Source organism: Oreochromis aureus, linkage group 11 (assembly GCF_013358895.1).
Source record: "Oreochromis aureus strain Israel breed Guangdong linkage group 11, ZZ_aureus, whole genome shotgun sequence".
Lineage (NCBI taxonomy): Eukaryota > Metazoa > Chordata > Actinopteri > Cichliformes > Cichlidae > Oreochromis > Oreochromis aureus.
This window is the reverse complement of record NC_052952.1, coordinates 24,734,636-24,856,531: the sequence shown is the minus strand read 5'-3', so window position 1 is coordinate 24,856,531 and position 121,896 is coordinate 24,734,636. Positions and strand designations below refer to the sequence as shown.

The following is a 121,896-nucleotide window of genomic DNA, read 5'->3' as shown; positions in this document are numbered from 1 at the left end:
AGAAGAATCAGCGGCAACGTGACTCAATGGGCCGACCAGCTGAGTTTACTTGGAAAATTACCCATGAAAAAAAAGAGGGGGACGGGGGTCCCATCATTTAGGTATAGGGCATTTTCAGGATGTAAAATACTGTCAAAATAGAATTACTATGTGCAAACTTAACATAAGTATTACTTTGTTACAGTTCCAATTGAAGCTGATCAAATGGAGCAGATTTACATATTTACTTGCTGTTGTGTTGTTCGAGTCTCACAATCACCTTTATCACCATGTCGTTCTGTAAAATAATTATAGCAATCAGAAAAGTTCAGCAGTTGGAGAGCCTGCGGGTCTTTGCATCTGCAATGTGGAGAGAAGTGGCATCAGATGAAAACACTTATGCAAATGGAAAGCACCTCAAAACTACTTAAGAGTACTTTTTCATTTCGGACCTCTGTGCAGAGAATACCAGAGAGCTGTCTGTGCTGTATACTTTTGATTTTAGGTGACACTTAAGCTAAGGGTCACACTTTTTATTGAACTTTTCCAAAGTCTAAGCTGAATCAAAATGTTAGAAAAGCTAATTTAAGCAATTTTGGTGTCTAAAAATGTAATCCCGAATTGTAATTCCATTTTTTATAAAAAAGTCATATCTGATTAAATTATAACCACTATGTCATAGTCTGTGACTTTTATTTAACATTTAGTGAGATCAATGATAAACAAAGGTTAATTCAAAAAATTTAAATACAACAACAGCAGGGTTCATGACAGAATTTTATTTGGATAAAAATCAAAGGCAGTAACTAGCCTGGCGCAGCAGACACATCACCCTAACATAGAACCTGCAAAGAAATGCAGTCAAAAATCAATCTGCAACCAATCTGATTAACAAATTTAAGTAAAAATATCTACATAAATCATAATGTTTAATATACATTCTTTTTATTCATGGGTTTGCACTTTCGGTGTTCTTAAACAACAGCAACAAAACAAGTAAACTTAAAAACATCTCACTTTTACAGTCTATGGCTTGTCATGTATACAAGCTTTTTTTTTTCTTTTTTTCCCCCCCTCAAAGGCTAATCATATTCTACATCAGAATTGATGCAGTGCAATTTGCATATGGAGTGCAGGCAGACTATGACACTGACTAGCACCTGCATTTTCAACAATAACAGTGAACATTAAGCAGTAATGTCAGCACATCTCTGTTACAACACTCTGGCTTCAGTCTTTGGTTCAACATGAAACTTTATCCATAAATGAATGACATGTAACATTTTTGCAAAGTGCTTAAAGTCAGTTTAACACACCGAGGCGTTTGAAAAGAAAGCAAACTTCAAGGAACCTACATATGGGCTGTGAAGTGTAAGCTCGAGGTGAGTCAAACATATTGCACCAAAGGAAAAAAAATAAAAACTAAAAAATCCTATGATGGAGGAAGCGGGGAATGAAAAGAAAAAATATTTTGCTGGTGTGTAACTACACAAGTTTGCTGCAAATGTTGCCCCAATGGCTCATGTTTGTATGTTTGTAGCAGTATTGCACTGCGCATTGCATTTCACAGAAATCAGCCTGAGGCAAAGAAACTCTCTAGTGAATAGAGTCAATCCATAGAGGTATACTGCACAAGTTGAGACTGAACTAATAATTATAATAATGATAATAATAATGATAATAAAGCAGCCATATTAAAAAACTACCACAGCAGCTGCTCATTAAACAAAAGAATCAACACATGAGACGACATCAACCAAGAGCTAAAAATCAATCAATATTTAACAAAATATTTCAGCTAATAGTTGTAGGCTGCATTAAAGCACCAAACAATTCAACAAAAGAAGCAAAAATGAGAATCAGCAAGCCTATGTCTGATCAGAACACCACAAGGACTCCCTGGTCCATCGCCTGCACTCAGGTTAGCCTGATGCACGAGGGTCATCAAGGATATGAGGCATAGGAAGGCCTATAAGAATTTGACACAGTTTAAACAGAATCAAAATAAAGCTAGTTAACTCAAATTCCTAATACAAGAAACTGCTAATGACCCGTCAGCTTTGTTGTTCGTCCTGTGCGGTGTTGACTTCAGTACAGATGAGGTTGTGTACAGTATATCAGACAAAAACTGTTGTCTCACAGAGGCTTGACTACATTGGAGACATCTCTCAACAACAGCTAATTAATACTATTAATAGTTTAGAGTGTGAAGTGCCATTCCTGTCTGATATGAACACATAACACAAAGAGCTCATGTTTCTCCACACGTAACAGACAACTGTGATTATGTGTGCATCCATTCTCCATTTCAGCCACAGACAGAGGCACAAAGCGGGGCAGAGGGGAGGGAGGTGACATGTGCAAGCTTTGCTTAAATTAAACTTGTACTGAGCGACAGTGCAACTACTGCAAAAGTGCACAGTGAGCATAAACAGCGGCTAGTAAAGCAAACACTTGCTTCAGCCCAGCATCTTGGAAAGAGCGACTCTAACTTTCTTCCTCTTCTCAGTCCTTGTTCTCTCCATCAATCTGACTAAAAATACTGCAGTAAGTACTTGAAGCTGACAACTGAGTATGGTATAATCCTGTAGCATGACTTTCCTACTGAAAATCCTGCTCTTCAACGGGGGGAGGATTTTGCTCTCGGAGCATCAGCTAAATCCAATTCATCACACAGCATCCCTCTCTACAGACCTGGCAACCCCAGCCTTCTTACCAGGCAAGGGCAGGACAGTGCCAGCATTGTTGGCATCTATATTTAGTTGGACGTGATAGAGGGACTGACCCTACAAAGGACATTTTTGCATACTTTAAAGTGCTTCAATAGCAACATGCAAAAAGGAGTGTCCCCACGTTATCGAAAACAAAGAAAAGCCCAAATCTGTCAGTGGGGAGCTAAAAATATATGATGGACCAGACACGTTTAGTTGGTCAAATACAAGTCTTAGTGGCTTTTACAGTGCACCTCTGCAATCTCTTTTCTTTGCTTAAGTCTTTCCTAAAAGCCTCCAATTTGTAATAAAAAAAAATAAGTTGTCGGGCCGAAAATCCCACGGCTACAGAGAAGTGGCACTTTGACACAGCCTCTACTGTGCAGAGAAGTAGTGAACAGTAGCACACTGAGTGACCAGGGCAACTAGAAAGGAAATCATTGTAGTGAAATTTTAAATGTGTATTGACAGCTGAGAGCTGGGCTTTCTGCTGCTGTAAAATAAAAAAGAAGAGGTATTAAAGAAAGAAAGTTTTTTTTTTTTTAAATATAAAAGCAATGATTGTCACTGAAAGACCTACAAGATGTATCCTAAGTCTGTACTTGTCTACAAATTAATGCAGTCCAGTCTTTATACTAGCATTATTATATCACTACAAAATGCTCAAGGCAGGGCACTCTGTCCCTGTGTAATGTTCTACATTTACTCTGATCATTGTATATTGCTGAGGGTAGAACAGAAGCTTAATTGGAAAGGCCAGCGATGTCAGAACAGCTGCTGCTGCCACACACACACACACACGCGCACAGAGGTAAATATTCAGCACACTGAAAAACATGGGGGAAAAAATGAAAAGACTGGATTATATAATATAGAATAGAAAAGAAAAATTAAGCCTGGCATAACTGCAATGAAAACTGATATAAATAACAAAACTAATACTACTGCATAGAATTCATAAAATGATTAAAAACTGCAACAAATATGACAAAAGAAGTGAATCAATCCATCCAGTTTCGAGTGTTTCACGCTGTTGTTCTAGCTTTGTAATTCTATTTTGGAGAGAGTCAACACAGTTACCATCCACAAAGTGAGCTGTATTGACTGCTAAACTGGCGTAATTGAGAACACAATGTGGAGTTATTAAGTGTTATTTAGAGTCGCTCCCTAACGGACAAATGGCCATTCTGATAGAGGTGACTCCACACAGAAGTATATAGTGTCCCTACTACTATCTGATTAGGGCCTCGAATCACTGCCTCAGCCTATATGAATCACCCATTCAGGCCTCGTCTCAAGAATAGTCGGTGCTGCTTTATGTCCAAGCCTTTGGTGCCTCACAGCAACTCTGTTAAGTACAACTGCTGTGTGTGTGGGTGAGTGCTGGTCTTTGATCTAAGTAGCTGCTAAATAATTATTTTATTCTAAAACATGACTGTCTCTTGTGGGTGTGTTCATTTTGTCTGCCAGATTTGCGTTGGTGTATAATGGTGCACAGACAAGTGGCAAGAATTGTAAAGCAGAGGAAGTTATATTTCAGTGTTCCTCCTCTGCTGTTTTTTTGTCTCTCAAACACTGGGCGATATGCTAGACTGCATTTCCCACCCCCTGTCTCTGTTTTTCAGGATGCTTTGTCTTGCATATAGACACTGCATTGCCTAAATTTGTGCGACTTTGATTTACTCCTTCTCCCTTCGCTCCTCGAGTGAAATGCAGACCCCCTTTTTATTATCTAACCTTATTTAAGCCCCGATGCCACCAGCATCGGTGTTATTCTGGGCTGCCACAGCAACTGAGCCCTCCCCATCAGCAATTTTAGCCCCTCTCCCGACAGCTAGCTCTCCTCCCTCAATGGGGCCAACAAAGAGAGAACTGGTTTCCCCTGAAGATGCTGACACACCCCCGTCGGTCCGTTCCAGCTTGCGGTGCTTCCGTGGCTCTGGGGGTGTGTCCTGTGTGAAGACGGCGCGAATTCGCTCCACACAGACATTGGCAGCCTCCCTTGTCTCCCTTGAGAGTTGAGATAGGCTGAGAAAGCCATGGGGTAGGTCGTCCACCACACACAGAGTGACGGGCTGGTCTATGTTCCTCAGACGCTTGGCAAACATTACAGAGTCGTCCAGCATGGGGTCTAGTGCACAAGCCTGAGGGTGGGGAGAGAGAGGAAAAGAAGGGTTAGAAATGGTGAGAAGAAAATCTGGATTCCCTTCAGACACGTCATGAATCTTAATTAGCGGATGAAGAAAAGGAAGCCAAGCATCCCAGTCTCTTTTGTCCATGATTTCTTTACATTCTCGCTGACTCACTCCAGCAAATTTAAAAAACAAACAAACTAAACAAAAACCCAACAACAACAACAAGAAAAAAGAAAAGGAAAAAAAGGACTTTAACTTACCCTCTCTCTCCCATCACACTGTTTCACTTCAATATCTGTAAACCATGTACATCTTTTGGTATGCTGTCAGTTTACATTTTAATGCCCTCTGCACCACCATGTATAGTATATTATGCATTGAAAGGGATTGTGCAATACAATCAAAAGCTCCAATTCCAGCCAGTGATGAGACCACTGCCTCCAAGTCTCAACTTTTAAGTGAACAATAAGTCTTCACAAAGTGCTCAGAAAACTAGACAGTAAATATGTACAGTTATGTGACACACCGTTAAACTCCATTTACTGAGGATGGCTGTGCTTCAGCAGAAAACTCCATAGCCCCTACCATTGGAGCATGGGATTTTTTCCAGACTACCTTTATAATGCTCAACTTATACTTATAGTTGAATCTCATACACCTTCTCACAGAAAACCCATCCATCCATTCGCTTCCGCTTATGCTTTTCAGGGTCGCGGGGGGTGCTGGAGCCTATCCCAGCTGTCATAGGGAGAGAGGCAGGGTACACCCCGAACAGGTCGCCAGTCTGTTGCAGGACTAACACAGAGACAGACAACCATTCGCGCTCACATTCACTCGCGCATTCACACCTATGGGCAATTTGGATTAATCAATTAACTGATCCCCACAAGCTTTGGACGGTGGGAGGAAGCCGGAGTACCCGGAGGGAACCCACGCAAACACGGGGAGAACAGGCAAACTCCACACCGAAAGACCCCGGCCTGATGGTGGAATTGAACTCAGGACCTTCTTGCTGTGCGGCAACATTGCTAACCACCGTGCTGCCCTTTGACCTTCTCACAGAAAACACTTAGAAAATATAGACTACTGTTAGCACACAATGAATAACACTTAAACAATAGATTTGTACAAGTAACCTTCGAACCAGTGTAATTAACCATTTATGTCCTCTTACCACTATGTGTACAGGTGGCAGCCCTTTCAGCATGCTGTCAGGGGCCAGCAGAGGTGAGCAGAAAGGATCCTTGACCACTGGAGAGCTCTCCACCTTCATCTCTGCCAGTTGCTCTGAGCGCAGTGGCTCAAACCCAAGAGGAAATTCCCTGGGGTGCTCCTGCTGTGAACCCTCCTCACCAGCAGGGGGTGGTATGGCCACTGAAGACAGGTCAGTGATCACTGAGGGATCTTCATCTTTGGCAAAGAAGAAACTGACATCTTCTGGCTACATAAAGGATGAGAAAATATTAGGCTTGTTAAAATGATATCTTTATATGAATGAAAAAAAGAAAGGCTAAAACAATTTTGTAAGAAAAGCTGGTTATGCAAGTCCTATAAAGTTGATTCTAACCATCTGGATGCAGTTTTCAATGGGAGAACTGCTTCATCACTCGCCCAAATGACTTCTTCAATCTCAGCTGACTGCAGGTTTCTCCAAACTTACTAAACATTACAGTTGCATAATGACTGAAACTTGCACCATTGCCTAGCAATGAGCCGTGAGCCACAGTTATGTAAACACACACACCACTTTGTCCTTGTAAAAATCTTGGCTCAGTTCCTGACTCTTGGCTGAGCGATTCCCATTTCAGATGGAAAAGCATATTTAATATCTTACGTCACCTCTGCTTGCTAATTTTGCTTGCGCCAGCCACTAATCCAGTGTGCCTGCAAGAAAATACGAGGATAATCTGCAACACCTTGCCAGTGCTCGCACAACCAAAAACTTTTGATATCCTGTCAGCATTTCAAAGCCAAATCTGTTTGTGAGGGATGGGTGACACAATCTCGGATGAGTTCATCAAAGTGACACATGCACATCACTGCAGGGTAGACAGCATTGTTTGATCAACGGCCAAAATATTTCAATGCCCCCAAAATGTTCGACCTCTTAAAAAGGCTACAACTGCGTGCCAAATCCTTTTAACGCAAGCTGAAAGCAGAGATATCCTGATCAAAGACAAGAGGCTAGTGGGATTTCGCTTCACTAAAATGGTGCTACAATCATCATTAAATTACCCATCGTCAAATAACGACAGGTTTAATTCTCACAATGATTCCCACTAACAGCCAGGTGTTATTAAAGCAACAGATCTTGGCTGTTTAATACTGTTAGGTTCTTCTGCATAAGAGCATCAGCTGAAAGCAAGCTAATCTCAGTGTAAACATGTTCAAGCATGACCTACAGCACGCTCAGAGAGCAGCGGTGCACTGCTCGGAATGGGATTGTTGTGGGACCCCAAGTTCTGGCACGTCTGGCTCTTCACTGATAATTTCCTGTTGGGGAACTCCGAGAGATCCGTGGGGACAGGTGGGTCTGTGTGAGGAGAAGAGATGTTCGCCTCTGAAATGCTCTTCCTCACTGCATCTAGGAAGCAAGGACAGAAGGAACCACATTGATGAATGCACAACTGAAATTAAGAATGCCAATTATACTATATGTTTGTTTCTCATTAAGTTTCAGAAACCACACATGATTGACAGATAGAGCATATTAAGAATGAAGAGGGCATCAAGTTCATTTGGACTAACCGCAGTTGGAGGACACATGAAAAAAAAAAGAAAAAAAACAAAAAACAAAACAAAACAAAACAACACCGGTGACACACAATCACTTTCACTTCATCTACTGTTTCCACTTATCATATGTCCTCTGGTTGACAGCCAATAGTTAAAAGCCTAGAATGCAAATTGGGCTATATCTGGAAGAAGCGATGAGAAGTAGGTGGAGGAAATTCAAAAAGTGCTGTCACGATGATAGCATCTGCCCGCCCTGAACTGTCAAAACACAGCTGTTAGTGGCTGGTCTCACAAAGCTCTACCAATCTCCTATCTCTTTAATAATGAACCATCTCAGCTCCATGATGGCCTTTTAATAATATACACCCACCAATGACACTCTCATTAGACTGGGCTTGCAGCTGTGGGGGTGTCACCAAGGTAAGGGGACACCATGAAAATTACAATTCGCCACCAGATTTACGGTGGCTACAATTAACAATTACTGTCAACGCTCTGCTACCCCAAAGATGAGAATGGGTATGAATGTGGATACAGGAGTACTACACAAATGGTTTGGCTAAAGCAATAATTAGTTAGATGCTGCATAACAAGTTCTCATGTCACTGACCTCTTTCATGAGAGGTGTAAATGAACTTGGGGAACAGTTACATTAATTGGCTCAATGAAAACACTGAGAATGTGGGAGATATACACCCACACACATCTGAGCAGGGATGTATGACCAAGACACAGGCAGACTGCATCTGCCTATCAAATACATTCAAGCCACCCCTAATGTTCCAACCTGACAACTAACAACTATTATAGTCGCTTGTATACCTGTGGCTTCTGTTGGTGCCTCTGGTGCTGTGCTGGTGGAGGCTGAAGCTCTGGTAGAATCAAGCAGAGAGTGGATCCAGTTGGAGGCTCCCTGTCGGAAATCTCGCAACAGAAGTGCAGTGTCTCTCCTCACCAGGCTCAGCGTGCTCACCTTCTCCACCTGCTTCTCGGTCTGTGGCCCACTGCCTGGAGAAGAAGACATAAAAGAAGGAAGTAAATGTACAAAACGGATAAAAGTATTTGTTATTCTTCAGTAAGCACAAATGAGTAACAACAGAGAAGACAGGAAAGCAATAATAAGAGAGGTATAATAGTCAAGTAAACGCTGGCAGAGTGCGTTCAATACTGCCATACAATTATTTGTAAAGCCAACAATACACAATGAGGACAGCAGGAAGGAACAGAAAAATGATGAGTGTTTTAGTTCAGTTATCGAAAGGAGACTCAGCATAGCCAATCTCTTTGTCACATATTGTTAGCCAATTCCTGCAGTCATTCATAGTCCTCAGTTCTCTTGCCCTGTGAAACTAAAATTTATCAAAAAAACAAACAAAACACAAACAAAACACAAACAAACATAAAAGAGTTTCTCCAGCTTTTACAAGCGCTGTGATCCTTTATGAAAAACCAGACATGTCATTACCATCTGGTCTAATGACTCATTACCTATGTATAATATCAGAAAGGATTGTTGCTGTTTGTCCTTTTTAAAAAGTGGATTTTTTTATTACACGCAATCAACAATGATATTTAAAAACAAGGAAAACAATCCTAAAAGTAAAATAGGTGAAATTAGTCAACATCTTCAATTTTGGAAGGGGGGGGAAAAAAAAAAAAAAATTCTTGCTTTTTCACATTAGTACTCTTAATTTGTGTTTTTCTCCTCAGGTTTTATCAGTACTCATCACAGTCCAAACAGCATCCACAGCATTGGCTTTGCATTAGCATGGTGACAGGTTAACTTTTGAACAGAGGTCTTAAAAATGACAAAGTCATTCATTTTTTTCCTGATGCGTTTTTAGCTTTTCCCTGTTCCCTCTAGGGTCGTGTCCTTTCACCATTTTTATCTGTCTTTAATAAATAAATGGTTGTCAGTGCGGGCAGACATATCAAGTTCACTGATGATTTTGTTATTCTGTCACTGCTCAGTGATGAAAAAGCCAACCATAGACCAGTGGTGGATAAATTTATTGACTGGATTAACTACAAGGACATGATAATAGACTTTAGGACAAAGTCTTGCTCCATTCTTCCTACAGATTTCTATGGCCAGGCTGTTAAAGCTGTTGGGACAATAACCGAATAGAAGTAATATTTTAACCAAAAAAAAAGGAGCCAGTGTAGATAGCACTAATGAACCTTTGAACAACCTTTCTTTAAAAAGTTAGAGGTTTTATGATAGTATTTTAATATTATTTTCTCTTAACCCTTTCCACTTCTTAGTTTGGATTAAATAACTTTAAAAAATAAAAAACATAAATAGTTTATAAAAAAGAAGTAAAAATACAAGATTATGCAAGTTCCAGGCACGTATATGAACGAGCTCTCCCAAATGTACAAAGTCAGAGCCACAAAGAAAGCTCAACAGTGCAGGTTTCTTCCTTCTAGCTGCAGATTTAAGAACTCATTTGTCCCTGCTGTTGTTGGCCTCCTGAATATAGTGATGTAATTCTAGGCTTTTTGTGTGAGTTGTTTGTGTGTTGAGCTGAAAACTTCACCTTTTATCTATTAATAAAGATTACGTCCCCTGTTGGCTGTTGGTCAGACAGGGTAAATAAATGTTTGTTCCCCACCTAAGAACTTCTTTCAATAAACACTTATCATACATGCAGTAGAGTAAAGCTGTCACCTTTCTAACTGGTGGTTGACCAATACGTTTATGTAATGTATAACAAGGAGTAGACATATGTGCTCGACAGAAACGAAAAATAGGATTCAACTTAAATCTCAACTTCAGGTTTCTGCACAGACACAAACCTACCTGCGTAGGCACTGAGACACCTAGAGAGCACACTGAGTGGCAGCAGGGGATCCATGAGTGTTAGCAGACGGGAAGGGGATGCGTAGGCCGTCAGCAGGGTAGCTGGATAGGCTGCCACGATGCCATCTGGCATTCGCACACCAAAAGCAGCAGCACGCATCGATGTCGTCACACATAAGTTGCCTCCTGCACTGTCACCAGCCAGACACACCTTCTCTCCAGTCCATCCTGTAACAAAAAAAAAAAAAAAAAAAAAAAAAAAATTATAGACTTCTGGTACAAGGAGGGATAGAAACAAAAGTAATTCACAGGGAAAACTTTGAAAAATGAGACAACATGAAGGGGACAAGAACATTTTTTTTTTAAAAATACATCTTTTCTAAAAAAGTATGACATTACTGAAATTGGAAAAAAAAAAAAAAAAAAAAGGCAGTGTAACAGCAACACTATCTTTTCTGTTCACCACTGTGGTACTAGGCAGCTCTTTGAACTACTGTTTCCCCATCTACTTCATAGCCGTGATATTGAGGACTTGTACTACAGCAGTAGCATATTGCACTGCAATCTCTGTTAATTTGACACAGTGTGCTTCAGCGGACGAGCGTACCCCAAACCGACCAGATGGCTTCTTTTTTCTGTTGAAATACTGAGCATCACAACTGGTGTGATAGCACTGAACAGCAAGTAAAGTGCAAGAAGCATACAGCATGATCACTTTCAAAGTGATAAATGAATCCTCTCAGGAGGTACAAGGAATTGGTGAACGCAGTGGAGGATTTAGAGAAGCACTCCACAGAAACCTTCACACTGAAATAGGTGGGTGTTATCCCTTCAACGTGCCTGCTCAGTAATTCTAATAACTTTCTTCTCTTTCATCTGCCTAAGGGACATACTGTTACTTCTGCATACAAAGATGTAGAATATATATATACAGACTGCTTCATTTTTAACACAAAATTGTTTCGATTTTTTCTTCTCCGTCTTTTATTTACTTTTATTTTTTTTAAACCAGAAATCAAAAACTCAAATCTCCTTTTAAATTATTTAAAGTATTCAGACCTGAAATCAGTAGCTTGTAGAAGATCCCTAGCAGCTTATACAAGCTACCTCGATTTGGGCAGTTTATCCACTCTTCCTTGCAGATCCTCTCAAACTCCAGCAGACTGGATTGCAAGCAAATGAACTACCATCTTCAGCCATCTCCACTCTCTGGGGTTTAACTGTGGGCTTTAGGACATACTTTGATCCTTGAGTGGCCCAGAAAATGTCTTTCCATTCTTGAAATCATTGCTGCATTTCCTCAGTTCTGACAAGTTATTGCTTATCCTGTCACAGAATTCCTCCATAACCCCATGCTGCTACCACCATGCCTCACCATAGGCTAGTATTAGCAAGTAATGAGCAGTGCCTGGTCTTTGAAAGGTATAAGGCTCAGAGTTTTGCCCTAAGACCAATATGTCTATCAAATCACACTGAAGGTTTATGTCGCCAAAAGTTAACACTAGGAACATTCCTGGTAGTTAATTTCTTTCATTTCACAGTTATTGAGGCCACCGGGCTCCTGGGAACACTCAGATTTAAAAGTTGCTTTGTACCCTCACTTTGATTTATGCCTCAAGTCTTCCTGCATATATCTACAGAAAGCTCCCAGCTGACTCCATGGCTTTGTTTATCCATTTTAAATTAAATCTTTAGTACAATAAAGTGAACAAAATATGAGAGGGTTTGAGTACTTTGAATCTGCTGTATACTATTCCCATGACTTTAAAGAATAAACAGAAAATATACAAGAGAGATACAAAGCCACACTCCAGTATAAACAATGCTGTGTGATGCATATACCTAATAGGTGGTGGTTTCTCAAAGCCCAGCAGTAGGCATAGAAACATTCCTCTAGGGCGCGTGGGAAGGGTGCCTCAGGGGCCAGAGAGTAGTCCACTGACAGTATGGGAACACCAAGGTCCTGGGACCAACTCTTTAGATAGGGCTGTGTGAAACAGAAGATAAGGATATAAAGAAGTGACTTTATAGAAGTGACTGCTTTTTTATGCTGGTAAATTTATGACACACAACAGCAGCCATAATAAAACAAAGAGGCAGGGAGAGAGAAATAAAAAGAGAAGTGATCGAGGAAAAGCCTGCCGGGTTGAACATTTGAAGAAGGACAAAAAGTTATGAAAATTATGCTTTCTTCTGATGTCATCTGTCTGCTTTCTGGCTTACCGTCTAGACAAAGAGAGAATGAGCACTGCCCTCACAGTCAAACCCATTTTCCTTCTTTTTGCACTGCAATAACAAAGGTGCCCACATGTCCTATTTTGTGAAGTATGAAGAAAGAGGACAAAGAGAAGGAGGTGGTGTGGATATACAAAGAAAATCTATAAATACAGACTCGCTGTCAGAATACTGATCATTGTTTTATATTGTTACAGTCAGGTTAAGTGTTTACTCTGCTTAGGCAGTGACCTTGAAATATGAGAAAGGCACGATGAGTTGTGGCAATATTACTTTTGCAAAGCATTCGCCCTTTCCTCTTCTGTCTTTATCAAATTCCAACACCTTTAACTTTGCTATGATATGTGTTGGTGAAAGCAACAGATTACCATTCACAATGGCAGAAAGAGCACTGTGTGTACATGTTTATATGCTGTCTCACCCCTCATTGATTTAGTATGACAAAAAGAAAAGTAGCAGCTCCAGTAGTCAGCTGTGATGTCTTAAAACTCTACCTGTCATGATAAATCTCGGTGTGAGGACACAAAGTCTGTGTGCATGCAGTCCGAGCACTGAGCAGGAAAGGCAATGTGAGTTTGTGCAAATCAGTAAAGCTGCTCCCAAGGTGTATGTGTGTTCTACTGAGTGAGAACAACAGCCATTACTGGCAGTCTACGACAAGTCAATATGAGTCGATGGGCAGGTCTGCTAGTCAGACAGTTCATCATTTGCCTGCATAAAGGAGCTAAGTATTTACAATTTCTTTTTTCTTTTTTTCCTAAATGCCCCACTGGGCAGAGAAGAGGTGTGTGCATGAGTTTTAATGGGTGGGAACCAGGCTGTATAAATTTAAATGACTCAGGAAACTCTCCTCACACACATAATTTTACAGGGTCCCAAATCTATCCTCTAAGCAGGAATTAACAGGAGTTGCTGTCCTACTGATTCTCAGACAGAAATAGCAGTTAATCTGCAAATACCTCAACATTTACTGAGTGTGGGATTGTGTCCAAGTTACTAAATACATAGACTCTAAGTACATTTATTCCTGCGATATCAGCATCATTGTGCACTGAGACCACCACAGGCTTCTTCATCTGAGGTTGAACTCTTCATCTCACCCATACGCTGGGAGATACAGGATCCAGAAGAGGTTAAATGAGCAGAGCGACAGAAGGCAAAAATGCTCATCTCCACTCCATCATAAAATTTCTCATTTTTGGATTCCTCATTTCTGGGTCTTGGTAGAGGGATCAAAAAGGCAAAAGGAGGAAAGAAAGTGACGTCCAAATACAACTAAACGGAGATGTAGAAAAAGGACACAAAGTGAACAAAAATGATTTTGTGATATCAAAAAGATTGAGAAGGAGGATGTAATAAGAAAAGAAAAGGAAAAAAACGAGCGCCTAGAAAAAAAGAGAGAAGGATAGTCTGACAAGTCTTCCATTAGTGCCCTGGGTAATCTTTCTCTGCGGGGTTGTACAGTTCTCTGTTAATTCAACATGACAGCCCCACACACCCCTTCTCTGATTGCTCCCTCTCATCCTTTGGTTGCTATGCAGCTGCAGATCAAGGATGCCAATGTCCTTTGCAATTTCACAGAGCCCTGTCTTAAAGCAGCTATAAGTAGCTTGATGCCACATAATGACCACACAAGCACAGGATAAAGTGCAGGGATACAAACTATATTAAAAATCTTCCTATTTATAATCAACAAACCACATTAATGTGCAGTCTTCCTGTTAAAATGTATTTACTGCCACCAATTTAAACTTATGATCAAAGAAAAAAAAAAAAAAAGACTAAGGTTTTGTTTTTTTACATAGTAATAATATACAAGGCTAGTGTCTGTGTGCTTCTTTTTTCTACCACAGTGATCCAGAAATTAAATCTAGGATACAAGTTCCTCCTTTATGAGATAAAAGAGGAGTGAGGATGAATTAGATGACAGAAAGCAATGACAGACAAGGGTCAGCTCTGCTGCACCTTACCAGTAAGAAAGCCACAGAGTAAGGTCAGAGAGTCTCTGTTAAGTTTTCAGGGGATAATTATAAAAATAATTAGTCTAAAATTCTCAATCCATGTCACACTATTGACAGGGGAAGAGACTCAGACTGGTAACCCCTCTTCTCCTCTGCTGTCAACTAGTGTCTGTCTCATAAACACTTTAATTAGTTGGGTTTTCATTACAATTAGTCTGAGAAAACATGATTGAAGGGATGAGAGGGTGAAATTAGCTGGATGACAGCTTTGGTGATAGGGGCTCAACACCTGAACTGGGTCTCTAATGTTAGAGGTCTATTGTTGTTAGTGCTTTGACAGGTAAGTGCCACCTTTTCTTGGTCTGTGTTCAATTATAAAATCTTACAAACACGCCAATACTGTCCTATACAAACCTCCGTTAAATACAAGGAAAAGCAGTCTATTGAATCTAATCAGTTTTATCATGCAAGACAGAGGTAATCATAATGAATCTCTAGTCAACGTAAAACACTTCTGAAACTGAGCTAAATTCAGTAAAACAGTAGTTTCTCACCTCATGAGACTTGGAGGTCTGTGCCACAAAGCCTCCTCCATGGAAATGGATCAGGAGACATGGAGAAGAGGGGAGGCGCTTGGTCTTCAGCCCCAGGGAAAGAGAGATAGCGCCTCCCTCGGAGCGGGACAGAGACAGCAGTGTTTCACTGTCCTGAGAAAGTGAGATGATAAAAAAAAAAAACAAAAAAAACCATTATTAAGAGCAAGAATAATTTAGAAGATGAACAGAAAGACAAATAATCCAGATCTCTTATTTGGGTCTAGTATTTACAGTGTCTATGGTTCCAAACAGTGCCTTATTGCTGATAAATTTTCTACTGTTAGCAACAGGGTACCTTTAAGAAGCAGATTACCCAGTTGTTCTGCAGCAGCTTGCTGACAACCTTTCCTGGCTGCAGGAACACACACTAATTCCCATTCATTAACAGAAACAGGGACGAAGGCTAAGAAAGAGTGTTTCGACTGATGTGGGCTTGTGTTTTGTGACATAAAAAGGACTGTTGTTTGTTGGAGCATGATCAATGTGAGAAATTGTATGTCTGGTTAAGTGCCAGGCTACAAAGAGCAGCTCTGATAAAGAGGGAGTCTCCCAAGAGAAAAAGGGAGGCAAAGAAAAAAAAAAAAAAACTTTAAGTAAAAGAAAGTAATGACATTGACAGATGAAGAGAGAGAGAGAAGGAGAAAGATAATAAAGCAGATTAAGATGATGATTTCAAGCCGCTGTTTAATCAAGAAACAAGGAAAATACCACATATGCCAACAAATATTGTTGAATTGTTTACTGAAAGATTTTTTTAAATGTCTGATATATGCAAGGTCATCAAAAGCATATGGAGGAAAACTAACCTATTTCAGTACACTTTCCTAACCACCAGAGTTGGCTACTTAAATATGCATCACACGCACAGATAATACCAAGAAAGATGCAAGTGTCATCTGGTTGACACAAACAACCTGTGGACTGGCATAGCACCCAGCACTGGCCGTCTATTTATCTTCTTGCCTAAGTGCTCAGGTTGTGTTTGTTGTCACTGGCTGTCAAAGATTGACAAAGAATTGGTGCAGCTCCTCCAGTGATGCAGACACTGCACTGGGCTGAAGTGATCAAGAGAGCTGAGTGCAAAGGCAAAGCTGGCTACATAGCCTACAGCTACAAGCTGTGGGTAATTACAGAAAGAATAAAATTGCGCCTACAAGTGGTGGGGAGCCTGAGCTTAGCCTTAGAGACACAGTGGGAAGCTTAAGGCATTCAAGAGGGGCTCAGAGCAGAGCAGATACTGCTTGGCATTAAAAGAAGCTAGCTAAAGTGGTCTGGGCATCAGTCTATGATGCTTCCTGGTTGCCTTCTGGGTCAGTTGCTGGATAGATTATGTTGGGCTTGTGAAAGTTTCAGTGGTGCTTCCAAAACAGTTGAAGCCAGTGGCTGGGGAGATGGGGGTCTGAGCATCTCTGCTATGACTGCTCCCCCGTGATCTGGACAAGCAGCAGAAAATGCATGGATAAATGGCTGTCAGTGCTTTACTGCGTATGCCAGTTACCTTGTAACCTGCAAGTCTGAGCTACTTTTTAGCCCAGAGTGAGCACAGACAGTGTTCATTTCCACAATTGGCTTTGTATAAATATCCATTAACAGGAGTTAGACAGTTTCAGTAGTTCCCTTCATTTCCTCAAGGGGCACACTTTGTAAACTGTGCTGCACCTCCACTCATTGTACAGGTAAATTACAGTTTCACGCCGTTGTATCTTTTGCTTTTTTAAATTCTGACCACTAGTTTTGTTGTACTGTTCTTTGTTATTGTGACTATGTTGAACTGTAGCAAAGAATCTGTCCGTCTTCTCCAGCTAATAACTAACCACTTCTCTGACATTTAACCTCTACCATGGAGACAAATGTGGATTGTGTGCGACACAAGGACAGTTTAAATTTGTAGCTGCACTTTTCTATATTCTTTTGCCTTGGTGGTGTCCTTGTGAGTTAGGAAGGTTTCCCTTATATCTTTTGCATTAACAGACTTCACAAATGCTAGCCAGACCAAGGCTGTGCGCAGCCCAAAAAGGTTTAGATCAAACACCTGCGACCGATGCCTCCCTTGCTTCCAGATGAAGCTCTTAAGTCAGATGCTAACTGTCAGTGCCTGCAGTGTATCCTTAGCAGCTTGTGACAAGGAAGACAGATCGATATATCCAGACAATGGACACTAGGATCATGGATTTGACCTCAGTTTCAGACTTGTTACAACCCTACTTAAAATCTTTTTGAGAATAATCGGATCAGATCTGATGAGCGCCAGGGTCTTTCATCAGGTTGTTTACGTCACTCAGATCACAAGTTTGACTTTGTTGTTATTATGTCTCAACCTACTACGCAGGCATGAAAAGCACATTAACGTATTAACGTATTACAAGCCCATCTCTGGCAGTCATCCAAAATTAGATTACAACTCAACATAACAATGACATAGAGATAAGTGTACAGCAAATGCCAGAGTTAGTCTTTAAAAGCTCTATAAACTTCTACAGAGAGTTTGAGATTATAAAGATTTTATTGAATTTTCAAGTATGCCAGTATAGTATGGACTGAATAAAGATTCAAGTACCTGTCCTTCACGCAGGTCATAAGAAATGAGTCTCATCTGAACAGGAGCAGTGCCGATGTGCGCTGATGGTGGAGCTATAGTTACTGATGCTCTGTGGTTGGCCGCCAAGGGAAGGTCAAAGGTCGCAGGAGGCACAGAAAGAGCTCGGTTTACCTTGACTTGAGTGGATGTCATACTGGCGAGACTCTGTGGTAAAAGAGACAGACAGAAAAAACAAAAAAAAAACAGACATTTAGTAAGAAAACAAGTCAAAGACAGACAGGGGAAAAAGTCCAAGTTTCAGAGCGAGGCAGGCCACTGGAGAGAAAGAGAAACTGAATGAATAAATCATGAACCCCATTGAATAAATTGAATTCCACTCTATTATTACTAACAGCCTGTAGGTGAAATGCATAATGATGGAAAGGTACCATTACCAGAGGAAAGCAAAATATCCCTGATACTGCTCCCAAATTAAAAACAGCACTGTGCAGATCCTGGTGCATGGGTTAGCAAAGATAACTCTTCTCAATTACAGATGTCCAAGAGCGCGCGTCTCTGTGTTTGTCAACAGACAGACACAAAAAACATTAATAGTCTACTCACAGACAGGACTTCAGTTTCAGTGATGTTCCAGAATGTCTTCCAGAAATGGACATCCAGGTTCTGGGTGATGCGGTCAAATTCAGTCCCCCTCAACTCGGGGTCAATGGCATACTTTCCTGAGGTAAAGAAAGAGCTGGCTGCTACCCCTGGAAAAAGTAGGGAGAAGCATATATGATGAGGAGGAGACAGAGATAGGGCAATGGAAAAGAAGAGGAATGCATATTATGATAATGATGGATTAAAATGGAACAGAAACTAAATAGCAAGGACAAAAGATTAAAATAATAGGTAAGGGAGCCACATTTAACACACAGACAAAGAGCAGGAACAAGTGGAGGAGGGAATGAACATTAAAGTTTCAAGTGTCTTGACCCTAGCAGGGACAAAAAAAACAAAACAAAAAAAACCTGAAAAGGGTGAAATTGGCTTTTACATAGTCAAAACACTAGTCATTTTTGCCACAGGGATTTTTAAGTCTACTGTACTGGGCCCATGGTAAGCCAAAAGGACTCAATTGTATTATCAATCTTCTCTTGCTTTCAACGGTTTGTTTACTGCCCACCATTATGGGTCAAGGATGGGGCAGTAAGGAAAGGCCTTTTATAATGATGATATACAGGCACAGGAACGCTAATGTAGCTTACGGTGCTAAGTGCAGAACAATTTGGCAGAATAAGAGCTTTAGAATAAAAGAAGTTTCTTCACACAGTTATACAGACCACTACAGAGGAATATTATAAAAGGGGTGATGGTCTAGCACACTCACCATATGGTGCAATACCTCCTGCTTCCACTGTGGTGCAGCAGAGAGCACAAGAAACCATGAGAAATGGATAATTCTTTACTGAATGTTAAATAGTTTTCTGTCTGTGTACACACATGCACAATACATGTATGTCTATGACAGTGCATGTTCTTCTCTTGCTGCCTCTGTACATAACCATGTGCATGTTCAAAACATTCTGAAATATAAAAGAAGCACAGCAGCAAGCTCTCAAGATTCCAAGGGATGAAAGAGCATCTACAATCCAAACACACAACATCAAAAGGTACACAGTCAGGGGCAAGGGAGCAATGTAGAAGAGGTGTGGGGCTGGATGAGTACGATCTATGAATGAAAATGATCTGGCTGGATGATGAGAGTGTGCAGACGCAGACAAGATGATGCTGACCTATTCCTGACTGATGCCGCTTGTAGTTTTCTCCAAAGGCCACAAGGCCGATAGCGATGGTCTGAAGAAAGGGCCGAATGGCTGGAGTGAACTAGAGGGGAGAAGGCATGTACAAAAACAGAGAAAATAATTTCAATTCCAGTCCACTATCCACACATTTAAACATAAGAAATAGAACACAAATATGACTAGAATCACTACAAAAGAAAGTGAAAAAAGAATGATAGGATCTCATCATATCAGAGAATTGTAAGACATTACAAATTGATAGAAAATAGATGCAAATGGAGCTTCATCATTTTTTCCCTTTAGTTTGCTTTTGACCTCTGTGCTGTGAGAGTTCAGCCTCCCTTGTTAAGCTCAACTGAGAAAAAGGGGAATTGCTGTAAAGATGACCAGATCATCGTTTTTTTATTTCTCATAGCCTTAACATCTCTTTTTAGGGTCAATTCCTATTTCTAAAATAAAAGCAGGGGAATATACACAGACCAGGTAACAGGCTAGTTGCCTCAAACATAAACAAGTTCTTTCTTTTCCAAAACTAAAGAATACTTTAAAAATTACTATAGAAATCTTTGAGACCTCTATTCTGCAACTAACTAGTCCCAACACAACACAAAATATAAAAAAAATTAAAGGTGTAGAGTGCAATATGAAAAGTTTGATGAATGAAAAATGCACATAACCTTTACCAGAACTGTAGCTATGAGTACAGTGAGTTGCTTATCGATATTGTTATAACAGTTTTAAAGCAGAAAACACATTTTTATATCAGCTGTGTGAATTTATTCTTCTTGCCTTCTTATTTTGCTTCATATAAAACAGAATTTTTGACAATGAAGCATAAAGTAGTGCCACTTCTTACTCTCACCACTCCAAAGTTCCCATTTCTTATCCTTGTCACATCATATATGACTGCTAAAACAGCTCATCTCACCTGAAAGCCCAGGCAACGGCCATAGAAGCAACCCTTGTGCATGGATGCGTATTCACGGACAAAACTTTCGCTGAGCCCGCTTTCATCCTGGAAAAACAAATTGCCGTGGCTGTTGTCATGTAGCATGCGCTGAGCCAGGTAAAGCAGGGCACGCAGCTGGCACAGAGCATTACAGTACGCCTCCATTTCCCCTGCATTATGTGCTGCTCGGAAGAAGATGCTGCGGCGGTTGGCTGTGATGTAGCGGCCCTTGTGGATGATGTGGAGAAGGCAGCAACGCACCACCTAGAAAATAAAAAAATGTGACAATAAAATACCTAAAATTAGAAAACATCCCACACACAATAAAGTTTACTTTGACTTGTACATTCAGCAAATTCCAAATCACATTACACTAACCTTAAAAACTTTATTAAGTACTAATATAAGTATTTGGAAACATTCTATTACTGGGTAATAAAGGGATACAATTTTTATAGAATTATATTTATTCTTGAAATGAAGATACACAGCAATACGCATTATTTGAAAAAAAAAACAAAAAAAAAAAAAAACAAAACCTAATGGCAAGTCTCCATTTGTGCACTCATTAAAGAGACAAGTCTTCTGGGTGTGCTTAAGTTGTGATTAAGATTAGTGTGGTAAGCCTAAAGGGAAAGGAGAGGATGTGTGAAAGCATGGCTAAATGAGAACATGTAAAAAACTTCCTGCTTCACTGGGTGTTACAGATTAGCGAGAGTGGTACTGCTGGAATGAGAAGGATTATAAATGTGGAAACAGAAGCTAGAAAACAGAACAGGATTCATTTGCTGCTCTACTAGACTCATTCTGTTGTGGTGGGCTGCAGTAACCGAAGGTCATGATGTTTCATCAATAACTGTACAAGATAAAGTACAGTGGATACAGTAGTGGCAGATATTCCGCAGCTGGAGGAATTTATCTTGCCCACTTTGTAACATAAAATCAATCTGTAAAACAAATGGACTGACCTTGAAACAAAGTGATATTCAAGCAAAGAGGTCTTGTGAACAGTTTCTCACAGTGTGGAAAGAATATTGATAAGAATGTATTGCAGCAGAGGTGCTATTCTCCAAGCTGCAGAGAGATTAAATAAAAACACACATCCAAGAGTTCACTTATACACGCAGAAAGACCTTAAAACATCAGAAAGCCTACCTTGACCAGGGAGCGATAGCCATTAGCTGGTATATGTGGGTCAAAATCAAAGTGATGGTAAACATTAGCAAAGCCAGAAATAACAGGTTCCAGACTGCGAGCGTGCTCCTGAATCTGCTTCATGGCCTCCACCAGCCGCCGTGCAGCATCACCCTGTGACCCCTTGGCTCCCCCTGAGAAGAAAGCTGCATTTTCTTCGCACACACCGTACAGGGCCGCAAATACTGCCTTGGTATCCATCACTAAAAGCAGTGAAACAAAAGGAGAAGGCCAAGAATGAAACAATGAAAGCATCTGGTTTACTGTGGGTAAGAATAACAACATTCTTTTAACGTGAGTATGTATTCCACTGGGGAATGTCTCTTTTCACTTGTAGGGACGCAACTGATGATTTAGGGGTGTAATCGCAATAATTTGCAATTCCTGTTATTAGTAACAATGTTGTTACTAGTTATTAGTAACATTGTTGTTACTAATACCGCTATCTTTCTAATCCCAAATGTATTCTTATATGCTGTGTTTCTAAAAACCTGACTGAAAGCGGGCATCTGCTCCAACTACCATAAAAAGAAGCACTCTGATCAATATTCTGCACCACACCCACAGCTGTAATCAGCATGTAGAAACTGTACCAAGTGGGATATTTTTGGATATATCCTACAAAATGTTCTTAGTCTTATTAACTGAGCCCCTACATCCTGATGTATGGAATCTCATGAACTGAAACGTGTTAAGCAAGGCTTGAAATTAAATGATGTAAACCAAAGCTGCGCACTAAAAATCCACCGAGATCTGGTATCATGCTGCTGGGAAACAAACACAGATTAGTCATACACTGACAAAAACACATAAACAAACTCGCATACGAATCCCAAAGGGAGGTATACAGTTGACAACCATCAGCAGACTGTGTTTATTAAGTGTGCTCACCTCTCTAGCGAAATTTAAAAAAACCAAACAAACAAAGATGTAGCACTATTGCCCTGTTGGATTATCACTGTAGGATGGCGTTCTCCTACTGAGTCACTTGAGACCAGAGTTTCCATAACATCTCTGGGAACTAGCTGGTACTTGTATAAGGTGTCTGGCATGCTGCGAGACAGAGGACAAGAAGGGGCATTGGACACAGAAATCTTCAATTAAAAAAAAATAAATAAATAAAAAAAAATAATAATAATTGAGAAATTCTGGGAGAAATGAAAACAGAAGGTTTTTTTGTTGTTTCTTGTTTTAATAGATTGACCTTTTTATTACTATGGCAATATGTAGATAGTAATCAGTTCATATAGTAAATTATCACCACTTAATTGATGCTAAATTAAATGACAACTCTAAGAATTAGCCTCGATCCTTTAACTTTGGATTTTAAATTTTCAACTTTGAAAAAGCAATACAGAAAAAAATACAGATAAATAATTCTGGTAAAACAATGCCCAAAGGGACATCATTGATTGGGACGCAGACATAGGCTCTGCATGCTGAAAAGTGAACAGATAACAAAGAGAAATATTGTTTCAAGGGTCAAAGAAATAATGGAGCCCTAATCGCACAATTATTCTGCTATTCCCTGCCATTCAGGAAGAGTAATGGGAGAGGCAATTTCAGACTGCTGGGAGGAATCACGTCCCCCTGACATCTGCAAAGAGACATTTATCAGCCAGACAACTTATAACACAGACACAGACACACAAATATCTTCAACTGCCCAGCTGCTCATTTTCCTGGCTGGCATCTGCTTCTCACTCCCCTACTCTGACAAAAAAAACCCCCAAAACAAAACAAACAAACAAAAAAACAACAACAACAATTTCTTCATATCCTAGAAGAAAGCCTCTGAAGAATCAACTTTAAAAAATAAAAACTTTTGTAACTGTTGAACATTTAGTAATAAATGATTTAATTACATCAAGCAGATCTCCCCTGATTGTTTTAAAGTCGGAAAAAATATGCATTATCTGAATACACCTAATTCCAAGTCCACATTTTACAGAGCTGAGGCTTTTTTGTTTTCCAAATCAGCAACCAGTCATTATGTGCCGTGACATTATGTCAACTGTCCACTCAGTTGTGTCTGTTTTAACTTGCTTTTGTCAAAAGCAGAAAACTTCTAATCATCTATAAACACAAAACCCTGTGAATTTATGTGATTTATGTGAGCAATGTTAGTTTCTGCATTTATTGACCCTGGAGAATACAGAACAAATTTGTGGAACCAAAATCAGTGGACTAAACAGGGCAGCATTGCAGTGGGAAAAGGGTTTCTTTTTTTAAAAATTCAGCTTAATAAAGTTCTGTTTATTCATCCAAAGCTTAATGAAGCAGCTTCAGGGCAAATTTCCAACCAGTTCAGCCATGTGAAAGGAATACTTTATGTGGTCTAATATCATCCCATGATTTCAGGGGATTCTGAAACATTATGCTGCTGTAATTCAGTGAGCCACGAGCTTATCATTTAGAAATATAGACAACTATCCTTAAACATCAAGACTTTTTAGCTTTGTAGACTGGTAGGACTTCTCTCTCACTTATTTGGATTTGTCTCAAAATTGACAGCTTCTCAGATTAACTCGTCCATGTTTGCAAGCAAGCCCAGGTGTACCAGACAAAGGAAAACAATGGCGAATTACATTTATTTGGTGGATGTTTTCCAGAGTTTCAATGTCCCACTAACCCTTACATGTTACGCAAGCATTACTTACTCAAATTCCTGGTAAAGATCAATGAAGTAAACCTAGACTAAGACTCAAAACAACTCAACAGCTACCTGAAGATCTATACAATTCTTGCTCAATTTCAGGATTTGACCAAGAGCCAGTGGATTATGTGTGGACTGCAAATGTTCAGAGCCTGACAACACAGGAAGCAGTCATGTAATGTACAATGACATCAGAATGAAGTACCAAAGGACACACAAAAAGAACATCTATAAATATACTTTCATCTTTCTGCATAAACACATTCACAGCAGTGTGACCTAAAGTGATACAGTGAGTGGTGCTAGTCAAGTAATCACCCAAAAGCCATGCTAATGCAGTCAAACCAGTTTGGGCACATACCCAATATTAAAATTACATTGCCTAATTAGAGCCAGCGGTGCAACTCTCTCATCTGAGCATGCCAATAAGCTTGATGTTGAAAGGGCCTGAACTTTATGAACCCTTGGATAAGCATAAGCTGCTCTGAAACTTGTTTAATGAAAATTAAGCCAGGAGACATTACAACCCTATCTAACTGCAGGGACCAAATCACACGCAAATGAAATGCAAATGAACAAAGTTAGGCAAACCAGTACCATCTTATTAAGAGTTCAAACATACAATGATCCAATAAAAACTTCACCTTTGTTTGACAAATGATAATACCTAGAACAGAGGGAAAAGGGATAGCTGTTACTAGAAAGTAGGGCTGCCACGATTAGTTGACTAGTCACGATTACGTCGACTATTAAAATCATCGACGACTAATTTAATAGTCGACACGTCGTTTGAAGCTTTGTAAGATCCCAAAGACGCAGGAATAAGTAGTAGGATTTAAGAGTGTAATAACGGACTGAAACAGAAGATGGCAGCACTGCATGTACAAGGATGCCAGCTGCCGTTAAACCCCGAAGAAGAAGAAGCTGTGTCCCAGAATTCATAGCGCAGCCCTGCTCAGTTTTCAACAATGGCGGCAGCTAGTTAGTTTTAATATCACTCTTATTATTCTTTCTGGGTCACAAAATAAACGTTTAACATATTTTCAGGCGAGAATGTAGCTGTGTAAACCTCAAATATCTGCTCAGTTTATCAAGACATTACATATTTTCAAAAGCGCTCCGACGTTTTCGGAGACGTCTGTTACCCACCAGCTCGATAGCTAGCCGGGGTTGAAGGCTCACTAGAGCTCGTGAGAACACCGGACTCCCGGCAAATCGTTTTCAAACCCACCGCCGTCTTTCGCTACTCAGGTTAAACATGATTTAAAAGTCACTTAGATAACTTAAAAATGATATTGTTTGGCTTTTTTTAGTATTTTATTTGTTCCTGAGTAAATCGGTTTGGCTGAGATTAAAGTTCTAGTTTTTACACAGCTGAATAAACGTCAAGCAGACAACTGATTATCAGAAGTGTGAGATGCTCGAGAATATACTCCGGTGTCCTGTTATATTTTAGATAGCAAGGAGCAGACGGCTGAGTTTATTAAACTCCACCGAAACAATCTGCAAATGTCATTAAAATTTAATAAACTATCATCTTTATTTTTGGTTAGCACATGCCTTAAACACTTAAAGCTGTAAGCTAATGATAGTTATATAAGAGCAGATGCATGCTGGTGAAATAAGCTGTACGTTTTACGTCCAATGGATGCATGATCTGATTAGTCGAATAATCGCAAAAATAATCGGTGACTAGTCGACTATCAAAATAATCGTTTGTGGCAGCCCTACTAGAAAGTATCTTGCAAAGCATTTAAACACCTGTCAAATGCTGGCATTGAACCCATGTGTTGGCATAAACAATGGTACATGCATAAAACCACATTCATCTTCAGCTAGACTCAACTACAGACTGGTGATGTTTTGTGAAACCATCTCGCAGAGTTGTGACAAAGTTTTGCATTGATAAAACTTCTCCACAGGTATATAATCTGTCATCTTGCCAGGATTTTCCATAATGAAACACATGCACCCACACACAGACACGCTCACAAGCTGATAACATTACAGGAATGGTACATTTACAGATGGTAAATATACCATCAGACATGACTCACCTACTGTCCTTATCACATCCGCTTTGTATGCATTCACAAATGCTCCAGGCTTCCTCTAGCTAGTATGTCAATACTGAAAATGTCTCAACATGCCTTGTTTCCCATATTTTTGTAAAACAAGTGGCCACTGAAAGTCCACTGGAACCATTAAGCTGTACCTGTTCTCTCCACATTAAAGATGGATGAGAGTCAGCATTAATAAGTCATGTACAACAACCAACACCGACAACATTACAGACACATAATGTTCCCTGTGGGGCCCAAAGACAGTGTGAATTGAGCATCCATAAAAATACCTGCAGACCGCCATTGGCATAACATACAACTGACAGGATGAAGTAGTAATGGGAAAAAAGAAAAACTGAATCGCTTAAAGAGAAAAAAGTAAAAGTGTTTACCAGCATCTGAGTTCAAGGCTCTGTCCATGTCTGTGTCCTCTCTTCCACAATGAGAGCATGGAGGGAAAAAAGGAGAGAATGAGAGAGAAAGAAAAAAAGATGCTGGGGTTGCCTAAAGGAAAGAAAAAGTGATTTCCAGCTCTGTTGTCTTGCTCGCTTGTCTTTGCGATGTATCTCTTTACCTCTCAGACGTCGTAACCAGAAGCAATATGCTGCTCTTCCCTGTGTTCTCTGTTGATCCTAACCATGCCTCTTTTAAAAGGACGGACTGCAGGGACGACCCTGGCCCAGTTAACTTTCTCCCTGTGACTCGAGGCTATTTTGCTATTGGCAGATCAGCTTGCAACTCCCTGTGACCTTAAACTTAATTGGCAAACTACAACCATAAGATTATGATATGATAGCAATATTTTAAATGTTTGTTTTTTAATTTTAAATATTTAAATAAAAATAGAACAAAGTTTACTTGTTACCAGGAACTAACAGTTAGACTTTTTAGGAACAACTACATAAATACTCCTAAGAATACCTTCACAAATGGTTACCCCAACAAAATTCACTTTAAATTTGTTAAATTATCAAAACATTACGATTAATTAACTAAACCTTCCACCACTTAGCACTAGCAATAGCCTAACCCATAAAGCATTACACCTAAAGTGCCAATAATACTTGAGTGTTGTGACCCCGTGTGTTAGAGTTTTGAGTATTTGAGGGGCCTTTGATACATTTGTGTTAATTTAAGCATCAGAAACATGCAGTTTGTGCCAACTCTTGAGAAACACTAATGTTCAGGGATGAATGCAGGACGTGGACAGCACGTGAACACCCAAAAACAGATGGTGAAAACATGATTTGAAGGATATTTTTCTTGGGGAAAATATGACCTCAGTGAGAACTTTTTGACTGATATCACAGATGACAGTTTCATAACTCAGTGAATGGAGACATGAACCTTCACCTACTTATAGAAATACTGAGATAAACAAACTCACGAACACACACACACACACACACACACACACACACACCTCCATGACCTACACACAAACACAGAGACATATGCAGTACACACAGCATACTGTGCAGCAGAACGTAAGGCTCTGCTGCATTCTCTCCCAGTGCCTGCATCTCTCTCCCAGTCCAAAGATATTTTTGAAATTGGTGCTTCTAAACTGGCCTTAAGTGAGAATATGAGCATGAACTGCCTAACTTATGCTGTAAACTTATTCTGCTCTGGAGGTTAAGTACAGGTTAAGTTTCAGATTAAAAAACGACAGATATGAAATCACCACCTACTGACCGGAAAAATAGTGTCACCATTCCAGGAACATCACTCAGACCTTTGGGCACAGACACTAGGAGGGGTTTAAGTTTTGTTTTTAAAAAGCATCTTATATTTTGGTTTTGTTTTTAATTTTATGTCCCTGATGAGCATCACTAAGAAACAGAGATTCTTAGTCACAACCTTATTCCTTGATTGTTTTTTCCCCTCTATGCTGAAAATCTAAAACAATTTTATTATTTTTATTGTTACCAGGGTAGACCAAGTGAATCCAGATTATGAAAAAAATACCCTGGTACATTGAACTCGCTTTGTAATACAGGGCTCTTCTCATTTTCTTAAGCAGTTAAGAAAATGGACAGATGGATGTTTATTTTTATGTTAATTTTCAGGAGATATAAAAACATTTTATAATGAGAAACAGATGTAAATAATAAAATAAAATGAATGTGTAGAAATCTGGATTTGGACTGACTGTGAGGACCGGCTCACTGCCCCATGGGAATTCTTGTCATTGCTTGTAACACCTGTGCTTTTCCAAATGTCAAGTGACTGCAGTGAATAGGCCTGTCATCTGTAAAAGAAAGCCTGTCAGCAAAGCTAAAAGCAAATGAAAAGTTTACATAATTTAGAGACATTAAAATGGGCAAAGAGAAAATAAACTTAAGAGCTTTCCTTTTGTCTTGAATATAAATTCTCACTTGAAATTCCTTCCACTCAGAAAACACTACCGTAGTTGTTATATAGAAGTATCTTCTCAATGTCAGTTTGACTTACTGTACTGATCTTGTCTAAGCCTTTTCTAACTCATTGGTGTTTGTTTCCCCACTTTATCAAGCCTAAACAGACCCATGCTGTCGAAAAGTGGGTAATTATAATCCCAAGCACATAAAAACACATTGGCTGTTTTTTAAAAGGCACCATCCATCACAGCACAACCTCTGAAAGATGGTCTCTTTACATACGATGTGACAGTTCCAGATATGTGTCATAGTCAAAGAATTAAATCTATAGAAAGACATCTTTGTCCAGGGCAAAGGCAAAACGGAAGAGCGTGCAGCAGGAGCCCAGTAGTATCATGAGAAGGAAGTTTTGACCTTCCTACCAGGCAGAGCACCTTCACACGCACACAAGTCCAAACTCAACAACAGGAAACTTGCAACAATGAGCCTCCACACCCTTTACATAAATGGGTTCACCTAAGTTTTATAATATCATAGCATTATAGGAAAAGAAAATTATAAGTCTGATGATAAGATCTGATAAAACCTGAGCATGTTAGGAAATTTCCATAACAAGTAAGATTAGGGGAAGCGCTTCCTATCCAATTATAGGGGCCTACAATACACAATGTCATTTGTTTAGATAGCAAAGACAAAGATAAGATTCAGACTGCGGTCAGAAATATGGCTTTTTGAACGTGGTGGGCTGGACTGTTCTTAAATACAATGAGACAGAAGACTAGTCACCAGACGAACAGAGCAAAATCGAGAGTGTGTTTAGTAATAATAGTACATCCACAGTCCCTACGAGCATCGTGCTTTGAAAGTCTGCCACCGCCTTTCAGAGGCTTGCTGTTAGTCACGATGTGTCACCCTGCTCTTACGTCACATCGGTCGAACTAGTGACAGCGTCACCATCAGTCGACCTTAATCGATTAATGCACAGTGCAGTACAACTATAAACTCCCCCTTTGTGTGCATGTATTACGCTCGCAGCTTTAATCTGGTTAATCTAGTCTCCTCCTCTAGTGGTTGTTTTTTGCGTACCTGTTCAGGTGGGTCCGGTCGGTGTCAGCGGTCGACGCTAGAGTCACGAAAAGTGACAAGTGAACATAAATACGAGCACGTGCTACATACAGTATGTGTCCCGTAAACTAAAGTCTATTACATAGATAACCTGGCTGCTAACGTTATAATGACTACTAACGGTGTGCAGGCGGCTGCTACGTCTAAAGGATGCTCTAACTAGAGACATGCCAGCAACAGAGTGTCACAGTTTGACTGGACACTTCTTTCACCAACAGCTCGCACATGTTAACTCAGCGCCTCCCTTTTTCTGTCATACAAGAATCATGAGACTTTTACTGCTAAAACAGACCTAGCGGCAGCTACCAAAGGACAGCTAACTTAGCCGCTAACGGACGCTAGCAGGAGGACACAGCGTACAACTGGGGAGGGGGGGTGTTATTAAAGAGACAAGCCACAGAGGGAGCTTAGTAGGTAGACCAAATTTACAAAAAAAAAAACCCTCACCCACTGGACCCTCTTTGTGTTTGGACGAGCGCCTTCCATTCACACCTTTTTCCAGTCTGCTAGTCCCACTACCCTTCTTGCTGGACGCCATATTCGCCCACTCTGTTTACGCACCGCCTTTCACATCTCTACAGATCTACCTGGGAAGCCATGAGACCACGCCCACGCCAGAAATGTAAGCCAATGAAAACCTACCTCTGTTCAGTAACCAATCAGGACAAATCAAAATTTCGTAAGTGCCGCCCTACTCTCTTTATTGTGCAACCCCCTAAAAGAAACAAAGCCTTATCCTATTCACTGCACACAGAGGGCAATTGTATTACTCAGACAATTTATAGAGAGATTTGATGGATTTTTTAACATCATTTTATTATTCCAGCACTCACAGAAATAGCAAAAAGCACATAACTGTTGCAGATGCACGTCAATGAATATTTAAAAAGCCGACAACGCAACCTGGGGTGCATAAGTAGCCTAACCAGTCTGACCCGTCATGTTTTTCTGGAGCCTGTGTGCAAAATTAGAATAAAAAAGCTAAAGCAAAACACCCACATATATTTAAAAATGTAAATGTGTATATTTAAAAACATCATGAAACAAGTGAAAAAAAGTTTATAGTTGATATGTTGATAAGCACGTATTTCTAAAATCCTGGTTGCAGACCAGTGGATATTGTGTTAAGATTGTTTTGACAAATACAGTTTAAATCTTAAAAAATAAAAACCTTCAGAGTACAAAACTCTGAAATCAGAGCGTGCTGTAAGAAGCCTGCTATTTACATGTAACACTCGTAACCGTCTGTTCTTCACTTTGTTTTATGGTTTCTCCAGCTGGATTTCTTCCTCTTCTTCCTTAATGTTGCCCACATCCTGGTACGGGCCCTGTGCTTGGGAGCGTTCAATCTGATCGTATGTTGCACAACAGTCATCCAGATTTAGCCCCTGGTTTTTGATAAAATGAAAAAGGAAATCATGCAAAGGCTATTATCAGTAAAAGATATACACATCAACAACAAAAAGAACTAGAAATGGTGTTCATTTCTTAGCTCCTGCTTTCCTGCTTTGCCTTGTGTAATGGAAAGAGATTGAGAATATGTAATGTTGACCTGATATATATTTTCCTCTTCTTTCTTTGCTTTCTTTTTCTCCAGTTCATTAAGCTTCTTTGACTGTAGGGCAAACCAAAAGTAGTAAATCAGTCAAATGTTGCAAATTCCCATTGTTGACAGAGAAGAAAGAAAAAAAAATCCATGCCAGAGTCGCACAGCTCTGGCATTACTTTTTAATGCATGAATAATACATTAAAAATAATGCTCTTGTGGGTAAATGCTTGAAATTAAGGATAGCTTCAACAGTAGTGCTGCTGATCATTGTATAATAATGCAACGTTCTGACCTTGAACAGAAGAATGGCAGAAGGCAGCATCACACACAGTAACAGTAAGAATCCCTCAGCTATCAGGATCTTGTTTTTGGTGGTTTCGCTCAGGTTTATGGTCTTCTCCATTGGCTCTAGGAATGCAGAAAGGGTTCAGAGGTCAAACAAACAAATTAGCACTTGCACATATTGGTTTTTAAACACGAGTTATCTTTTTCCACTTTAAGTGTGAACACGTGAATCCTGCGTATTTGTTAGCCTGCATATGAGAACGCAGGCCAACAAAATCATTACTTAAAAGCCTTACCAGGAGATTTATTATGAGACTGATAGTTTTGTTATATAACTGTTACATTTAGCATAAGGATCACAGTTAAACATACAATTGGTGGTACTGTTAGGTCACGTTAACAGTGCAGGTTATCGCACACATAATCCCTCTGACTGGCAGTTTTATGTTTCCTCATCTACCATCTGGTTTTAATGAGATTAGTGTGTAAAGAGGCCTTTCAGTGTGACTAATGCCTTTGCACATGACTGAAATGACATGACTGAAATTTGATCTAATTTTGGTGCTATTTAAAGTGAATGAATGGTGCAGCATACTGCAATGCAACAACCCTGAAGATGTAAAGATGAAATAAGTTGAATATATATGGATGCTGCCATTTTCACAGCTCTTGGACAGATTAACAATAACAGGATTTATGGCTTATGAAGTAGTGACAACCCCCCCCAAACAACACATATACACACGCACACTCACTGTAGACACGCAGGTAGGTTCCATGTGAATAGATTTTATCATTCAGCACACACTGGTAAAATCCAATGTTCTCCAGCTGTACTTTAGTGAAGTGTAGCACGGAACAATATATTTTTACAGAGTTTGACTCTTTGGTCTCTGATTTAACTGTTTGATTTAACACCACCTCCTGAGTTTTGTTATGATGGCGGATCCAGGTGACATTCGTTATCCCCGACGGTGATTTATAGCAGCATTCCAGTGAAGCGTTTTCAGAGACTGCCACACTCAGTGAGGGTCTGTCTGGTTCTAAAGTCAGGTCACCCCAAGCAAAACCCACTGTTGAAGAAAGCGCAAGTTAAGACATGTTATGTTGTAGGACTTGTTATCGAGGTCTCCGATTATTTAATGATGGCTGCATATAATGTCACAACCCATATTCAAAACTGACAAAGTATTAAAATATGCTTTAAAAATGCCAAATGATCTATAATTGTATAGCATAAGTAACCAGAACGACTGAAGCAAAAAATGTCATCATGATAGCACAGCCATCTGTTTTGACAGGAAATGTGGTTCACTGAAGCAGAACTCAAAAGGGTTAAACAAACTTTAATACATGAGTACATATATACTGAACCGATATGTAGAAATATGACATGCTGAAACAATTCATCTTTCAAAAACATAACTGAGATTTCTGAAATATGTAATAAACGGATGATGTCAATGATTACTTCTAAATAAAACAAGTCCACATACTTGAATGTGTTAAAAAATATAATCTGACTCACCCACCAAGCTGGAGAGGACAAATATTACAACCATCCCCATTTTCATAAGCCAAAATTCAATCTAGGAATAAAAACGGATGAAATTCTGATTTTAAAAAAAGTTTTAAAAAATTCTACACACAGCGCTGCTTCAGTCTTCTCTTCTGCAAGATCACACTGGTGTCTTGTTTTTCAGTGGCAGGATTTATGCTTGAATAAATTTCCACCAGCCCACATTTGCTTAAGTACTGCATCCAAACAGTTAAAAAAATAGAACCTTGTTTTTTAAAAAAAGTCTGAAAGTCTGTTGAACATGCAAATAGCAACTAAATGCTGCTCTTAACTGAAAATTGCTAATATCAAAAGTAGAAATGGAACAGTTGATAGAGGGACAATGTATTGTATTTCTTCTTTTCTCTGAAAGCAATAACTCAGGAGACAAACTGTTCAAGCTTTGAAGTAAAAGTCTTACTATTAAACATTTTGGAGCCTTGGTCAGTCGTTTTTCTTTTCAGTGTGCCTTGTGATTCCATTGGGTGAGATACTGGCAGACTATTTCAGTTTGGCGCCGTGCTGTTGTTCCTCCCACTCATCACCACTCTGATTAACATTTAAATCCCTAACATTTAAACATCTACATTACCTGCTACTGAGATGAATACATATCATCTACAGTGAGTACAGGACCCACTAGAGGACATCAAGGCCTCAGGCCACCCTCTGAAGTCTGCTGAAGGTCATTTTGTAGGACTCTGGGAGTTCTCCTGCTGTTCCTCCTTGCACAAAGGAGCAGGTACCTTTCCAGCTTTCTTAAAGTAACTGCCCGTCTCCTGGAACCTCCTTCATGCTCTTAACACCATTATTGGGAGACACTGAAAACCTTCTGGCAATGGCAAGTATTGCTGTACCTTCCTGGAGGAGTTGAAATACCTGTGCAACCTGTGTAAGGTCCCAGTGTTGCCAAATTCTAGTAGTGACACTGCTTGTTATAGCACCTACTGGAGGGGAATAGTTGGAAGAAGACCTCACAGTCCTTTGTAGTCTGTTCTTGTCCTGTTTGATGGCTGATCCAAACCTTCCAGTGATATACCTGGATTGTTGCAGAGTGCACCCATCAAAACTACAAGAATGTCAAATTTAGATTAATCAGACAAAAACAAACACTTTGTCTCAAATGAGGTCAGACCCATAGGTGGAGAGTTTCTGGATCTTGTTTACCTTTTTTGTTTTACAGTGGAGCTTTGTTTAATTGGTGCATGCAGTGTCATGAACTGTGTTCCTGAACTAATGCAGTGCTTTCCACTACAGAAATCTATTGTTTCAAACAGCTTTGGCTTAAGATCCATTTAATGTTTTTCAGCCTTGTTCCCTGTGTATTAAAAAACCCTGTAAATTCTTTGTAATTCAACATTTAGAAAGAGATAGCTACTTGCACATAAAGCCATCATCTTTACCTTTTAAATACCTTTCTGGGACTTTTTGCACAATTAACTGAATATTGCAGATTAATATAATCAGATTTGAGATTTGACACATTTTTTCAATTAAATATTTAGAATTTAAAGGACTGGAATTTACATGGAATCCCATCCATCCATCCATCCATCCTCATCCGCTTTATCCGAAGTCGGGTCGCGGGGGCAGCAGCCTAAGCAGAGAAGCCCAGACCTCCCTCTCCCCAGCCACCTCCTCCAGCTCATCCGGGGAACACCAAGGCGTTCCCAGGCCAGCCGAGAGATATAATCTCTCCAGCGCGTCCTGGGTCTGCCCCTGGGCCTCCTCCCGGTGGGACATGCCCGAACACCTCACCCAGGAGGCGCCCAGGGGCATCCTTGTCAGATGCCCGAACCACCTCAACTGGCTCCTTTCGATGTGGAGGAGCAGCGGCTCTACTCTGAGCCCCTCCCGGATGGCCGAACTTCTCACCCTATCTCTAAGGGAGAGGCCAGCCACCCTTCGGAGGAAGCTCATTTCTGCCGCTTGTACCCGCGATCTCGTTCTTTCGGTCACTACCCACAGCTCGTGGCCATAGGTGAGGGTCGGGACGAGATCGACCGGTAAATTGAGAGCTTCGCTTTTACACTCAGCTCCCTCTTCACCACGACGGACCGGTGCAGCGTCCGCATCACTGCAGCCGCAGCACCAATCCGTCTGTCGATCTCGGCTCCCTTCTCCCATCACTCGCGAACAAGACCCCGAGATACTTAAACTCCTCCACTTGGGGCAGGAACTCATCCCGACCCGGAGTGGGCACTCCACCCTTTTCCGGCTGAGAACCATGGCCTCAGATTTGGAGGTGCTGATCCTCATTCCCGCTGCTTCACACTCGGCTGCGAACCGTTCCAGTGCGAGCTGGAGGCCCCCACCGATGAAGCCATCAGAACCAATCATCCGCAAAAGCAGAGATGAGATTCTGAGGCCACCAAGTGAAAGCCCTCCGCCACTTGGCTGCGCCTAGAAATCCTGTCCATAAAAATTATGAACAGAATCGGTGACAAAGGGCAGCCCTGGCGGAGCCCATCACCCACCGGAAACAAGTCCGACTTATTGCCGGCAATGCGAACCAAACTCTTGCAACGGTTGTATAGGGATCGAATGGCCCGTAACAGTGGGCCAGACACCCCATACTCCCGCAACACCTCCCACAGGACACCCGAGGGGCACGGTCGAATGCCTTCTCCAAGTCCACAAAACACATGTAGACTGGTTGGGCAAACTCCCATGCACCCTCAAGTATCCTCGAGAGGATAAAGAGCTGGTCCAGTGTTCCGCGACCAGGACGAAAACCGCATTGTTCCTCCTGTATCCGAGGTTCGACTAACGGACGAACTCTCCTTTCCAGCACCCTGGCATAGACTTTCCCAGGAGGCTGAGGAGTGTGATCCCCTATAGTTGGAACACACCCTCCGGTCTCCCTTCTTAAAGATGGGGACCACCACCCCGGTCTGCCAGTCCAGGGTACTGCCCCTGATCTCCACGCAACATTGTAGAGGCGTGTCAACCAGGACAGCCCTACAACGTCCAGAGCCTTCAGGAACTCGGGCGGACCTCATCAACACCAGGGGCTCTGCCACCGAGGAGTTGTTTAACTGCCTCAGTGACCTCGACCCCAGAAATTGGCGGGTCATTCCCTCATCCCCAGACTCTGCTTCCTCCTCGGAAGACGTGTCAGTGGGATTAAGGAGGTCCTCAGTATTCCTTCCACCGTCTGACAATTTTCTCAGTCGACGTCAGCAGCGCACCGCCAGCACTATACACAGTGCAGGTAGAGCACCGCTTTCCCCTCCTGAGACGCCTGACGGTTTGCCAGAATCTCTTCGAGGCAGTCCGAAAGTCTTTTTCCATGGCCTCTCCGAACTCCTCCCACACCCGAGTTTTTGCTTCAGCCACTGCCTGAGCCGCATTCCGCTTGGCCTGTCGATACCTGTCAGCTGCCTCTGGAGTCCCACAGGCTAACCAAGCCCGATAGGACTCCTTCTTCAGCCTGGTGGCTCCCTTCACCTCTGGTGTCCACCATTTGGTTCGGGATTACCACCACGGCAGGCACCAACCACCTTGCGGCCGCAGCTCAATGCAGCAGCCCGGCAATGGAGACGCTGAACATGGTCCATTCGGACTCAATGTCCCCAGTCTCCCTCGGAATGTTGTTGAAGCTCTGCCGGAGGTGTGCGTTGAAGATCTCGCGGACTGGGGCCTCTGCTAGACGTTCCCAGCACACCCTCACTACGCGTTTAGGTGCACCGGGTCTGTCCAGCGTCCTCCCCCCGCCACCTGATCCCACTCACCACCAGGTGGTGATCAGTTGACAGCTCAGCCCCTACATGGAATCCCGATATTCTATATTTCATGTGTGTGTGTTTTGTTTTTGTTTTTTTAAATATGCACTGTATATTTAAAAAAGAAATGTAGTGAAGCCCAACTATGGTTGAACCCTAAACAATTGTCATGATGTTCTCCCAACTGTAAATAAGAAAACAGAAAAAAATTTCCCCAGTTTATTAAAAAAAAGAGAGAAAAGAAATAAAAAAACAGAGCGTACCACAAATTTCTTTAGGTATACATCATTAAAGAGCATCTTACACAATAAAAATCAAACCCAAATACACAGTATAGTTCTTGCATATACAATGTTTATAGATAAGATGGCAAACACCAGTATGGCATGGAGCAGTGTCTATTTTGTTTTTTTAATATACTGGGCACTGGTCGGCTGAGTTGGTAGAGGGCTTACATCCTCACTACGGGATAGAGATGGACACAAAAATAGTGTGATGAAGCCCAAGTTTAATCTACATATAGAAACAACCCTCAAACCTTAAACCACCCAACCAGAATCCTGGCATGATTTTTCTCTGCTTACTAGTCATGTTTCTCATTGAGGTACACACACAGCAGTGATTGTGTTCAACTAAAGAGTCCTTTATGAAGCAAACAACTTGATCGTTAGAACAAGGCACCACTCTATAAATAAAGTTTTCTATACATTTTGTATATGGAATACATGAGGAAAAGCATTTAAAGGAGAGAGCGCGAGAAGTGCCTGTCGTAGTTGTTGAGCCAGTGGAGACTGAAGGAATCAGCTGATGCTGTTGGTAGCTAGACTCCAACTGCCTACCACCTACATTAATAAAAATTGAAAAGCACTGTGGGTAGCCTGAGGACAGAGCTGGTTGGCACTGAATATTTTTTCTTTCAATTGATTCACAATCATAAAACTGCAAAGACAAGTTACAGGCAAGTCCTGCCTCTCTCACCATTGTGGAAAATGCATAGTAAATAATTACAAAAGCCTCTGTGGAAAATACTCCCTCCCCAACCTACTTAAGTGACTCAATACACAAAATGTGGGATAAAACTGTGCAGTAGAAACAAGTGATTACGCAATTAAAAGGTGTGAGTGTGTTATGAAGAAGAGTGTGTAGCTAAAAAAAAAAAAAAAAAAAAAAGCTTAACACACAGAGGGGAGCTATTATTATTTTTTTGTCTTTGTCTTTTTTTGCCTTCAAACTACATTTATATACACTTCCAAAGAGCAATACATGGAGAGAGATGCTAGAATCATATATAGTTTTTGAAGACTATGAACACTTAAGTGATCAAAATGAGCAAACCCGGTGAGGTTCAGTAGGTTCAAAGGTGGCATTTGTTGTTGTGGCAACAACAACAATAAGAATGCATGTCAGGAAGTGCTCCTGATTATAGTGCTGGTAAGAGTGATGTTGGAGTGAGTCTACAGTTTTCCTTCCTCCAGACCTTCAGCATTTCCTTTGTGTCCTCATCTGGCTGCAGTATTGCTGCTGTGTCAGTATCAGCCCCATATGTTCAGCTTAGTACCAGGGGCGTGTGCGGTGCGTCTCTAAATCCTCTATAGCGCAACTTTTTTGTTCAATGTTAAACTTCCCAGTCCTATAGATTGTTAATGTCTTATGACTAATCCCAAATAATCTAACATTTTTCATCTTGGTATTTTCTTTACATTAACTTTAAAAAAAATTGTGTTTTTATTATTCAATGTGCTTTTCAAATCCCTTCGTGTTTGGGGTGAAGAAAAGCAGCTGCTGATTCCAGACTGCATTACTGAGCCACCATTCCTGCATCAACATTTTGTGACACGCTACTACACAGATGATGCACGTCACTAATAAAGCTAATGTACAAATGAGGATCTAGCGGTTTGCTGTTACTTCTTTGGTCCTGTGTGCACAGCCCCAGTTACGCCACAGATCAGAAATTATATTACCATAGTCAACTGCTCAATAAAATATCACCATAGCTCAAATTTTCAATATACCAGAGATGAACAGATTTTTTTTTTTTTTAAATCAATCTGATCTCATAATACGCCGAAAAGTATAACCCCAACTAAAGTGTTTTGGATGAGCATTTAGGAACCCTTTCTAAAGCTAAGTTGAAACTTCTGAAATGATATGAGCGTGGTAATACTGAGCTCTCTATATATTTCATATATATAAATTTTTCTGTATTTTTTTGTTTTTTAATATAGGGGCGCAAATCCTAATCTCCTACTTTCTACTCTCTCATGACCATCAAGTTAAAGGTATCTAAGAAGCAACCACCTTGAAACCAGTTGCCAGTTCTTTCACTTTTCTATTCCACTCTAATCTGCTCTACACACGCAAGCTTCGCTTTTGTTTGTCCTGTCCGACATTTGCACATCGCTTTTTGTTTCTGGCCTGGCATTGTATCAGCTTCACTCAGGTGAAGAAGCTCACTGACACACAAGGACTCAAGGGAATAAATAAAAGCGGTACATACAAACAAATCTCCACTATTAACAGCAAGATTACTTATACTGCCACTATTTATAAATGATTTTTATGTGACCTAATTACAGTAAGAATCATCCAAAGAAATATATCCTTAATTAAAAAATTTGTAACACACATACACACACTTTCTTGCATGCATCGTTTCAATAATGAGGGCTGCCTTAATAACCATACAGAATACAGAGCTAAAAGTAACAAAATTAGCAATAACTGTGTGCGTTCATCTTGTTTTGATTAAAAGTGCATCTCTGTTTTACTTTGGCATAGACTAGAAATAACACTATATATCAGTAGTAGTATTTCAATAGACCTAATGCTACATTGGCCATTTAAGGCTCTCTCTTTTACTGTACATTTGAATTTGGCATTACTGTAAATTATTTTCCATCATGCATGTTTCTGGTTTGCGTATGTGTGTTACAGCAGACTCAAATCACTATATTTTCTTAGGCAGCAACTCACTAACAGCAAAATATTGCTTCATTTCTTTTGGCACCTCTCACTAACAGCATCCTCAAACCCCAATTTAGCATTGTTTTTTTCTTTTTTTGTATAGCCCTCTATCCAGCATGCACGCACACATACACACCTCCCATGTTCCATTACTGAACCACTGCACTGTGCACAAAGCCCTTCCCTAAATGGCCAATTGGTAAAAGGAGAAAAAACCCCCCCAAAATAAAACTTCTGATTGGCTGCAAACAGCTGACATACACACCCACACACATACACACATACACCCACACACACGCAAGAGGGGGAAGAAAAAGAAATGTATCGATGGTCTGGTCATAGATGTATGACGGTATAGGAATTTCCAGGAAAGCCTCTGAAAGTCACTCAGTCCAAACCAGCACCAGTCAAAACCTGCACAGAAAAAAAAATCATTAAAAAACCCCCCCAAAAAACCAACATACTTTTTAATATAAATCCTGTTTTGTTTTTTTTAATCTAGTATTTTTGTAGTCTCATTTTGATTCTTCAGACTTTACAGTCACAAAAATGCAAATGCAGCTTGAGAAGAGCTCATAAAAATGCAGGTGCTGTCATCAGTCACCTTCAAATGTTGCCATTAGCTCACGGCCAATAGTCCCAACTACCAGCAGTAAGTGGTTTTTGTTTTTGCCTTGGGCTTCACCTCTCAGGCCACGTACAAACTGCCCCAACTTGTTTATGGATTTTGCTTGAGATATACACAGTTTAACAATAACACTGCACATATTTTTCAGGGTGAAAAAAAAAAAAAAAGCTGTCCAAAAGCTAAACCTGATTCTTTTAACCTTGTCCATTCGTGAGTGGAAATGGCTCTATAACATTAATCATAATGACAATTCGATACTTAACATGACTATCTAGTTTAGTGTTCTCACCTAACGGCCAGCAGGAGGCATTAAGGTGGGTCACTGGAAGCTGCCCCCCTCCAGTGAGAACTTGGAAAGGGCTTCCTGCAGCTTGTGGTGTTCCTCTTCTACAGTCTGCAACACACAAAATCAATATAACCTTAGGAACTGAGAACACACAAACACACACACAATTCAACCTTCTCCTCTTAACATCCTCTCTTCGTCTCCCTCGCTGCTTCTCTGACACATCCCATTGCAAGTGCTGGACATAATAGCCATTTTTAGAGAAGTCCAATTTCACAAGGCAATTTTCAGCAAAGCAATAACAGCAGCAGTTAAATGGTTTTCTATTCTCTGGTTTCTCTTTTGTGCCATTTGGCCCCATTTGTCCACAGCTCACTCCTTACTCAAGTTATCCCCACTGAAATCTTCATGCCCAGCTCTGAGTCTCTTTCTAGTCAGTTCCAATCTTTTGTTAGAGCTGACATTTCTATCTGCCCCTGTCATACGTCCTGCTCCCTGCTTACAGTTTTCTCTCAATATTCCCCTCCATCTCCCCCTCTGTTCACCTGTAGTCTCTTTAGTTGTTCCTCCAGGCTGCGTAGCCTCCTGCACACTTCCTCCTTCCTCTCCTGGGACAGCACCAGGGGCGCGCTGATGCTCTCATCGTCTCCTTTTGGGTTTTGACCTTCTTTGTCTGTACTCATGGGGTTCGTCTCCTCAGCTACTTCGTTCGTGGTCTGACTTTCATCTGTGGATAGAAAGATATAGTTTGAAAGTGTCAAGAGTCAGTAGTCTTTAAATTATAATAAATTCTGACCATTAATAATTAGCATTAAAAAAATCCTTTGACATTGTAAGTTCCTTGTAATAGTGCTTCAAATAGAATAATACACACATACACAAAATCCTGCTTTAATGTGAGGGGATTTGCAGTCCTGCTTTTAAAATGGATATACTGATATCTAATTGTGATATTAGAAATACTTTAATACTACTGATGAATGTGTACATTATTTTAATAACAATATGAAAGGAATTAAAACAAAATTACTAAAAAAATATAATATATTACATAATTGTATGTAAAAATAATAATAATAATTATTATTATTTCTTAAAAAATTAGATAACAGTGGGTTTTTTTGAAAAATAAGGACAAGGAACTATACACCAGAGCTTTCAACTTTAAATGCTTACCGTAAAATCAATTCATTAAGAGGAGATGGTTAATTTTGCTTAGCATTAAGACTGGAAACAGTTAGCCTTGCTGCATCAGCTAATGTTAACAACTCTGGAAAGTCATTGCTTAAGAAAAAAAAATATTCTGTGAACTCATACAAATAAAAGTAACAAGACTAAGCTTAGCTCTATTTAGCTTACAATTATGAGTGGTATTGAGCTTCCCTTCATCCATCACTATTAAATTATTCTTTTAAAAAAAGAAAAAGAAAACAAAAACAGGCCAAACCTGTTGACTGATGCTGTTCCACATTTTGCCCAGGGCTCTCTGATTGCCCTTCTTCGTTTTCTTCATCAGGTTGTGAATCCTCTGATAGACTGATGCTGCCGATCAGCAGCCTTTTCAGGGACATGACTAACAGAAGAGACAGATTCATTGGTTTTATTAGGATAGGCAAGCTACTTTGAAAGAAAGTAAATCCAAAAAGATATATTCATGAACTATAAATGACTAAGTACAAGGAAGACCCCTATTCACCTTCATCTAATGCACTGTTAGCCACTTTCTCCTGATCGTTTTTGGTGTGGCCTATCAAGTCAAACCCTTTGTCAGACAGGAAATCAATCAGCCTGTGCCTGGGATCGGTTGACTTTTCATCTTTCAAGTTGTCCTTATCTTGATCTACAGACAGAAATAAGTCTTACATTTTGCTTGTGTCTTTTTGAGTGTGTAACAATGGTAAATTGGTAGGTGTTCAGTCACAAAGGTCTCACCGGTGCTGCTTTTCAAAGATCCATTCTCAATTGGGCTCATAGGGGCATTCAGACTAGAAGAAAGGGAAAAAAATGTAAAAACAAGGAAATGAGATTTTTTTTGGATAAATAAACTTTGGCAAGATATGATCTCTCACTTTTTCAACAGATAACACACACACACACACACACACACACACACACACACACACACACACTTACCTGATGGGACTGAAGGGAGGTCCTCCAACTACACCTCCAGGAGCCACCGTCAACTTCATCGGTGCGTTGCCGCTCTTCTTCAGGTCATCCACTGATTTCTTTATCACTTGAGTCCAACTAAAAATATGGAAATGCAGAAAAAATATTATTCTGCATTTTAAATTCAAAAGGAAACATGATTTATGAATACAATTTTCTTTGACATTCACCTTTTCATTTCTCCAACAGACTGAGCCACTAGTTCATAAATCTGAGCGCCGCTTTCCCAGGTAAATATCACGTAGAAAGCCTTTCGATCTGACAAAACAGGAGAAAACAGCAATTCAAAGACTGATCTTACAAATAACGTGACTTTCAAACTACTGTACTGCGGTGCGCTGCTAACCTGTGGCCACATCACGGAGGAAGACTGAGTTCAGCTTAATAATTGGGCTCAGCATCTGCTTGCCCTCCTGTGCTGCAATGTTACTCTTACTCTGGCATTTGAGAACCATCTTGTCATCCTGCTTCTGGAGAAGCACCAGTAAGTCCGCAAGCAACACACACTGCACATCTGAAGGACAGGGAACAGACAGAGTGGGACCTTCTTGCTGCGAGGCAACAGGCCAGCCCTTATCCCCACCATGCTGCCTATTTTATTCTAATTAACTTTCCATATTTCAGTAATTGAACTAAAATGATATTAAAGGGGAGTTAAATAAATCACTATGATGTCAGTTAGCTTGTTTTTTTGTTGTTGCTGATTTTGATGTTCATAAAAGAGAAGTGAAATACATAAAATCTGTATGATGTTCCATAAAATCTTTTTTTTCCCTCTTTTTGAAAATCTCTTAATTTAAGTGTGAGAAGTATTAAATAAATGATAGACAAGTGTCTCTAAAGCATAGTGGTTTGAACATTTGCCTAAGAACCACAAAGAGACAAATCCATTGGAACTAAATTCAGGGAGGGGACATGTGGAGCTCACCACAATGTTAAGGCATTTATTGAAAATAACAATGTTCAAAAATGACTTTGCAATATATTGAAATGTTTGACCTTGTTGCTGTAAAAGAAAGGCCTGTAATATAGCACATATTTACCAACAGCCTTTTCTTTGGTGACTTTCCAAATCAGCGGTCCTTCATAAAGCATCTTCTTCTGAGTCAAGTCAATGTTCTAGTACAGACAGAAGGAGAATAATTTGAATATGTTCCAGCAAAATCTTGGGGAAAAAAAGATCATTGTGACACTGAAACCTACCTTATATTCACTATAAAGCTCATTACTGGGTTTCAGTCCTGATGTGTCTAATTTACGCTGGTATTCCCTCAGAGTCTGGGAGCAGAGAGAATGATTAGGAGTCAGACTGTGGTCTGTCTGATAGCATAGCACAGAAAAAGATGTAGTCTAACAAGCAGTGAGCTACAGAAGTCTCAAAATTCATTTACAGAAATCCAATTGGTGCCAAGTTACCACACAACTGTTGGCTGAGTGGTGAATTGAGCATTTCTTACCAACAGGTTTTCCATCACTTTGACTTCCTCGTTGACGTGGTTGAGGATCTTTCTGCAACACTCTGCACTCTTCTCAATCGCTGCCTTCTCTGTTAGGTCCTCTGCAGTGAGAGAGAAACACAGTGATGAGGAAAATACGTCTTTAACAGCAAAGCCCAGACAAAAGCCATAAATCAAGAGTGTAACAAAACACTCTCTAGGAAAAAAAAACAACCCAAAACTTTCCACTGGTCCCACTGGTGGTACCAACTTTCTGGTCACCGTGTCAAAGTACTCAGGAGGGGCTCAGTGTTATGGGTCATGCATCAACCCCTGCAGAGGGGTATACTTTGAAGCAAGAGATGACAGCTATCACAACTATCGCAATTAGCAACTTTCTTTGTTAACTCAGGCTTTCTTTCTTAGCTTTTGGGGGTACTCTGCCACTTGACTTACACACAAAATGGACCAAGCCTATTACAGGGAAGAAGACAAGTTGTTTTAATGGAGCTGAAAAATATAAAAGATTTACAGCAACAGAACTCTGCTGATACTTCAAACGAAGGAAGAGAGGAATCCTGCTGAAACCTCTTTAGGCTCTAAATTCTCAATTCTCGCCGCTTAAAGAACATCGCAGTTCTATGTATTTTCAATTCTCTGTGGCACTGATTCAACAAGTTGCTGTAAATACTCTGTGTTGTGCATTCAGAGATGCGCTTTTGCATATCTTGATTGTAAAATGGTTATTTTGGCTACTTTTACTTTTCCATCAGCTTGAAGCAGTTTGGCCATTCTCCAATAACCTCTGGCATCAATGAGGCATTTTTGCCCAGAGAACAACCACTCACTGCATATTTCTCTCTTTTTTGGACCATTCTGTAAACCCGAGAGATGGCTGGACGGGAAAATCCCAGTAGATCAGCAGTTTCTGAAATGCTCAGACAAGCTTATATGGCACCAACAATCATGCCAGGTTCAAAGTCACTTAAACCACGTTCCTTCACCATTCTGTTCCTTGGCTTGTTATGTATATAACAAATAGAGCAACATATAAAGCAAGTGAGAGAGAGAGAGAGAGATTCTCAGCAGGAGGAGCATGTTCATGTATGACACCACAAACATCTAACACAATCACTGGTGATGGTGGTACTTCTGATTACATTTTCAAACCCAGATATACAGCATTATATAGTTACTCTATACTTATAGAGTAACATGATGATACACAGTGTTATGAAAATGTATTTGGCTATCTTACATACCAGGAAAGAATAAATGTAAAAAGCAAGAATGCAAAAAGTTTTACAACATCGATGTAAATATACTGACACATGAAAGTGAGCCACAAAAAGGCCAGGGACAGATACAGACACACACCTGTGTTCTTTGCAATATTCTCCAGCAGCAATGGGTACTTGGTCAGCCTCTGCATCTCTATGGGAATGATGTCCTTGAGCTGCAGCCTGCGGCACTGGGGCTTACTCTCTGCCTCCTGAGATCAACACACACACACAGAGTCAGAATGCGAACACTTTTGTGACATTTTGCACTACTTTGCATCTGCATGTGCATCCATGTATGTCTCTGTTCAATCTCGGGGGGGAGGGTACGTTAGTGTGTATGTGGTACCTGTATGAAAATGTTGAAACGTGGATCTTTCTTCTGCCTGGTCTTGATCTGGTCCAGGGCCCATGACTGGTGGCTGCAGAACCGGGCTGTCAGTTTCTGGAACCACTCCCCCTCTGTACCACCAAACTGAAACACACGTGCACACACAAACATTACAGTTAAAGATTGTATTGTGGCTAGTGGTAAAAAAATAAATAAAAAAATAAATAGATAATAATAATACTAAAGTGTGTCAAACTCAAGAAGTGCAGAAAAGGCTAAGAGTATAATAATATAATGGTGTTGCTAATGCAGTCAATTTTTGTACTATTATAAAGCCCATTTATTAAAACACCCAAATCCTTTGTTTCATTTTTACAGTAAGAATGTTTAAAATGAACTTGTTGGCACATACTGGCTTTGTACAATACGTACAGAAAGAAAAGAGAAATATTGTATGATGAAATGAAGTGAAAGACTATGACGACTCACTCTGTTGAGCACTGTGGTGCTGATGGATTTAACTATGAAGTTGTTTTCCAAACGCTGTTTCTTAAGGCTCTCGTAGAAGTTACCTGAAATTGAAAGTTAGAAAAAGACCACTGATTTATAAGTAGATACTGAGCATATTCTCTTTCCTAAAAATGTGCTGGCAATTTAGGCAGCACTATGCATTTGTCTTGTATCTACACTTGGTACTATTGGCCAGAACAAAAATAGCGTCATGCTTTTTTTAACGACAGTGCACTCAATTACAGGTTGTATGTGCAGTTAGTGATTTCACTAATGAGTAAGGAAGAGTGATATTTGCATAATGGCATACTCATTGAAGGAAGGGTGCTATATTCAGCTGTCTGGCTGTGTTTACAAATGCTTCTTTGCAGCAGCACTTACTGTGCATTTCAGTGATCTCATCGAGGTTGGGGAAGACGGCAGCCAGCTCGGTTGATGTGAGAAGCTCTTCTCTCTCCAACGGTCTAACAAAGATCACCTGAAGGACACTCAGCATTCGCACATGTGCGTGCTCTGTCGTAAACAACTCTGAGAGGAAAGACAGTAGTAAAAGTATGAGTGATTACTAGGAAATTTAAATATAGCCTATACTGTAAACTCCTCTATCATCTTATCAACTGTTCGTCTCTCTCTCTCCTTTTTACCATTGATGACTTCCTGCATCTTGACCTCCTTCTTGGTCAGTTTGGACAGAGCCTCGGGAGAAGCCAGCTCTCTCCAGTTGGGTGGATCAGACTCAAACTCCTGCAGCCGCGGATCCAGCTCCTCCACCTGTGGGCAAGGGCTGGTGGGGGAGTGGCCAGGCTCTGGAGCTAAACTTAGTCCTTCCGGGCTGAGGAATGAATGGGGGGGCGAGAGGGTTTTACTTTAGAACAAGAACTACAACTTACACGAAATGCGACCAGTCAGTTATCAAATTATGTGACTCTCTTCCTGGCAGCACAGCTGGAGGCTGTTGGCTGTGGAACAAAAGTAGTTGTGAACAGCTGGCCTTTCTACATGTACATCAGGGACATGTTAACATTAGCTAATGTAAGTATACTACAAAAGTGTGTAAAATATCTATCAGAGGAGCCATTTACTGATGTCATTATTCTTGTAATTTAGCCACATGTGTATTAGAAATAGCAGGTAGTAAATGTTTACTGAGAATAATACAATTTCAGTAGCTTGTGATAATTCGCCAACAGGCAATGGCTCAGCTAAAACCGAACAGATTTTTTGGCTTTAATGTCATTCAAGAATAATTGATATTAAATCTGAACTTTAAAAAAAACATCATTTTTTATTACTGTATAAAAACCTAATAAAAGAAGAAACAGCAAAATTCTTTACGTTTGGAAAACAGCAAGTAAGTTAAGCTTTAATAAAGGGCACTTAATGTTTAGCAAATGGTCAATATTGACCGACCTTGTTCCCCTAAAGAGCCTCGTTATCATTGTAAATGAGAGTGCTGTTTAAATGCTTCACTCCCGATGCTCACAGCACAGGTCAGCTATTAGAAAGCAACCTATCTGTCAGGCAACTGTGAGACAGTAACAGTGCCAGAGTGATCAATTTTACAGGAGAAAACAGAAATGTGCCTTTTAAAATACTTTCTACTCATTCACACAATTAGCACTCTTTTCTATGAATATTTAACAGATATGCCTCCTAAGTGATCTTCACAGTGGTGAGCCAGGTGGCTTCAAAATGATTTATTATTTTTACAGTGCTTCCTGATTATTTCAGGACTGCTGCACTGATCCTACTTCAACTTGACATCCTGTCTGTCCCTGCTGTGCACCTCACGAGGAAGAGAGGCATTAAGAGAAGGTTTGCCCATCTTACGGATGGAGGTGTTGGGGGGTGAGCGGGGCAGGTGTTGTTGTCGTGGCAGAGGGTGGCTGCAGGTCCACATCGCTACGGGAGCGAGACTGTTTGGCCCGAGAAGAGCCACGCCGTCGAGATGACTGTCGGTCCACACGGGCACTTTCACTGCGTGCCACTTTCCTACTGAAGGGGTTGAAGTTGGGAAAGGATGTGGGAGGAAGGAGTCAGTTTGAGACAGAATAAAGAGAAATGACAGGTGGAAACAAAAGAAAGCAACAGGAAGAAAAGAGGAAAATGTGTGGATTTTAAGAGGAAAAGGGAGGCCAGAGAATAAAAAGAAAAAACAGAAAACATGGTAGAAGGAAAAGACAGCAGATGTACCAGTCATATGAGGATAGGTAATTAGGATGATAAAGAGGATGAGTTAAATCAATAGAGAATTTACACAAAAATATAAATCACATCAGCAAAAGGTAGAGAAAAAGAAAATGGATAACAAGCAAATATGCATGATATGACATGCATATGCTTAGATAGTAAAAGTATATTTCATACACGGCATTAAACTGCCAATCTACAAAAGGTATGTTAAACTAGCCAGGCATTGCTTGTACTTTGTGGACTATACTGTACAAGTTTTCAGTTTTGCAACTTTAAGATATCTCAGCAGTTCTCCAGTTTCACACAACGTGCATAACAACTAAAAAAAATCCAGCTAATCTCAACAGTCAGCTAATTCTTTCACAAGCAGGTTAAAAATGTTTCACCATGTTTATGTTACGTATCTGCAAAGCACTGTGAAGCTCAATGTGAGCATGTGCATGTGAGTGTTGTGTTCTGTGTTTGTGTGATATGCGATCAGTATAAGGCCTGAAGCATGTCCATGACTCTGTCAAGGCGCTGACACCCACCTTGTCTTCCGTCTGCAAAAACACGGGACACCACATTGTTACACACTCGCCTTTACACAACTATTGTAAGCCACAGTAACAACCATAACATACAAAAAGCACATCCCACCATAATATCCTAAACTCATTTTAAAACCTCTGTCAGAATAGCATGCCAAAAACGATGCCAAAGCCCCTGGCACAACATTTAACACCACATACTGTGGAGACAAGCAGGACAAAGGACGGGCCCTGACCATGGCAACAGACGGAGACACCTTGAAAAGCACACAAAATAAAAAGCTCTAATGAACTAAAAACACTAAACTAAATGTACTGTCTATGTTTGACTATAAATGCAATTACACAGTGTAAAGTTTTGACTCAAGCCTGGCAGTAGAACAAATTGCTAATATTCAAATTCTTATAAAGCTTTTACTTTGGCTTAACATGGCTAATGGCTGTGACTTAGAAGGAGTCACTATTGATGCAATGGCACTATTATGATCACAAATATGTAAGTATGGATAAATATGCCTTTTTATTGCCAACATGTACCTCAATCCTCCCAAAAAAGAAAAAAAAAAAAAAGATAGAATTGCACAGCTGATGTCTATATGCGACAAAACCTGCAATAAAGCTCTGCTGTAAACATCAACAAGAGATGCAAAGGACACAGACAAAAATAAACACAGAAGATATTTGAAAGAGCACACGTGCCATTATGGAAAAGAAAAAGGAGAGAGGGAATGAGGGAAGGAAAGGCAGAGTGCTGGAAGTAGAAGGCTGGATTTGGGTTCACCTGATCGGGGTCCATCTCAAGACTGAAGACTCTGTTAGCTAGCGAGCAATGGGCAGCATGACAAAAGCTAGCACACAGCAGGGACAGACTGCTGGGGGAGTTTTACCACGCTCGCCCCAGCCTCAGCAATTCAAACATTTCGTTCCCCCACTTTACCCTGGTCATTCGTATCCCATAAAGTCTAATTATAATCTGATTACATCTCTAAGTCTGTGAAATGCCTATAATACACTGCAGATATTACCTCACTCCCTAGACAATAGTCGTTATTACTATCTCCATCCTTCTCACCTTTCTTTCTCCAAAGGCTCCTCAGGGGGGATGTCACTGGGTGAGATGGGTGAGATGGGCTCGATCGGCCCACCTGCAACCCCAGAGGGCAAGTCATCTTGCAGAGTTGGAAGCTCTAAACGATTGCTTGGGACAGCTAGAAGAATTGAAAATTAAATTAAGCATTTTCCTGTTAAATAAAATTGACTTGAGCAAACAAAATAATGTAAATCTTTTTGCAAGAACACATCAAATCACTCTGAAGACTGATATAATATAATAGTTATAGAAATTTTATGTGCCCATAAAATGTCCATGTGTTATATTTTGTGTACATTAGTATTGTCGGGGTGTGACTTTTAGGAGAATGAGAGTTTAGCCCAAATCGCAACATGTTTTCATTTTAGAAAAGAGTTTTAAGCGGAAAACTATTTCTGGCCAGATGAATGTTTCACCATCATTTCAAATAATCTCCTGAAAAAGCATGTCATGACACTTATGTCTCATAGGCATGTAGGTAGCAGCAGTCCGATAAAATACTAAAAGGTCAGAAATGACAAGCAAAATTTGGCCTATCCACACTAAAATGTGGCCCTTGAGCCCATTATGGGTCTTAAAACAGAGCAATGTGGGCATCAAGTGTAAATGCAGCAAAGTTTATCGTTATAAAGTCAAAACCTATTAATTAGCACAGACTCACAGGGACACCAAAATAACTGTAGCATGTCTTGTTCATCAGTATCAATGAGCAACCTTACCATCACTGTGTGACTCTACGGTAGTCGTGCTGGTGGGGTGGTTGCTTGAGGAATCAACATCTACCGCAGGTTGCACAGGAGGGTTTAGGCTGGGCTTCTTGTTCAACGATATAGTGGGAACTCCAGGGTCATTCGGGGTGGTTTTAACGCCATGGCTTCTGCGATCAACTGACCCTCTATCCCTGTCTGCTTGAGAGGATGAAGGAAAAAAAAACCAAAAAAAAAAAAAACCATGACCACAAAGAACCTCATTCACTTAACAACAAACAAACAAACAAACAAACAAACAAACAAACAAACAAAAAACAGCACACAGCAGATTTTGTAAGTCAGACAGACAGGACTCCTGCAGCTAACAAAAGGACTGGTTTGACACAAAAGTATATCAACAATGTTTTAATTTAGATTAATGCAAGTCTCTGCAAGACACAAAACAAATGGGCAATCCTGAGTTAAAGTGTGAAGTCTTCAGCTACTAGATTTGGATGGGTATGGGTTAGGGGGCCACACAAGTGATTTTAGCCAACCAGTTCTAAGAGTTGAGGAACACCCATTTAGCTTAGGAAATAGTTATGAAAATTACGACATTTTCAGTGTTTAAAGTGCTAGTATAATATTTGTAAAGAACCACTCCAATGCACAACATCAATTAAACAATGCTCCACCCACATGCTTTCCTGGACTGATTCAGGACATGCACACATGCTTGCGGGTTAATTAGTACCATTCTCATTCTACAAGTTAAAAAGCAGAAGGGGAGGATTCTGAACAGTGACTACCTTCATCCACTTTAATTTTGGACTCAACTGTAACTGGAAAGAAGGGTAGGACAAAATATTTTCATATCCACATTATTCATCAACATCACTTAGCAAATTTGAAAAGTCAGTATAATATATAGTTTAGTATATTAATTATAACACAGGAAAAATCAAAAATTGGTACACACCGATCCAGTTTTGTAAACCAGGAAACACTCTTGAGCTTTTGGGCTTTGGGATGTCATCCTTATTCTTGGGCTGCAATATCACCAGGTAGGAAATTAAAAAATAAGGTGAAATTAAAATCAGATCAAAAGGCTGAAAAAATACAAATTCAACTACAAAATGGTTTAAGAAGAACACTGCAGGTCAATAATTGCCCTGCAGTCTTCTGATTGTTGATGCATTTATTTAGCTTTCTAATAGGATACCGATGTTGTCAGTTTATCTTACCTTAGTCTTTCTAGTGAAGAAACCTACTTTGGACTTCTTACTGTCAGCTGCTCTGTTTTTAACCCCGAGGTGTTTCATGTACAAAACCACAGCATTAAAGATGGTTTGGCTAGTGGAGAAACAAGAAACTTGTGTTAATAATAATATATAGTCTTTACACAAATGAACTTGCTTAAATGCCCAGAATATATATCTATATATATATTATTATATTTAAAGTCCCTGCAGACGCATACGTCCTCACATTAATGGCAGCAAAAATACCAGTGTGCTTATTCTACCTCCAAGTAATACAGTTGAGACACTTAGTTTAAAAAAAAAAAAAAAAAAAAAGATGAACTGCATGAAAGACTAGAAGGAAAGAGGGAATTGGAGAGTTACAGATGTCCAGAGGAGGAGCATGAGAGGAGGAGCTCAGAAGAGAGGAAGGAAAAAAAAGACACACAAAGAGCTGAGGAGATATTAAAGGAGCTAGGAAAGGGAGGAGACACTGGGGATGTGCATAGAACAAAAGTGCATCACATTACCAGACACTGCACAGTTTCTCAGAGTCTGCCGCCTGAGTACAAGGCGTACAATAAAGAATTTGAACTGAAGAGGACTAGGAGTCCTCAGAGAGTAGCCTATAGACACTAAGGCAAGCACGACAAGGTTAGTCAAATATATGCACTAAGAGAATATATTGTCTAATAAGGACATTAAAAGAAAAATTAAATGCAAATAGAATAAAAACGAGTGCAGTGACAATACAGAAAAAAGATATATTTTTGGACTGGATTTTCTAGCATACTTCTACAGCAACATACATTTTGAAACAGTATGACAAATTTTTGGCCGGACCACACCCAGGCTTGCAGAGGTCAAAGCTGCTACACAAAGAAGAAAAAATATACATAAACACAACAACACCACTGACTCACCATTTATCCTCATCAAAGGCACCTGTTGATCTGAAAGAAAAGAGACAAGTGTCAGCAATGTCACTATTGTAGACAGAAAAAAACAAAACAAAGAAACAAACAACAAAAAAAGTAATTCTGATGCTGCATCTAACTCACCTCTTCCTTTTAGGTAACATTTTTTCTTTCTCTTGCTCGACTAATTATGAACTCTGTTTTAGGCCTGTGGAATCTGAAGTGATTAAGCTTTTCTTGATACAACTCGAAACTGATCGTTATGCTGTTGGGGTCAGAGCTGCAGCTACTGATCATATTCTAAGAATCCACCAAAAAAGGAAAGAAAAACTAAAACAAAAAAAAGATTAAAAGTGCAAAAGATGCATCAAAAGCTACTCTTCTGCCTGCACTTTAAAATTTTAAACTCAACCTGCACACTTGGCGATTTGCAAATGAAAAACCAAACTGCTGTCCTCAGTGTCAAAAATTCTCTGCGCTGGTTTGTCTCTTCAGTCAGCCGCCTGCAAAGCAAAGTCAGAAGTGCTCCAGCGCAGCGGAAATGTCTATTTAACCATGTTTTTGTCTGATGCAACATGCAGGCAAGACTGTGGAAATTGGATACTGATGTTTTGAGATGAACATAAAGGATGGGAGGGGTTTCCCCGGGATTTCCTTGCATAATCCAATCACATCGACTGGTTGCCTTGTTCGCTTCACCAAAGAGACCAATAAGAAACAGATGGGATGAGGTTACTGTGTTGTGGTCAAGAATGGAGGGAGGTGTGTGCGCGTGAGTGCAGAGGGGTGACTGAGTGCGGGAATGCTGGGGAGGAATAGCGAGCAGGACTGAATGGAGTGAGGCTGAATGAATCGTTTGTGCACTGGAGATAGAGATCCAACTGTGTGATAGTAATTGAGTGAGTCAAAACTGAATTATCACGTCTTTGATAGAGACTCCTTTGCAGGCTTTTTGTGTCTCCTCCACTCTCATCGTGGTTATATTCACAAGATGAGTGCTGCTTGTGCACAGTGCACCTCTTTTCATTTCTGCTGTTCTTTTTTTTTCTGTCTTTGACAAGATGAAGTTAGACAGTCTTCTGCCCCTTTCCCTGGCCTCCTCTCCCTCTCTGTCTGACTCATTTCTTGTAGAGGATAACACATTGTAGTTTGCCACGGGGTCAAGGATAGATTAACTTTCCCCTAGATCTCTTACTTTCTTTCTTTAACTGTGTTCAGGGCAGGAGCTATCCAGCATCGATAACCCTCTGGCCCTTTCTTTCCCTTTGTCTCTTCTGCTGTCTTACCCCCTCCACCTCCCACTACCAGCCCTCCTTCAGTTGGCAAAATGCCAGGGGAGAGCCTTCCTGCCAGCGTGGCACTACTGACTCCATTTTTCTTCTCCGCTTCCTCATGTCTTTCTGGCTCTGTTTTGTTGTGTTTCAATCACAGGTCCCTTGTCAGCTTAATTTCATCAATTACCTGCTTTATACGCTCTGTTTGGAAATGGATTTGTGCACGACTAATGCTAACGCTTTCCTTTATAGTTTTAAAGGAAGTTTAGAAGCAAGATAAGGGAAGATTAATCCAAAACTACCAGCTTTAGCCAACAGATCAGTCATCTTCATGTGCACAGCAGAAAGTAATGGCAGAGAAAATAGCTCCCAAGAACATCGAACAAAAAATTATTGTAATATGTAAATTGGTTACCCATTCTTAGTACTCATTGGCATTTTAAGCACACCCAGCAGAATCTCTATGCAGAAAATGACTTGAACTTCACTTTGTGGAGGCTGGATACCTGAAATATTTGTTGAAAAGTGGAGTAAAACTCACTGTGTCTCCGACATCTTCTCTAGGAGGTTCTCAGCAACAGACTTCTCCTTCATCTCCATTGGGACACGGTCGGTGGGATAGTGGCTGTCCACGTCATTTAGCTCAGCCTCACAGAGGGTCATACCCATCATCCTCTTTTGCCTAGGCAAGACAGAGCAAGAGAGGGGAATCAAGTTTAGCAGAAACATCTCAAACTTTTAATACTAAAAGGATACAATGAAGACAGTGTTGTGCAAAAGTAACAGAAAAGCACAGTCAGCTTTTGATCCACCATGTAATACAGCAGGGGTCCCCAATCTCAGTCCACGAGGGCCGGTGTCCCTGCAGGTTTTAGATCTCACCCTGGGTCAACACACCTGAATCACATGATTAGCTCATTACCAGGCCTCTGGAGAACTTCAAGACATGTTGAGAAGGTAATTTATCCATTTAAATCAGCTGTGATGGATCAAGGACACATCTAAAACCTGCAGGGACACCGGCCCTCGTGGACTGAGATTGGGGACCCCTGTAATACAGACTGGTAAGTGTATGGGTAGCAGTAGCATCATTTGTCAGCATCACAGTGATCCCAAACACACTGCTAAAGCAGTAACAGCACACCCAGATAGAAAAACGTACAATAGAACCAGTCATGGACTGGTCTCTCCAGAGGCCAGACCTCAACAACACTGAAGCAGTGCGAGTTCATCTTGGTGAAAAAGTAAACAAAAGGCAGATAGCATCCAAAGAAGAGCTTTGAACCAATCCTGAAGAGTACTTAAAGAAATGACAAGAAAGTCGCCTAAAGAGGTTTAGGCAGTGTTGAAGGATAAATGTGGTCATACCAAATTGTTCAAACTGTTTTTTTACCTTGTATACTGTATTTCAATTTAAGCTTGAACATTTTCCCAGCAGTGTATAAAAAATGATGGGTGGTTCAAGACTTTTGTGGTTCAAGACTTTTGCAAAGTACATTATGTTTTTCTAATTCATTAAAAGGTACACATAAATCTAGGACTGAGAAATGGGCAAAAAATTGGGCATTATCAGCAACAGCTGACTATCAACCTTTTAAATTATAGAAACACCTACTAATTTTTTCTCCATGACCTTCAACCTTCCTTTGTCATCTTACTCTCAAATGTCAGATCAGTGTGCTTCATATGGATTTTGGTAAAGCGTGGCCTGCATATTTCTGTTTACCTAAGCACAGGTGTCATTAACAGGTAATGTGAATACAAGACAACCTTTTGTAGTGTTTACACATAAAGATTTCATATTGAAATCTTTTCAGATAACTTTAGTGACTAATGTGTATTAGTCACTGTTGCAATTCTAATTGGAGGAGGGCTAGATTTTATAAATTACATACCTACAATCATGATATGCACGGTAATGTTAAGTTCACATAACCGTTGAATGTTGTCAAATACTAACATTCATAAAAAGCTTTAGACCTAGAAGTTGAATCCAATTAATTACTTTGAAAAACTGTTTGACATTACTTGAGTAATGCCGAATTGTAGTTATTGGGTTAACCATGCAAAAGAACTGAGATGGTAATTTAAAGCAGCTCAGTGTCCAGATAGGTGTTATTACACCCTTTAACTCTGATTTCCAACAACAAACAATAGAAGTTTTGGAGATCAAAATTTGAAAATGATTTTTCAGCTTGTTTTGAAGTAACTCACTGAAAATGTATCAAAGACAATAATAAGACAGATCATCAAACGGAAGCTTTGTTTTTTTAGTGAGGAGAAACACCAACAACACCAACCTTTAGATTAATAAACAGTGTAATTATTATTGTAGTAATTTTTTAAAAATTAATTAACCAAAGTTTCAAGAATGTCCCTGATCACATATCAGCCATTAATCCCAACCCTGGATGTTCTAATCATGTTGTGAGATGCCTGTTGTGCATTTAAAAACTTACCAATTTAGTAAAGTATGTAAAGACGGAGTAGACTGAGTGGAAAGACTGAGTAGAGTTCTCACCTGAAATCCTCCAACTGTTTGGCCACTTCAGCAACTTGGACGCTCTGAATCTCCTGAGCTAAGCGCTTTTGGTTATCATCTGTGAGCACTTCTACACGGGATCGGTCTTAGGGAGAAGACAGAAAAGAGAAAGGAAAGAGTGAGTCAAAAACTAGAGAGAAACAAAACAACAATGTACTGACTTAGATCTATAAACATCACTGGAAAATAACTTACCCAACTCAGAGTTTACGTGAGATGGTACAGCCACTTTCAGAACCTGCAATGTGAAGCAAATGACAAAAACACACAGAGTGAAAAATAAAAAAATGAGATACGATTCAGACAACATTCAGACTAAGATGTGCTGACTGACAGTATGGATTCTCGGTTTGTTTTGTAAAGCACTGTGGTGCAGTAGCTACATGTCACCACAGGGTGGCATTTTAACACAGGAAATATAAAAATAAGAGAAAAAACAGATACTCCAAAGGGGGATGCTCTGTGTTCATGTCAGCTCTGTCATTGACATGAAAATAACCACATGGGCCAACTTTACGTCAATAGGTTAACAGAGATGGGGGTGAAAAAAGGAGGGACTGAGCGAAGATGATTCCTTCTACAGGGCTTTCCCACGATCCTGACAGGAAGCTGTGAGGCTATAAGGGCTGGCAGGGAGTTTGACTCAACTGATAGACATGTACAGTGCATGAGCTCTGAGGAGCAAATATAACAGACAGTAATGCGGGCCAGGTGTGCAAGACAGATACTGTACAGACAAAGCAAACAAAAACATTGGATTCCTCTCTTATATGTTCATCCTATTTATTGAGCTGAGCAGCTCAGTAAATTCATAATTTTAGAAAAATAAAACACAATATTGTACTGATAATACAAAGGCTACTTTTGTCTTACTAACCTTAAAGTTAAGAAGCTCAAAGATAAGTTTAAAGCTAAGAATTATGGGAATATCAATGATCTAAAAATACATAGACAGGGAGCCAACCCTACAGTCTGTTATTATGGGTACATTTCAAATCATGCAAGCAGAACTTTGATACTTTGATCATCCAGGCCATGAGCCAAAAGAACCTGAGGGAAGAAATCATTTTAGTGGCTATCAAATATTATTTTTTCTTACAGTGCAATTTTAACTCCATTTACAGCAAAAGGTAAATAAGTACAAATAAGATAAAGATTATAAAGACTATAAAATACTTTGTATTTCATTATCAGAGTGACTTCATTCCCTCTGTTCTGTGTTTTTTTTTGTTTTTTGCATGAAGTCTGCAATAAATTTAATGTTTCAAGCTTTACATCTTTATCTCTTTTTTGGCTGTGAAACATTTGGGCCAACTTTTGATAATCGAGGTGGCTTTAAAAAAGACAGAAATGTTGTGTAGTCTGCTACTTACTGCACCCTTGTCCAAGAAGGTTGTGTAAAAATCCCCAAACTGCTTTTTGGTCTCTTTGGCACTGAGGTTTTTGAAGAGTTCAGCATGGAGGTAACAGAGCTGACAATGGGGAAAAAGACAATTTTATTTAGTACTGAATAGCTCCAAAATCTTTTAAAATAACTACTTGTGCCAATTTATGACCACAGCTGTCACAATTTTATTTGACATGACCACTAAAGATCACAAACACACATCACATAAAGGCATGCCAGACATAAAAACCTAACTTCAGTTTGACTCAGTGTGCTTACATGTCTAACATAAAATGACTGAAATCAATTTAATAGTTGAATCCTAATGACAGTATCCCATAAAGTAGTTATTGTCCCCTCCAGAGATAATCATGCACATACCCCAACCTGCATTTGTGTAGTGGACGCACTATAACCCCAAGGCAAATTGAGCAAGCAACCACTGATGCAAAACACCGATACAATTTTTTCTTAAATGCTGCAGAATTACAAATATTTTGTAAACAGACTACACCACTCATGTTGTGACAAACATGAGGGAAAAGCAGGGGGGTGATGGAGGACATCGTGGGTATGAAAGGTGTAACAGTACCTGGGCGGGTCACGTTCTCTGCATGCAGAATAAAGGGAAAAGGACAGGCATGCCTTTTATCAGCACTGACACACACACTCAAACAAACCTTTTTCACTATTCCCGTGGGGGTTACTCGTCGGTATTATGCATTCCATGGTCCCCAATTTAACCCCAACCAACAACTAATTCTAACCTTTATCCTAAATCCAAATATTAACTCTGAAAAATAAAATTGGACTCATAGGTAAAACAGTCTTAATCCACACTGAGGTACAGTGGACATCAAAATAGCTGTTTCATGTGTTTCACACAAGCCAGACAGAAATTGATGACTATTATGATTTGGATTTCATAATTAGATCATATCTAAAAGGTGATATACTAACTCTACATTTAGAGTTACTCATCATTATTGTCACTAACTTTGTAAAAATATCTGTTGTCAGTAGCTGCTCTGTGGAAGCTTGTGTTATCTCAGTTTCGCATAGCTGGTTGGCTGTAGTGGACCTTGCATAATGTGAGTTCTCACCAGGGGAGCAGGGTCAAACTGCAGAATGACATGTTGCAGGAAAACCAGCAGGTGGGTCGGCCGATTCTTCAACTGCTCTATGTTGTCAAAGGTGTTGGAGTGGTCCTCCACGAGCTGAGACAGACAAAAATAAACAGGTGTAAAAGGAGATGGAATAACTTATCTGAGATATGATGATCAAGTAACATTCGGTCCTTCATGTGCCACTGTTTTCTGCACTCACCTCATTCAGATCGTTTTCAAAATCCTCATCCTCAGCCCCGATGATGCTCATGGCTGGGTTAGAGCACTGAGGTCCAGACACACCCTGCTATGGAGAAAGAGGCAGGGAGGGGAAGAAAACAAAACAATTAGCAAAAGTTATGTGCTATACTTTGAAGTGGTAGGCTATCTCTTTGACGTCCTGGGCTCCCACTGAGCAGAACCAGACATAAAGCCAGATTACAGTTTACACACAGTGAACTTTCCCAGTGTACTACAAGTTCAAGCAGAAAGATGGGGAAAAATGACACAGCTTCTAAACCAGCCTTCTGGAGAGAGATCGAGACAATCCTGATGGGCCATAATAGTTGTGGTCCTTGTATTAGAATCAGAGACCTGCTTTAAGTCGAATCCATTTCATACAACCCAAGAAAGACACAAAAATTCAATGCATTGTTTATTTTTCACTAATAATAAGTGCTATTAAATAAAAATGTATAAATGTTTTTTAAAGAAGATCTGTTCATTTTACATTTAATGCTTGTTAAATGAAAAGCTGGGGTATGCTTACCAATGTCCTTACTACTTCTTTTAAAGGAACTATTGCTAACTGGTTTGAATTTGATTTAAAATTGTTATTTTAAAAATGACTAGAAGACAATGTTTTATGAGACTGTGTTATTAGAGCCACCATTGTAACACAAATTTTTAAAAAAAATAGTATATTAGACGAGATAGGCGTGGTTAGTGGTTAGTACTGCTGCGTTTCTCTAAGAAGTTCTGGGTTTAAACTTCCTGGTATGTGTGAAGTTTGTGTTTTAAAAAAAGTATACAAGTTTCATTAACTGGTGATTCCCAGAAAGTTGACTCTGTTCATCTGGAGGCACCGTGGGAGAATGTTTCATCACCGACTTCTTCAGTCTCAGCTCACCGCAGGGTTCTCCAACCTTATAAACAGTACAGTTGCATAACAATCAAAATAGAATGATGAACACAATCATCTTTCTGGGATTTACTTTCCCTGGATTATTGAGTATGGATCAAGATGTTAATAAGTGATTCTAAACTTGCTATAGGTATGACCATGAGAACAAAAACTTATCTCTAAAGTCCAGCACCAAAAAGTTTAGAAAATCCATTTCGAGGCGCCCCAGGTAACAATTTGATAGACAGCTAATCACATATAGTTGTATTTTTTGTAAGTAAGTTAGTAAGTTGACCATTACTATCTGTTTGCACAAATGTGGAGAGCAGCTACTTATAGCTATTCATCTGTGTGTCAGCCGGTTGGCTCATAATGACTGAGGAACGCTTTACATTTTGGTGAGGCTGTAACCTTTTTGAACTTGAGTTTACAATGAGTACCTTTATAACCACACTCAACCTTTTGAGAATCAACGGGAATTGTTTTACGATTTTTACTCAATATGAAAACATAGTCCAGTTGGGCACTTGGGTTTCTTCCCTCCATGGACCAGTGCTGTTGTAACATGAACTGAATGTTGCCCTGCTGAAATAGGAAAGGCCTTTCCTGGAAAAGACATCATATGGATAGTGGCATATTCTGCTGCAAAATTTATACATTAGCACTGATGGGGCCTTTATAGATGAATAAGACAGCCATGCCTTGTTGCATCTCCCATGTAGTATCATTATGGATGGAGGCTTTTGAACCATCTACTGAGAAACTATATGGCCATCTACTCTTAAACCCAGGGTATGGGTTCAAGTCTTCCCACTTTTCTTAAGTGAACCTTTAATTTATTTAATAGGCAATTATGGACCCTGTGACAAACTGTGTTCACTGATGATAGGTTTAGGAAGAATTCTTGAGTCCACACAGTGATTTATACTGCTGTTTGCAATGCAGTGCTGGCTGATGACTTGAAGATAACAGCCTTTAAATATTGGTTTTCAACCTTGTTCCTTTTTTTAGAGAGATTTCCTTGGATTCTACTTCTTCCTTCAATTCTCCCTGGGGTATAACATGCATTGGAAAATACCACATTCTCTGAAGTGTGTTTAGATTTTGTCCCTTATTTTTCCAGACTTGTGTTGGGTTCAGTAAAAACACTCTGCAGAAAGTTCTCCTCTAGATGAGACACAAGCTCTTCAGGTCTAAAAATGCAGCTAAAGTAATTGGAAATTAAAGGTTTATTCTAATTTTTTGCTTTAGAAAATGATGAATGGGAAAAAGTACATCAATTTAGCCGCACCCTTTTACAGCCAAAACCATTTCCTCTTCCCCAAAACACACAAACAACACACAGCCCTTGTATTCAGTCCTCTGAAGGTTGCAGACCCAGAGCCGCCACCAGGGAACACCCAATTACATACACACAGTCACACAAACACACGTTAAAAAGCTGCAGTGTAGTGTTAGGTGAGAACACAAGGCACAGTGAGTACAGAGACAAAATGGTTAAAAACTGAGTCATCTTAAAAACAGAGGAGGGGAAAAAAGAAGAGAAAGTTGTGACCAAATGTTAGCAAGAAGCATATTTGAATATTTCATCAGGCACCTCTTTAGTATAAGGACTCATTTATTCTTTTCTATTTAATTTTGTTTAAATAGCATAGTATGCATTTAGTGTAGGAGGGACTAATGATACAGAGCTTCATATTCTATTCTAGCCCAGAGTCAAGAGTAAAGACAATCAGATTTTGATAAGAGTTGTGCTCTTTACAGCAAGTTTCCTATTATAATCTGTATACAGTGCAAACTATAAAAAGGTGTCAGCTATTTAGCTTTGCATCGCCATTTATACTGTGGTAATTGTACCTTTACCATTTTTTTAACCAGTGTAGACAAGAAGATACTGTTATAGCAATATTAAATTCTCTGGATTATTACATCAATATAGTTACATAACTTGTAATTTGTAAGATATTTGATAAACTTGCTGAATTAGTTTCTTCTTAAAAAAAAAAAAAAAAAAAAGATTCATGAAGTCCACAGAGTTTCTCAGTGACTTTTCATACTTTAAGTACACTTTTGTGCCATTGTAAACTTGCTCACATATGTGGTTTTGCATGCTGTCTGTTAAGTAGGAACAAATAACTCACTTAGTGGTTAGAGTTTATAAGGAAATGTGACTGTGCAGATGGCCATTATTTGATTTATGGCCTGATTTCAGTGTATGTGTTCAATAGAAGATAAGTGGGGTCAGAAAGACATGAAAGTCACCGTGAGCTCTGGTAAAGTGAGGGAGTGAAACAGTGGGTAAGATTGCAGACAGGCAGAAAGTGAAGCTGGGAGACAGGCAGAAAGTGAGAGAATGTGTTCATTCATGGCCATTTCCAGTGGGCTGCAGGTTGAGAAAGGCCAGTGTTGGAGCAACATGCGTAGGAGGGGTTAGCCAAACAGAGAGACACAGGCCTGCCAGGGCCATGAATGCACATCTGCAGGGACATACACAAACATGACACAGAGGGAAACATCTCCTCTTTTTCACACCCATAGACCCAACCGCCAACACCATACCAAAGTGAGACCATCAAAGATACCTTATCATGCCACTGAAGAAGCTCTGACACCATGACGACAATGACTAATGCTGGAAAAACATATCTACCCATTTACTGGTGGAAAGATAAAATGTTGTGAACATTTCTTAACACACACACTCAAGTTTTAACAATAGGTGCGTGAGAACAAAAACTGAACTGAGAAAGAAAATCCTGGGCAATCTTAGCCATTCCTATTGACTTCTGGTTACTTCTGTTTGGCAAAAAGTGCTCAGAACTCCTGAACAATTTTGGTCATTCTTATTGAGTTTAACCAAAAGTAACCAGAAATAATTAGCCTAATTTATTTAATCAGTAGTAATAACTATTATAAAGGCTATTATGGACAAGTTGCTACTGTATTATGTATATGTCTAGAGGGTCATACTATGAAGTAGGTTTTGGGCTTAAAAAGGTAACTCCATTACTAATACTGTGTTTTCAGTGCTATGAAGGTGGTCCACTTTTAAAACGGGGTAAATTGCTACGGTAACGTATGCTGCAGCGCTTACAGGTACAAAATAAATGTCTACTAACCAGTCAATTCACCAGAAAATTTCATCAGCAGTCCTGTAAGACCCATGGAGCCCAGTGTATAGATAGTAAGAGGTTCTAAAGTCTGTTTGAATTAGATTTTATGTTCATTCTTTACTTACTCTCTGACCATTAAACTGTCTTAAAGTGCACAAACTTTACTATACTGGCATAATAGCTATAGCAGTTGTTATATATAATAGTTTTCCCCCATTATTACTGACTAAATGTTTAAAGAATATAAACATTCATACAATGCTTTTAATACTGGTACTAGTCACAATGCTGTATTTGTAGATTCTGTGTTGCTTTCAGCCTGTATTACAGGTTAACCCTCTTAATTTTATAATATTTTAGTTTTTTTTCCTTTGTAAAATCAAAAATCTGTTGCCTCTTATGCTTATGCCATATGCTGCCAACATCACTTTCATCTGAACACCCTCATAAGTAGACTGCGAAACTCTGAACTTCTTTATAGAGCTAGTGACCACCTTCATGTGGACACTTACCTTTTATAGACACTTGATAGGGGCAAAAAGTTGACAGTAGTGACAATATTCTCAGCATTTCAGTCTCCTTATTACAGGACAGGTGAAATCTGATCCTTTGTTATTGTTATGTCTTGGTTGATTTCAGAGGAGCTGCAGTATAAGTTCACACTTTGGAAGACAAATTGGGGCAGGGGAAGCTAATTGCAGTAACTCAGAGGGAAGTAGGCAGGGTCAGGACTATGAAGGAACTCCTCTGAGCAGAATGAGCCAAATGGTGCATTCCAGCATATGGCACAATTCAGACAACAGATGGATACAGTCTGGGTCTTGAGCAATAACCAGACCCTCTGCCCATCACATACATTACAGGATAACTGGCATAAGCTCTAGGCTGCAAGCGTCTTTCTAGTCTGATACAGACGTTGCTAAGGGGAAAAAAAAGGAAGGGTGTGAGTTTTTGAACAGAGCGTCCCAGAAGCGCGGAGATCAGGTCTGGTGCTCCTGAGTCGGCAGCTGCCCACCACCCCTCCCTTCCATCACATTCCAGTACTAACTAAGTGTCAGGTGGCATCAATCTAATGATAGCCATCAAGCGTACGTGCCTTTGTGTGTGTATGTGTGTGCATTAGGACCTAGCACGTATATGGGAGGGGGCCATTCCTATGTTATTGTAGAGAGCTGCTGGTAAACTTGTGTGTTTGTGTGTGTGCTCTCTGACAGCTGGTCTTTACGAAGCATTCCTCTTCATCTCAGACCATGCAGAAGTCTAACACTTTAAATTGGAAAAAAAGATGGGAGAAAAAAAAGCAGCAACCAGCTTGCACAGTTTAACATTTTATATTTCCACCAGGTTACCAAGGTTTTGCTGCAGCATGATAACACTTGCATCAGCTCTCATGCAAACCACACATTCACTTGCAAAACATTAAAACAATTAGCTTTTTAGCGCAACTCCTTTGACCAAGAAGAGTGGAGTCTGCATCTTCAGCGGCCATACCGCTATTGGAGGGGCTTGGACCTGTCAATCAAACTCTTGCAATAACATGGCAGTGGCTGTCAGACCCCTGTGTTATAAATAAGTTTAAATGATGCACTGCAGAGGAGAAATGGGATGGCAACATTTTTAAAACCAAGAACTAAAAGGTTCATTATCCACAGAAAAAACACATTCAGCTTACTGAACCACAGGAGCAATCTCCACCGCAACATTATGTTAACATAATATTATGTAGACATTTTTTTTACAGAGATTAAGAGTTCACCTCAAACCATGCCACAGTTTGAAAAACTAGTGCCAGCAACAAGAGGTCCAATTTTTGGTCCACCGTCAAAACGCAAAAGCAAGGAGTTTACAAACTAGTTATGCTATTACAAAATCATCCTTATACATTTGATTTCATTTGAGCACAGTAGTTTTCTCTCCTTAGAAATTGAAAATGAAAACAGCTTATTGGAGTAAAACTTTAGCATGCTTCCTCCAACACAATGGAGGTCAAATGTGATGTAACAATTACCAAAAGACACTTTTTTTCTTGAGTTGAACTTTAAGATCCCTTCCCTTCTGTTCTTCTTTTGTTTTAGTTTTAAAAAATGGTGAACTATTGCAGTTAAAGATTTCATATTTATGCAACAAACCACACTGCTAGCCAGTCCCATCAGTGATGTCAAAGAGGAGTAACACATTTGAAGTTCTTAATCACAGAGATTAGAAAAAGTTTTTCACACCAGGTCAAGGGTTTGCTGATATTTTGAAAGTGGTTTAAAAGTCAAACTGAACCACCCAAGAGATTGTGAGAGGGAAAAAAGGAAGTGTGATCAAGTGGCTCTCAAGTTGGAATGAGTAAATATCTGATAGAGTAAGAAATAATTCTAAGTGAAAATATGACAAATTTATGAGGGACCAGTTGATGGAGACACATACATCCTGTACTGAAAACACTAAATTTAAATAGATGTAGACTTGTTTACATTTACTAGGTGCACCTGGCCACAGAATCCATTGTATAAGCATAGGTCACTGCTCCCTTCTTATACTTGGTCACAATAGGCTGTGTCCTGTTCTCTATATGCTATGAGGGCAGCATCCAAAAATAACCCAACAGCTAATGGCTATTGCCTGCTGTGTTTGTACTGCTGTATGGTTTATCTGACTTGCTCATCAGGCCTCAACCTCATTAGCACTGACTGGGGGATTTCTAGCAGTACTGCTGCTCCTCCACTCCCCCAGTGGCTGATCCTTGAGGAGCCTGAGAAAAGACTAGGGCGAAAAAAAAGAACTGGAGAAGGTGGCAAATGGGGAGGCACACAGACAGGAAGTGGGTGTAATTTCCTCAGGAAGCTATCAGAACCATTTCCTGTATGACCTATCAGATGAGAAGAGAGAGAGAAAGCAAGACAGAAAGGAGATGAGAATGAGTGAGACATTTTGAAAAGAAAAAAAAAAGTTGGTGCCCACAAGTGTTTCCGCACGAAACATGGTAGTCAAAACTGAATCAAACAAACCTCCGGTCCCACTCATCTCTTAGTTCACATGGGAACCAGAAAAGGAAGTTAACGCAGTGCATAAATGAAACCCAGTGTTGAACAAATGAGGAACAGAACTCAAATGATAATGGTGTGAACAGGGGCAAATGGCCTAAAATTACAGGGCCCGACTACACATTTTGCTCTGACTTGCAGCTAAAACATATTCAAAATATTCTTTTCCAACATTATATATATTTAAAATAAAAGCTAAATAAGACACTTAGACAAATCAGACTGTGATCTCAAAATCTGGTCGATTGTTTGGTCAATATGCTCTCATCCAATTAAATTCCCATTGGTCAGACAATTGCAGGCACTGCTTCAATAGCTTTTCATGACTAACTCATTGAGCAGCAGGAGAAACAAGCTGCTTCTGAAGAACACTCACAAGTTTTCACAACTGTGGACTTACCCAAACCTTATTAAGAAAACTAGCTTGATTACATTTTCTGAAAATTTGCTTAGACTTGGCTCCAAACTGACACCACATCAAATAAGACAGCAGTGTGGCTGCATTTTGTTAAATCTGCTGTGCAAAAAGTCAAGTTTGGACTTTCCAGCAGTTTATATGTCACAACGCTGCTACCAACAAAGGCCTGACATCTAAAACTGGTAACCTGACTTTCCTGTATTAGGAGGTCTAGTCATCTATTGTGGTTACCACTTAAAGCCAAGTGTGACCACATAACAAAGGCAGCGGCTCGCTTATCAAAATGTAAAATTGGCCTGATATGAAAAATTATCTAATAAGTTGCACTTTCTTCAAATGTACCCACTTATGCAGCACAACCAATCAACTGTTTAAAGAGCAGGCATGTCTTCAGTGGATCAGGATTTTCTTTTGTTAACTACACACATGTTTAAAAAAAAAAAAAAGAAACTCCCCCCAAAAATGTTCTATGTATTGAATATATATCCTGTTTTAGTGATCTTGGAATCTAAACATCTTGAATAACTAAGAAAGCAAGACACCAAACCAAACAAAAAACAAACTGTGGCTACAAGCACCAGTATATAGCTTATATTGGCCTTATGGAAGACAGAAGAAGTAAAGCCAATGCTCTGTAAGGAAGGAGGTAAAGGTGGAGGAGGAGGAGAGGGAGTGTGGTGCAGAAATTAAAAAAAAAGAAGGGACACACTTCAACAGGAAATTAAGAACAAGGCTGCAACGATGGAAAAACAGAGAAAAAAAAAGAGAAAACAGGCAATGGAAACATAAATGTGAAACACCCTGGAAAGAGTAGCAAGCATGTAAGTACTGAGAAACACTGTTAAGAGCATGGCCCTGCACCTGAAGGCCTACAGAGTATACATCTGCTCTTTAGCAAGTATAAACAAGCACGCACACTAGATTCTTCCAACCTTGACCAAATGGTTTTAGCTGCAGCTGGCAGAGCTGACAGTAAGCTAGCACCTCAGGATAAACAAACCCAAAGGGAACTCTTGACTGTAGAGCATGTGCTGTGTGTTGGGATGTCAAGTCCACACAGATGTTTAGATTAACAACTTAGCCGACAGCCGGCTCTATAAAGAAAATAACTCAGCAGTTTTAAAGTCTTTCTGCTCCTCATCACATTATCTTTGAACGTTTAGCCAGCACAAAATTGATGTGGCAACACATAAAGCCCCAATGTTGTGTTTATACATCTTTATACTTAATAAGCATCCTGTGGCCACAAAAAGGTCACAGTAAGATCCATAGGAATTTGGACACATTCTTTTGTAATTTTGTGTCTGTGCACCATCACAGTTGATTTAAAAATCAAACAGTTAAGATTTGATTGAAGTGCAGACCTTCAGCTTGAATTTTAGGTGTTTAACAAAAGTATCGCATTAACTCTATAGGAATTATACACATTTTTATATATAGGCCCTGTTTTTATAGGCTCAAAAGTAATTGGACATCTAACTGACAAGCCATGGGCAGCTGACAAAAGATCTGGAGTTGATTCAACTTGTATTTGGCATCTTTTTACCGAAACTCTCAAAGCGATGTTGATGCAAGTGAGGGAGGCCGTCATTAGCCTGAATAAACAAAATAAACCTATCAGAGAGATAACAAAAACTTGGGGAGTGGCCATATCAACAATCTGGTACATTCTTAAATAGAAGGAATGCACTGGCTAGCTCAGCAACGCCAAACAGCATGAAAGACCACAGACGACAACTGAAATGGAGGATCACTAATCCTTTCCCAGCATCTAAGCAACTCAAGCCTTGAATTAAAACATAAAGTTTGCATTCCAACCACATCAGGTTCAAACCTATGGACATGATGGCATATAAATTGAAAATCCACAAGTATGAAAAAGTGCAAGGCTAAATGCACATGCACTGAATGGCTCTGTGTTACTGGGCCGGAAGGAAGGAGCAGGGTTTGAGCAGGACACGTGTGAGGTGTAAAATGCCTCAGTGCAGTACAAAGAGAATGTTATTTAATTTGTATTACTCATGGGCATTACTCCTGCAGAGATCAGCTCAAAGACATAGCAAACAAACATATCTGATTAAAAGTCATATTCTCAGCGATAAGACATTTCAGGATAAGTAGTCCTGATGTGACTGAATGTCTTCAACTTTGTTGTGTGAGATAAAAGGGCAACAGAACAGAAGTCTGAGCATTACATGAGGTCAAAGTTATCCTTGAAATCTTGTCGCTATGCAGGCAATGAGCAAAAAACAAAAAAAGGTTTACTATGACATAATAGTGTTGCATAGCAGCATGCATGCACAGGGGCAGTTGGTGCATCAATGCATGGGAGTGGCTCATCAGCAGTGAAGAGGTAAGAGACTGCCTTTCTCCTCCTCGTCATTACCACAGCCTTCGTCTACCATTCATTTTTTTCCCCTCTGTGACTTTCATCTCTTTAAGTATATATTACTTTCTTCTCCTTCTCCTCTACCTCTGGCGTTAAACAAAGTGGCCCCTTTTACACTCGTTTCTAAAACAGCCGGTGCATTCATAGCTGGTAGACAAGGGTCAATTATGTAATTCAACAACCATTACGTAGTGGCTAAAATAAGATTATGGCCAACAGAGCGGGCAAAGCACAGGCAGATTTTTTCTTCATTGCTTCACAGGATCCTACCTTAGCATTGAACAGGGACTGTTGCAACAGTCCAGTGACCTTTATCTGGACAAAACCTCTGCAAAGAATCAATGACCTTCTTTTCATATGGTTTTAGTTGAGCAGATTCAGAGGTTTTTAATGATGCTGGACAGAATCACCCAACCAACTCTCAGCGCAATACTCCCCAGTGTTTGTTAGTTTAAAGAAGTTAACAAGGTATCCCATATAACGAGAGCTACAACCTCCCCTCCATGTCCTCATGCACACATATTCATGAAGGCTTAACAGACGTTTGATTCATTTTTCTTGTCCCTCCTCAGAGCTAAAGCATACTTCACTTTCCTACTCTAATAACCCTCAACTCCAAACCAAAAACGCCCCATCCCCTCTCTCTCGCCTTATCCCCATATAGAGGTCACCGACTTCATGGAAACAGTTGATAGGCTGAGGCAAATCGACTGGCATGGATTGGCAGCTCACAGTGAACCTCCAGCTTGTCCTAACTGCTTCCATGTGTGTGTGCGTGTGTGTGTGGAGCAGTAATTGCTAAAAACCAAACACAGACATCTCTGATTAGCATTTTCGGACCAAAACAACTCCCGACTAATTCACAAGTCTGTTACGTGTATTAGTGTGTCCACTGTAGGTTAGTTCACTACTGATTTTAAGACAATAACAAACCAAGCCAGAAATGCCAGGGAACAGGATGAATATTTCTGGAAGGAATTTAGCCTGCCCAGATTCAAAGCTTCTGAGGTTAACACTGCCAAAAAATGCCTGTGTACTTGCACACAGGCACACCTTGGGTCGGGATGCTTCAAACATCATGCCCATGGTTGGCAATGCAACATTTTTCTAAGAACACAGCTATTCAAGTGTGAATTGATATGTCACTATTATTGACGGTTATCAATATAATCAATTTTTCATCTCAAAACCTAACTCTAATGTGAAACAAAGCCTCAAACACTTAAAGCAAACACTGACTGACAATACATTTGGGAGGCTATAGCCAGTAGCATTCCAAGTAATGAAACACACATGTTGAGAAATAATATTTCTCAAAGTGTGGCTGCAGTTTAAAAAAAAAAAGAATGAAAAGGAGTGCAGCAGGACTGCAAATATCCCCACAGTCTTCTTTCTTGTCAAAATCCGGTCTCTAAAGTAGTTAAAAGTTATTCAGCTAGAGATTCTGGTTCTTGTGCCTTTTTTTAAGACACAGATGCCAAAATTTCACTGGCTCTAGTTTGTGCCAACACAAACATTTCCTTTCTTTCACATATGCACTGTAGCCTTGAACCTTTCTAAACATTACCCAACTAACATTACCTGCTAGCTCCCTAGTAAGAAGCTTGCGTGATGTCCAACTGAACCATTGTGAGACTGGCATAGGTAAATTTTCTGGTGAACCGCAATGAGAAAATGGCTGTCCGGTGTGCTATGATCTGCTCGACCAGTGCCCTTGTCTAAACCAAATGGAAGAATCTGCAGAATTGCGACTGGATATTTAGTGGATTATCTCATGCAGTGTGCTACCTCTAAAAAAGGGTAACTTGGGTCATATTTATAGTCATATTTTACTATAGAAGGCTCTTGCATTAAACTGGGAAGGCAAAATAACCTTTGAAAATACATTAACACCAACTTTGGAGAAAGGTTTCCATTTTTCACTGCTAGCACTGCAGTGAAAAATGGAAACACTGGATGGAAAAACTGGAGCACAGTATAGAGAGCAACCATAGTGAAATAATGCACTCCTTTTTAAATGTTTATATACCAAACATTAAACTGATTATTGAATTGTTCATTACTGAAAATCTGAGCTGCCACCAAAGATTTTTACCATAACGTAAACACAGCCAAAGGAATGAATGATGATAATATCACAACAAATGAAGGAAATTTTAAAAAATACAAAAAGCAAAAATGTGAATTGTGAAAATACGGCCAGATACAATGGTTAGCTAGTTATTAATCATATGTGTTATTAACTAGAGCTGCATGTATAGAGCCACCAATGTATCAGTCGGCCAATGCACTCCAACAATTTTAACTTTTGCTAATCTAGCAGTGTTAATTTTGACAGGTAATTTTTTTTTTTTTTTTATTTAGTTTTAGTCATAGCCTTTTCACTAAACCTCATAATTTATAAATTTAAATTGTAAAAGTTTGTTGTGTTTTGTGGTGACAGTGGCTCCACTCAGTTTACAAAGCATCATCTTTTCCTTCACATCAGCTGTGAAATTTCTGCTCTTCTCTTCCTCCCAAGCGCTGACATTTTGCCGTGTTTTCTTGAGAAACCACCACCTCCGCCCCCACCTTGTTTGTAAGCAGCATATCAGATGCGTGCATCTGATTGGATCACTTTCAAACTTGTCCCGCCTTTCTATACAGCTAAATTAGTTTAGTTGCATTTTTATTAGTTGAGGAAAGTGTCGACACATTTCATCATAATTTTTGCCTTTGTGCATTAGTTTTTATTAAGTTATCGTCTTGTCTTGCATTGTCAGGAAAAAATGACGAAAACTATTGGTCAACGAAATCAACACAGGTATGTGGATGTTAAACACTCATAAATTCAAATTTAAAAAGTAAATAAGAGATGGAAGAAACACCCTTCAGTAATGTTATAAGTGTTGATGTTGCATAGTTTGTCCTCAAAAGGGCAACTTCGCTAATGGAAACACAAGTGTTTGGAACACCACAAACACAACAACAACCTGATCCCGGCAGAGTTGGAAAGAGTGTAAAGGAATAAATAAATGTTTATCTTTCATGTGTATGAAAGGAAAAAGAAACATCGGCTGATATAAATTAATATCTAATTTTTTAAATCTCTAAATATTGGTGTCAGTCTCCTGTATCAGTTGGGCTCTATCATTAACAAAACAACAAATCAATATTTCATTTTTTAAATATTCCCAATTAACATGAACAATGCTATACTATAACACTCCTAATAATAGGAACACTTAGTTGCAATGCTACTGCTTTTATCAGGGGCCTATTTTAAGGTCGATAGATAAAGCTCTAAGAATAGGCTCCATGTATTAGGAGAGGTATCTGAATTATTTTCGGTATGTCACAATAATAATCTTCCAGTGTACTTCACAAGGAATGCTTCAAGTTCAGAGCTACATTTCTGTGTGAGAAAACTATCCAACTACCTAGCCAGCATAAAAGACGAATCCCTCATCCTCTCCTCTTGCTTTTTCTGGGGTTTCTCACATTTTCCCTTTTTAACTTTTCCCTTGAACATGTACGAAGCTGTAAAGCTGAAAGTGCATCAAACATCACAGTTAAAAGTAATATATTATGTAGGGTAGACTAGCAGTGGTACAGTGTAATCAAAACATAAATATAGAAGTTGCCATTATTCAAAATGACGATGGAAATGATGATTTATTGTATAACACAGGATGAGCGATTGTTTGTAAAGAGCTGTGTGCTAACATACAGTCAACACGCTGTCTCCACACACTTGACTGGAGGACCTTTCACCCCACCAAACCCCCACCATCTTTCACTCCTCGAGAGTAAACAGAAGAGTGGAGTCTGGTCTCGCTTTTTCCACTCTGACCCTCAAATGAAAGAGCTCATTCTCTGCTTCTTCACTCCCTCACCCCCTGTCACATCGGCCTTCCAGCCAGCCCGTCTGACTCACATTTGGACAGATAGATGTAAGTCTTTCCATCTTCTCCCTTTTTCATATGAGACACTTAAGCTCCTGGAGACAAGGCTGAATTTGCACAAAAACTTCCTATCATCAGTCAGAAAGCTCATAAGGATTCATGCTGCATTCATTTTGAAATCAAAAGGGGTGCTTCATTTGTGGCGGGGACATCACTGCTGCACACATATGACTCACAAGTTGCAAATCCACTTCGAGCACATGCAGTGTGAGCAGAACATTAATGACAGCAGAGGGAAGACAGAACTTAACAGGTGAAAAAAACCCAGACAAGCCAAGGAAAAAAAAAGAAGCCCAGAACAGATGCATTCTGGTCTATGCTGGAAAACCATAATGACACATGAATAATGTATTACTCAATTAAAGGGGAACTCCCACATGTAGGCCACATAGGCACCATAAATACTCAAAGAAACATACTGCTCGCTCTCTATTACGCTCCTTCTTATTTTCTGACACATATACGCCATTAAAGTGATGGATGCTCATATTAAACATGAGCATATATGCAAATAATTCAGCAGAGGCAAAAACTCACAACATGAGACTGGTTTAAACATTTCCTTTCAGTGAGCACTGATAATCCCTAATAATATGGTCAACCTGTAAGCACTGCAGCCCAACCCACCAACTGTTCAAATCATTTGTTTGCAAGAGACTGCCAATCAGAAGACAGTCAGAAAGAGATAGGTCCTGAAGTGTGTTGCTCAGGGGTGGATGTAGAGAGAGAGACGGCACTGAAGACCAGTACAAGCAGACATGACTTTAGTCTGAACTGTGAATCACGCAAAGCTACACAAGCAAAGTCCAAGAATAAAAATATGATGTTGCAAAATGCCACCTTTTTCTCTTTATGCAAATGCAACAAAAAGGTACAGGCACATTTTCACAACCGTGCAAAAACAACAAAAACAAAAAATAAACCAAAACTATGCAAAGAAGCTACAACGTTATATCTATGCAGCCAACAAATCTGTGCTTTTATTGTTGTAGACCCATGCAAACCACTGCAGAAGTAGTTACAATGGCACATAATAGCATTGTGCCTTGATCAGAGGTTATATGTTGTGGTTTCACAAGAACTCATGTCACAGGAGCGGAAGAGCATAAGCACCTTCCTGTTCACCATCTCACATAGTTATTTGGAACTTCACCCCACCTCACCTAGTGAGCTCATTCAGGAAGAATCAGGAGATTTCTGACTCACAGAGAGAATAGCAGCAAGTCCACTCCGTCTCTCATTATCTGCTGACTGTTTGTCAGACTATCTTCAGCCAGAGAAGAATACCTGTGCTCCCTTTGAAGTCAGAGCCCAACTACAGTAAATTATTATTGTGCTAGCAATACACCACCAGGCCCTTAGGACAGCTGCTGGCTGTTCCACTGAAAGAGCCATTACCCGTCATTCCAGTTGTTTGGTATCGCTCACATAGGCTAAACAACAACTGAAAATGGTTCACTGTAGCAATATCCTGAGTTTATCTTCCTCCTCACTAAGAAAGAGGGGATGTGGCTGAGTTTATGTAGGTCTAAAACAATAGAGAGTGGAAGAAAGAGAGGGAGAGAGCAGCGCAGCAACTCAGATTAAATAGCCAACATTCCTTTAAAAGGAAGAGAAGGTAGCCTTTGGGCTCCAGACAAGCCTGCACTTGTAAAATGTAGGGAGAGAAAGAGATGACAAGTGCAGTGCACCTCTAGTCTAACAGAGCGTAACAGGAAGTGGCAGGGCCTGCTTCACACGGGGCCTCTGGGGTGCAGCGGCTGACTGGGAACACGTCACAGTCTCTAAAACCGCCAGCTCCAACGCCCTTACCACACAGACAGAGTCAAATAATGGGCAATAAGCATCATCAAAATTTAGGGTGATTCTAAGGTGGCTTTGATTGAGCTCACGATTGGTGACTTAAAAAAAAAAAGCTTGGAGAACAAACTGCCCTGACAACCTGTTTAAAAGCGACCGTTTTTCTTTGAGGACTAATTACTAACTTACAGCTTACTGGCATGCACAGCCCACACTACCCTAGCATCCTCTGTCTAGGGTAGCATGAGATACTGAAGCTGCACTAGATGCACCACTAGATGTACAGTAATTATCGTTTCCTTTGAGCACAGGAAACTGTTGTCTGTTTTGCACAGGCAATGCACTTGGTGAGGGAAAAATCATCACCACTGGCAATCAATTACATACAGACACTAATTATTGAACCCTGTCTGCATTGAGACCCCCAGTCTATAGGCTGATCTGATAAGTGAGTTATATAGAAACAGGAAGCAAAGAGGGAGGGGGAAAAAACTGGGAGGGACAAGACAGAGGCTACTTTTCATGTTGTGGGGAAAATAGTGTTGACAAATAAATGAGAGGAAAACAGAGGGATTGATCTGGTAGTGGTTTCCTAAGCCTCTGTAATGTGCTGAGTCTTTTTTTGTATGTGTGTGTATCCTTGCATCACAGGCTGGATATAATAAAACCATTTATGAGGTATAATACACACACCGGTTCACATTGTATAGCTGTAACAACCAGATTACCCATATGATACATTTCATAAAGATACTCTTTCAAAGAAGATAAGAAAGAAAATACATTAAAATTCTCAAGGTCATAAGCTATAAACTTCCCACTGACTAGCTCAATACAAAACATAACTCCCTTTGAGAATATTAAAGTGATTTGTAGTTTGGGCTAAACCGAAATTGAGGAGAGTTGTGTAAAATCTCGATGGCTTTGCCAAAAAATACACAAAGACAAGTTTGCCACCTGAAGTTTTTTTTTCTTTTCTTTTTTCTTTCCCTTGTTACTTCCATGCCTTTGTTAAACAAGTTCACAAAATAAACCTGACGCTATCCCAGTGCTACTGAAAATGGCCAAAATGCTGAATAAAATCGTCTGCAGCTGGGCTTTGACCGCAGAGGACGAGAGTCGTTCAGTGAGCCGAGCACAGCATTCCTGTATGCGGACGCTATCGTCTGCCGCTCGGGCTGTATGGGGGTAAAAAAAGCCAGCGCCAACAAATATCCAAAAACCACTTAAACTATAGCAGTGAAACCCGTAAAAGTCCAAAAGCCTGATAATGTTCGCAAGCATGTTTTATGAATGGTGTACTTACCCGTAAATACAGAGAAAACGACAGGCGAGACGTCTAATAGGTTTCCTGTTCGAAGTTGCCGTGTGTCAGTGGGAAGAAAAAAATAACATTGTACGCGGAAGTACACATTAAAAAAAACAAAAAAAACTGAGTGATTAACCGCAAGGGGGGAAAGTTACAGTGTACCGCTTCAAAATTATCGAGTTTGCAATAAATAAAAGTGGCAATATTATAACTTTTTTCAACTTATGTGTGTTTTAAGGTTTGAATGTTACATGAAAATGTAACAGTAACCCATACAAACGGCTTGTTTCCGCACTGTGTTACACAGTAACCTGTCCCCATTTAAGAGTCTACTCTCTGCAACACAAGAGAATTTTATTAGCACGGCGTTTATATTTTTGTAAACATGGGCGAATTCGCTTACTACCATTTAGAAATATCTAGACGAGATACCCAAAAAGTGTTATTAGCACAATACAAAATGAAACCCTTCCTCTGTCTAGTGTTTACTTAGCCAGTCCGCTACTCACAGGAAACCTGTTAAACCCAATTGTCTTCAGTTTTCTTTTATAATTAATCTTGCAGCAAAAACAAAACAGTTTTTTCTTTCTAAAAAAATGTGTATTATTTTCTGAACAAAGATCGACAGTGTAAAGCATACATTATTGATATGCAGGATGGATCTATATCTGCTTAGAAAAAAAATTATCTTCACTACTGCGAATCTAAGAAATCAGAAATGTCCGAGGGAACTATGTCTGCGGGAAATTAAGTATTAATATGAATTATTAATATTTTACAGGCTTGAACTCTCAAATCAAACTTTTCTCCTTGGTTTTCTCGATGCTTCACTTATTTTACAGCCTTCTGGCGCCACACTGTGGAGAAATATGATAACGACCAGGCAACAAATCTACACCTAACGCCACGATGATGTATGCTGTTATATCGTCTACATAGTAAAACCTTAAGGTTGCTGTGGCTGTTGGCTTTTCTAAATCTAAGTAAACCGGAATATATCTTAAGGTGCAGAATTTACCATGGAAAACACCCTTTCAATATCTGGCAGTCAGATTATCTCCAATTGTATATAACCAATTGTATGTTCCTTGTTCAAAAAAAAAAAATTATATATGTGTATGTGTATATATATATATATATATGACCCTGAGATAAATTGGGTAAACGTTCCAAATATATCTAACAATAAAGTTTTAGCAGATTTGTTTTTTTTTCTTACATTAAGGCAACTGTTTCTTGTAACATGAGTAAAGTGTTTACATATACAAATATATTGTCTGATTAATATGCATTGTGTTGCATAAATAGAAAGATTTTAGCAAAATAAACCCTTAAATGTGTATTTGGGAATTTTTTGTGTCACTAGTCTGAAAGAACACGTTGTAGACGCAAATAATGTCTCTAAATTGACCACCAAATCACTAATACATGTCTTTACCTATACTGTGTCAGCTTATAAATTCTGTTTGACCTTTAAATCTTTTTCCAGGTTGACAAACTTCTGTGAAAATTAGTTTAGTCTCTCCCTGGATTAACGTAGAAAAGTAGTGAGGCCTAAACTCTTGGTGACAAATGATGTACATATTGCGCGGATGTCACATACACATTAAATGATCTGCACTTTAATGATGATGTTACTATTTTCTGTTGCATGCCTTTCTAAAAGACTTACCCTCTATTTCTGCAGCCCCACTCCTTGTGTATTTGTCAAACAATTTTTTAAAAAAATGTAACAAATTTAGTTAAAGTTGATAATGACAATTACAAATGTTTTGTCTAGTGATTACCAGTGATTATCACAAGCACAGGGAAGGTTTCTTGTTTGATAGTGAGGTGTTTTTTCTTTAAAATATTTTTCACATGCTGACTGAGCTTAAGTGCGAGTAATAAACTACTCTCTGTAATACTATGAGGTTCACTGAAAGTGCCTCAGTATGATATGTGCTATTACTGAATGCTCTATAAATTTCCTTTAAATAAAAAGGAAGTTTGTACATGGCAGACAAACAGTTTTAAATTTTTACATTCCCTGAATAGAATATGTTTCCTATCATTAAGTGGCGTATATAAAACATCCTAACAATCATCTTTAAAACATTAAAATATACATCAAAATGTTGATAACACCTTCTGCATGTGTAATTGTAATGTCTTATTTGTCTGCATCTTTTCAGTTTGTAAAACCCAATCTAAAAGAAAAGCAGGTAAACAATTAGTTAAATACATAAAGTAATGGAAAGTTTTGGCAGAGATCTCTGAATTTAAACAAGATTTAATTATTTATAGGAAAAGAAAAGTTCAAATTAAATTGGCATGGTTTGCAATTACTGTGCTTTTTCAGTTTAAGAGACACGATTGACTACCTGACTTTTTAAATCGATGTTTTCAATTTGTATATATAAATAAATCCAAATAAATGTGCACAAAGTATTTATCAGTAATCCATATCAGATTGCTGTGATATCATCAGACTTATCACCAATGCATAAAAAAATCACAAATCATTATTATCATTATTATCATTATTATAATATAATATAATATAATATAATATAATATAATATAATATAATATAATATAATATAATATAATATAATATAATATAATATAATAATAAGTGCTCAAATGTTTAAACATTGCAGAAAAAAGTTTCTTTTCACTGACTACCTGAATTCCACAGATTGTGTCAGAAATGTGATGTATGTATTTTTTGAATCCTTTCAACAACAGAGTCAACAGTCCGCTATCCAGAATAATATTTATTGCTTTTTGAAGATATTACTCTTTTTCTTCTTTTTGCACTTTCCATTTTTCCTCTTTACAGTAAAACAAAGAAAGATGACAGGTAAAACCACTGCATTGTCATTTCTGGATGTGTACACACACATACACACACACACGAGGAAACAGTATTTACAGCTGTTAGTGTTCTTCCTGTGGAGGTGACTGGAGGCCTTTCCTGCAGCAACTCAACAAACATAGAGTTTTACATTAACTTTACAATAGAGCTTTCACAACTAATCGGTATACCGCCACTGTTTGACAAACCATCGGCATAAAGGCTATGAAACTGTACAATATGATTCACTGTTCACTCCAGGCTGAGAAACAGGGCTGTAGAAAGGATGTTGGTCATAAGATCTGGGGAGACGAAAGGTACAGTTTTTTTGTAAGTATTTTTTTCCCCCCCACTGTTTAGTGTCCTCAAGCAAAACAAATTGCTCTGCTGCTGGCATGGACAAAAAGAATCGATTGAAAAATAATCAAAACAGATTTTGGGGGGAGGATTTAAAGAAGAAAATGCAAAGACCAATATTATTCACATTAGATTAATTACAGTACAGGTACATTGGGCGAATGCTAACTAGAAAAATAAGTCTGCCGGCATGTTTTTGAACCCAAAGGGTTTGTACACTGGGCATCTGGCGAGAACAAAATGACCAAAGGGCACAATTAACTGGGGTTGAGGAAATCAGAGACAAATCCCAACGTGAGCTCTGTCCTCAACATTAAAAAAAAAAAAATCTTCAGAGTGCAGATCTTCTGCCATTAATAATTTAAATTTTGATACACCTAAGCTTATAATTTTCCAACATGTTTAAATACTGAATAAAATCACAACAATACAGCTAAATCTTATCATAGTGAATTATAATTAAATGTCATGTACACCATATTAAAATATATACAGAAATATTCATACAAATTCTAGATTGGTCCAGCTCCCTCCTGCTCTCTTTTTCTTTCCTGTTAGAAAATGTGCACCAAGACAAAGTAAATACGCACAGACTGTCACAGTTAGCACTATTGAACAGATGGATTCTTAACACTTAAATTAACCCACAATAAACAATATATATACTTTAAAAAAACAGTGCAAAATGAACTCAGGGCAGTAGCTTCACTCACACATTTGCAGTTCTTCGAAAACGACGTGGAGTGAAAGAACCACTAGGTGGCAGTATTTGACCATGTCTTAAAAGCCACAGTAATTATTTATAGTCTAAATCTGTAGAATTACAGGACAAATCTGTAAAATTGGATCGATCTGAGCATCATTTGTTGTTCTGTTAGTTTAGGGATGTTGTTTGTTAATGTTTGTCAAGGCAGGAATTGCTGTGTTGTAATTTCCCACCTCGATGCCTTCTTTCGTAGCTCAGCTGCAGACAGCAAATTGTAGACTACTGCTGGCAATGCATAAAGCAAGTCTACAAACCATTTGGTGCGAGAGATCAAAATAAAAAGGACGAGACAGCCGACACTCTAAAAACTGTACACCCCATATATTCTAAGATGGATGAATCAGTTGTGTAATGGACTGCTGGCAAGCTCAAAACTTGCACAGCAAACAGGAAAACTGCAGTTTTAGAAGTAAAAGAAGTTAACTGCCTTTCCTGGAAAAGGGCTGGAAAAGATCTGATGATTTAAAGTGGAAAATTCATCTCAGAGAAACAAAAGGAGAGAAGAAGAGAGTTATCAGACCATAGACTGGTAAGATGGTGGACATATCAGAAAATGTCTTAGCTGTGTATCAGTTTGAGAGTCTCTGTCTCCCTGTGTCTTTCATGCAGAGCCATGGACGGTGAGAGTGACCTAGGCAGGGATGGGGGAGGAGGAGTAATGGGCATCAGGCTCTTGAGTGGATGTGGGGACACTGGTGGAGGAAGAGAGGAGATGGGAGGCAACACGCTTCCTTTCTTCCCATCTAACACAAGCTGTGATCGGTTCGCATGGCTGGATTCCTTCCGAATGCCAAATTCATGCTCGTTTTCATTGTCCGAGCTGCAGTCGCTCAGATCTGTTATCTCCAGGTCTGAGTCTGACTCTGGGTCCTGCTTCACCCCTCCTCTTCTCTCTGTGGGGCTCTGCTGGTCTGTCCCAGTCCCGGCTCCTAAGCTGACCGCTCCCAGGCCCAAGCTCAGCCCCATACCCGGAGGATTGGGCTCCACCCTTTCTCCCAGTGTCGCCCCGCTGCCAATGTCTGTCCGACCCATCGACAGGCTGCCTTGGTACGGCGGCAGGCAGAGTCTGGCCGGCTGACCACCCGCTGTGCCATTTGTCCCACCAGTTTGCCCCGCTGCTCCCCTCTCACCCCCACCTGCCTCTCCAGGCGGGAGCAGGGAGGAGAAGGGGTGAGGCAGCTGTGAAAGGCTGCTCTGCAAGGGGTTGGGGTAAAACTGGGAGGGGTAGAGGGAGCCAGGGGGCAGTTTGGGGCAGTTGTTGAGAGAGAAGGCTCCTGGGAGGTAGGGGTTGAAGCCCCAGGGGTAGTCAAAGGGTGGGTTGCGAGGGTACGGGCCCAGCAGGGACGGGGGTTTTGAATAGCACGGTGCACCTAGGACAGAAAAAATCCAGAGATGGAGGTTAGCTCTCAGAAGGGGCAAAGGTTTCCTGACATACAACATCCAAGAATGTTCACTAATTATAGTCAGTGGTATTAGCAATTCTAATCAGGAGCCACAGGGGCTAATTCTGGCACGGTTGCTTTCAACACAAAACCTGATGGTTCATTTATGCATGCCGGTACTGTGTAGTACACCCACTTCACACCGCTGCAAACCAGATGTGAACACAAAGATTCTCCGCTGCAGTGAAAAACAATTAAGAAGAGTTCCCATCTTCCAAACGGCTTATCATTTCTTTGTATATTTAAAAGAAAAGAAATATGTGAAGTGACTGTGCTTCTGTTTTGATAGCACATCATTGCGGTGAAACCAGTCACACTGTTGAAAATTCTCGCTGAGAAATAATGTCGACATTTGTCCCCGCAATGCTCTGACATCTCATCATATCATTTCAAATTAAGCAAAAAACACTTATGGTGCGGCAAATTGCGTCGCGTATTTGAATTCGGTTCCTTGTAAGCATCACTTGATAACAGAGCGAGGGGGCAAATTTGAGGTGATGCAGGAATACAATTTTAATGAACAAACAAACGCATTGCCTCTCAACCTAGTCTACTTCCTTCCAAATGACAACCGACTCAAAGATTCTCTCTCTGCACCCTCCACCTCTCTCCCAGCCGTTCTCACTCTCTTTTTCTCTTTCACTCTGTTATTTACTATGCAGGGCTAATTTGACAGTGGTGAAGTCTCTGCGTGCTGGGCCAGGAGTAGCTGGCAGACACATGAATATTGAATCAGTCAGGCAGGCCTCACTTGCTTATGAAAACACAGTAATGGGCGCCCACAGGCCACAAACTGAAGCCTGCACCCTCAATTAGGGCCTTCCTGCCTGGGAAGGGATTAGGACAGCGGGGACACATGGGAGGGAGAGGAGGGTGAGAAGGGAAGAAGGGGGGAATAGGACCTGAGGACAAACAGAATAGGGAGGAGGGAGAGGGTGCCGGTTCTGGGATGAGAATTGCATCTGTGTGTGAGTGAGTCTGTTTACACACTACCTCTCGAGCTCTGCAGATTCGTATACCTTCTTATGCGCGTGCAGAGATTGCAAACGACATGTATTTGTGCATGCGTGCCATCAGTCAAGCAAACAATGACACTTCCGTGCTGTGTTTGGTTGAACTCACTTTCTGAGATAGAAGGGGACAAATGTGAACAGTTGCGCTGAAAAAGTGGATGATTTCTCCAGCCCTCGACTTGTGTCTCACTACAGCTGACATGCATAATTCACCAGCTAACCTGGCCTTTCTCACCTGGAGCACAGTCTCACTGCAGACTGCTATGGGACAGCCATCTCTCTTATTTCCTTTAACAATAAATGTTCCTGCCTCACCGTATCCTCATTTCTCTCTCCTTCTCCTTTCATTGCTACCTTCTCCTCCTCCCTTTGTTTGTACACTGCCAATCATACACTTTATATATATAAGTGTATTTTTCTTCATGCAATAGAGGAAGACCGGCACGTATCTGACCAACTTTGTCATTCTCTCTGCTCACCTGAACTTAGAAAAGGAAATGAGTCCAGTCTCAGTTTGTCCCCTTCAGGTCCTGGTGCTGTGGTCCCCCGATCGAAAAGGGAGGTTCCTCTGCTGGTGTCTGGCAAACGAGGAAACAAGGACTGTATGGCCTGAGCGGCAGAAAGAGACACAAACAAAGAGTAGAAAAGGAGGTTAGAGATGAGTTTTTACCATGAAATAATAATAATAAAAAAAGCTTGACTACGGCACACATATTCCTACAAATCTGCCTTTATGATGCTGCTGCAGTTTGCGGGGTAAAGTCATATGTTGACAGCAGCACCCTGCAGAGTGTGATGCAAACAGTGACACAGTCGCAGCAAGGACAGGATAAAAAGGGAAGCCATGGGACTTGGGGTAAAAAAAAGGGGAGGCAGGAGGACGCACGGGCTCAGAGACTCAAAGGGAGGAAAAGTACAGAGTCAAATGGAGACCAGCGATTAAGATTGTGGGCACAAAGGATAAATGACAAGAAGAAAGAGGGATTGTGGGCCAGCTTGTGTAAAGGGACACAGGACGAATAGCAGTGAGATGTGAGAGAATGACATCCATTTAGGAAGTAGGGCAGCTGTGTGCGTGTCAGTGAGTGCGTTTGTGTGTGCGTGTCAGTGAGTGCGTATATTTTTTCTCTGTCTAAAATTTGCAAAGAAGAGGTAAAATAAGTGGAACAGTTTAATCTTAGGAATCAAGGGGACACGGGGGGATTTTTTTTCCCCCTAGCGTGATTGCGGATCAGTAGTATCTGTCACCCTGCAGCCCCAAGTTTGAAAGGGGAGACTGTACTCCCATGCTGCGAGATCTGCGTTGCTTAACAAACTGCATTAATGACCCGCCATTGATCTGATCTGACGCGACCCCTTTGCTTTCTATTTCTTTCATTTTCAATCGATGACAGATGGATACGCCATAGGAGACAGGGATGAGAGAAAGAGGGGATAACATCTTCTTTTGTTTTAAGGGCAAGTTAAAACCGTCCCCCCTCCGCGGTCTCCTTCAGAGCTCGCGTCTCCTTATCCCCATCTTAAGGACGGCACAGACAATTGATGAATGATTCTCTCTTACTGTACTTTCAAGTTACTTGTACTTTCTAGGACATTAGTCATCTAAAATAAAATTATCTGCACACCAGCACTTATACCCAAGTCAAAAAAATAGCCTTCTTCATCAATTTGTGCAGCCACATCTATAATTTAGTGTAGAATCTGAAACGCAGAAATTGATTTTTTTTTTCCATTAAAAAGAAAGAAAGAAAAATCTCTAAATATCTTATAAACACAAGTAAAGTCATAACATTATTTTTTGAACCAAATTAGGACATTTTTGTTCACGCCTCCATCTTTTTTTGTGTTCTGATACATTTTATCTCTGTAAAAATTTTACAATCTCTTAGGGCAAATAATAAGTGAACTGTAGTCTATTATGACCCCCATTAGACACAGTGAATAAAAGATAGCTACGATAATAACCACCATTCTTTTGCGAAAAAGGAGGAATGCACAGCAGGTGCCTGAGAAATAGAACAGCCGAATGCTCGAGTTGAATGGTTTTCAGTTACCTGAATTAAATCTGTGTTGATAAAAATTTAAGGAAGCAGATCGCGGTGTCCTGCTATATTTCATCATTTTTCTTTGTTTAAGGTTTTGCTGTTTTTATTCCCTCTGTTTTAAAATGCTAGTTTTTTTATTAACTGCTATAGAGACATAATTTGAACATTCATGGGTACAATTTCTCACATTTTTCACACAATTTTGTATTCATATGCTACTAAATCTACTACTTGCATACAGCATATATCCTTTTACCCATCCACCCCCTCTCACAAACCCTCCATCCTACCCTGCGTACCTCTGGGCTGCAGTCTGGTGTGGTGGAGCCCCCGTTGAAATGGTTCTGGGCCAGGAAGAAGGGCGAGCTGGCCATGTCCAGGATGGGGTAGTTCACCAGCACAACCTTACTGAAGTTAAACTTGTAGGTGAAACGCTTCCCTTTGGTTTTGTGCAAAATACGCTTGTTGTAGTAATACCTGCAAAGGAGTGGGAGATAATATTGATGGAGGGATGGAGTGAAGTGATAAACGAAAAAGGAAGAGGAAAAGGAAAAGAGGTGGGAAGGATTAATATAATGCTCACATCAAGGTTTTGTGTTTCATCACTATAAGTAAAGTATAAACAACTTCAGTGCTGTGAGGCAAGAGCTGTGCTGATTTCCCAGTGTTTTTATTCATCTCCTCCTTTCTCGAATCAATTCATGTCTGGCTGCCTGTATTCAATACGATATGGTTTTGTAAAGTGAATTTTATATTCAGCTATTATCAACCCCCCCATCCCTGCCTCAAAACCCCCCAAAATCTAAATTCGTTTGAACCTCTCACACAGAAATACTACACAAGAAGTAAATGTTCCTTTCATTATGCACAGGACTATTTATCAATTCAAGAAATAATGTGAGCATCATGTTACACTATCAGATGAACTCAAGACTTTTGTTTCCAGAAAATTAGAAATTTGTGGGAATGACACCATTTGACATGACACCAAAAAACGTCACCGTTTCCAACGGCAAAGCACATTTACAAAGAGGTGGGACAACAAGAGAGGTCTCCATGGTAACGACCCCCAGTGTCTCCCGCTGGGCATGTCAGGTCGTCATCATACCAGTTTCCTTTGCCACCCACAGAGGTGTCACAATGTACAATCTGCCAGGATGCCACGTTGATCGGCAGCAAAGGAAAAACATGGAGCCATCTGGCCCAGGTAAAAGCTGAGTGCTCAGGTGGAGGAGCGTAGGGGGTGGGGGCGAAGCGGGATGCGACAAATTAAAAAAACCCTGCAGATGTCTTATTGTGAAATACAAGTTTAAATCTTGGAGATGGTTTCCTTGTGCTCTTTTTGGACTTCTTTGTACGAGTGCAGCCACAGTGAGCGTGCTAAACGCAGAATTCATGAGACAACCTCAGCATTAAATAGTGGTGAGCTCATTATGCAGATACACTATATCAACAAACACAGCAGCGTGTACATATCTGCATGTATCCACACTGGCTGAGCCCAGTGCAATGATGTGTACATGTTTTGCTTTGCGTGGCAATTGTGCCGTGGCCCTTAATTGAGCAATTAAGTGAGGCTAATTAAGAAGGCTAATTGTGGCCCCAGCCAATTCATAACAATTAAACTCTGACGACAGTCCCCATTAACGAGAGGCCGAAGGAAAGCAGAGGGAGGGGGTGGGGTAGGGGGACAAGTTGGGTAGTGGGTATTTGCATAAGAAAATTGTGTGTGACTGGCTGGGGGTGTAAACTGCTGAAGGTATGGAGTGTGGCATTGTTTTAATCACCTTCAGCAAGTTCAGTGTTGAGTAGTTTTACTGTTCTGAAAAAGTCCAAGCAATTTCACACTGGGGCTTAATTTTGAAATCCCTATTGAATTTTTTATTTGGCAGCTCAATGGTGAACTTTCCATTAGGATGTCCAGAGATAAGGAGAAATTGAGGTTATTGACGTTCCCCAGGAAAAATCCCACCTTTATCTTTCCATTTTTGCCAACATGGAAAAGAGAGATGTTAAGTGGGGATTAAATCCAACAAGAGTAAACAATTTATGGAAACCACGGGGTTATAGCTTGATTTATCTGACACAAACAGTGTGGTTGCCTGACATTCAACACATCTCGTACGAACACATACCTCAGAGCCCTGCTCAGTTTGTCATAGTTCATGTGAGGTTTGCATTTCCTTATACCCCACAGTCGGGCCACCTCGTCTGGGTCCTTGATGACAAACTCCCCATAGTCTCCCTGCCAGGCTATCACCCCTTGGTACTCTTCCTTCTGCAGGAGCTCTAGGATGAAGTGCCACAGCTGGATCTGTCTGGAGCCGGGGCTCGACTCGGGCTTGTAGGCCCACTCTGGGAAGGCGATCCCTGGGCAAAGGGGAGGAGGAAGAAGCAGGGTGAGGTTCAGGCCTGTTGTTTGTCCAGTTGCTCACAGGGAGTGTGTGCATGTGTGTGTGTGTCAGGGGTGGTGGGGGGGTTCACTGTCTGAATGACTGATGAGTGATGGAGGTGAGGGATGATGTGTTTAATATCACAGCACGTGCCTTGAGCAATGTTAGTCTGAGCTAATGCCCTCTAGCCTCAACAGATTGGTCAGTGGGATGATGACAGCTCACTGGGAGAGATCTGACTGATGCTGCTCAGGTCTGAATTTTAAAAGCCAACTGTATGACCATCAGAGATGAAGTTAAGTAGCTTTTTGACTCAGGCCAAAGTGAGTCTGGCACTAACTAGCCTTGTAAATACATTACACATTGAACCAATTACTACCAGAGTCTGAACTTGGCAAACATGAGAGTGTATGGTTAATCTTTTTAAATAGATGAATATTGGGGATGAATTTCAACATGCAATTTTAATAATGAAGTAGCTGCTTCTTAAGTATTTGCTTGTTTTGGCTGTCTGGATTCACCTAATTTACACATGTGGCTTGGGACTAGATTTAAAGATAAGTTGAAAGATTTTAAATGATGCAAATAGGAACTTTAAGTAGATTTGATGCAGTAAAGCAAGGATATAATAGTCTCCTGCCTTCATGTAGCTAACTTTGATGAGAGTACCGACCTGGCGTCCAGAGGGCGGGCACCGGGGGGAGCAGCAGATCACTGACGCAGTTACAGTCCATGCCTCCACAACACCTGGAACAAAACAAGAGAGAGAAGGCATTAACTTTTGGAAATGAAAACAAAGAATTTTGCAGAGATTTATTTGCTTAAGCCAGTTTCAACTACCCAGCATGTTTATTGCATTTATTACACCAAGTCAGAGTAGAGAGTAAACTTTGTTGAAACTGAAGGTATTGCATAAGGGTCTAAAGGCGCAACATGAGTTCAAAATGATACTTTAAATCGATGTGAAATATAGCAAGGTTATGTTTCATATGTCTTTGGTAGAGATCAGGTGTTTGATGGATGTGGCCACCTGAGGCTGTGTCTGATGCAACATGGTGGACATCCCTATAGTGCATTTATGAACAGGAGGAATTAAATAGACTTTTGAAAACCAACTTGAAAACTGAGCCACATTATACATTAAAAATTGGGTTTTTAAATATATACTAGGTCTTGGTTATTTCTTAGTGAAGTTTTAAAAGTATCAAAAAAATCTAATGTACAAAGTTATGTTCAGGGTTATTATAGGTTAGGTTTAATTGTCTGCCAGATGAGGAAAGCTTTGAAAGGATTTAAAGCGCTATAGTTTTTGGTAGAACATCTTTCATATCACCTTAGGTATTCTAGGTAAGTCAGGTAAATACTACAAATAGTGGAAAATTGCATAAAGATCTGAACATACAAGAGTGTCATTTTATTAGTTGATTGATTTAGAGCTATTTTAATTGTCTTATGTACTGTTTAGTAGTCACTGTATAGCAGAGTGTGAACAAGTTCATGTTTTGAGCCTTTTTAAAATAAAATCTTAATCTATGTCAGGGAAGTACACAACAATTCCCTCAGAATTATAGTGAAGGGAAAGCAAAAGCGAGAAAACACTTCACATCTGTACTTGTAATATTAAATTCTACCCACTATAATTATAGTATATGGTTATATAAAACTATACTTTTTTTAAAAAACACACAAAATTTTTGGAATAAAAGTCAGAAATGATGCAGTCCAGTGAAAACATCCATGTTTAACATCACAAGAAAATCAACTGTCCGAACTATTTAAAAACCTGATTTTGCTTTTACTTCTGTGCATTTTGAAATCTGAAATGCATTTACAAAAAACCCCAAACTTTCATTTTTTCACCCCATCACATCGCTTCATGCTCTGCATTGAATGTTAAATGATACGTGCATGTGTCAGTGAGGTAGGGTAGGCCATTTTATAATACAAGAGCTTATGATCATAAGGCCTCCTAAATATATTCATATAGACATCTACTGACGCGAGAAGATGAGGAGATCTTGGTGTTTCTGTGATGAAGAGGGGAACTGTGAGATGGAATCTAGTTTGGATATCACAGTTTCATCAGGGTTGTTTTACAAAGCTCAGATGGAAGAGATAGCCTGCTGCTACACTGGTATCTTTAATGCTGGCCTCTCTATCTCTCCCTTCACTCTCTGCCTCTATTTAATTATGCTCTGTGAATTTTGGATTTTCCCTCCAGCATTGAAATGGAACGTGAATTATTAAGGTGTGTTTGTATAAATTATTATTGCTAACTCCAGGCATTTCTCACTCTCTCACTCTCTGACTCTTTCTGTCTCACGTTCACTCTCACCCCGCTTCAAGCCTTTGGATTGTGGCCCCGCTCGCTGTCTCCTCTCTCCCCTCCCCTCCCGCTCTTCATCTTCCTTGTTTTCAGTCTGCTCTCTCTGTCTATGAATGCAGAGCTTACATTAATTCTATTTATTATAACTATAATTATTATTTTTACTCTTATTGTTCCTTTTCTCTTTTGGTCATTCAACTATCTGGAGACTCTGTCTGCACTCATCCCACGTGACTCATTTTTACAAAATTATCAAATATTTTGATTAGACCGTTTACCAGTAGGATATCAAATTACACCCCGCTGTTCACATGATTAGAGAATATTTGAAAACATTTGAAACTGTCATCTTTCCATGAAAATGTTGACCTCATCTGACAGGAAGGCCGTTGCAAAGATTGGTCTTTACAAAATGAGATATACGTTGTGTTGGAGGTAGCAATCCATAACTTTCCTCTTCCCCGTGGGCTACAGGTCATCAATACTGCATCATCTCTTTCATTTGCCATATTCTCATGGTCCACGGCATGTATAAGCTCATCTCCTCTGAGGGAAACATATATGTGAGCTCCTGTCTTTCACAGTCTTTCCAACTTCCTCTCATACCACCTACGCATTACCTCAAATCTATACCCTTGCTTCCCTTTTCATATCCAACAGCATATCTATACAGGTGACTCCTCCTTTCCTCTTTCCCACCTCCTTTCTATTCACACACCTATCCACTGTCTTCTCCCCCGCCCTCCCTTCCACTCCACCCTTCTCCCTCTCTCCTGCTCTGTGTGTTTTGCTTCGGCGCAGTAATTTTCCGTTTGATTTCGGAGGTAATGCATTTTTTACAAATCAAAGAGGAAGCCAGGCTACCCCCCTCCTCCTCCTCCTCCCCTCACTCTCTCTCTTTCTCTCTCTCTCCCTCCCTCCCTCCCACCTCCTCTTCTTTCCCTCCCTGCCCAGTCTCCCGTTCTCGCCCGCCCCCCCTCGGCCCCCCAGGCCAGAGAGGAGATAAAGGAGCCCCCATCATTTCCTTGTTAGTTTTGATTTGGGCAGCAGAGGGCTTTCAAGTTCCCCCCATCACCCCCAGAAACATTATAACTAGCAGCCCAGGGAATACTGTTCCTCATACACACACACTCGAACACACACATGCATGCACAGACTGTCAGATACAGACACTCACAGATTGTAAGGGATTGTGCATGCACAGTAAACACAGTCTCAAGCAGATATGGCACAAATAAGCAGGCATTCAGGTAGCCGTCGCACACACACTGTAAGACGCAGCACACAAAGTAAGACATGGAGCCCATAGATATTGACTGAATCAATATCGGCACACTAACACAGATCTCACCGAGCTGAAAAAGAGAATGCACTTTGTTTAGTAAAGAATCTGGTTTACTGATAGAGAGATGTGGGCAGACAAAAAAAACACTGTTTTATTTGGACAGAGAAACACAAGAGTCCAAACAAAGGACCCCTCTCCCACAAAAGGTCACCTGTGAAACCCAGCGTGGATGATGGATCACACGGCTACCGGTGACAATAGTAAGCACACTCAATAGATTCACTAAGTTACTTCACACAGTCACATCTTCACAAAAACACCTCAGCTGTGTTCCTACACATGATCTAAAGTGTAGGCCTGCACTAGATCTAGCAAATGGATCATTACTGCTGGAAACCCTCTGGTGTGTTGATGATTCAGAGGCTTTTCTATAGTTTAGCACTTGAAAGAGTGCACTCTGTTTTTTGTGACTTTAGGACACAACAACATTGCAGGGATACGCAAACTTCCTGGGTCAAGGCTGAAGGTTAAAGGTTTCGGCTGTTATCGCTGCTCAACACGTAAACCTCAGAAATCCCTCCACATTTGCTCTCTGTACTTACTTTTAGCCATTTTCAAAGCATTAGAGAGTGAAATTTATGCACAGTGCAACATCCTCAAAATTCATACAGTATAAGAAATTAAGCTGTCTGCTAGCAAACCCACAGTGCAGGGTACTATACTGTTATACTGCTCACTGCAGATTTACTACTTAAACTAAATCATGCGATGAGCAGCAAATTATTGGAAAGGAGATAAAATGCATTTTTCACTCAGTTTATTTCTCTTCTTCTTGAATTTCACACAATGCAAGTAAAGTTCACTTGCTTCCTGTAAATAACCCTTCAGTCATGTAATGCCAGCTCTGTTTTGATCTTTGGAAAAACTGCTGTGGAAAAAAAGGACAATAAATTAATGAACAAGCAGATAGGTCTTCTAAAGACAAACTCCTACATCAACCAGAGCAATTATTTCCAACCATTGTCTGACGAGGGACAGTCAGTTGCAATGGTTCTTTTATTCATTCCCTCAGGATGAATAAAGTATGATCAATCAATCAATCAATCAAAAAAGAAAGATGAAAATCACTACAGTGTTGCAATGACCAAATTGGTATGTTTGCATCATGTTCAGGTAGACTTGTACATGAACCATCCTTCTTTCAGCAGTAAACTTAAACTTGTATTTTATCAACTGATGAACTTCCTGTGACCTCTCGACCATCTTGCCCAAGTGGGGACTAAGAGTAAGAAAAGGACTGCAAAAGCATATCCAAGAGTCAGGATTGGACCAGTCCCACTGAGTTTTTAAGAGGTCAGTCTCGCCACAAAGGTCACAGATTTGTAATTGTAACTTTTGCATTTATCTCCCAAACACCAACTCTGTAACAATGTTGCTAAAGTAAAGGCAGAACTGGCATACTTGTTATGCCAAGGTTAGTAGGCCACTGACGGGAGTGAAAAGGAAACAGTGTGAGGGATATACTGTAGTACAAACTACGTTTTGAAATTCTGCAGAGTGACTGGGATAGAGCGAGGAAGGAGGGCAGCCTGACATTCAGGCAACATTATGTCTCCAGTGCTGTCTAAAGAAGGAAAGAGTGATGGGTCACGATATAAAAAGATAGAAAAATGTGAGAGGCATGAAGAGTCTGGCCTCTCCCGCTTTCTTTTTCCACTAGATGAAAAGGACTCTGTACATCTGTCTCATCTTCCTTTTTTTGGTTGCCCCTGAAAAAGGCCTGACTGAAAACTCTCTCTCTCTCTTCCTTTCACTCTGCTTGCCTCTCTCCTGCTATCTCTGTCTTTCTCTCTCTGTTCCTCTCCCTGGTTAGCTCTGACACACTGGTCAGCCTCAGGGTGGAAGAACAGAGGGACTCTGCTATGGGTTTGTTAGAGGAGATGGAAAGAAGGAGAGAGGAGAAATGAGGAGAGAGACAGAAGAGAGAAGAAGGAGGAGGAGGAGAGGAGGAAAGGGGGGTGGTCAGGAAGAGGGAAAAGAACCTGTCTATCCAAATGTTGAAGAGAAAAGTCAACACAGAATTAAATTCTATCCACACACTGGCCTATAAATCTTCTTATTCAGCTTAAGTTCCATCTTAATTACCAAGAATATTCTTTATATGATTTTTAAAAATAATATTTAGTTACATCTCAAAATATCAATCTACAAATTTTGTTTTGAAGCCCAAATATGCATCTCATCTACATCTTGTTTGAGCATCCAAATAAAAAAGGTCCTCTTTGGATCGAGTATGTGACAAACAAAAAGTTCCACGTGCTTTTTCAAACTAAGACAAACAATGACTGAAAGCTTGCCATCAACAAAATTAACTTCCCCTTTACATAACTAAAACAGAGTCAACTTTAGCATCCCGAAGTCTCTCAGAACTTCACAAGTTAAAGATTTGGTCTCTGTACTTTGTTTTTCAGACAATTTGACCTGTTCGCAGGATATTACACATTCGATAATACACTGGATTAATCATGAAAAATTAAAACAGTCACTGATTGTTGTTTTTTTTTAAATTATTGATATTTATTTTTTTGTTAGGCATTTAATGTTGTACATAAAGGTTTTCACTTTTACCATTTAAGCTTTGAATCCGTGAAAATCCATTAAAAAAATGAAAAAGATTACATTTTAATCACTGAAACTGCGCAGATAATCACAGCAATACTGATCATGTTGCAACTTATAGCCGCTAGATTTCCCCACAATCCCTCCTTTGTACCTTACACACCCATCACACTGCAATGTGAAAGAGTGAGAAATCAGTGCAGTCACTATAATAGGAGCAGGCAGCGGTGCAGCAGCATCAGTGTATTTAACCAAGACATATCGTTACAGGAGTACTGGCTGAATCTAGTTGTTCTCCCACAGAGCACCCATTACTCCACACTGCAGGGGCAAAGCTAATACTGAGTCCTTCACACTGAGACAGGCTATCATCTGACAGGACTGCCTGGCCAGAATATCATCCAGTGAAATGTACTTTGAAAGATACAGTAGAGCAGCGGTACAAGATGTGACAACAGAGGCAGGGAATAATAGGGCAGAGAAATATTAAAGTCCATATCTGAAAACTTAAGAAACATAATTTCACACTGAACTGTTTGGTTCAGGGCTTAAGGAATAAGGCTGGGTTTAGAATTTGCATCAAGTTCCTAAATCTATGAATACATAGCTTAAAGTCAATGCTGAGCACAGATACCCCTGCTGAAAATACGAGTGCTTTAAAATGAGTAAGAGCTTCGTGTGTTCTTTCATGAGTTGAGCTTTGGAGATTTTACTACATTATATCACTACTTTAAGTCACGGAGTAACACCAGGAGTGTGTGAGAGGGATTGACTATAATAAATGAAGTGTTGGCAGAAAGAATATGTTAAAAGGTTAAAAGAATATCATGGCTCGTTTCTTGGGCTAATTGTAATGGAGTATGATGTGCATATTTGGCTTTAATGACAAACACAACACCTTGCGGCTTTAAAAAGAAGAGTAAGAAGAAAAGGCCAGCTCAATTCACGGAGAGAAGTTTAGACTCCAGCTCGGGTCATAAATAGGGTACTTTGATAAATAAGGAAGCCTGATTTTTTTTCTCTCCAGACTTTCACGATCGGTGGAGAACTCCAACAAGTTTAAGAAGAGGTGAGTGGAGATGAGGATGTTGAGCGCGTGAAAACGGCATTAGTATGATATAGAACGCTGGCCTTAAGAAAATAAGGAAAAGAAGGGGAAAAAGGATGAAGAAAAAAGTATCAATCGATAGGGTTAAATTATTCATCGTCATTAATTATCGATCGCTCTCCGCTGCCGGCTCGTCCGCCTCGCGCCAGAGTTGAAAGGAGGGAAAGCGCGCTTTATTAAAACCGGCTCGAGCCTCATTGTTTCATGTCCCGCGGCAAAGAAAAAGCTCGAGTTTGGCTCTGCCCGCGCCAGTAGAAAAATACACACGCGCGCACGCTCGCGCGCGCACACACACAGACACCGCTCCATCTCCCTCCTCTGCTTTCTCTCTCCCTCTCTCTCCTGACGCGCGGGAGGAGCTTTTGGGAGCCTCGCGCGGTGTTCACGGGGCGGCTGTGTCTCGCGTGGATCGATGAGGGATCAATGGCTCGCGCTGACTAATAGCCAGAGAGCGCCTTTGATCTCGCGGCTGAGAGATCAAAACCTGCGCGAGAGGGAAGAGAAATAGGAAAAGAAACTGCGCCGGCGAGCTGACCTTCACACACACATGCGCGCGCACGCACGCACACACACACCGATGCACGCAAAACCCACGTAGCGTCACTCGCGCGCGCAGCTTTTAGGAATTTGATATCCTATCCAGGATATCCTACCAGCGAACAAACTGAGAGATGCATTGCAAATCAAACTGCGGGCGAATATGCACCGGACACATTTGGAATAATAACCAATCTGTCTATAGGCTATTACAGAGAACCTTCACGCTCACTGCACTACAAACACGTCCACCAAACGCACACACCGCGTTTCCCACTCAGAGTTGTTGCTCTTGACTATTTTTCCCTCAGACAAGGTGATGCAGTGAGACCAACAGATCCTTCTGTGGTTTCCAGCGATCGCACGACTGTCCTATAGGCTTAAGTCCAGAGAAGAAAATACGCTGTCTGATCTCGCTCAGTGTTTACGTGTGATGGAGAGCGGAAGCCTTTAATTGAGTTGAGTATGTTCAGGACATGAACGCAGGTTGCTCAGATCTTCAGTTAATTTCCCAAAGAAAACCGTGTTGGGACTGAAGCAATACTAAGGCAGATCAGAAGCTGTGTGATCATTATAACTTACACAGTGTTTGAATGTGACTGCACTGTTTTCTGTGTGTTTGGGGTCATAGAGACCCTTTAGCAGCTCATAATGGTGTTTAATCACCTTCATGCTTAATGACACTTCCCCTCTGAATTAGTGATAACTGCTTGTGAACCTATATTATTGAGAATTTAGAATTGAGGTAGAGACCCCAGCTCTACTCTAAAATCTAATCCAGCCATCCATCTCCTTCCCCTTATCTAATTCAGGGTTGCTGAAAGGGGGCTGGAGCCCATCCCAGCTTTCATAGGGCAAGAGACAAGGAACACCCGGGATGGGTTGCAGGGTAAACACATAGAGAAAGACAACCATTCATGCTCACATTCACACCTACGGCCCCTTTGGAATCAGAAGTTCACCTGAACCAGTGTATGTCGTTGGACTTTCGGAGGAAGTCAGAGTACTTGGAGAGAACCCACACATTCATGGGGAGAACATGCAAACATCACACAAAAAGCCTCAGACTGGAGTTGAACCCTTCCTGCTCCGAGGTACCGTGCCCTCTCTAAAACCCTACACAGGTAAATGTGGATTTCATTGATTTTCCCTTTTAGTTTCTTTTTTGTGTCAAACAGAATGAGCATATATACATAATCCACATCATAAACAAATCTTAAGACTTTTTTTCTGTAATAGAAATCCTTTAAATATTGGCTAAACTTTAAATCCAAGTGTTTGTGTCAATGAGAAAAGTTCAGCAGTTTTGAAAAGGGTCAAAAGACAAAAAAACAAAACAACCCTGCTTCATTCTTTCCTAAATTGCCCCTGTTAGTAATCATGAACCACAAATTAATTCCTTGCCAAATAGAATCTTACGTTCCACACTTTTAACTTGGGGAAGTCCACTTTTTTCTTCCTCTGTATCTCTCCTCCTCCTCATCACGCTCTCCTACTCTATCTCTCTCTTTATCCCCCCATTCACTCTCCCTCCCCTCTCTGGTCAGTGAGTTACTCTCTCTATCGCTCTCACTTCCCGAATTAACCACTCAAGAAGTCACCACCGACTCAATCAATAGCTCATACATAAACCCTGCTATAATCGCTCCCCCTGCCTGTCTGTCTGCCCCACCCCCCCACCCCACCCCCCTCATTCCCCTCTCCTCTCCTCCTTCACCACATTCACCATCATCCCCTCACAATCCCTTTCCTCCCCTTCCTTCATCTTTTTGTGTCTTCTTCCTGTCCTTCTCTGTGGATTTTAGACGCTCTCTTCTCATAATTATCAAACCTGTCATAAACATTAAAAGCAGCAATTCTGATATTTCTATTTAAAAATAACTCCTCACACCCTTCCTGCCTTTGCACCCTCATCAGGCAATTTGACATTATGATAAAAAAAAAAGAAGTCTTGTCATAGGAGTAATGTATCATATGGGCGCTTGAGAAAGCTATTTCCCAACCACAAGAGTATAAACCATAAGTTTTAAAAAGGTTCTCACACATTTTATTGCACTTGATGTCATTTTTTTAATGTACAACACAATGTGAGATTTTGTGCTTTTAGGGATTCTAAAATAACCCAGTTTTGGTTGTATTTGGTTCGGCTGCTTAATAAAATCTTAGTGTCCCTGGTCTTTAAACAGTTCAATAACTTTTACTAAGACAGCAGTGACAGGCACCCAGCGTTGGACTTCAGAATAATGTCCTTGTTTGTTAATGAACTAAAAAGTCTGAAATTTTAATTACGTGAACAAGTGATGCACAAAATGAAGCGCAAGTAGCCTTCATAACTCTGAGGACTTACAGAGGCCTCAGCTAATACAAAGTCGCTCAAAACTTGGACCAGTAAACATGTCTCAAATCACTCCTTTGAAACCCAAATGCACAAAGAACCAGCTGAAAGCTAATACAGCCCAGTATTACTGTGTGCCTTGTACTGAATACATAATATGAAAGGTGACCTGATGCTTCTTTGGGAGTGTTTTTTTTTTTACTTCTATGCTCTCACAGGCTTCTATATTCCTTGTGGGACTTCATATTTGTGTAGCATCCCTCTAAAATTTATTACAGGAGCAGAGTAATTCTTTTAAGTGCAAGGGCACTATCGGCCTATGTTAGCGTGTCCAGCCTGAATGGGTCCAGTATTGCGTTATAGCAAAGACAAGGAGACATCAATATTGCATTATCTCATGTTTAACTGTGAGACACAGATAGTTGTTTTGGGGGCCTTAAAGATATTGTATTACCAAAGGAGATGCAGACGCACACACAACCACATGAGGAGGAAAAAAAGAGAGGGAGAGAGAGAGAATAACACATAGAGAATTTTAAAATTATAAGGCCTCTACACACCCTCTGCTCATACCCCTTCTATCTCTCTTTCTCTATCTTCCCTCGCTTCTTTTCTGCCTCTCTCTCCAAAGTCTTTGATTCGTCCGTACGGTTTGATCTGCAAGAGAGCGAGTTTTGTAAACACATTTTTCACGATCATATAGCCACGGGCAAGGGGAGCGTGAGGCGCGGAGGAAGAAGAAGGAGAGGGAGAGACTCAGAGAGAGAGTGAGAGAGGGAGTGTGTGTGTGTGTGTGTGTGTGTGTGTGTGTGTGTGTGTGTGTGTGTGTGTGTGTGTGTGTGTGTGTGTGTGTGCGAGAGAGAGATGGTGTGTGTGTGTCTGTGTGAGGGAGGGACGTTTAATGAGCGTGCAAGATGGAAAGATAGACTGACAGAAAATGCAAGGATGAAGCCTCAAATATGGCTTACTGCACAGAGCAACAAAGACACACACACACTCACATGCATACACACGCACACATGTGGAACCACAACACACACACACACAGACACCAGGGAGCCCAGACTGATGGTTTTGGCACAAGTAAAGCATCACAGGGGTTGATGAAATGTGAAGCAACAAGGAGAAGAAGCAAGTTATTCAGTTTTCCTTATCATGCAGAGGGGGGTGACACTCCAACACTGCATTTCCCGATATGACACTTCCTGACTGGTGAACCCACGGAGTTATTGGAGAAACACACACACACACAGGGAAAGGGAGGGAAAGGGGGAGAGAAAGTGATGCATCTCGTTTGGGATGATGAACACAGAAAACAGAGAGAAACGGCGTCTGAAAAACAGATTATGGGGAGAGCCAATAAAAGGTTGCGCACAGATGGTAAACACACTGTGGTGTAAAGCTGAACTAATAAAAGTGCGAGGCTCTGGTTCCCTACATTTTTTTTCTTTTTTTTCACTTGGTTGGAACGATTTCGTTTTTCATCTGGCAGCTGCTAATCCGGTTTGGTTCGATTGGCCCCGGTAATGGCGCTAACCCGTCGCCTCCATACCGACTGCTCTCCGCGGGACGCGACAGAGAGGAGGCGACGCCGGCTCGGAATGAGCATCAGAGAAGACACCGGTTATAGCACAAAACAGGGAAAAGAGAACGGGTGCCAGAGTCCACTCTAAGTTTGAAGTAATTTAGACTTTGAGTTTCCAACAGCCCGAAATATTCGCCTTAAAGGGAGAAAGGCAAATGAACGATTGCTCATTTACCGAAGGCTAATTTCAACAAAGTTTGGCTGCTATTAAACGCACATAGAGGCTCTTACACTTTTTTTCATTGAAGTTTGCATTTCGGACTAATGCGTTAATGACATACGCAGGCCCGAAACCCTCAAAAATAGAATCCCAATACTAAAATAAGAATACCATTGCAATAGAGGCGCACTGGAGTGTTATAACCTTGTGATGAATTGGCTCCTTCGACTTTTGGCTAGGGTTAGATGCAGGCCATCACATTTAAAGTGCTTTTCCACTTCGAGGTTTGTTTGTTTTCCTAAAAGACGGGGAAACAGTCCTCAACAATTCTGCACAAATCCCCCGCGTCAGTCGTTAAAAAAATCATTTTCTTTTCATTTTTTCCTTTCCTTGCATTCTTTCTTTTCTTTTTTTTTTAAACTTAGCCTACTGCTTTTTTAGAAAGAAGAATAGCTGCAAGCAGTTAAGTCGGTTGTCAGAATCTGCGCGCACGCGTGTGTGTGTGCATATAGTGCAGTGCAGTGTAGTGTAGCGTTTCCTCTTCCTCTCTCTTTCTTCTCTCAGTCTTTTCTGTCCGGGGAATTGTTCTCAACGTCCACAAACACATTGCAAATACCCGGCGGCCAAGCGGCATCGATTTCTAATTAGACGCCAGGATAATCGTTGGAGAGAGATGAAAAAAAGAAGAGAGTGATGGCGAGACCGAGTAAATAAATATATAAACGAATTAGAGCCCAGATTAATTGAATGAATATGAGCATTAAAAAGAAACAAAGGTGATCTTGGCGGATGAAACCTTGCGTGGATTGAACGGGAAATAAGGATTATATACACAGAGGAGCACAGGCTGAAACATATACGAGGGGGAAGAGGATGGGTGGGGGTTTCTTTTGGAAATTAGGGCCCACTTTTGGCCAAAAATTAGTTTGTAATTACTGATCCACGCAGCAACATTTCAAGCACATTCGCACGGCTGATTGATTCATTCAAAATGTTCTGTTCCCGCATGCGAGATGTCATTGCGGAGAGCTCGGCGGGTCTCACACGAAATCTTGGATGGAGCCTGCGAGGAATTAATGGGAAATAATTTAATAATAATGCAGAAAAAATAACTTAAATGATTAAATGGTCAACTTGAAATCATATTTATTAATATTCGCTGGTGTGCACATGCATGATATCTGTGCCCGAAACTGTGACAGCAATCAACCTTGAACTAAAGCCACAGCTGGATTATCCAACTTCTCTCCTCTCCAGTCAAATTTCCACCGCCCCCCCCTCTTTCCCCCCTTGCCCCCCACCTCCCTCTTTCTGTCTCCTGACAGAGTGTGACAGGGGGTTAGCCGGGGAGCTCAGGTAGCTCGTTTACTTTAATTAACGTTTCATCATCCTCGGAGCGGGACCGCGCACCGTATATACTCTTTCATGCTGCTCCGTCTCTCATCCCTGTTCTCCTTCCATTCATCACCGGCTCTCCCTCCCTCCTGCTCTCTCCTCCCCACCGTAGGCCTCACCTCTCATCTTTTCTTCAACAACTCGCCAAATCGCCCCCTGCTCTCTGTCTCGTGTCCACTCGAGCATATACAGGATAATAATTCAAACACTTTCCTTCCTTCCCTCCTCCTCCTTCTCCTTTTCCAACTTTGTTCTTCCCACCCCTTTTCTCGCTCTCTCCTATCTCCTTTTCTCTCTCTCTCTTTTACAATAATGATGCCATTAACTGCATAACTCCGGGCGGTTTTGATCAACTGATGCAGAGGAGGAGAAGTAGCTCATTGTGTGCTGGCCATCATTTGGTGGATGCTATTGTGCAATTCAGCCCCTAAACAAAGACAAAGTAACTGTAAAACTGTAATCGCCAGAGGATCAACAGATTATATATATATATGTATATATATTCCGACTGTTCCGACTATTAAAATTGAATTTCAGCAGTGTGCGCCTATGGGTCTTTCAACATGGAGACATTGTGGCGCTGATAAGAAGGAGGAGGAAGACAGTTATTGAGCGGTATTGATCACCTCTGATTATTTAATACAAAATAACTCCCCAGTCGATGATCACTATCAGGCAGGCAATAGATAAAATCAAAGGGCTCTTTGTCAATAGGCTAAATGATCCATTGAAGATATAAGCAAATAAGCAAATCCTTCAGATATTAATGACCTTTCTATGTAGCCTTTAAGCCATAATAACTGGTTCATTATAAAATTAAGATGTTACATTTTTTGACTTAACATTTTTTGTCTGCTCTGTGAAATCCCAAAAAAGAGCTTTTGTCATTTCATTCTTTCAACTTTTAAGCATGTTTTGTTTCCAGTTGATGGTAACCTGATAATATTGTACAGTAAAAGTTTTTTTGGGGGGTGGGGTAATTTAAATTTAAGAGATATATTTTATAAACCAACAACAATCAGAAGCTACCAGTTGCAGTTTATACCACATTAAAGGATTAACCCTGTCGAGCCCCCTATACCTATCTCTTATTCTCTGGCTATATGTGACTGAAAGGCTTTACTCTTGTTTTTTGGGTGGGTGAGGGGGGCTCTGGAGAAAAAAGTAAAAGTCTAACATCATTAACATAAAAATCTCTTTTTTTCTCTCTTAGTTCAATTGTAATTTCTCACCTCACTTTCTCGAACTGAATACTTTCTCAAAGGATAAATTAGCGATTAGTAAACAATCAGATGCAGTGACAGCTTTAAATTGTGCAGTCGATGTCTGTTTGAAAAAGTGTTTTGGTTTGCTCCTGATGTAAAAGAGGATCGGTGATTTAGCTCAATTACATGTCTCAAATTTTACTGATGACCAATGACAAAATAATTTCTAAGAAGTGGCAAATAAAGACACAATGTGATGTTTTTTCATTGTTTTCATTGGTTGAACTGTTGATTGTGAACTGGGCTCGTCATAGCTCACCATATATTTAGAGTTATGCAAATTACACTAATGAGAAGTAATTAGAAAAATCTTACAATTAAAAATTAGCAACCATGGCTATTAATATTCAATGTATAAAGTGCTTTGCCCTTCGCTGCATCATCAGTATCACTGAGAGGATCCCACAATCATACATCTTACAGTAAAATCAGCAGCAGAAATTTGGGGTGTAGTCAAATCACATAAAAAATGTCTTCCATTTGTTCTTAATGAAAAAAGGAATGATAAAAATGAATCAATAAAAGCAGCTGTAAAAAGGTTTCACAAAACAATAGAAGTGAATCCCCTTGGAGTCAGCTTACAGCCGGGGTTTGATGTGCTGGTGGAAATGGCAGGTGTTATATGAAGCAAAAATAAAATAAGAGAAAAAAGTAGAGTAAATGCAGTTACACTCATATGGTTCGGTGTGATCTGGGCGTGACTTGCACACGGGCTGGGACTCAGCATGGAGTGCTGTGATAGTTTAAACAGTTTAAAACACTTACAGTGGTAACCGGATTTGTAGCCTTGTGGGGTTAAGAACTTGATGAAATCCACTGTGTCCGCTGGGACTCCAGAGGTGTGCGCTCACATACAAATTGCCATTGATAAAGAGAAGAGGGGAAGCTCCACCATCACAAACCTTAAACCCTATCACCCTTACACTTGTTCACATAGAATAAAACTCTAGTACCCAGAATGTAGGGGGCACCATCTCCAACCCCAAGGGAGGTGGGACTGTCAACGCTGCATACAAAGCTTGGCTTTGCCTTTCTTTCAATTGGACCCAACGGAGCACCAAGTTGTGGATAGCTTTGACTTAGAAGTGTGCCAAGTTTGGACTGAATGCACATTTTTGTGTGCAGTGTTAAGCTTCTACCTCCTCCTGTTTTAAGATTAATTCATATCATGTTTACATATCATCCATGAAGTGAAAGGGTTTTCAGAGATGGTACTTACACTTTCCTTTGTTTTTATAGGACTTTGCCTTTGTTTTTGTTTTCTTGATATGAAAGCATCCAGCTGTATATACTATATGCAGAATCAACAAACTAAAAAATAAATGAATAAAAGTGAACTTGAATAACAGCTACCAATACCAAGCATAAGTCAAGTTGATAAACCGACTGACATTCTTGCATTTAGAATGATATCTACGTGTAAGCTGAGGAAAGCGGCACTAAAAAGGTTAAACTACATTTAAAATCATTTAAACTGATAAAGCACTGATGAGTTAAATTTAAAAAAAAATCTGTACCAATATTGATTATTGATTTATTGACTGATTGATTAGTCATCTGTGATGCGTACTGGCCAGTTTTGATGCGCCAATAAAAACAAACATAAACATGGGCGAGACTAAAGCAGATAAAATTGGTGCTTGACTTCATGGATAATGGATCAGTCTTACAGACCACAACCCTGACTGCAGCAGGATTCACCTCACCATGTCTAACTTGAATCTAAACTTGACCATTATATCAAACAAACTTTGGGTTTGGAGGGCTATCTAGGTGCTTCTAAGCATAATCCCAGGAGGATCCATAATTTCACACTGCAGTGCAGAAGTTAGCAATGCTGCAAGCTGAACAGAGATCTGGAAGACTTAGCAATCATATCGCTTTATGGATTTTTTTCCACTATAGCAGGATGAGGTGGGTGAAAAGCACAACACATTATGTTTTTGTACAATGACAATAAGTCCATATACTCTAATAATAAAATCTAGAGAGTCCAGGTGGGTCAGAGTCCAAGACGCTGACCACTTAAGCTTGTGCCTATTTTTTTTCTTTCCCCACTGGTAGGTTTAGCCATGTGGTCCTATTTGCGTAGTGTAGCAGCTAACTGAAAATACTGGAGAAAAACTGGCATAAAAGTGGTTTAAATAGCCAAGCAGTTCAATGGGGAAAACCATAATAAACTATAAGTTTGACCAACTTAAAAGTCCAACAACTAATTTATAAATCAGACTGAACTGACTTTATTGGCCGGTCAGTCATCATATTCGCTTATGAAATAAATATATTACGTTCTAATGAATCGCTTTATAAAATGCTATAAGGATAAAGCAAAACTTTTATAGCTAAGTAAATGTGTTGAACAACAGAATCATGGAAACTCAATACCATAGCAGTGTTCTGAACAGTAGATTGTGTTATAGCTTTGCTTCCAGGCTGGGTTATAAAACATATTCAGCCCTCAGATGAAGACGTAAACTTTGATTTGATGATTGCAGATTGTAAATGAATGGAAAGCACGCTGTAATAATATATTGTTGGATTGTGTTCACTTTTCTTTACTGCAAATATCTTCTTTCGCATCTGTTCCCACATGTGCTACCGCTCACAGTCTCTGCTCTGACTCGTTCTGCTGTCTCTGTCCCGCCACTGATGTCTCGTCCCACTACAGAGACGTCTTAGACCGCTGCATTTCTATTGAAACTACAATATATCCACAGACATGCACACAAAAATTCAATTTCTCCATCTTTCTATCTGTTCCTCTTCCACTTTCTCTGACACACAGAAAACAAAATGTACGCACACACACACACACATTTGGTGCCCGTCTGCTCCGGCCCCCATTGGCTCTCTCGCCTGTGTGTGCGTGTCAAATCGAATCTCCACCTCGGTGCGTAGTACACCTGCTGTGCTGGCGTATAATGCACTGCATACAGTGAGTGCACGATGACGGATTACTGAATTAGACCAATAATGACAAGTGACACTTCTGTTACCGCTCCCTGAGCCACTGCAGAGAGCAGGAGAGAGGTGTAAATAAAGAACAGACACAGCGACAGAGAGAGAGAGAAAGAGAGTAAGAGAGAGAGAGAGAGAGGAGAAGGAAAAAGAAACCATAGCACCGAGGCAGAGGAAGTCATGGGGATAGATTGGAAATTTGGGGCTTATTTTTAAAAAATAAATAAGTTCTGTTTCATTCCATTTCAACTTCTGTGTCCTCTGTGTTCCCTCCCCCCTCCTCACTTTTTCTGTGGCGACACCAGGTAGGTAGAAATAGACTCGAATGTTTTTCTAATCGCCAACTCCAACCAGGACTTTGGTAAAGTCAAAAATGAGGGCAACATTGTAGAAATCTCACTTATGTGGCGAGACAGAAACATTTCAGAGAAGTTTTAATGTATTTTCATAATAAATATACATGAAATGTAGAGCAGGGTAATTTGTGAGTGTCCACTAGTTGTGCACCGGGGTAGTGTATCTGCAGGATGCCTGGCCCCCCCATGGATCCAGGTCTCCACAGGCCTGTGTGCAGGATACTAAACCATGCCAAATGAGGAAGAGGAGGTGTAACCCAACGTGGGATCACATGAATAAATCAACCTACCACCCGGTGCTTCTGTACTGGGAGAAACACAAACTAGAAAAGTGGATTTACAGAAAGATGTACACAACCCGATGCATTCATTTATCCCTGCACTTATGCAGAAGAGAAGCCGTCTTAACAGGTAAAGTAGGTTTGAGAGTGGGAACCATCCGTGTCTGGCTCTATGTTCTTAATCTGGAGATAGACTTTAAGATATGAACCCCAATGACAGCATTTGTGTTGGTGCTCTGTTGATGTAAATTTAACCGCAAGCCTCATCATCCTGCCTCTATCGCCTCATAATGGACAATGACTGAAGAATAAAACCCGGCAAGTCCTCAAGTTGTTGCACCACAGTCATGTTTGGCTGCAAGCTCAAAAGGTGCAGGTGATTTCTACGGCTTATACCTCTTGTATATGCTCTCACTTCCCAGAGAGAACAGGAAGGCGGACAAACAATGCTGGAGATGGAGTGAGCACTTAACTGGGACGAACACACACTCGTGGTAAGAAATGGGGAGACAGTGGAAGCACAATTGGAAAAAGAAAGTGAGGGAGCAATAGGGGGAGCACAGAGGAAGGAAGACAGAAAGAAATATTGACAAAGCCTAGATATACACATAAGTCACCCGACACGACCTGCCTGCTCCCTGTATTTTATAGAGCCGCTCTGCGCTGGCGGAACAGCATGACAGGCCAGTTCCTTCAGCGGAAAATATGGTCCCTCTCTACCCTCCCGCCTCTCGCTCCGCTATCACTCCTGTTTTCTGTCTATCCCACCTGATATCATTCTGTCACCTCTGCGCCGGGCTCTTTTTTCCATCATCCCCCTATTTCTTTGCTCCCCGTTCTTGCCTTTTTATTGGTGCTCTACATTCCACCCGTCATGTTTCACTCCTCCATTTCTATCCATCTTCCTGTCGCTCTCTTAATCCCCTCTCATTTGCTCTCCTCTGCCCTCATCCCTCCCGTTTCTCTTCCTGCTCTCCTGAAGCCACTTTCGCGTGCTGTCCCATTTCCACCTACTCTCCCCGTTTCCCTCATTCTTCCTGATTCATTTCCTATCTGCTATCCGTTCCATTCATCCCTCTCTCCTCTATTTGTGCCACATACATTGCCATTCCTCTCTACCCTCTGGCTCAGCTGTCTCCATCTTATACCTTTCCAACTGTATTTCCTCTGACCTCCCAGGTTTTCCTCCAAGGTTTTAAGTTCATCCGTCTCTCTTCCACCACCCTAAACTTTATCCATCCAATTCTTCAAACTCCATACTTTATCTCAGCCTTTTCAGTTTTCCATTTCTTCCCACAGCTTCTTTTTTCTTCCTTATGGAATTTTTTTTCTTTTCCTAGCCTTCCTTTTCACATATTCCAGCTATTTTGTTTTTTTATGCTGCTGTCCTGAGGTTCCTTCTCCTTCTCTCCCTCCTCTTTTCTTTTTCTTTCTTTCGCCTCTCTACCTCTGCATTCCAGCCGGCCCTCCCTCTCTCATCCGCAGCCTGAGCACAGAGCCCCATGTGTCGGAATCAATTAGGGCTGAGAGCCGTCGCGGCCGTTCTTTCACGGAGGTAAATATTAAACTGCACCAAGCACCGAGGAGGAAGAGAGGGAGAGAGAGGAGGGGAGAAAGGGAGCCCTCCGTCCCTAATCCACCGCATCGATCAGGCGGGGATGAGGGTAATATATTATTTTGACAAGATACGATCCTCCGACGCGCACCGCTATCCCCGGCGATCGATTTCTTTTTTCTCTCCTTTTTTCTTTCCTTTTCTCCCCCTCAGTGAGTGGGACCGAGTTTGTGTGTTACTGTGTGTGCGCACGTCTGACACAGGGTGCGCGTGTGCATTTGTGTGTTGTTTTGCCGGGCGTCTTGGCGTGTGTATGTGCACTGGAGTGTGGATGGGTGACAATAGGAACAGCATTAGGAAATGTGGAGAAGAGATGAGGATGGTGCTGCTAGTAGGTCTGCGCTTTTACAAACAAGCTCCTGTCTAAACAGCTAAATCACACGCTGAAGATGGATCATTGAAAGAATCTCGGAATTGCATTTTGTGTTTATTTTCTGGGAAATATGCACAGAGCGGCATATGAGGGAGGATGTCAAGATTCCAGTTAGTAAGAGAGTTAGCAGCAGAGCTGACCTATTGTAAAGTTAAGTGTCCTCCCCCGCACCGTCCCCTCTGCTCCTCTGCTTCCCCTCTATATCACTTTGCAAACTGTGTCTAAATGCTAAATTCCCAGATCAATTTTTTTATTCAACCTCTCCCCCCATCATCGCCCTCACTCTGGCCCCTGCCTCTGTCCTTCTGCAACAGCTTCAAGTCCCACTGTCCTCCAGTGATGGAGGGTGTCCTACCAGTCTCATGCACATCAGCCAGCTTATTTATCTGAGCATTTGTGTGTAACCGTGCAGCAGATCACCGATTTGTACACCACACCTTAAAAGCATTGGTAGGCTTTGCATTTGGAGTGTAGAATTTAATTCACAAATGTATCTAATTATATATATATATATATATATATTTTGGTATATTAACGCAAAATCTAATTAGTTTGGAGGACCAAATCCACTGAGAATCAACAGCCAAGTTCCTTGTGGGAGCTTTAAACCACTCTTACCCATTCAAGCTCACTGCTATGTTTCTCCAACTCAGATTTCACCAAACCCGGCATTATGATCAAAGGTAAACCAGCTGTTAATAAGTAGTTATCTGATAAATATAAGAATAGTTATATATGTAAGGTATTCTATACAGAATATTACAATTTTTAAACTAGCGGCATATTAATAAAATAAAAATACTAATGCATGGACTTGTTCGAGTCCATATGAGTGCATTTTTTTACAGTGATACACAAAACTCTCTGTCTTTCAAGGTTCTGCAGCCCTGTGACTGCGTCAACACTTAGCACAGTTATTTAACCAAATTCTATACATGTTCAAAAAACATGCTCGTGTTTTATGTGGATCACACATTTCAGTTCCAATCTGTCCTTTTGAGTGTTATAGTGATACAAATGCACACAAGTCATGCACACACCACCCTGCCCAACAAGTTTCCTCTCCTAGAAAGCTCCATCCAAACAGGCACGGCAGCACCTGCTGGGTTCTCCTCCAGCTCATTCCGTGGTCTCTTACTCCTCGTCTCCCACTTTCTCTGTTTCTACCTGCCGCGACTTAGTTTTCCTCTTTCTTTCTGTCCGCTCTTGCTTTTATTGTGCCATTTTCTGCCACTTTGGTCCAAGAAAGGGGGGCCGTAATGCAATCTCTCCCCCTCTCTGTCCCCTGCTGTGAGGGAGAGTAGCTTGGCCTGTGTGCTGGGCCAGGGAGAGGGGGGAGGGATGGGGTCAAGGTGAGCTCTAATACACTATTGATCCGCCCCAATTGAAAACCTGATGGAAATTTTAGCCCCCCCCCACTCCCCTCCTTTCCTCCTCATCCTTCCCAGCACCCCCCAACCACCTCTGTTTTTCTCCCCTCTCCTTTCTTCCTTCTACTCCCCCTCTCCCTTCCTATCTCCCACTCGTCTCTTCCCTTATGTCTTTTTTCCTTTCCTGTGTGTATCCTCCCTGGTGTCTAGAGCCTTCCTCTTTTTCAGTGTCTATCCCCGTTCCCTCCAATCTGTTTTCTCTCCCAGCTGAATGTCTCTTTCAACCACTGACCACTTTCTCTCCCTTGCTATCTATCTCTGTGCTGGGCAACACTCTGCCTCCATGTCTTTTAAACCATGCCTCTAATCATTTCCTCTCTTCTTTTCTTCACTTTTAGGTCTCACCATTTCCCCCTTTTCAAGTCTTTTGCCTCTCTTTTTCCCTTAAATCCCTCGCTACCCCACCCCTCCCCGCTGATTCCATCTCTTACACTCTTTTTTCCTTCATCCCCCTCTCTGAGTGTGCATCAGATGGTCCATTTCTCTCTAACCCAGTGCATATTGATCCCTATGGCAGTAGCATGCAGGGTGAGGGCTGTGAGGACCACTGCTACAGTGTATTAAATGCCACAAACGCTTTGGACGTGGGGCCTGAGACACGCCTCCCCGGCAGGGCCCTGTCAATAGCTGCTCCCTCCTGTCAACAGCAGCCAAATGGCCTCTCAATCTGTGACTTGCGATGGTCCACAGATTGGTACACAGAAACTGCAATAGATGTGCCACAGAAAAATAGAGAGAATCTTAATAGGAGAAAAGCCAGGATAAAACAGAAAATGAAATAAAGAGATGTGTATAAGTGCATTTTCCCAGTAATGGCCGAGTTCTTTTGAAAAACATGTGCATTTGTGATTGATGTAAGTCAATGAAATCATGTAAAACCATTTCCATTCAGATACCTAAAATGTTACAAACAAAATCTATGACCTCAGCTTTCAATTTGCTACATTCTTTGCCTTAAAAGACTTCATAATAACATGCTGTTGTCCTGCAGTTATGTGGAACAGCAATTATGTACGTAGTTGAGTGTGCTATATACTATTCAAGCACATCAAACAAAAGAGGCACAAACACTGGAAAAGCCTGAACAATAGAGATGGCAGCAACAGAAGTAAACCTTTTACAGCTACCTATTACTTTCCCACTTAACAAGACAGACCACAACCTCTCCCTCTGTCTGACTCTATGCAGAGTTGGCTGCTATCACCGCACTGCTTGAGTGGGAGATAAATGGAGTGAGGGTGTGTATGTGCGCCTTTGATTTATGTACTGTTGTGTACGTGTCAGACGGCCAAGCTATCAGGACCACCATCTCCCAATAGACATAGAAACGCTACAGCAAGTGGAGGGACCCCTCTGCTGACCCCGAGACCCCTGATACACATCTGGAACAACAGAGCACACCGAGCGGGGATTGGAGGGGTTTGTTGCAGTAGGAGGAAGAGGAAGAGGAGGAGGAGGGAAACTCTTCATTGCTCCCGTGCTTTTCATTTTCATTCAGAGGAGAGTCATCCACTTTGTCTTTCACTCTCCTTCTCTCTAACACTGTCTCTTTCTCCTCTTTGCCCTTCGCTGTCTAATGTTGACTGGAGGGAAGCAGCCACTGCACTTTCACCTGAAATTCAACTTCACATCTCCTGTCCACTCTCACAAAACAAATCTCACAGATAACTGAGCCATAACACGCAGACTTTAGATGTTAGTTTCTGTTAACAGAGTGTGGAGGTACCCTTCTATGATCCCAATGTCACGGAAAATCCATGGTTTGATCAAAAGGGAATGTGTGTTAGTCAACGATTGGAGACTACACGAAAAGCCACGACCAAACTTCTGGAGTGCCTTTTGAAAAATTTATTTCACCTCGCTCCCTAACCTGTGACCTTTAGCAAGTTTTAGATTTGTCCAATTTTACATCACAGTCAAATAAACAGATTAGAGTATTCTGCCAGGGTTCCTGTTAGTTTTTCAGTACATTGCTTGTAATTTGTCCACTAACCGACATCCAGAGTTTAGACACCTGTTTTATTTTCCCACTTTTCTCTTTCAATCACTCTTTCCTTGTCTCCCTCCCTGTCTCCTCTTTTCTTCCCCCTTCTCTTCACCCTCTCCATCTATTTCTTTCTCTCTAGGAAGGAATCAGTCTCACCTTAATTGCTCTTAAATCGGATTAATGACTGACCGGGGACAACTTGACTTAATCTCTCTTCTAGTAAATCTCTTCCTCTCCCCTCTTCTCGTACATCACTCTTATACATTTTATCCTCTCTTGCCCTCCCCCCCTTTGCTCTCTTTATCTCTTGTCCTCTCCTTTTTTCGCCTTCAGCGCTTTCTCCTCACTCGCTCTGTCTCTTCTCTCGCTCTCCCCAGCATCGCTCACCTCTTTCACTTTGTCACCTCCTCCTCTTCCCCTTTCCCTGTCCTTCCTTCTTCTTCTCTCTCCATCGTGCTCCCGGAGAGTCGATCATTCTTTCATCTTTTTTGGACGAACTCTGTCATACATCAGCTCTACTCGTCATCCGGGTCCCTTTATCATTCCTCTCTTCTTCTTTTCGCATTCTTTCGACAAGTTTCTATCAGCCTTTAACTTCATCATCCTGAGATTTGCCAAAACCTCTTTGACTCGACTGTCACTCTCTCTCTCTCTCGATCCTATACTTTGTGTGTGCGTGTGTGTGTCTTAGTCTCACTACAAGGTTGGCCAGTCGTGCAGCGTTGTGTATGTGTAAGTCCACGTCGATGTGGTCCTGTCATTGCCTCCTAAGTGCTTTGGCAATACTACGGATCTGCTGTCATGCCAGTTCAACTAATCTCAATTGAATTACATTGAACTTGTATTGAGATGGAGATAAAGGACATGAGGGTCTGTCTGTGTGATTGCTCAAGGAGCTCCAGTTCTCTTGCACCCATGTGAAAAAAAGATAAAACACACACGGCAAGGATATCACATTCATACACTCAGATTCAAGCCATCACTTTTGGTGACAGTAATGCTATTTGGATTCTTTAACTAAATGCGATGTATGCCAATATAAAAACAGGAAATAACAAGGTCCTAGCAGTTCAGTATAAAAACAAGTGACGACATGTCCTACTGAGGTGATGTTTGTTAAGGGTATAAGGGCAGAGAAATTGTTCCCTCTTCCAAAACCCCTGCAGTTTAAAAAAAAACTGAAGGAAAAAAGAGGCCAGCCTTGTGGACAAAAGCTCATTTTCCTCTTGGTTGCACACTGCTGCAGGCGGGCTAACATGCCACAGGAGAATTCAACCACTCATACACCTTTGTTTTCCTCAGGTTTTTCTCAACTTTACACACAGAAGCAGAGCCATAACCGAGAGTGAACCAGGATTTCTTTGTCAGCCCAGAAGGCATGTGCACGGCCTGTCCAGCCTGAGGCAATGTTCTGTGATCTGAGAGCCACAAAGTCGCCCATGTCCTTTGATTGCGACAGACAAAAGTATAATCTGTCATTTCCAAACGCAGGCACATTTGTTCACCTCAGTTGTTGCACTGAGTCACTTCCACATCTCTTTCTTTCTTCCATTTCTGTCTCTACTTGTCAACTCTTCCAAAGCCCACTGCCCTCCACCACCAACCCTGGCGTTCAACCTCTCTGCATGCCCATCTGCTTCACAGTGCTCCCGTCCTTGTCCTTTCTCTTTCTCACTCTCTCTCTTTCACTGAGCACTCAGGATTAAGCATTTATCTCGGTGGTCCTCCTTTCGGCCCTAAACACCCGTGAGGATGATAAGAGTCACTGGGATTTGTCAAATTGTGCGCCATTGATTAACTGACCTTTCACGCCTGCAAGTCTCTCAGCCACTCCACTAACTGCCGACAGGCTAGATAGAGAGATAGATGGATACATCTGGCTGTTATTATTGTGTACAAGTTTGTAGTTACCAGGTGTGGCAGGGAAAGACGACAGGGGTATGGGGGCCACGTGAGGGGGTTGGGGGGGCGGAGAAAGAAGGATTGTTTGCAGATGATGGAAAAGATATGGAGAAGTCCTTCAGGTGCCCTATAAGGCTACGAGAGTAACAGGTAGAATTTTGTCTTCCAGCAGACACTAATGAATATTGAATCATAAATACTGAAACACAAATTATAGGAGTGTAAGATCAAACGGGAAAATTTAGACGGGTGCAGAAGAACCGAAGGAAGCATTCATTACCTTGATGGAGAGCAATCTTGCACATGGCCAAGGGTTACTGGATAGTGGACTGGACACCTTTGATTATTTGTAGATAGTTCTGTGCCACTTTGTCACTGACACATTTTCAAAATCCAAAAAGAGGTTTTTGGATTTTTTTTTTTAATTGCAGTGTTTATTAGAATACCAAAAGAAGACCATCTTGAAATATTGAAAAGTATTTCCACACATTAAAAAAATATTTTTCCTTTCATAATTTTCAGAAGTTGTTATTCTGTGAATCTTTAAGAAATAGGCGAATCTGAAAGATTTCATACAGTGCATAAATCTGTCTTATAAAGTTTAAATTACCACTTTTAATGGTTACATTGGTTTAACGTTACATCTCTACATGGACTCTGTAAACTACAGTTCTGTTTTCTTGTTTTAAAATCAGCAACAAATGGCCCCACCCACTGGAAAGCATCTTGACTTAAGTGACCTCAGATTACCTTAAAAATATTTTAAAAATTTTTAATTTATTATAGAAAAATGTTCGACTGTAATTAGAAAATGCAACCGCAGAAGAGAAGCAAAGGAAGAAAAAGACATTAAAGGCACACAGATAAAAAAGAAACAAACAAAAAAAAGGGGGGGAACTGAATTCACCCACCTGGACCTCCGCGTCGCTCCGCCTCAGAGATGCACCTGAGGCCGAAGCCCGATCACGGTCTCACGGACTGGACTGGAAGTTTCTTCACCGCTTCGCTTGATCCGACCGGAAAGGAGGAAACAAGGAGGAAAGTGTCGCTGTCGCACGAAGGCGTCACTGAAAAAATAAATAAATATATATATTAGTGCGAATGGAAGATTCTCCGTTAAAAGGACAAGTATGCACGCGGGGTTGCCCTCAATTCAAATAATTAATAAAAATAAATGAAGTAAGAGGAAACAGGGGAGGTGGCGCTTTGGACCAGCTGACTGGAGTCGATCCTTTGGCTTGTGTTCTGATGTTTTCCCGCAGGACCACTGCTGCTTCATAGACCACAGATCAATCACCTTATTTACTCCTTACTGTCATACAGTAACTGTGACAGCAAGAGAGAGGAAGAGCTAGTATGAGCTTATAATACTCACATAATGACTTCGTGCGTATTTGCCACTCATTTGTGGATGACCTTATCGCACTAGACAGCATTTGCTCGAGCTTTTCTATCTGCTGTATTCCTATAAAATCCTTATAAATGAGGTATAATTTTTCCTATATTTATATTGAAGCTTCCTGAAATGTATGTGAGGCTATAACGCATCTTACGCACAGGATGTACCCGGGATTATCGGCACATAGAACGGATACAGGACCTGAATGCAGTTCGGCGAGAGGCTTTGCTGTCTTGTTATCGATATATGAGAAGCTTGCTGGAAAGAATATTGACCGCACTAACTAGCCGCACTTTGATCATACGAAATTGCTTTCCAGATGACAACACATTAAGGATGAGAGCATTTTTTAAAAATCAAACCCGCTTCTCGCACCTGTCAGAAGTTTCTCCTCCGAATGAGATGGAGATGAGGAAAGGTGCGAGACCCCATAGGTGGATTGTCTTGATGAATAAAATGAAGTCAATAGTCTATTTCACAAACGAGGAAAGGAAAAAGGCGAAAAACAAAGGAAAAAATGAGGAAGCGAGGGCGCATCCAATATCCAAATTCCTTATCAAATAATTATGATCATAAGCCTGAAAAAGTAAGTTTGATTTGATGTCACTGACATTAAAGAGCTCAGACGGCTTTAAAAAAAAACTAACGTCATAATAATAAAATATAATAATAACAAAGCGAGAAACGAATAAAAAGACGGACATAAAAGGAAGAAACGACATTTATATTTACCTTTTAGAAGTGACGGCAGGTAAAATACAAATGAATTGCAGAAAAAAGAACAAGAGTAAATGTATATATTTTTTCTGTAGACATAAAAGAAAAATTAAATTACGAATCCGAGCAAATTAAATTAATAAACAATTGTCCTAACAACGAAGTAACATAATCGGAAAGTAAAATTTGAAGTTTTAGGCATTTAGGCAATGTATGTTATTCGTTCGATGTAATAGTAATAATAATAACAACAACAACAACAACAACAATAATAATAATAATAATAATCAAAAATGTCCATTATTTTGAAACGAAAATACGCTAGTCATTATTATTATTATTATTATTATTATTATCATTATTATTGAGCAGGAAGGAATGGAGACATATTCCTAATTACTGTGTGAACCGTGTGTGTAAATGAACATTTGCGTTAAAGTGCTGATATTATAATAAATTGGACACGTTAACAAGTTCAAGCCGTGCAGAGGTGAACGATTAAGGAGGGGAGGGTGAGTGACGTGGGGAGAAATTTCCCCGAATGGCATTTAATGTCGGAAACATTTCCTGCATTATTATGTTATTGTATTGACAGCAGTGAGACGGATGAGGCGACGGGCAAGGAGCGGCGCAAAAAGCAGAAATATTATCCAATTACCGAGGAGAGGTTCAACACGTTGGTCTGAAAGTTCACACACAGGAAACACAGAGAGGGGGAAAACTGACGGAGGCCACGAGGGTGACGAAAAATAAATACAAAAACAAAATAAATTATCAGAACAAGAAACTATTATTATTATTATTATTATTATTAGTATTATTATTACGCACACTCTGGGCCTATTTAAGTAATTTCTGGTTATTATAAAACAAAAAATTCTAAAGTTTCCTCAAATGTCAAAAATGTTTTTCACAGACACAAACACACACTTTCACATGCATTAAAACTTCTTTTTAGGAAGACAGATGTGAAAAGTTAGATGTGAGTAGTAACTGACTCGAAAAAAGAGAGAGAGAGTGGGAGAAAAAACAGCATTGGTTGGGGTTACGGTGGATCCATTGATCGATCTCTTAATCTGCAATAGTTACATGCATGTATTGATTTACAAACACTGTTTATCTGGAATTATACTGGCACAAATAATTGATGGAGTACACCCACGGCGCGCATAAATATGCATCAAAGTTGCAAAGGGGCAAACACCTAAAAAGAAAACAGCATATGAGGGAGAGACCAGCGAAATCAAATAAAGATTATTCCAAATATATTTTTTTAAGCTAGACTCCGAACTGTATCGATGCGCCCACTTCTGAAACAAACTCCCATGTGAGTCTGAAAACACATATACAGGCAGATACACGCGCGTACGCACACACACACACACACATATCGCCGGCTTCACTCCTGCTGGAGTAAACTTCAATATTTTTCTTTGGTGAGCACACTGAAGGATGGTCACAGAGAGCAAACCACTTCTTTGCTGTTTGGTTGTTTATTTATTTATTTATTTATTTACTGGTGTGTGTGTGTGTGTGTGTGTGTGTGTGTGTGTGTGTGTGTGTGTGTGTGTGTGTGTGTGTGTGTGTGTGTGTGTGTGTGTGTGTGTTGGGCCAAAACTGGGAATAAACTCGAACAACCTAAACGTTGGTAGCTTGTACTGAGAAACTGGAAAACTGTCGACAACAGTGGAAGCTGACTCTAACTTGAAGACGAGAAATGAAAGAAAACAAAAAAGTCAAATAATGAAATAAACTAAAGCCAAATCAAAATATGACCACGTGCAACACGTGCACGTCCCAAAGTTGAGGACATGGCACAAGCATGCAGGCAACAAGACGCACGCGCACCATGAAAAAAACACAAAAAACAAGATCCAAACGTTACACCGGCACACTTTCTAACATATTTATAAATTACGCGAGGCCACTCGCACACACACACAAACAAATGGAGCAGTGAGAGAGAGAGAGAGAGAGAGAGAGAGAGAGATGCACCGGCTGAGGTCTTGTGCAGCTCGCCGCGTGTGAGTGGCTGTTTAATTGACTGATTGATAAGGCGGTGTGGAGGTGAGATCTGGACGCCTTAACAAATAGAGACATTTAAAGGCTAATCCGGGCCAACTCAGACAGCTGAACGCATCCAAGTGCGCCCGAACAGCAGAGGCTTTCACACCTGCACACATGCACGGAAGAAGCCGACTATTTAACCACCTTTCTGGTGTGTTTGTGTGAGTGTGTACTTGCAAAGGATGCAAAGAGCACTTAAACTTTTGCTATATTTCAAAAAAGACAAATATTTAAAAACAAAAAACAACAAAAAATCCGAGTAACCGTGGCTAAAGAGCCTGTACAGTCCAACTTTTTTGTTACAAGATCACACTGCGGAGGGAATGCCATATAGGAAAACATAAACATCTTATTTATAGCAAAAATGACAGCCGTGAAAAATAATGTCGCCCAGCGCAGACGCATCGTGAAATGCTTTTTATAAAACACTTACTAACTCACTACAACCCCAACTTTTTTCCTCGAGGGGAAAACCCCCAAAACAAACAATAAAAATATCAAATTCAATGTCTATAAATATTACACGCAATAAATAAAATGCACAAAGAGGAAAACATACCTCCAGTATGATTTTTTTTAGTAAGTGGTTTTCTCACCGGCGACCAGTCTATCCACACGCATTCACTCTGACGGCGCACCGAGCCAGCGACCGGAGAGGCAGCACTACTACCAGCCTGAACCCGGGAAGGAGAGCAGAGGGAGGGGGGAGGAGGGAGGAGAGAAGGTGTGTATCTTTCTCTCTCTCTTCTCTCTCTCTTCTCTTTCTCCCTGTGTGTGTGTGTGTGTGTGTGTGTGTGTGTGTGTGTGTGTGTGTGTGTGTGTGTGTGTGTGTGTGTGTGTGTGTGTGTGTGTGTGTGTAAGCAGTTAATTAGTAAATCCCTATTCGCTGTGCCTCGGGTCGGTTTGTTTTCCCCGGTCGACAAGCCGAGAGGAAAGAGAATTTGAAGTAGGATTCGACCCGTTTCCGCTCCCGTGTCTCATATATGAGGTCTCTGTGTGTGTGTGTGAGAGAGAGTGTGTGTGTGTGTAGTGTAATTGTGTGTTTGTGACTGGGTGTGTTTTTTCTTTCTCCCTCTCTCTTAGTCAGGGCTCTCTTTGCTGCTACAAGAGGAGCCCCTCCATCGCATCTCCCCCCGCCGGCTTTGAAGAGTCACAGTACTCACCGCCCTGTTGACCTGACCCTAAAAGTTACTCACATTGAATTGGGCACCAATTCCCCAAACAAGCAATGAAAGTGGCCACTTCAATGCGTTTCCAGTGCCAATGCGACTGGGGACCGATGTGCCTGACAGTGTTTTCTATGACACAAAAACCTTCCACCTACAGCTAAAGTCGGATTGAAGTCTGAGACTAGAGGAATCACTGTGATTTCCTATGTGCTAAATAAAATGCTACCTAGCCAAAGCAATATTTTCTTCGTTTTCAATGAATATAAAGGAAACCTTAAACGACACTCACTAAAGGTCGAGCCCCACCTGTCAGTCTGGCTTAAGTAAACCACCAAGAGGAAATTCACTGTTGTTTGTTTGCTGTCCCTGTAGCAAAATCCACACTACAGTGAAACAAATCGTCTTCCTTCAACTCGTGACTTCCATCAAGTGTCTGCATGAATGAAAATCACACACCCGCGCAGGCACGCAGAGCAGCGGAAAGAATGCGCCAGCTCTTGTGCGACTGAATCAACTCTGCCCTTAACAAACTTTAATTATTTAATTGATCCTCAATAAGCAACTTAATAATCAATTAGGTAAACCAATGAAACTCACTTGAGTGCAGAGAGCCAAAGCCTATGACAAGGGTATCAGGGGAAGGGGGTGGAGATGGAAGCATGGGAAAGAAGCTGAAAGCCACACGTTGGACTCTACAAAAACACGGTGAGTACGTTTCATTGTTTTCAGAAGCTTTCAAAGGCTTGTTGATTGATTAAAAAAAATCAGCCGTAAAGCAAAATGTTATTAGCTTCTGTCCTAATCAGCAATTAGAAAAAGGCGAATTGGCTCTAATTCCCGCGAAAACACACAAACAGAAAGATCTTGACAAAAATATTTGGAAGGGCCAAAACCACTGAATGAGCATCAGTTGCACAACACGACTATGGCCACAGCCACGCACACAAACGGAGTCCATACAATAAATTCAGATAACGACACGCGGACCTCTTTATCGCCCTCTGGTGTCCACTTTGGATCTCAGCCTTCCATCACAGCTTGTTAAGGCTTCCAGCAGACACCAGTGCTTCTCAACTTTTTTGCCCGGATTTTCGGCTCACATTGGACATAACGCCATGCTACAACACCACTGTATGAGTGTATTTGCTTGTGCGTATAGCTTTTGTCTTTAATGTACATCAGCTTTGTACGGATGGCCATGTCAGGAGCAAGGACACTCACACACTGCAGATGAAAGCTTCGCCAGTACTCTGAGTCCCCTGAGGGTCATAGCAATATTGATGTGACCACTGGTGTGTGTATGTGCGTAAATATTGCTGGTGCATGTACATGTATACCGTGTCTGCTGCATTTCTCCATGTCACCTCTAAAATCCAAAAGGGCAAAAGCACATAGAAAACACTGAAACATGCCAGTAACCTCCAGCCACTGATCTCAGACCAGCCCATTCATCCATGTTTTTTTTCCTCCCAATGATCTCTGCTCAGCAGCTGGAGCGTCTGAGCCTCTGACACCTGGGAGGTATATGTGACAGAGTGGGGAGGCGCTGGAAGAGGATGAATAACTGACCTATCACATCCCCATTGACTGAGTTAATTAATATAAGTAGAGCTGGGGATTCTTAGCTCACTTTTCACTGTATGGATTTGCTGTCTCCTCACATTTGGCATGTTCTATGTCTATTCAATGCAAACTCAATGTGTTCCGTCCTGCAGCACGATCATGACAGCTAATTTTGGTATGCGAGGCATTTTGATAGGGGAGATTTTAATTGTGGTGGCACAACACAAGGCCTCCCTGTGACTGACTGATATAAAATCTCATGTGAATGGATGTCAAATTGCTGCAGAGTGAACTGTTAAAAGGCTCGAGCTCTATGCCTTTTGAGACTACCATACTTATTGGATTCTGTGCATTCTTTGCTTTTGATGAAGCTAAAATATTATGTTTTGGGGACATTGAGTTAGGAGAGGTGTTGTTAGTAGAGAAATTAGAAGCGGGAGGAGCCGAGATAGAGAGAAGGGACAAGGAGGAAAGGACAGGAAATCCTCATAGACTCTTATGCATGCAAACACTCTCTTCTTTGAGGTTGAAAGACAAGAGAGAGAAGTGTGTGTGTCCGTGTGTGTGTGTGTGTTTGTGTGTATAGGAGGGGGTGACACAAGCAGGACAGACAGGAAGACAGGCAGTAGAAGGTGGGAAATGGAGAGAAAAGGAGGGGAAAGAGAGCAAGAAAGAGCTCCACTGCCTAGTCTTAATCTGAGCTGTTCTGATCAATAGCCCATTTCCCATTGTTGCCAGAGCTGTTCGATCGCTACACCACGGAATTAACACACCCACTTTAATCTAGGGGGAGAGGAGTGAGGGGAGGGAGAGGAGGGGGAAGGGAAAGAAGGGAAAGAAGGGGGTTAAGGGGGTGAGTGAGGAGCAGCTGTGGAGGCATTCTCAAATGAAATCAAATCTAATTGTTATCACTGTAGCTGCTGCACTTATTACTACCACTGTTACAATTATCCTCCGACCATATAGCTCTTCTTTCCTCCGTCTCATACCTTGGCTCCTGTGGTGTAAACTGGACGTAAATAATCCAAATTAGTGTTTATTTGTTTCATTTTGCCAGCTGTAGATTGGATTGCTTTGGGAGGATGGAGGGGAAGTGTGCGGGGAGGGTTGTTGATGGCATTGAAGGCTCGGCCCATTCCTCAGTGACAGAGAATGGGATCTGTGGTCAGTTATATTGTCCCAGACACATTCCAACATCTGGGTGTCTCAATTCCTCTCAGCCGCTGTGAGGTTGTACCAGCAGGGCTTCAATAGGTACTGTTTTGTTACAAGAATGTGTTCACGATCTTCTTATTGGTGGTTGTGTTCTGGTTGCACCATTATTTTCTTTTTAAATTCTGTCAGGCATCGCAGATCCTCAGCTTTAACGGTGGGGGTTCACCTAAACACAACAGAAAAATACTCTGGATAAAGAGTTGTGGAAGAAAATGAGGCTCTTTTATAACCTTTCTCTTTAACCAGAACCTGAAACTCTTGAGATTAAGAATGTTTTTTGCAAGACCTACAATGTTTTTCAATAGTGGGAGCTCCTGGAGAAAACCCACTCAAGCGTGATGAGGACATACAGGATCCACACAGAAGGTTCTGCCCAGGTTTGAACCCAGGAACCCGTCCTGTGAGGCAACCATGCTAACCACTCATCCACTCTGAAGACTACTTACCCGTTATGCAATATTATTCACATAAATTATTTTGAGCGTGTGCTTTAGTTTTTGATTTTTGAACTGTTTCACAGTACAGTACTCTATTTTCTGTCTTACTTCTGTTGACTAGTCATGTGTATATCTTCGTTTTTTGTGGCCTCATATTGAGCTACACGTGTCTCAGATTCCAGCCCCAAAAAATGGAGTTGAATGGAATTACAGCTGTGTGCTGACAGCGATGAGAAATAGGAGAAATAAAATTTTAGATCAGTATCTCTTCCCAACAGTAAGTTTCTCAAAAAATCACAGACCACAC

General features: G+C 40.6%; 4 protein-coding genes across 12 annotated transcripts; all 4 read right to left on the bottom strand.

Moving 5' to 3' along the window:
• Positions 1–738: 738 nt before the first annotated feature.
• Positions 739–30,412, bottom strand: lipeb (lipase, hormone-sensitive b). 4 transcript variants are annotated; one of them, XM_039619569.1, is made up of 14 exons: positions 29,788–30,156; positions 26,734–26,774; positions 21,584–21,825; positions 20,408–20,692; positions 19,471–19,561; positions 18,299–18,444; positions 17,714–17,899; positions 15,115–15,267; positions 12,207–12,351; positions 10,365–10,592; positions 8,384–8,569; positions 7,228–7,409; positions 6,000–6,266; positions 739–4,834 (listed from the first exon to the last, which is right to left on the bottom strand). In XM_039619569.1, the coding sequence occupies exons 2-14, from the start codon at positions 26,759–26,761 to the stop codon at positions 4,433–4,435; spliced, it is 2,541 nt and encodes an 846-aa protein (XP_039475503.1). In that variant the 5' UTR covers positions 26,762–26,774; positions 29,788–30,156; the 3' UTR covers positions 739–4,432. The 4 variants fall into 4 exon arrangements, with proteins under 4 accessions (XP_039475503.1, XP_039475502.1, XP_031581962.1 ...); XM_039619568.1 differs by lacking the exons at positions 26,734–26,774; positions 29,788–30,156 and adding an exon at positions 30,319–30,412; XM_031726102.2 differs by lacking the exons at positions 26,734–26,774; positions 29,788–30,156 and adding an exon at positions 30,274–30,406.
• A 218-nt stretch (positions 30,413–30,630) lies between these two features.
• Positions 30,631–33,363, bottom strand: cd79a (CD79a molecule, immunoglobulin-associated alpha). Its single transcript, XM_031726122.2, has 5 exons — positions 33,189–33,363; positions 32,416–32,733; positions 31,668–31,783; positions 31,379–31,441; positions 30,631–31,214 (listed from the first exon to the last, which is right to left on the bottom strand). The coding sequence occupies exons 1-5, from the start codon at positions 33,232–33,234 to the stop codon at positions 31,089–31,091; spliced, it is 669 nt and encodes a 222-aa protein (XP_031581982.1). The 5' UTR covers positions 33,235–33,363; the 3' UTR covers positions 30,631–31,088.
• Positions 33,364–37,148: 3,785 nt separating this feature from the next.
• arhgef1b (Rho guanine nucleotide exchange factor (GEF) 1b) lies at positions 37,149–76,937 on the bottom strand. 6 transcript variants are annotated; one of them, XM_031726151.2, is made up of 32 exons: positions 76,648–76,937; positions 59,743–59,829; positions 59,520–59,633; positions 58,403–58,501; positions 57,225–57,267; positions 57,009–57,114; positions 55,029–55,169; positions 53,220–53,249; positions 52,300–52,408; positions 52,035–52,104; positions 51,865–51,897; positions 51,086–51,274; positions 50,349–50,484; positions 49,277–49,288; positions 48,384–48,548; positions 47,198–47,385; positions 46,935–47,081; positions 46,533–46,615; positions 46,062–46,187; positions 45,810–45,924; positions 44,454–44,554; positions 44,200–44,274; positions 44,040–44,115; positions 43,343–43,510; positions 43,167–43,254; positions 42,958–43,074; positions 42,757–42,809; positions 42,521–42,664; positions 42,272–42,397; positions 41,370–41,551; positions 40,828–40,932; positions 37,149–40,324 (listed from the first exon to the last, which is right to left on the bottom strand). In XM_031726151.2, exons 2-31 carry the CDS (start codon positions 59,791–59,793, stop codon positions 40,858–40,860), a joined length of 3,162 nt encoding a protein of 1,053 aa, XP_031582011.1. In that variant the 5' UTR covers positions 59,794–59,829; positions 76,648–76,937; the 3' UTR covers positions 37,149–40,324; positions 40,828–40,857. The 6 variants fall into 6 exon arrangements, with proteins under 6 accessions (XP_031582011.1, XP_031582013.1, XP_031582012.1 ...); XM_031726153.2 differs by having other exon boundaries at positions 51,086–51,271; XM_031726152.2 differs by having other exon boundaries at positions 59,743–59,826.
• A 4,233-nt stretch (positions 76,938–81,170) lies between these two features.
• erfl1 (Ets2 repressor factor like 1) lies at positions 81,171–113,984 on the bottom strand. Its single transcript, XM_031726141.1, has 6 exons — positions 113,934–113,984; positions 88,179–88,252; positions 87,248–87,482; positions 85,412–85,589; positions 83,547–83,676; positions 81,171–81,982 (listed from the first exon to the last, which is right to left on the bottom strand). Exons 2-6 carry the CDS (start codon positions 88,237–88,239, stop codon positions 81,171–81,173), a joined length of 1,416 nt encoding a protein of 471 aa, XP_031582001.1. The 5' UTR covers positions 88,240–88,252; positions 113,934–113,984.
• Between the last annotated feature and the right edge of the window lie 7,912 nt (positions 113,985–121,896).

Coding starts and splice junctions, on each gene's coding strand:
- arhgef1b (XM_031726151.2), bottom strand. CDS start 59,793: ATGAGCATCATCGGGGCTGAGGATGAGGATTTTGAAAACGATCTGAAT. Junction 59,634..59,742: donor TTGAAAACGATCTGAATGAG/GTGAGTGCAGAA, acceptor TGTCTGTCTCAG/CTCGTGGAGGACCACTCCAA. Junction 47,082..47,197: donor GATGCAGGAAGTCATCAATG/GTAAAAAGGAGA, acceptor CTTTCCTCTCAG/AGTTGTTTACGACAGAGCAC.
- cd79a (XM_031726122.2), bottom strand. CDS start 33,234: ATGAAAATGGGGATGGTTGTAATATTTGTCCTCTCCAGCTTGGTGG. Junction 32,734..33,188: donor TGTCCTCTCCAGCTTGGTGG/GTGAGTCAGATT, acceptor TTTCTTCAACAG/TGGGTTTTGCTTGGGGTGAC. Junction 31,784..32,415: donor AACCTACCTGCGTGTCTACA/GTGAGTGTGCGT, acceptor CTGCATTCCTAG/AGCCAATGGAGAAGACCATA.
- lipeb (XM_031726102.2), bottom strand. CDS start 30,364: ATGGCGTCCAGCAAGAAGGGTAGTGGGACTAGCAGACTGGAAAAAGGT. Junction 17,900..18,298: donor CTGAAACTGAAGTCCTGTCT/GTGAGTAGACTA, acceptor CTTTTACCACAG/AGTCTCGCCAGTATGACATC. Junction 12,352..15,114: donor AGACCTCCAAGTCTCATGAG/GTGAGAAACTAC, acceptor TGTTTCACACAG/CCCTATCTAAAGAGTTGGTC.
- erfl1 (XM_031726141.1), bottom strand. CDS start 88,239: ATGGACTGTAACTGCGTCAGTGATCTGCTGCTCCCCCCGGTGCCCGCC. Junction 85,590..87,247: donor AAACTGAGCAGGGCTCTGAG/GTATGTGTTCGT, acceptor ACTCCTTTGCAG/GTATTACTACAACAAGCGTA. Junction 81,983..83,546: donor ATTTCCTTTTCTAAGTTCAG/GTGAGCAGAGAG, acceptor TTTCTGTCCTAG/GTGCACCGTGCTATTCAAAA.